This window comes from Podarcis tiliguerta (assembly GCF_965153285.1).
Source record: "Podarcis tiliguerta genome assembly, chromosome: 3".
Taxonomy (NCBI): domain Eukaryota; kingdom Metazoa; phylum Chordata; class Lepidosauria; order Squamata; family Lacertidae; genus Podarcis; species Podarcis tiliguerta.
Window position 1 is genome coordinate 37,207,989 of NC_139536.1, and position 142,329 is coordinate 37,350,317.

The 142,329-nt window shown below is 43.8% G+C and overlaps 5 protein-coding genes and 2 long non-coding RNA genes across 15 annotated transcripts in view; 3 read left to right on the forward strand and 4 right to left on the reverse strand.

The window, feature by feature from the left end:
- Positions 1 to 7,906: 7,906 nt before the first annotated feature.
- On the reverse strand, positions 7,907 to 14,265 carry LOC310674839. Of its 3 annotated transcripts, XR_014509778.1 has the most exons (4): positions 13,745 to 14,265; positions 11,851 to 11,998; positions 11,061 to 11,581; positions 7,907 to 10,307 (listed from the first exon to the last, which is right to left on the reverse strand). It is a non-coding gene; the product is annotated as an uncharacterized lncRNA (long non-coding RNA). The 3 variants fall into 3 exon arrangements; XR_014509776.1 differs by lacking the exon at positions 11,851 to 11,998 and having other exon boundaries at positions 11,146 to 11,581; positions 13,771 to 14,265; XR_014509777.1 differs by lacking the exon at positions 11,851 to 11,998 and having other exon boundaries at positions 13,771 to 14,265.
- A 141-nt stretch (positions 14,266 to 14,406) lies between these two features.
- On the forward strand, positions 14,407 to 40,832 carry CCDC167 (coiled-coil domain containing 167). Of its 2 annotated transcripts, XM_083434602.1 has the most exons (5): positions 14,455 to 14,530; positions 19,875 to 20,005; positions 31,381 to 31,475; positions 34,138 to 34,190; positions 38,619 to 40,832. In XM_083434602.1, the coding sequence occupies exons 2-5, from the start codon at positions 19,889 to 19,891 to the stop codon at positions 38,720 to 38,722; spliced, it is 369 nt and encodes a 122-aa protein (XP_083290728.1). In that variant the 5' UTR covers positions 14,455 to 14,530; positions 19,875 to 19,888; the 3' UTR covers positions 38,723 to 40,832. The 2 variants fall into 2 exon arrangements, with proteins under 2 accessions (XP_083290729.1, XP_083290728.1); XM_083434603.1 differs by lacking the exon at positions 19,875 to 20,005 and having other exon boundaries at positions 14,407 to 14,530.
- LOC310674855 lies at positions 23,518 to 27,289 on the forward strand. The gene is made up of 3 exons (XR_014509802.1): positions 23,518 to 24,540; positions 24,918 to 25,215; positions 25,357 to 27,289. It is a non-coding gene; the product is annotated as an uncharacterized lncRNA (long non-coding RNA).
- On the reverse strand, positions 39,638 to 73,987 carry CMTR1 (cap methyltransferase 1). Its single transcript, XM_083434432.1, has 24 exons — positions 73,762 to 73,987; positions 71,110 to 71,244; positions 69,985 to 70,139; positions 66,392 to 66,550; positions 65,711 to 65,803; positions 63,269 to 63,340; positions 62,789 to 62,883; positions 62,637 to 62,709; positions 62,215 to 62,413; positions 61,637 to 61,755; positions 60,704 to 60,800; positions 59,766 to 59,898; positions 58,871 to 59,050; positions 58,105 to 58,161; positions 57,654 to 57,711; positions 55,068 to 55,136; positions 54,203 to 54,334; positions 53,380 to 53,502; positions 50,913 to 51,004; positions 50,334 to 50,402; positions 49,416 to 49,463; positions 48,272 to 48,384; positions 46,832 to 46,940; positions 39,638 to 42,421 (listed from the first exon to the last, which is right to left on the reverse strand). Exons 2-24 carry the CDS (start codon positions 71,237 to 71,239, stop codon positions 42,220 to 42,222), a joined length of 2,577 nt encoding a protein of 858 aa, XP_083290558.1. The 5' UTR covers positions 71,240 to 71,244; positions 73,762 to 73,987; the 3' UTR covers positions 39,638 to 42,219.
- Positions 73,988 to 75,946: 1,959 nt separating this feature from the next.
- RNF8 (ring finger protein 8) lies at positions 75,947 to 93,695 on the reverse strand. 2 transcript variants are annotated; one of them, XM_083434502.1, is made up of 8 exons: positions 93,406 to 93,695; positions 89,885 to 90,013; positions 87,051 to 87,788; positions 82,156 to 82,218; positions 80,849 to 80,938; positions 80,438 to 80,545; positions 79,164 to 79,375; positions 75,947 to 77,473 (listed from the first exon to the last, which is right to left on the reverse strand). In XM_083434502.1, exons 1-8 carry the CDS (start codon positions 93,526 to 93,528, stop codon positions 77,434 to 77,436), a joined length of 1,503 nt encoding a protein of 500 aa, XP_083290628.1. In that variant the 5' UTR covers positions 93,529 to 93,695; the 3' UTR covers positions 75,947 to 77,433. The 2 variants fall into 2 exon arrangements, with proteins under 2 accessions (XP_083290628.1, XP_083290627.1); XM_083434501.1 differs by having other exon boundaries at positions 79,171 to 79,375; positions 93,406 to 93,694.
- A 12,242-nt stretch (positions 93,696 to 105,937) lies between these two features.
- Positions 105,938 to 138,105, forward strand: AARS2 (alanyl-tRNA synthetase 2, mitochondrial). Of its 2 annotated transcripts, XM_083434426.1 has the most exons (22): positions 105,938 to 106,197; positions 108,530 to 108,718; positions 110,516 to 110,661; positions 111,732 to 111,926; positions 113,582 to 113,726; positions 115,245 to 115,390; positions 116,122 to 116,230; positions 117,508 to 117,546; positions 118,936 to 119,047; positions 120,168 to 120,295; positions 121,392 to 121,533; positions 123,642 to 123,811; positions 124,558 to 124,671; positions 126,032 to 126,172; positions 127,028 to 127,165; positions 128,379 to 128,488; positions 129,566 to 129,674; positions 132,645 to 132,767; positions 134,142 to 134,252; positions 135,354 to 135,437; positions 136,174 to 136,284; positions 137,154 to 138,105. In XM_083434426.1, the coding sequence occupies exons 1-22, from the start codon at positions 105,961 to 105,963 to the stop codon at positions 137,316 to 137,318; spliced, it is 2,964 nt and encodes a 987-aa protein (XP_083290552.1). In that variant the 5' UTR covers positions 105,938 to 105,960; the 3' UTR covers positions 137,319 to 138,105. The 2 variants fall into 2 exon arrangements, with proteins under 2 accessions (XP_083290552.1, XP_083290553.1); XM_083434427.1 differs by lacking the exons at positions 105,938 to 106,197; positions 110,516 to 110,661 and having other exon boundaries at positions 108,614 to 108,718.
- The window catches only part of LOC310674762 (uncharacterized protein), a 29,418-nt gene continuing 16,780 nt past the window's right edge, over positions 129,692 to 142,329 (reverse strand). For 3 of the 4 annotated variants that reach the window (XM_083434406.1, XM_083434407.1, XM_083434404.1), the window contains exons 16-19: positions 141,171 to 142,110; positions 140,262 to 140,457; positions 139,523 to 139,698; positions 138,097 to 138,486 (exon numbers count right to left, since the gene is read on the reverse strand). In XM_083434406.1, coding sequence (XP_083290532.1) covers positions 138,370 to 138,486; positions 139,523 to 139,698; positions 140,262 to 140,457; positions 141,171 to 142,110 — 1,429 coding nt within the window. In that variant the 3' untranslated portion in view covers positions 138,097 to 138,369. Of the gene's footprint in view, positions 131,654 to 138,096; positions 138,487 to 139,522; positions 139,699 to 140,261; positions 140,458 to 141,170; positions 142,111 to 142,329 lie in introns of those variants that run through there. The other variant, XM_083434405.1, reaches the window with a different exon arrangement.

Genomic DNA, 142,329 nt, shown 5'->3' on the forward strand with positions numbered 1-142,329 from the left:
CAAAGAAACCCTGACAGGCCTGATTGGTCTGGATCCAGATCTGAACACAAAGCCGCTGGGTCTGCCTTGATGCTCTTGTTGCGCATTTCTGTGCTGCTTCCCTGCTGTTGCACTCTGTTTGCCACCAAGCCTTGACAGCTCCCCCAACCTCAGCAGGGCTCTTAATGTCATTTCAAGGACTGGCCATTGGAGGCTGAAGCTAACTAGCTTGGCTCATTGTTGTCCTTTCATTGGGTTGCAAAGCTTTGGCACAGGAGAGCTCATTTGTATGTCATTCAAACCCTACTAGCTTGTGCCTTTCAGAGCTTCAATCCCAAATTAGAAAATCAAAATGTGTGCCTTGCACGCAGGGACCTTTTGTCACTACCTCTTGCCTTCCATGCCAATGTGTCCCTGTAGTTTGCTTATGCCACATTTGCAGCATAAGGCCTGACTGGAAAAAGACACTCCGAAACAATAAGGGACAGGCATCTGTGCCTAAATGTGTGCCATACAGACTCCTAGATGGTCTCAGTCCCTGAGCCAGCAGTGGAAAATTGGGATGCTTACAGATGACTTGTTTACTGAGCATCATTCTGATTTGTTTGCCTGGATGTTACATGATGCTGCGTCAAGCAAGTGTATTCTAATGTATATCCCCATCACTTTCTTTATTGCAAAATGGCCGATCTTTCGGGGGCAGCTGGTTTGTTGTGCAAGACCTCCAGATCAACTTTAATTGCACAACCTGAATTTGCCGGTATGTTATAGAATCCCACCTGAGAATAGTGGCCATCTGGAAGTGCCCTTGGGCTCATTTGGACATACCAAGAATCACAAACAGTGGGTTTTCCCCGCCAAGCATTTCCTGAGTTTGGAAACTCCCAGGTCTAAGATCCAGCTCTCATTCTTTTTTCATTTGGCACCTTGATGAACTCCAGCTTTTGTTTTGGACCCCATCCCACTCTTATCCTTATAAGATGGGGCTTCTATAGGCTGAGCAAGGTGACTGAAGAGACATTGTCAAAGAGGGATGTTAATACAGATAACATAAATCTGCAGCTCCACTCAGAAGTTAAGTCTTGTTGAATTCAGTGGGGCCGTGGGTTTAGGATTGCATCCTACGTTTCCAGCAGGCTGCTACAGCATCTATTCAGCAGTGCCACCTTTCACCCTGGCTGAGTGAGCTGGCAGGCCTTAGGAAGGGGCAGTTCCTCCACCACCACTACTTTGGGATTGCTCAGGTCCTCTTTTTAATAGCTACCCTATACTAATTGTTCTCTGAATGATGATCGGACATAGTAAAAACAGTATTAAATCACAATTCCACACAGATACAAACAGCAGCACTAACAAAACAATCACATGAAAAAGTAAAATATAACACATATCATAAAACCAGCCATTAGGAGCACGGAATTTAAAATAAAAAGGTCTTGGCATCAAATGGCATTAAAGTGAGTGCCAGACGAAGCTCTCCTGCGAGGGCACTCCATAAGCAAGGGGCCACTGCTGAGAAGGCTTTCAGGGGTGAGTCAAGAAAGCATATGGAAAGGAGGGTGTGAGTGCAGAGGAGGTGCATCATTGCACAGATGCCCTGTGTATGGCAGAGGAAGCCTGAGGCCTGGGGAAAGCCCACCCTCCTCTTTTTGGGCAATTTCACCCGCAGGGTGCTCATGCTCTTTCAGATGAATCTCTACAGCAATTGACGGGGAGTATTTCAATCAGAAACCCATCTCCTTTAAGGACTGCTTTGGGGGATGAGCTGGAAAAGCAACCAGCAATCTGCTTCCTGAGGTGGAACAATAATGGGGCCAAGGAATCCTGTTGGAGAAAGAGCAAGCGAATCCCTCAAACACAGCCTGGAGCAGGGAAAACAACAGTACAGCCTCTTGAAGTGCCAGCCAATTCCACTCTCAGGCTCTCTACAATAATAGCAACTCTGCCTCCTACTCTACTCTCCCCTGACAATCAGCTAGTGAGGAAACATTATCTTATCCGTGAACTGGATTCTAAACCACAGTAGATGGAGCCCGCTGAACTCTATGTACTTGTGTCTGTGTATATTACTTTGCTCCCCTCTGATTAACTGGTTTGGTACAGAGCTGTTTGAACGCTCTAGCATTGCAATAGCATCACGAGGAATCAAAAGCACATACCAGAATGGCCTTGTCTATGTATGCACTGATAAGGTCTGGCTACCGTATATGTGTGGCGAGAACTTAATGAATCCAAATAAATGCCTTTAACACACTGGGACCCACAGGCTGCTCTGGTAAAAACAGACTTGCACAATTCGTGACCTCCTCTTTCACTCGAGCCAAATGCAATTCACTAGCTGTTGTGGCCTGTCAGGGGCTTGACAACTCTGTCCCCTAGCCCATTTTTGCAGACTCGTTCAGGCAGCAAAGCCAAGATGGTTACTTAGGCTGCACCTTTACCTATGTCAATTCAGAAGTCCTGTTGAATTTAATGGGGCTTACTCACAGGAACATGGGGTTAGGATTGCAGCCTAGGTTTCCAGCAGGCTGCTATCACCTAGTGGCAGCAATTCCATCAGGCTGAAGCAGGAAAAGAGAAGCAGGGCCAAGGCATTGGCTATATTGAGTTGCCAGCTCCTTTTAGTTCCTCCTCTCGCTGAACTGTTTCCATCCCAGTGGGTTGTTATAAGAACTATGCATCTTTAGAACTGTTGCCTGAATCTGCTTTTTAAACTCTCCCTCCCCATCTTTTGTTCTTTTTGTGTTTTGGCTTTTAGACTGCAACCCTGGGAGCAGGAAGGAACTTTCCCCCCTTTAAAAAAAATATATGGGAGCCTTTTCTGCTGAAGAGTGGATTAAAAATGCTTTTATTAAATTAATTAATGTCAACTGAGCAGCATTCTATCACTGCAATTACTTGGAGAGGGCAGGTGAACAGACGATAGCAAGAAGAAAAAACTGCAGGACTAGGGTGCAGCAGAGACTGACAATTGCTTCCTTGCAGAAGCGTGGGCCTTGGGAGGTGGCCCAGAAATCCCTACCTCTGATGCCAGCCCAGTGCAGAAGCCTGTTTACTACCATCCAACAAAGCAAGCACAACAAAACCATGAGTGAGCAATACAAAACAGCAAAACAAGCAATAGACAACCATGAATCTGAAACCTGGAAGAAGCCTGGAAGAAACAGTCATGCCTGATCCCTGTTTGAATCCAAGGCTGGGGCTATGAGAGAAGCAAGACTATCTTGGGGGTGTTAATGCATTTAGCATGAACTCTGGAGGCTAAGTTTGGTCAGAATCGAGTATACACTTCCAGGGTTAATGCTAAATTACTTCTGCTAAATGAGCTACCATAGCTGCTAGAGGGGACATGAAAATTTGGGTCCTGGGTGTTTAAAACCTATCTACCCATGTACTATCTGAAATAGGGGTGCATTGGTTGCCAGATGTGATATCCCCCCCCCCCAGCTCTCCTACCCTCTAGATAAGTCACGGCAGGCCTTTTAAATAATTCTCTGGGCTTTGCCTGAACTCCCCGAGTTTGGTCCCAGTGGGGTACAGGAGATGAGCAAAGCCTTAAGTGTGTTCTGTATTGAATTCAGGGTCTTGTTTGGTTGTCCCAAAGGGCAGCCAATGGTTTGGAAGGAAACTCCTCCAGAAGAAAGATTATCACCCTTTGCTAACCTGGTGCCCTCCAGATGCTTGCCACCATGACTCCCAGAAGTCCCAGCAGGCACACCCATGCCAGGACAGGCCAGCTGCAGAAATGATGCAAACTATTTTTGAATAGGATGTGATGCCAAGTCGCCATGTCTTGTTTTCCCTTACGCTTTCAAAACCAGTTTCCAGTTCTCCTCGTTTGTGCCGTAGAAAGCTGCAGCAGCCACAGCAGTGTGCTTAGCCTGGTAAATAATGCATACAGTCCTCACCGCTATGCAGACAGACAAAGGCAGGTAGTGTATCAAAGAGTAATATTGTACTGCAAATTGCAGCGTAATAGCAGTAATTTAGTGCCCTGTAGGTGATCAGGGATTCAGAAAGTACCGTAGCCCTATGATCTGTGCTGACTGGCAAGGTGACTGGAGGCATAGCGTGGAGTTTGACCTTTGGATTGTCTCCAACCTAAGCGAAGCCATAAAAAATTCACAAGACCATGCTGTCTCCCAGAAAATGGGTGGTGGGACAGATAAATAGGTTTTTAGTTAGCATACTAGTATGGATAAAGTCAGAGGATGAGATAGGGAGGATCCACACAGCATACAATGCACATTCTATATCCATCATCTCCCAGTGTATTGATCTATTTATTCCCATGCAGCTTATTCTAGTAAGTGCACAGAGATAATAGAAAGAAAAATTGCTCAAGAATCAAGTTAGTTAGATAAGGGCTGGGCCTAGAGTGGCTGGAGGTTTGTCTAGATTATTTCCTATTACTTGCAGGCTTGACTGAGAAGAGAGTTTTTCCATTAGGGCTCTGGCAGGGTGCTAGCTGGGGGATTTTCTCAATTAATTTCACAAGCAGGCATATGGATAATGATCTGTCAGTGTGCATGTGGGTGGTGGAGGTGAAATTTCAGCCTGCCATGGCTTCATGGACTGGAGGGCATTAACATTCTTCGCCAGGTTCCCATTTTCCAGCACGTTTGTCACTGTTGATCATTCTGGTAGTAGTCATCCTGAGCTGGAGAAATGATATCAGGAGAAATATGCTATTTTCAGGCTCCCTACTAACTTCTTGATCAGAGGCAGCTGGAAGCGCCGAGCCATGCGTTCCCATGGAGCTCAGCAAAGAGACCTGGAAGGATGTAATCACTCGGCCCATTTAGGAAATTCGAAACTACCCTGGGTTTGCAAAAAGCTGTCACTTTGCATTTGCAGAGGGGGCTTTAGTATGCAGAAGCCCCTTCTGGTTCTCCAACTTGCCATACTCCTCTCACACCACACCAAGGCTCCTTCCACCAAAAGCAGGGGAGGTGTCACAGTGATTCCTGGACTGTATCACTTCAAGCGCAAACCTCAGATTTCAATGCTTCTTGGTGGGGGAGCTGGGGTGGGGTGAGGAATCCTGCATATTCAAAACTAGTGTTATCAGGCACAAGCCTAGCCTTTAACTTTTCTTTGTGACATCTGTTTTTTTCTACCTGCGGGAATATTAATAATAAACAAGACTTCATATGGAGGGGCATTCATTTAGCCAGCCTGCTGCCTAAAGCGGCAATGTCCGGGAACAGTTTTATTGCTTGCCGTTCATGGGATCCACATATGAGAGGGCCTGGCATGGAGAGAAGGAACCAGTAGCTGATTATTTTTGCATAAATTGGACAAGGGGTTGCTATGCTGGATTTTTGGCAAGGAAGAAGCGCAACTGATCACTGCTTCGTGCTCATCCGTTTGATTCACAAAAGTCTGAGATGGGTGGAAGCTTTTATGTGGCTTTCATGGATTTAACTTCAGTATTTGACTTAATAGACAGTGCCAGTGGTCATTTGTGGGATAAATAATCACATACCAATATAGGTAACCTTATTCACATACTTGATTGTGGACACCAAGCTGTTTCTTTTATTAGACAGACCATTTGTCCTTGCTTCTTTGAAGCAAGGAAGGCTTGAGACTGGCAAATTGAAACTCCCTTGCTTATCTGGTCATCCTCATCCTATTTGGTATATATTATACATATATTAGGTATATTTTCTGCACTTTAGTATATAGCCGAAGTCATTCAAACAGCTCAGTCCTAAACATGTTTATTCAGAGTTAATTGTGCAGAAGATTGCAGCCTAAGAAAAACATTTTCCCGCATTTGCAATTCACATGAAAATCCTTCACTGAACAAAACGTACATGCCACATCAGCAATGGTTTTCTTCCATCCTGCATATACACCATACTTTTAAAATATGTGACACTCCCCCAAAGAATTCTGGGAACTGTAGTTGACCTCTCACAGAACTACAATTTCCAGAACCCTCCATGAACTATAGTTCCCAGATTTCTTTGGGGAAAAACATGTGCTTTCAGTGTATGGTGTGTACACTGCGGCTCATGAACAATGTTCAGAGGTGACATAAGGGTCTTCATAGAATTGTGGGGTTGGAAGGGATCCTGATGATCATCTAGTCCAACCCCTGCAATGCAGGGATTTGCACCTGTCCCTTAAAGGGATTGAACCTGCAACCTTGGTGTTTGTGAACTTGTTACTCATCTGTTCTGGAGGATCCAGAGGCTTCCCTCCAGAAGGCGCATCTGTAGTGAATATGCAGTGTCCACAGATAAGTCCCAGACAAAAACAAAAGCATATTTATCATAGGCCCATACTTCCTGATTCCTTAAATTGTCCCCCTCCTAACATGATGTGTGTCCCACTCCCACTGAAATACAAGGACGGCCATCCCTGCCATATATCTTTTTTAGAAGCTTTCAGTGCTCACCACATTCCAAACATGCAAGAGACAAAACCTCATCAAAATGAGAAGTGTGTGTTGACAAGCGTGATGAGCATCAGCCCTGGCTGTGGAAACACGTCTTAAGAGAATTGCTCATTTCGTGGAACCAGGCAGCCTTGTGGTGGGTGTACTGATTAATTTAATTCTAATTAATTCTGTAATCTCAAGCTGTTTCGGAAATCTGTGCATAGCTGTCAAGGTGGAAGCATGGAAGGTGACACAGAGACAAACCAGGGACTGAGTTCATGGGGCTTCTGTATATTTATGTCACTTGGAGAGGACATCAAGAGCAGCACCATCCAGCCTGCAGGACTCTGATAGCGTTTTCTGCCATTCCCATACTCGTTGGACACACTGAATGTGCATAGCCCTGGGCAAGCCATATTGGGAATGCAACTGTATTTGAGTTAATGCCTCCCAAGACTTAATAATCAGTGATCAGACTCTTTCCTGGACCTAAATGGCTAGGGCTAGCTGGCCGCAGGCGAGATTACAGGAGGAAAGCAGAAGCGGAAGAGCACACAAACACAAAACAGTTATAAGAACAGGGGATTGTAGTGCAGAAAGATCATTACAGCATCTGCCCTGAACTGATTGAAATGCTCCACCTACCCTATTGGCTAGGTGGCAAGGATTCACACATACACTCTTGCCTGTGGCGCAGGTCTCATTTTTGGTCCCCTGTCACTTGAAGATTGGCAGTATCTTTTGGTCTTCATTTGGTCTTCCTGGAGCAGTCACAGCTAAGAGCTGAGGAATGGCCGTATTTCTTCCTTGATGGCCCATCTCCAGTCTTCTGTCACATTGAATGTTTCAGCCTATGACCCCTGGGCGTTCTCCCAGCTAGCTGGCTGCATTGCGATTACCTGGACAACGCCAGCTGTCTATCAAGACCCACCTGGGTCAGAAATTCTTAAAAGGGAACTGTTACCATCCCATGTCCCCCACCTCACTGGACTGTCAAGGCTTCTACTTTACACTTCAGGAGACCCAAAGCTGATTGCAAGCAGCTGCAGGAGGAAAGATAGGCTCGGACTAAACTGTTTTAATTTTTTTGAAACAACCTTCTGCCCCTTCCATTCAGCCTGTTATTTCAGTTTAACTCTAAATAAACTTCACAATTTTGGAGTTTCGTGTGCATTTCTACCAGATCCAAAGGGAATTTGAATGTGCAGACCATTTTGGTGTTACACTACATGTGGGTATAATTGTTCTTGTTTTTATTTTGATTACATATTCTGTATTTTGATTACGTATTGTTTTTATATTGTGATTTTATCCTGTGAACTGTCCTGAGACCTGCAGGTATAGGGCAGTATACAAATTTTAATAATAATAATATATATTTTTTAAAAAAGTACCACCACAAAATAGTTTCTCAGCCCTTTTTTTTTTAAGGGGGGTACTCTGAGCATGTGTAATTTCACGTTTTAAGTTCACTTAAATCGTAGCATCATCATGACTCCAGAAATAAACAAAAATAAAGTTTGTTCCAGCTGGGTTGGGCCCAATTTTAATAGTAGATCCACTAAAAATGATAAGACATGACTAACTTAGGACCATTAATTTTGACAGGTTTGGACTCTTGAGTACAACTCTTAGGAATAAGCACCATTTTATATTAGAAAAAGGCAATATGTATTTAAAGTAAAAAAATAAAAAATAAACCTCTATAACAATGTGCATGCCTGACCAGCTGATCCCTGAATAGAATTGAAGAAAGGATTCTACAGTGACCAGTGTCAGTCCTAGTAAGCCTCAGACAGTCCCAAATGCTGGTGTCAGACCTGTGTCCTGCTGCCCTCATAAACTACTGTTCTCTGGGTGGTCATTTGGAGGGCCTCCAGACTCTAAGGCCCAGGGCTTTGAGCCAAGGTTCCAACTCTATCAACACCACTGCAAAGACCAGGCGGAATATTGGCTTTGTAAAAAAAAAACATATAAAGGTCAATAAAAACCATCCCATCACATCACACATCCTTCTGCTCACCCCTCTTCTCACTCGGATTTATTTATACAGCTTCTACTACCTGTATTAAGACACCAGCCATTGGAAGGCTGTTGCCAATGCACAAAGGATATTTAGTCATTTTTCATGTTGCATATATATACATTTTTAAATACAGGATTTGCAGTCCTTGCACACCACAAAATTGCAAGCTATTATTCAAGAATCAAGACAGAAAGAGGCAAGTATTCCCCAGCACCAAAACAGCAACAATCACCTCTATACCTCCACCACCTATTTATTTACTAGTATGTCATGGAATGAACAGTAACTTGAATAACTTTGAAAAACACATTTCAACAACAGGAGCCATGTTATCCCCAGGCAAAGGGCAAAGGTTCCACTTTGGGGCTGACCTGGAAAGAATTGGGCTAGATGAACATAGTGTTTGCTGACTCCTAAAGAGGCAGTGACAGAAACAACCAAATTAGACCATTAATCATTTCTACAGCTGTAGAAGCAGTCCCTTTTAGAATTGTTGCAACACAGGAAGGAGTACAAGAGAGTCCTGCTCTTCTCATTCCCACCCCATCCCAAGATAGGACACAATGGCTGCAATCTTATACACACATGAGTAAGTCCCACTGAACCTGGGGTTTACTTTTCAACATACATGTATAGGATTACACAGTAAATTGTGTGTGTGTGTGTGTGTGTGTGTTTTACAAGGGATGGTAGGGGAGTTCTCCGTCACCCTTGAATCAATATGTACTTTTCTAAGGCAGAAATTTTGTTCTGCAGGATTGATGGATATTTCGTCCTATCGAAAGCCATGACAGATGGGCTGCATTCAAACCTCTATGCATTTTTAAATTGCATTTACACTCAGCTAAACAAACAAGAATAGTGTCTGAAGCAAAACTGTATTTCTTTTTATGCCCCTCTCTGCATACGATGCTTCAAAAACACCACTGGGAGCCTCAGCTGGGTTTTAGCTTTGAGCCTGCTGCGTTCCCCCAAAATGCATTTTCTTTTAGCCCAGCTTTTGCTAGATTGAGAAAATGCTACAGATTTTCCCATTATTTATTAACCAAAAACAAATCAGAAATGGGAAACCCTGGATCTGCTCCATGTAGTGAGTTCTCTACCACTATTCTGCAATCTTTCAGCCCCATCTTATGCATGTTGCCAGAAGTCTTCCTGAATTTAATGGGAGTTACTCCCAGGGACGCCTGCACAGGACCACAGCCTCCAGCTGCTTTCAGACTGTAGAAACATCATACTTCAAATCATGAACTTGGTTCAGACAGTCCTTAATCCCAGGCAAGATTGCAAAGGTTCATGGAAGCAAAAATAACATGAAATGGCACACATAATGCAAGAAGGATACTGTGGCACCTAGCATTCATGTAGCAAGCATATTTCAAGTACACAGAGTGCATCATCCTAGCAGCCCTTACAACAGCCCTATAAGTCTTATAGTATAAGGTAATATTATGATTTCCATGCTGCTTATAGGGAGATGAGGCCAAGAGAACAGCTGGCAGATCTAGGCCTACCTAGCAAATTCAAGGTTAAAGTGAGCTTTGAAGCAAAGACTACTTGGTTCACTGCTCATACCCTGAGCCACTACACTTGTCACCACCACCATAGACCACTATTGTCTGGCAACCCAAATTGAGGGGTTTTGGTTCAAGGACCTCTAGGTGCTGCTGACTTGAATAAAATTGGACTTAGTCGTTCATTTCTTTAGAGGTTTCTATACCGTTCTTCACAAAAAATGGTAATGGGGTGGTTTACCAAAAAAAGATAGATAATAAAACATACCGTAATACCTACTAAACAAAACAATTCTCATAAACTACACAAATAGCACAATTTAAAAGCAGTACAAATAACTTAACCCAACTGCCACCAAAAGCCAGCAGGAAAAGGTGGGTTTATTATACCAGGTGTCTGAAAAAATGCAAAGTTGGTGGGGAGGTCATTCCACAGACATGGAGCCAACACAAAAAAGGTTAGCCTCTAGTGAGCACATTTAACATGGGAATAACCAGGAGAGCTTCTTCCTCAAATCTTAATAAATTGGCAGGTTGGTAAGGGAAAATACATATGGGTTCAAAGCTCCACACATAGGAGGGTGTTCACATGAGCACTCTCTCACAATCAATGTTTACTTGAGCTCCTTTCTCACTAATGCTGAACAGAAGGTGGAAATCCCCCATGCATTCACTGAACATCTGGTGGGATTCAGTATGAACACTCCTTGTCCAACCCCTTAAATCTGGCCTCTGCCATGAATTTACTGGTGGCTTTAGGAAAGCCACTCTTCCTCAGGCTCATCCCAAAAAAATGAAGATAACGATACCCACCTAACAGGGTTGTTATAAGGATGGCGATGATAGAATAGCCAGAACCGGCCCAATATTTTTTTTCTCCCCAGCCCCTACGATTGCACCTCCAGCCACCTAGGCAAGTCTATGTGGGAACAAAGTTTCAAACATCATTCAATGCAGGTTTTTAAAGCTCTAATTAGAGCGTCCAACCGAGCAAAATGAAAAAATAAAAATACTCCTTTCTCGCAAAAGGCAGAATTGCTGTGGAAAAGGAAGAGCCCCAGCAGTGCAGCCTGATGGTAAATGGAGCTCCTTGCTCTCAGTTCTAGAATATTCTTGAAACAAGAGTACTGTAATAATTAAAAACACTCACATATTTATTTCAAGTATTCTCCTCTCTTCTTATGGATTTGAGTGACCCCCTAGATAATAACAACAAGAATGTAAGGGGGACTCACCCTTTGAAATAACTTGATAAGCCAGGCCTGTCCTGAATCCCTTTCCTGCAGCTCTTAGTCAAAATGGCTTCCAAAGGCCACCATTCCTCCCCACCCATCTGCACACAAGAGCTTGAAAGCATTGAACCTCCTTAAAGTAACAGGTCTAATTAAGCCATAGGGGTTACATAGGTACAGGTTTTGCTTAAAGCAGAACAGCAAGCCCTAAATGACAAGCCTAGAAGAGAAAGCGAGCTGCATTTAAACCTGAATTTGTTTCCCCCCAAATCCAAACAGAATTAAAAGGGTGGGTTGATATTACGTTTATGGCCAGGGTGGAATTTGTGAGGGCTGGGGGAAATTTCCCCATATTTTATATGTTTTAAAAATGTCCTGCTTTGGTAGGAGAGAATACATTTGGTGCTGTGGCTCGTTGTTACTTGTTCAGTGCAGAGATCTATAGAGGGGAGCAGAAACAGAACAAAAAGAGAGACTAAGGTTCAAATAAGATGTGACATTAAATGCATTGTTCCATTTCACATGCAGGTTTTTAAAAATGCAAACAGCTGCAGTAGCGGTGGTAGGAATCATAATGATTGGGACTGCAGCAGGCATAGAGTTTTCCTGCTAGCCTTTGAGGAAAATTCCTCTTCTGAAGGCAGTGTTGGCTTTAGGGAGTACCCCCCCCCATCAATAGGGAATTCCCTCTTGTTGCAAATACTACACCTTTAGGAGAGGGCTTTTCCTCAGGACCACAGCAGAGGAGAAAGAGGTTAACTTCCTACTTCTTGCCTGCTGCAATGCTAAACATCTTCAGTTTCCTCTGATACGGTTTTGCATTTTTGAAGTGCAAAGATGAACTCCTGAGTCCTGCCTAGTTTGGCCCTAGGGGAAGAAAAGGAGAGTAAAGGGGAGGCAAAGGGACCCTGTAAGGTGGAGAAACGGAGAAGAGGCAGGTGGGGTAGAGAGATCTGTGATGCTGTAGAGATGAGAAAAGAGTACTATGGATGAGCAGAGAAATGGAGTCAGAAATACAGAGAAAGGAAAAAGAATTTTTTTTAAAAGGAGGTGTAGAGAGACCTATGAACTGGGGAAAGAGTAAAAGGGAGTAACAGATGAAGAGCACACAGAACTGTGGCTACAGAGAGGGAGAAAATAAAGGAATGGAGGCTGACAGAAATGTTGGCGCAGAGAAAAATACAGTTAACAGAAAATGGACTAAAAAAAATCTAAGCACTTAGTTGAAAATGTGACACTGTCCCAGTAGTGATACAGCACTGTGGCCCTTTTGAATTAATAAAGAGCTAAAAGTGGCCCTCAAAGTGATTTGTGCATCCTTCTTTTAAGTGTTGTTTAATAAGAGCTACATTTCAGTATCATCCCTCCTTGTTAAATTTCAAGCCACTTATCAATTCACTTTGCCTAAACACCTCTTCATTTTCTGTACCCTAAGCAGTATTGTTGCCTTCATCTTCCTTTCAGGTTGCTTTGCCACCCTCCGCTATAACGCAGATGACTATGTTCCGCCCAAGAACACAAAATGGTTGTACAGTATTTCAGTAGCAGCTTGTGTTGTTTTGGATAGATTTCACAGCCTTACCCAAAGGTGCCTCCTTGTCTAGATTAATTATAAGACTCATAATTTTGGGTGTTTTGTAGCTGCCTGAAATTATGAGAAATATGCTATAAGTTGGTGGGGAGTTTGGTTTTCTTGTAAAAAAATACTCCGTTTAGAACTCTGCTTTCCTTGTACTTGGGGTGGGAAAGATGCCTGCTGTGCATACTAAAGGCTCAGGAGCAAAAAAAGATGATGATGAAGAAGCTGCTAAAATCAGAGTTTTAATGCAGTCTTGTGAGCTTGTGCTTTTAGAACATCTGGAGTTTTAGTCATTAGCATTTTTTTATTATTTGCTCCATTCACCTTGCCGCAATTATTGTTAAGGAACCTAATATTATTGGTAGTTCAGCAACCACTTCAGTTATGGGTCTTGGTAAAAGTCGTATCCATCTTGATGAACAATAATTGAACACTACATGATGTCAACCGTCTCTCTCCATATCTATGCTACTATTCTCCAGCTACATGATTAAAAATAATGGATTGATGAAGTTAGCTTAATTGGCTTCTAAACTTGCTGGAATCAGGGATTAAAGAGATCTGGCACCCACAAACTCCTAACACCATGATTTTCCCCAAAGAATCCTGGGAACTGTAGTATGTTTAGGATACTGGGAATGGTAAATATGTGAGAAAACTACACTTCCCATATTTTTGGGGGAGAAGTCATGTGCTTTAAACGTGTCTTGATTGCATTTTAAATATATGGTGTGGATCTGCCCCACTAGGGACCATAAAAGCACCCCTCAACACCTCACAATTCTTTTTAAAAGGATACGACACAACTGCATCCTCAAAATATTTTGCATTTTTCCGTTCTGACAACATTTTTAAAAAACGTGGATTCAGGACCTTATGGTGCAAAAATTAAGACTTGTTAAAATACAAATCTAATTCTTTAGAAATGCACCTTCCAAATCTCAGTCACCCTTCCAAATGTGACCCTCCCCCCACAAAAACAAACAAAAAGCAAGCTGTGGTGCAAAACTTTATATTCGAGACACAAACCCTCATGACGTGTATCATACTTGGGAAGCAGATTGTGGTAGTTTTAGCATGCAGATCCTTTCAATCACATCCCACTTCTGCAAAGTCCCTTTATTGATCATATTATAGGACATAAAACTGTGCTACCGAGTTAAAGATGAGCCCAACACCATATTTAGTAACACATTATAGAAGCTATTTTTTGTATGAAGGAGTGAGCCAGCTAAAAGATGAAAATCGTTCTCGTTTCATGAGATAAAACGAATAGCGGGGGATATAGGAAGATGTAGGTGATAACAGAATCGCCAGGCAGAAATAAGGTAACAATCCATGCCATGCCCTCCCTCCCCCAGTAGTGAATTCGTCTTATTCGGGGTATTTAACTGCGGCAGAATCTATCAGTCGTCGAAACGCAACGCTGCGTAACATCTCCAAGCCCTACCCCTAACTTTTTACTCGGCGACTCTTGCGCCAGCCAGAAACCTTGGACACAGAAAGCCTCTCCTTGAGCCACGTCTCCTGCTAAACCAGAATTGCTTTGCCCTTCTCAAACATGGCGGCGTGCACGTGCGCGATGGAAAGCGGGGAGAAAGGACCGGAATACCCGGGGCAAAGATGGCTGAGGAAGCTACTCGAATCCCCGCCCCCTTGCTTGAGTGAGGGCCTACGTGGCCATCCAGCGCCTGTCTCAGGAGGGAGGCGGAGGAGGAGGAAAGCTGTGCGCATGTGCGGCCCACCTGTGCAACGTGGAGGGAGAAAATGCCTAAGAAGCAAGGCGAGCGCGTGGGCGTAGCTCAGGAGGTGAGGAGAGCGGCACGTTGCCCGGGCAACCAGGAGGAGAAGGGGGCTTGGGGGGGGCACCCTACTGAGCGCGTGGCAAGAATCCGTGAAGGATGGCAGAGGGGATGGACGTGAATGGGGCGGGGCAGCGGGAGCGGGTTTTACAAATGGGTCAGCCTTGGGAGGGTGGAGATGCATATAGAATGGGAAGAGAAATTGGTGCTAGAATGGGGGGCGGTATTGGCTAAGCGTGTTGCACTAACCTACCCCGTGGGGTTGTTGTGAGGATAAAATGGAAGAGGAGCACGCACACTGCCTTAAGGTCCTTGTACGTGTAAAAAGGTAAAGGTACCCCTGCCCGTACAGGCCAGTCTTGACAGACTCTAGGGTTGTGCGCCCATCTCACTCAAAGAGGCCAAGGGCCAGCGCTGTCCGAAGACACTTCCGGGTCACGTGGCCAGCGTGACATCGCTGCTCTGGCGAGCCAGAGCCGCACACGGAAACGCCGTTTACCTTCCCGCCAGTAAGCGGTCCCTATTTATCTACTTGCACCCAGGGGTGCTTTCGAATTGCTAGGTTGGCAGGCGCTGGGACCGAACAACGGGAGCGCACCCCGCCGCGGGGATTCGAACCGCTGACCTTTCGATCGGCAAGCCCTAGGCACTGAGGCGTAAGGAGTGGAGAGGGATATCTGCAGGAAATAATTGTGGATATATTAGATTGCGCTGAATAGTTGACCAACGCACGCCTCTTCAACCAACCACACTGTTGTAAGTGCCTGTGAGCATGCCTAGCTCAGTGGTCAAGCTCTATGTTACGACTTAAAGCTGAAGAGACAACATCAAAATGTAATAAGTAAGCATATAAGCAATGGACATAGATGGATGTCTGTGGCAAACGCCTCTTTGAACTATGCTGTTGTACTTCTTATTCTTAGGTGTTGTATTTCTTATTCTTAGGACCTGATACATATCAGGTAGGGTGACCAACTGCAAGAAAGGGCAGAGCTCTTGCATCTTTGAATAGTTGTGTAAAAGGGGAGAAAGGAATTGGTGTAAGCTTGTCATGTCTTAGCCTTAGCTTGCCTTCCAGGGTTATTGTGATGATCAAATGCCACAATGGCACAATTTTTTACCTGCAGTTGAAATTATTGTTATTTATTTATTTTCTTTAAGAACAAATCTCAAGGTGGTTTACAACACATCAAAACATCAAATAAAACAATCCAGAATAAAACGAATTCAAGCTTCAAGGAAAATATTCAGATCCTTCTCTAGGTGACATTTTGCTTTCCCCAGTCGCCACCCTGGCATCCAGAGATCTCCACATAGTCACAATTGGACACATGCCAGTTGCAAAACGCACCTGACGCCTGGCTAATTCTAACACTGGTTGGTATGGCTAGAGCTTGAAAAGGTGTAGTGAGAATGTGGCAGGCAGAAAGTTAATTGGTACAGCCTTTACAGCCTATTATACTAATTAGCATCCTAAATTGATTACTTGTTACACTTTTATGTTGCCCTTCTGTAGAAGCCCAGGGTGATGTACATGGTTTTCTCACACCCTCTCCCATTTTATCCACATAAGAACTCTGTGAAGTAGGCTCAGCCAAGATCACACAATGAGCTTCCTGTTTAGGTGAGGATTTGAAACCAGTCCTAGGCTGACAGTCTAATCACTGTACCAGTGCCTCAAGTGCAGGATCTTTAACACTTCTGCACCTTATTTATTCCTTGGCATAGCACTTCATGCACCTGATGCAGTCCACATAAAATCTTAGCTTTTGCTGTTTTTGCTGCAAATAATTTGATTTCTGTTTTCTGGTTTTGGAACCTTAGTTCCAACATGCTGGAACTTTTAATTCTGAATTACTGGCAAAAGGGGAGAATAATTTATTTGATAAACTCTTTCCCTCCCTCCCTCACCTGTTAGTGGGAGAAGAGTGAAGGAGAAACCTATAACTATCCTAGCTCGCTATCAGTGTCCTTGTATAAAATTCACCTTCTTTGGGGAAAGTGGTGGTATTAGTTGGAAGGTGCAACTGGAATACATATCCCTAGCTTTTTCTAGCTGGCTTGGTACCATCTCTGAAGGTGCTTGCCATGCTATCTGCCATTCATATCTGCTCCGCCTTTGCAGTTGGCCTTGGAGGTGTTATGTCTTCACTTCTTACACATCCTTCCTATTCTGCTGTTTAGTCCCTTGGCTTTCAGTTCATTGTGCTTTCTGTGTAGTGAAATCATTTGGAGAGAATAATGTGGAAAGTACTGCATATGACTGAGCAAAGCGTGGAGGAGAAATACTGAAATTTCCTAACATTTATTGTGAAGAGCCAGGGTCAATATCTGATTCAATGCTTGGGCGACAAGGCACCTTGGACTTTCCCCCAGTGTTACCAGGCATCACTGTTCCCCCGGCTGCCGCTGTTTTGCTTGGCTCAGTCACCATTCCCTCCCTGCCCACCCCCTCCAACTCCAGCCTAAGAAGCCAGGATGAGAAATGACTTTTAGAATTTGTTGGTTCTGCCCTTTCAGTGTTTCCATCCCATCCCTTCCTCCCTTTTGCATACCGTACTCTCTCTAGAGTTGTTCACTGCTGTTGTTTCCCCATGTTGCAAAGTCTTCAACTCTGTCTCTGCAGTTATTTAGAGCTTATTAAAACTCCCCCTGTTCAGAGGCAATGATGTGTTGATTTAATCAAAAGTATCTGCTGATCTGAGCAGTGCAACAAAACGTTGGCAAATGGGAAATCCTGGGATATAGGACCTCAAGCTCCACTAATCTTAAGTGGCTCAGGCTGTTCTGCTGTACCTTCACTGGCAAACACTTTCCTTCTTTGCATGGAAATCTGCCAGAGGGCCCTGCTGTGAGCTGAATTGCTTCCTTCTTCAATGCATATTCTGCGTGTATCACCCAGAAACAATGGTTAAAATCTGAGTTTAATTCGAGTGTCAATGAGCACAAACTGGCTGGTAGAGTGGACTCTATATAATAAACAATTTATTACATATCAAATACTGTTTGAAATATGGGCTCCTAATTGCCGCTTGGTCTAACTGCACAGAGCATGAGTAGTCAGACACATAAACATGATAATGGTTCATGTCCACTATCATCTAACATGCGGCAGTATATACACAGAAGCCCCCAGTGGCACAACGGGCCACTGTGTCTGGCTGTGGGCAGGATTCCTGCATTGCAGGGGGTTGGACTAGATGACCCTTGGTATCCCTTCCAACTCTACAATTCTATGGTATCTTAAATATCACAGCAATCCTGTAGTCCTTACAATCATCACCTCCACCAACCGTGCACACTTGGTAGGTTGATGGCACTTGAGGTCAAGTGGATATCAGTTTTGTAGTGAAATTGGGCCACACAAAAATAAGATAAATGATTTCTACATAGTTGGGGAGCCCTCTGCATATGCAGAAGAAAATAAGTTTGTAAATTAATGAAAATCTTAACAACAGCCTGTTAAGGACCTGTGAGCTTCCGATATGTGCAAAATGTTGAGATGTCAGTTTGGAGGGTGGGGGGGAAAGGGAGTATTGGCCTGCTGAAGCCCCTAAAAGCTGCTAATACACATATCCGGGGTGGGGGGCGGCGGCAAGGAATTCAAGAGGGTTGTGGTGATGCTGCTGTAGACTTTCCTGGAGGAAACGGATTATCTTGACCCATTTCAATCTGGGTTCAGACCCTGGTTTGGAACGGAATCTGTCTTGGTCACTCTATTGGGAGAGAGACCCTGTTGCCCTTACTGGAGCTCTCATTGGCTTTTGATACCATGGTGGCCTCTTGAAATGGGTATTGGAGGCACTGTTCTGCATCTCATTCTCTTGGCATCTTTTATATTTCTAGTGCTCTGAGAAAGAGAGGAAAACCTTTCTCTGTCCATTTTCTGCACACCAGAATAAGAGGTATGTAGAGAGAGGTAATATGGTGTTTTCCCCCCAGCAACAATTTATTCATATAGGTATTCTCAAATAATTTAGAATAGCAGCATTCACCTGCTGTTTGATGGCTTTAGCTCACTCTTTTAACACCAATAGATGGTGCATGTTTGCATTGACCCAAAAAATCTAGATTGCACTAACGTTTAGAGTTAACCTTTTCGTAACAGTTTAGGATTCGACGGAGACACTGCGCCTCATACTTGCAGATTAAAGGCGCTTTGGGGTTAAAAATTACTGTGTTCTTAAAAGGCAGTCAAACAAAAATAAGTCTGTTGAAATAGGAAGTGACAGCATCATAAGCGAGTACTTAAAAATTAACGTGTATGGCTAGCCAAGAGCACCAGCCAGCAGGATTTTGAGGCTGCCGCATGTGGGCCATGTAAGCATTGTGACCAAAAATACATTATTGTATTAAGATTCACTAACAGGAACAGAGTGTGTAGTACTTTTCTGCTCTAGTTGGCTCTGGCTAGGGCTTCCTTGAAGACAGCACTCATTTCTGGGCGGATTATTTCAATAAGAACAGACAACTGGAAGGTGGAGGGGGGATTCAGTACTTGAAACAGGACTCCTCTTCCTCCTCCACTTGTCTTGGGGCAAAGACGTACCCTATTGTACTCTGGAGAGCACCATATTGCATATATTATCCCAAGTCTTTAGCTTTCAGTAGTATTAGAATGGTAAATCGTTCGTTCTTCCTCCAGCCTTTGACTCCCTTTGCCCTCGCAACTGCCAGTCATGTCAAGAGACTGGTGATTGGTTGAGGTACGTTGGCATTATTCTTTGTGATCCAATGGCTCTCTTAATAGCCTTGATAGATGTTTACAGTAATGAAAATTCTACAAACTCCCAAGACAGCATGTTCCACTATCCTCAGCTGTGTTTTCAGTAGATCGTTTTTCCTTCCCTATTTAAGGAACCAGGCTAATTTAAATCTAGGGTGCTGCGAAAAAAGAACAATGGAGGAGCGTTGACAAGTGTTGTGGCCAGATTTTCAAATACTTCTTGGAATTTTGCAGGTGGCTCTTTCACTCTGGCACATCTCTCATCGCAGTAGCAGAAACATAAGCTATTTTTATGAGGAAATAGCTTGGTAGAATAGGAAAAGGATGTCTTACTCAGGGAGACAAAGGCTATGTACACACCATATATTTAAAGCACATCTCCCCTCCCCACCCCAAAAGAGAATCCTGGGAATCATAGTTTATCCTTCAGTTCCCAGCTGAGGGATATGTGCTTCAAATGTATGGTGTCTCCATAATTAAATGAACTGCCCAAGCAGCTAGCCCTGATGGTCTCCTTATCAATACAGCGGAACCTTGGTTCTTGAATGGCTTAGTTGACAAACAAATCACAACCCAAACGCCGCAAACCCGGAAGTAAATGTTTTGGTTTGCAAGCTTTTTTCAGAAGCCGAATGTCCGATGCAGCTGTCAGCTATTGTTTCCGGTTTGTCTGCGCCAATCGGAAGCTGTGCCTTGGTTTTCGAACTTTTCGGAAGCCGAACAGACTTCCGGAACGGATTACGTTCAAGAACCAAGGTACCACCATACTGAAATGTGCCCTGAAGATGGAGATGGAGAAATAAAAAGTGTGCCGATTTTGGATGCTGTTTTCTGACACTTATCTTTAGCCTCCTGTTATAATTCTTGAATCTTACAAATACTGCATGCATTGTGCAGGGGGAAAGCTGCTGGCAGGTTACATAGGACAAGTATCCCCATTTATCGATCTTCTGTAAATAGAATCATAGAATCATAGAATCATAGAGTTGGAAGAGACCACAAGGGCCATCGAGTCCAACCCCCTGCCAAGCAGGAAACACCATCAGAGCACTCCTGACATATGGTTGTCAAGCCTCTGCTTAAAGACCTCCAAAGAAGGAGACTCCACCACACTCCTTGGCAGCAAATTCCACTGACGAACAGCTCTTACTGTCAGGAAGTTCTTCCTAATGTTTAGGTGGAATCTTCTTTCTTGTAGTTTGGATCCATTGCTCCGTGTCCGCTTCTCTGGAGCAGCAGAAAACAACCTTTCTCCCTCCTCTATGTGACATCCTTTTATATATTTGAACATGGCTATCATATCACCCCTTAACCTCCTCTTCTCCAGGCTAAACATGCCCAGCTCCCTTAATACAGTTGATAACCTGCTGGGTCACTCAAACCAAAGGTCCATCTAGAAAACCACCCTGCTTCTCACAGTGGCCAACCTAGCTGCCTCCAGGAAGCCCACAAAACAAATTGAGAATGAAAACCCTCTGGCTGTGACTGGTTTTCGGTGGGCTGGTGCCTTTGATCCTGGAGATTCATGACAGCTGTTATGACAAATAGCCAGTGTTTATCAAACTGGATTTTTTTTTTAAATAAAAGTTTGGTTCTCTAGTTTTTCTGCTTTTTTTGTAAAATACACTGTTTTATTCCTCTGATAATTGCTTCACTGTTGCTGTTATAATTTTGCTATATTGTTTATTATTTTTATTTTGTAGGTGATAAGTTGGAATGTTTTATAATGAAATTTTATCTTTTAATAAGTTTTGAGTCACCTTGCTAATATCGAAAGGCGGCTTACAAATACTGAAATAAATCTGCTTAGCAGGAAGATGATTCCATTTGTCTTTTTCTCACAAGCCACCCTCCCCCTTTTCGTTTGGCTCTGATCTGTTTAATGAGGGTCAGGAGGTGTAAAGCCTCATTATCTTACTCCATTGGATGTCAGTGTGTGTGTTATGTGGCCGAGTGCCAGGATCTTAATTAGGGAATTTACAAAGAGAGAGGCCGGATGCCACTTCTTCAAAACTGCTTGCAGCCTTCCAGCAAGAAGGAATGGGTTTGATTAACTCATTACAAAATTGGTTTATTTTGTTAAAAATAAAAAGACCAGCAAATTCAGCCCAGATCAAAACGCCAACCTTCTGTTTTTAAGGCACCCGGAGACAGTATAAATAAATATCAGTAATAAGCATCTGTGTCTCTTTGGATTGACATCTATTTCCCAACCCCAAGCCTCTGTGTTTTGGGAGGTCTCCAGAGTTCCCTCAAGTGAATCCAAATTTCAGCAGAAGTGGGCATTGTGCCTGATGGTGTACTTCCTACGAGGGGATGCCCCTGGCTTTGGCACTTTATGCAGATTGCTTGTCAAGTATGCAGGGGCTAGCCATCCTCTCTTAAAGTGCATATTGTAGCATTGAACTGGGGAATGCAAGAGGGCATTGATTATGGGGGCAGTCCTTGCTGTTTTGGAGTGGTGTTTGATATCAAATATGTCTTAGGAAACTCTGGGTATGGTTCAACTAATGAATCCTATGAGCATAACAGGGCTCCCCCCTCCCCTGGCACCCCCAAAATTGGCTGTGGGGTGTCAGGAGAACACTCTGAATAGCCTGCAGGGGGAGGAGAGAGGGGTTATTCCATCACGCCCTGTTAAACACTGTCCCATCAAAAGTCAAGGAAATAAGCAATTATCTGACTTTTAGAAGACATCTGAAAGCAGCCTTGTTCTGGGAATTTTTTAATGTTTGATGTGTTGGAAGCTGCCCAGATTGGCTGGGCGAACCCAGTCAAATGGGTGGCATACTAATTGATGGATGGATTGATTGATTATTAGGCAAGCTGAAATGCTTATCCTGATGGCACAATCAACATACCATGCCATTGGATTCCTTCTTGGGTCCCAGCCTTTGTGGGATTATAAGAATTTTTGGATTAGCTGCACACTTCATATGGCAATTGTGTCTGCTGCAGATGCATTGGTGTTATCCCAGTATTTCTTGCTGTGAACATGTTGTGAATGTTATTTTATTTAATAGTAATTGATTTTTCTTAATCCCACCTTTTAGAAAGATTGCCTTTTGAATGATAAACATGCATCCTTAAACAGTGGTGCATGTTTATTGGAAGCCTGCAGTCCGGTCAGGGCTCCTGAGCATGTTTTTTTAATGGGTATTACAATACAATATAAGTTTATTGTTTTAGCCAAAGGCCATGACAAACCCGCAGCAACGTTACTAATAAAACAATACACACCATTCATCCATAATATGAGCCAACACCCATGATGTAAGAGAGAGGCTTCCAAAGACATCCACAAACTCAAATCCAGCTTGATTTCAAACCACTAAATCACAACAATTTATAGCAATTTTATCTAATCCCCTTTCTCTGTTTTTATTTGTTTCTATTTTATTATTTTTGCAGCCAGGGCACAGGGTGTTACAAAGCTATTATTGTCACTCAGTGGAAACCAAACCACTTCTGCCAGGGTGTACCTGCTTGCTTTTGTGAACAAAGGTTACAGAAAGAAATTGCTTGGTTCTGTATGGAAAGGCCCCATTGGGAAAGGGAGTCGCACAAAATCATCTGCATACATCGTGATTGAGACATTTCTGTTCCTAATTACTGGAGAGGGGGAAGTTTCCATTGGCTAAATATAAAATAATTGGCTAATCTAAAAGTTGAAAAAAGTGGTAGCCAGAATGCAACCTTGCTTCATTCGTGACAGTTTAAAAGCATGAGTCATACCACCATTTAAACCTACACTGACCCTCATTTATGTGTTGCTGCATAGTTCTTGGATCAGTAGCAGAACTCTGCAATCAACGTTGGCAATTTGAAATTTCTCCCAATCTAATTCTGATAATAGAGTCGAATGTATCAGAAAGACCTTTAAAGCCCTAAACGGCCTCGGTCCAGTATACCTGAAGGAGCGTCTCCACCCCCATCATTTTGCCCGGACGCTGAGGTCCAGCGCCGAGGGCCTTCTTGTGGTTCCCTCGCTGCGAGAAGCAAAGCTACAGGGAACCAGGCAGAGGGCCTTCTCGGTAGTGGCACCCGCCCTGTGGAACGCCCTCCCACCAGATGTCAAAGAGAAGAACAACTACCAGACTTTTAAAAGACTTCTGAAGGCAGCCCTATTTAGGGAAGCTTTTAATCTTTAATAGACTGTTGTATTTTAATATTCTGTTGAAAGCCGCCCAGAGTGGCTGGGGAAACCCAGCCAGATGGGCAGGGTATAACAGGGTATAAATAAGAAATTATTATTATTATCAATAAAGGCCACATAAATATTCTTATTGTTCTTAGTATGTTTTCTAGATGACCTTTGGGTCCCGTCCAACTCTTAAGATTCTATGATCCTTAGAATACAGTTCAGGGTAAAACACTGTGTCCTCTGAACTCAGCTGGTTATTCAGGAGTAATGTTGTTACTTTGTAACCAATCTGATAATTTTTGAAGGAGATACTGTGCATATAGCTTTGAGGAGATGTCTTACTGGCTGATAGTTTTGTGGATGATTCCTATTGTTAAAAGTGAATAATGAAGAAGAGACTGTAATGTGGTTGATAACATTTCCACCCTATTTGTTCAAATAAGTATACTGACCCTTAGAAATGTCTACAGGACTCCCATGAAGGATATATAAATTATGTCGGGATACAAATTCTAACAATTTCAGGCCCTGTGCCTTATATTTCTTGCCAAAGAATAATGAAGTCTAAGCCTAAAGATAGCAAGAGATCCTCTGCAGTAGCTCCAATTTGGGCATTAAAATCCCCACAAAGAAGTAAATGCTGTGAGGAATTTATGACTGATCTGTTCCAGCAGGGATGTTAAATCTGACCAAAGTTTGGTGGTCAGTGACAGACAATTAGTAGGGGGAAGGTAGATGAAAAGAAAGATTCCTGATTCTGTTTTGATTTGTATTGGCAAAATAGCATCATTTTGAATTCCAAAATCTGCTATCCAAACTTGCCCTGCTAAATCAAGCTATATAAAGGAACTTAAGCCCCCACGTCATTGTCCCTTTTTAAATTTCTTAGCAGCTGGCTGTCTAAAAGAGTTAAAACCCTGTAAGGGGGAGGGGGAGGGTTAAGTTCATGAGGCCAAGTCTCTTTCAAACCTATTATATCAAATTGCTGGGACATACAAATAATATCCTTCTCGGCCTTCTTATTTATCCCAACCCACAGGTACCAGGAAAGAGTGTTAAGACCTTTTCTGGATGTTTTCTAATCAGTTATGGCATGTTAAAGGAGAGCTAAAGGCATCATAGCTTGCTTTTCTATAATTGCCCCTAAGTAAAGGTAAAGGTACCCCTGCCCGTACGGGCCAGTCTTGACAGACTCTAGGGTTGTGCGCCCATCTCACTCAAAGAGGCCAAGGGCCAGCGCTGTCCGAAGACACTTCCAGGTCACGTGGCCAGCGTGACATCGCTGCTCTGGCGAGCCAGAGCCGCACACGGAAACGCCATTTACCTTCCCGCTAGTAAGCGGTCCCTATTTATCTACTTGCACCCGAGGGTGCTTTTGAACTGCTAGGTTGGCAGGCGCTGGGACCGAACAGCGGGAGCGCACCCCGCCGCGGGGATTCGAACCGCCGACCTTTCGATCGGCAAGCCCTAGGCACTGAGGCTTTAACCCACAGCGCCACCCGCTGTCCCCATAATTGCCCCTAGGCCTGGTCTTATCTTGAGCATTTGTTAATGGAGAATCCTTTTGATTTCTGGAAAATAGATTGCAAGCAGGGTAGGAACACAAGTTAGCATAGATTCATAGAATTGCAGAGTTGGAAGGGACTCAGAGGGTCTTCTAGTCCAACTCCCCATTTAATGCAGGAATCTCAACACACAGTCCTCCCCCCAATAAATCTGTTTTCATCTCTCGCCCTGCTCCAAAATGGTGGTCATCTCCAATGCTTGGGATAATCATCATGATGTCTACTTTCCATATTCTTCTCCTTTATTTCCCATTTAGGTCTGAAGTAAAATTGGTTTTATATGGGTGTTTTAACTTGGAACTGTTTAAATTGTATTGTTTATGGATAAATTTTGATGTATTGTTTTCAATATGGGCCAATGGCCGCAAAATTAAAGAATTAAAGAATTCCCCATTTAGGGACTAATACTACAGTCCTCCACTCTTTTACTTGGGAGACAGCCCTATGGAATGAATTCCTCTGAGTAGGTTTGCATAGGATAGTTTTGTTCGTGACCCATTCATTCTTTGGCTGAAGCTGCCAGGAAAAGAATATTGCAGGAAGAAGCATCTGTCATGACCCCCTCCTTGCCCCTCCCCTTCCTCCACTCGTTTCTAGTCTGCCTTGGCTTTTCTAAGCATTCCTTACTGGGAGCAAATGCTTCCCATCTACGCCAGGGTTCAGGTGTTCAGCAGTTTCAAAGAGCAGTCTGTGGAGAGCATCCTCTGGGGGATCTTGCAGAAGCCTTAATGTTTATCAAAGTCTGTGATTTTTGTAGAGATATGAGATCCTTGGGAAGTTCCATCCTCAGCAACCCTGAAAATAAATGGTAATTCTTGCCCAAATGCTCCGATTACTCCAGCCCTCCCTGTCCATTTCTCTCTCTCCTGACTCTCCCACTGCCCCTTATCTACAGCAAGAGTATTACTACTGTAGTAAGAAATATGCCCCTGAATTGCCATGTATTCAGCGTTCAGTCTCATGCACCTCTAAAGTGTGTATTGGCCACTCCTGGGGTTGCATCTGCCCATATTCTTCCCTTCTGCACAAATATTCAGTTATGTCATCTGGACAACTATCAAAGCTTTAATGCTGAAAGGTGGGCTTTCCCTGAGCTAACTTGCTCACCTCAGAAATCTCAAAATCCAAAATGGATCTGAAGTGCAGGATAAAATTTGCAATGGTGGTTCCCATTCTTCCTTTTTTTTGTCACAGCTCAAACAGTAAGGTGTTCTGTTTGCAGCCTCCATGGACTCTATAAGGCCTGTCATTAGAACAAGATCTGGGTGTGTGGAATTGGTAATGCGCTGGGATAAACTGAAGCTCAATTCTGACAAGATGGGGGATGCTGCTGATTGGTAGTATGACATGTGGTATGTTGTCCTCTCTCTTAAAGATCTGGTTTGCGAGTGGATCATCTGCAAATTCTCCTAAGACAAAAAGATAGTTTACCCACAATTATTGACACTCTGGCAATGTCCTGTTTAGACTATTGCCATTCATCGTCCACAAGGCTACCCTTGAAGACCATTTGGAAACTGGAGGTTGTACAAAACAAATATGGTGGGTAGACTACCAATTTGGATCTTGTCAGTCTTAAAACAGATGGATTGGTTTCTGGTCCATTTCAAGGCCAAATTATTGTGCTAGACCAAGATGCCTCAAGTAGAGTCTCTTGCCTTATGCACCCTCCTGAATATTAATATTCTTCTCAGAGGGGCCTTCTTCGGGTCTTACTGCCATATGAAGAGAAGTAGGCGGTGGCTTGTGCTAATAGGGTATTTTCTGTTATAATACCTTATCTTTGAAATGCTCTCCCTATATAGAGACTTGCCTGACACTGGTTTTGCTTTCTTTTTAGCACTAGGCAAATGCATTTTAATTTACTCCAGCTTCTTAGTGTGCCTTAGTCTCAACTGATGGTTTTATCTGGTTCACAACCACCCGCTGTTCTGTTTTCATTGTCTTTTTGTTGAAAGGTGTCATTTTTATTGATGGATGTTGTTTTAAATGACTGAATGAAAACTCTTGTGTGAGGTTCGCCTAAAAAGCACTACAGAAATGCTGAAATAAAGAGAGGTGCTTAACCTGTTCTTCTGCTGCTTTGCCAGGAGAGAGAGAGACAGCTTTGCTAGGAGGTGGGAGCTGCATCTTGCTTCTGTGTGAACCGTTTCTGATTTTGGCCAAAGACGGGGTACATATCCCAGGATGCATCTGCTCTCAAAATAGGCAAATGTGCAGAAGAGTGATTGAACACATTCAAGGAGGATAGACCAATTGAGATTATTAGCCATGTTGGTTTCATAGTTTCAGAGACTCTTTGGCACTCGGTACTAGTTGCTGGGACACGGGTGGCGCTGTGGGTAAAACCTCAGTGCCTAGGACTTGCTGATCGTATGGTTGGCGGTTCGAATCCCCGCGGCGGGGTGAGCTCCCATCTTTCGGTCCCAGCTCCTGCCTACCTAGCAGTTTGAAAGCACCCCTAAGTCCAAGTAGATAAATAGGTACCGCTTTATAGCAGGAAGGTAAACGGCGTTTCCGTGTGCGGCGCTGGTGCTGGCTCACCAGTGCAGCTTCGTCACGCTGGCCATGTGACCTGGAAGTGTCTTCGGACGGCGCCGGCTCCCGGCCTCTTGAGTGAGATGAGCACACAACCCTAGAGTCAGTCACGACTGGCCCGTACGGGCAGGGGTACCTTTACCTTTTACTAGTTGCTGGAAGGCAACAACAGGGAGGGAGCTACTACCCTCAAGCCCTGCTTGTGAGAGTCATATAGTATAGGATGCTGACCTACATGGACCATTGGTTTGACCCTACAGGGCTTTTCTAATGTTATCTGGGCAGGTGTGGGGAACCTTTGGCCCTCCAGATATTGTCTAACTACAACTCCCATCAGCTCCAGCAAACATGGCCAGTCACCAGGAATGATGCGAGATGTAGTTCAGCAACCCCTGGCAAGCCAAAGGTTTCCCATACCTGTTTTGGGGGCTGTGTTTTTAAGGTGCTTTTGCTGTAGACAGACTAATAATACACTGCACTTCAATTTTTCAAAGTTCTTCCCATATATAATGTCAATAATCCTTATAACACGTATGAAAGGCAGGCCAATACTATTTTCCTCATACCAGTCTGCTTCTTCTGCCATAAATTGGTCCCTTGCATCCCGATTCCTCCCTTCTTCCCTCTGCCTTGCCCGAGGCTGGTGCTGCTTGCTTTCCTTGAGCAGAGTGTGAGGATTGCTAATTAGCCCAGAATTGAGCCATAAAGTGGCTAATCAGGGGATCAGTAGAATTGATTTCCCAGTGCAACTCTTCGAAGGGACGCCTTTCCCTCTTTCCCCGCCCTGGGATGAGCAACCAGAGTTGGTGCAGGAGTGGGAAAGGTCTCCCCATCCTCTGTACTGAGCACATCTCAGTGGGCTACTGGGAAGAGCTGCTCCAGATGGGGACATGGCCTCTCTTAGCCAGGCCTCCTACTATTTGTGCGCAACACCATGCACACTGGAAAGGGGTATTGGGAAGGGAGCATGTACTGATTGACAAGCTAATGGGGAAACCATGTCAAGCATCAGTACAAGCAGTTCTCCTTGCAATTCCCCTTTATGGGGAGGGGCCCACAGCTTGGAGAGCTGGCTTTGCATGCAGATCATCTCTTGTTCAATTCCTGGCAACTCCTATTTAAAACATGTCAGGTTTCAGGGCTGGGAAAGACCTCGTTGCCTGAGACCTGGGGGAGCAGCTGCCATTCTGAGTAGACAGCACTGGCTTAGATGGGTTCCCTGGTTTGACAGCATGAAAAGTTGCTTCCTATGTTCAGCAAAGAGCACATTGTTTCCGCCAGATACTAATGGAATCTCTTTCCTGATGCTTTACCCGTAGGGTGGCAAAACAGATTTCCCCTGGGCTCAGAATGAGAGGGGGGGGGATTCCCCAAGGCACTTTTCCCTTAAGGGGCCTCCTTTGTTCAGACCTCATTCTTCCCATACTCCTAAGTCCTTCATCACCTGTTCCCTTGCACTTCAGCTGCTCCCTCTCCCTCTCTTGTCTCTCCACTTTACTGGAAAATAAATTAGCAGACTAATTAGATGACTATCTTAAGCAGCCAGCAGTTGCTTCCTGCCGCAACTCCAGCTGAATGCAAGATGATCATGGCAGTTAGAAGTATCCGCTTGGGACTCGGAATTGCCCAAGTTAATCTGCCTGCCTCACCTGGGGCAAGTCACTGGGCCACTTTCCATTTTCTGGAAGACATGGCTACATTAAGATATAAATAGCCTCAAATGTGCCTTATTTTCTGGAGAAAATTCAAGGAGTTGTACATCTACATTCCAAAGGTTTGCTCCAGTTGCCTTTCGCCCCCTAAGTGTTGGCTATGAATGTTCATTTCCTTATCTTAAGCCAGTGGGTGTGATGTTAAATCTTATCATGGAAAGTAGCTCTTTAAATAGCTCCTTCCTTGGAGGTTTTTAAGCAGAGGTTGGGTGGCCATCTGTCATGGATGCTTTAGCTGAGATTCCTGCATTGCAGGGGGTTGGACTAGATGGCCCTCAGGGTCCCTTCCAACTCTACAATTCTGTGATCTCCATCCAGATATGTGTGTGTGTGTGTGTGTGTGAGAGAGAGAGAGAGAGAGAGAGAGAGAGAGAGAGAGAGATTGCTTCTGAAGTGCAACGAGAGTGCTTATTTTGCTAAAAAGAGAGGAATTGAGCAGCAGACATTTGTGTCCCAATCTGTACTGGTGGCAAATGAATACTCTTGCCCTGATTCTGCTCTAGTCACACACAACTCATGGTCCATGGGAAAGAATGTTTATTTCTCATCTATGTCAAACGTCAGGCCAGCCTGGATGATCATCCCAATGCAGACCCAGATATGCACTGCCATCAGTTCTTGTTGTTGTTTAGTCATTTAGTCATGTCCGACTCTTTGTGACCCCATGAACCTGAGCACGCCAGGCACTCCTGTCTTCCACTGCCTCCCACAGTTTGCTCAGACTCATTGGTAGCTATGAGAACACTGTCCAACCATCTCGTCCTCTGTCGTCCCCTTCTCCTTGTGCCCTCCATCTTTCCCAACATCAGGGTCTTTTCCAGGGAGTCTTCTCTTCTCATGAGGTGGCCAAAGTATTGGAGCCTCAGCGCCATCAGTTCTGTCTTTGTGCAAACCTGCTTCTTTATGCCTTGTTCCCCCTTGCTGGATTGGGATCTGTTCTTGCTAGATAAGGAATGGTGTCTTCTGTTTTTCTTACAGAGCAATTATCAGTGTAATACAAAGCATCACTTAGTGTAACTTTTTTTTTAAAAGCTACAGATGACATTTTAATGCCATTCTCAGGTTGAGTTTTATTGGGAATTGGGCATCTTAAGTGACCTTTTGCGAACCTGTCCCTTGATACTGCAATTTTTGGAATATTTTGCTGGGGGGGGGGGGACACTTTTAATAATTAGCATGAGAGCCACATGTTTCTTGCCCCTTTACGCCGTATTGATCCCGGCACTGGAGACCCACCATAAAGCAAGCTTACCCTGCTGTTCAGGTATCCTCTGCCTAAGTGTCTCTCTGCCACATTTGTAAAAGGAGGATTTTGCGGTTCCTGTTACTGGAGAGTAACCTCATGTGCCCGTTAGTGTCTCTAAAGCCCTGATCGGCAACCAACTTCATTGCAGGCCCGTTTGCAGGAAGGGATGCTGAGTAGAGCTTCACCACCAGATTGCTGGCTGAGGTTCCCTTCAGATCTAATACAACCTATTTTCATAGAATCATAGAGTTGGAAGAGACCACAAAGGCCATCGAGTCCAACCCCCTGCCAAGCAGGAAACACCATCAGAGCACTCCTGACATATGGTTGTCAAGCCTCTGCTTAAAGACCTCCAAAGAAGGAGACTCCACCACACTCCTTGGCAGCAAATTTTAAAACAACTGCACAGTTCAATTCCAGGCCCAATTCAAGGAGCTTACGTTATATTGGAAGCCCTGAACAACTCAGGCTCAAATACCTGAAAAGACTACTTCCTTCCCTACAGACCCTCTTGGGTGTCAAGATTGGCAGAGGGTGTCTGCTTGGCACTGTGGGTGGTGTGGCAGCCCAGGAGAGGGCATTCTCTGCAGCAGCCCCTAAGTTGGGGAATTTTCTCTTCCCACAAAGGTGTGTCCCACAAAGCACCTTCAAGATACACTTTTTGGTGAATGCTGAAGGTGAACCTCTTTGCCCTGCTTTTGACACTAGAGATGTGTGTTTTTAGGAGGCGAGTAGCAACCAAGAGGCTCTGCCTGTTGCTTTAACAGCCTGGGAATACAATCTGCAACTGTCTCTTCTTCTTTCTGTTGGAGGGTGGGACAGCTGAAACATTTTGCAAGTCTCCAGTCAAACCTAAGGTGGGCATTTTGAGCGGTTGGTGAAGAGTCTAGTCATTCATTCTTGGTGTTGTTTTATGTGTGTTTCAGATAGATACCCTGGAGGAGAAGCTCACCCAGTGCAGAGAGAACTTGGAAGAGTTGGATTTTAAGCTACGGAGAGAAGAACTGACTCCAGAGGGAAGGTACTAGTGGGAATTCAAAGAGCTCATTCATACATCATGGAACTGCAAGTGTCTGTTGCTCATGCAAACCACTGGTGGGCGAAGTTTGCTGATTGCAAACAGCTCTGGACAGAGCAGAGATTTAATGAGATCCCCCAGCTACAGTTTGCTCTGAAAAGGAGACAATTTTGAACAAACTGAACCTTCCCTTTGCTGCTTTTTGTTTGTGGTGTAGCCTGTGCAGATGCACTCTGAGCCTCAATATGCTCTTAATTTATCACCTTTCCTTGATAAATTCTTTTTGGACCACCCAGAGAATCTTGGGCCAGAAGGAGGGGGATGGCAGCAAACAAGAGGAGGGACTGGCTAGTTTGGATGCTTATGAACAAATTGCTAAGAGGTTGGCTCCATTTCTTTCTGATCCTCAAAGCCCCCAATGCAATTTTGCCAGCCTTTTGTCTTCTACAGTAGCCATTCAACAGCTGCTTTAGAATTGGCTAGATTTCTCCCCACCCTGGCTGGTCTCTCTCTCTCTTCCTCCTTTGACGTACTTCTAAGAGTCCTTCTCTGCATGTCCTTCCCAACATGAACACATTCTGTGCTCTTCCCTTAACTCGCTCTGCAGTCTACTTTGGCTCTATTTACACCCTGTCTCATGCTTTACTCTCGGGGGGAAACAAACCCTATTAGGCCCCCTGCCTTCCCCAACTACCCCACAGAGCTTGCTCGGAACCAGCAGCCAATTTGCTGGCGTCTCTTTATTTCTAGCCACACAGTGGCTGCTGCATGTCTTCTCCGCTGTTATTGGAACCGTACAGTTGCTGCAGGTGCTACTTTCAGGCAATTTGTTTTGTTCTTGTGCTTTAAACTATGGATTAATTAATCATGTTGTGCAGCTAACAATGCAAAGCTGTAGATTTGTTCCCCTTCTTAGAAGATGTGCTGTGGAAAAGCAGTGCAGCTGTTCAGTAAGGGCTTCTACTAGATTCAGGCAAGATGACCTAATGTGGGGAAACAGATGCGCTTATGTCCCTTGAACATTAAACCACATGCAAGACTGCAATTTTCTGCTCAGAAGTGGCAGATTGGAAACTTCATCTGGGATGAAGCAGTCAGGATTTCTGACTGAGATGAGTGGACTTGGAAAGAAAGGGCAATAATATTTCCTTGAGAGAGATCCTCCTCTGAGGATGTATTTATTTTCTAATGAGGAAATGTGTGTATTTAAGCACTCTTTTGGGAGGCAACCAGGAATTGCATGCTGTTGAGTAGCTGGAATGGCATGGAAGCAAGCGGGGAGGCTAAATTCTGAATCCAGTGTAGAAATGCAGCTCTCTGTCCCTCCTCTGTCAGCAGGCTAGTTACTTTTGTGGGGTTATTTACAAAAGGCTGATTTAAGCTCCCCCAGTTTGTTAGAGCCCTGTGGAAGGGAGCTGACTTGAGGATAACGCACAGGCAGCAGATAAGGTAAACCAGTATCTGCACTATACTGTAGATCAGTGCTTCTCAACCTTGGGTCCCCAGCTGTTGTTGGACTACAACTCCCATCATCCCTAGCTAGCAGAACCAGTGGTATCTATTCTACGGCAGATCTCTTTGTGATTTGTCACGGGTCGGCAAGGGTTTCCGCCTCTCGACGATTCAACAGTAGCAAAACCTAAAAAGCTTTCCCACTGGAATTTGATTGCTGAAAAACAACAATTGGGGAACAATCAGTAAGAAGGATTTATGAGCTTCCTTCTTTTACTGATCACAAATTCCTGATCTGACCAGGTACTTTATACCTAGTGTAAGCCTGCCTGTCTAAGCTACCAGTAGCACGTAAAGGTTCTAGCAGAAATAAAGTAGATCCCACAAGCCTGAAGTCTGCCCACCCTGGAATATACTTGAGACCTGCAGATGGGGGGAGTCACATGATGGAAGTCCCTGCATTTAAAACAAGCAAAACAGGCTAGGCTAGAGCCTTCCTCCCTGCCATGTCAGTTTTTGCATGAAGAGCCAGTGTGGTGTAATGGTTAAGAGTGTTGGACTATGACCTGGGAGAGCAGGGTTTGAATTCCCAGTCAGCCCTCAACTCAAGTTACAGGGAACCAGGCAGAGGGCCTTCTCAGTAGTGACACCCACCCTATGGAATGCCCTCCCACCAGACATCTGAAGGCAGCCCTGTTTAGGGAAGCTTTTAATGTTTAATAGGTTATTGTATTTATTGTATTTTAGTGCTCTGTTGGAAGCCGCCCAGAGTGGCTGGGGAAACCCAGCCAGATGGGTGGGGCATAAATAATAATAATAATAATAATAATTATTATTATTATTATTATTATTATTATTATTATTATTATTATTATTATTATTTTATTACTATGTGACCCTGGGCCAGTCACCATCTCTTAGCCTAACCTACCTCACAGGGTTGCTGTGAGGATGAACGGGGGTGGGGTGGGGAACCATGCACGCCACTCTGAGTTCCTTGGAAGAAAAGGTGGTGTGTAAATGTAATAAATGTAATAAAAATAATCATATGAGTGGTGCCCACCTGCAGTGATACAGTCCAGACACAGTTTGTGATAACTACAGAGGCCTTAAAGTCTAGGTGCCAGAGTACCCTCTCAGCCAGCCGTGGGGAAGATTTTATTTCACTGCACAACTTTCAGAATATCTAATAATCATTCTCACATATTTGCAGAAAGTCACTGGAAAGAGAGAGAAATCTGCTAGCAACCAAAGCTGAAAATTATGGTAAGGAATGAGTAACTTTAGAAACTGCTTTCCCCAAAGACATACCATTAATTCACAGGCTCACGAGAGGGAGGAGCTGTGAAACTAAAGTAATTCATTCAACTGCCCATACGCTCATGGAAAACTGTTTTTTAATGCAGACATCTTAAATGCCTTCCAAAACAGAGTTCAAGCACTCCTTGCCAGAATTTATGTTTTAGAATTCTGCAGTAAAACCCCTAATTTTTGCAAGAATATACATTTCCATTTAAACAGTGTAAATTAAGGATGTTGACTATTTCAGCTTGAAAAGGTAAAATGAGAGCAGAAAAGCAATGGATAAATAAAAATAGGGCAAGTGTATCATAAAACAGGTTGGGGGGTTGAGGTGGAGAATGGCTGCAGATAAATGATCTTTGCTTGCCTAGGGTTACCTAGCAAATGCATGGCCGAGATTAGATTTGAAGCAGGTACTTCCTGGCTCCTAGCTCAGACACTCCCAACCCACTACACTGCTCCAGGGGGAAAGTTACTCTGAACTCAAGTGTAGCTTGGACCTTTTGCAGTTGCCCAGAACAGGTGTTGTTCCTCTTAACTTTAGTGTTTCCTGTTCACTGAATGCCACTAATGCATTTATCCTCTTTTCCAAGGTGATTTCAATTTTTAGAATTTGCTGAACGTATCACACACAAATACTCTTAAAAAATCTGCATCATTCAAAGAGAGAATTTCCCTGAAATGGAGCCTTATAAAGCCAAGGTTATTAATTAACCCTCTTTTCAGACACAGTAAGGCCAAATCCTACACATCCTGAAAAAAATCCTGCTTTTTACTAATAGGAATGCAAAACAATTTGTCAGATCGCGACATTTCTCTTGTTCATTGAGAGAGCGGATAGCTTCGTTAACCATTTTGCTGGCTTGGCTGATATATGATGTAATTCTTCAGGCCTTGATTTGTTTAGTGTACAAAAGAGGAAGCAATTTTGCAACTGCTAGACTTCCAAGTTCTGGGTGCCCCCTGGTGAGAAAATAAAGCTTGCTTGCACTCCCATTAAATACGTTCTGCATCAAATGCAGAGTAGTCTCTTGATAAGATGGCCCTTAAGGAGTCGCTTTTGTGGGATCTCTGAAGATGGGTGGGAATGTACATGCACCAGACATAATGGGGGACGACAACAGGGGGGCAGAGTTTGGATAAAGCCTTTGGTCAAGGAGGCTCTGGCCATTTAGCAGCACAGTGACTGTTCAATTCACTTAAAAGCCCTGGCACCAAGGAATATGGTTACTGGTTGCTGGGAAAGGAACCAAAGTATCTTCCTTCCCTTCTTTGCCCCCACAGCAGGAAAACTCAATTCCCTGAACACCCAGCCAACCCTTAGTATTCCATGATTGCATTTCCTCAAGTAGTGCATACATCGTACTTGAAATTGCTGCATGTATGATATCATGGCGACAGCAAGTGGCTATTGGCCATATCAGCACTGGGGCTGAGTGACATACTTCCTTCCTATAGTTTTTTTTCCCCAATTTGATTTTTAAAAAGGTCTAGCTTCTTGGCTAGAGATGGAGGGTTTCTGACTGTACTTCTAGGGCCTTTTAAAATACAAGAAAGCAAAACCCTAGTACGGCAACCTCCTTCGCACTTCTGCTACGCCATGTTGCAAACTTTGTTCTTAGTTGTCTCAAAGAAAGGGTGCAGAGAGGGAACCCCCCTTGCAGCAAGACTCCTGCTTCCCTTCCATTAGTCCATGCTACTATGGCTGAGAGCTACTTCAAAGCTCACTCTCTCTGCTTGTGGTCAGGAAAGCCCCTGATAATTGCTTCATTAGCCCACTATCTATCCTTCGCTCTTTAGGTTGTGCTGCCACCTGCTGGCTTGTTGTAAATCTCATTTGCTCCAGAGATCTCGCCCACCCTCTGGGTTTGAAAATAACCTCAGGACCAGGTCTATCAGAAAGCCACTTCACACATTGCACTGCACAAAGTTGTACATCTAAAGGTTGAAACGGGCATGCGTGCACATGGTAGCATGCAAGGAAACTTTTTAAGGGAGCTGTACTTGGCTGCAGTTATTCCCTTTTTATATTTTAATGGAAACCTTATAAACAGGTGAAATGGGTCTTTGGTGTTAGAAAGGACGCAATGAGATCATGTGGCCCAGCTTCCAGGACCAAGTTGTTCCACCATTATCCATGATAGATTCCTGAGAGACTCTTAGAAAACCTCAGAGGAGAGACATTTCACCACCTCCCTGCCACAGAACACAACTGGAAAATTCTTCCCAATGTCTGATCTAAAATATTTCTCTGCCTTCCTGATGTAGTTGATCCTGTTTCTAAATAGCCAGCATGCACGGTTGGTCAGTGAAGGGAGCAGTGCCCCATAAGAGCACCAGAGATGCAGTGAGAACTAGCCTCCAGTCAAGGGCTGAAGACCTTTCCGCCCCATTTTAATGCAATGGTCTCATCTCAGTTAAAGCTGTCTCCCTGGGGAGCTAGCAAATACAAAGGGACATCCGCCTGAGCTGTCATATTAACACCTGAAACTTCCCATTAAAATTATACTCCTCTGGCAGTCGCACGCCGAGCTGCGCTCTGACCTCTGCCGCCGCTGCAGTCAGCGACAATGATTCTGTTGTCAAATAAGCAGTCGCTATGGTCTAGCCTCTCGCAGAAATTACAAAAGCACCGAAATTGCCTCTGAAGAGGCTTGATTGCTGTGTAGCAGCCCAAGGTTGGTGTAGCAAGGCAGCTGCGGCACAGCTATTGAGTAGGCTCTCAATTAAACTGGAGCTAGCTTTCTTTATGTTACACTCACACCCCACCTTTCCTCCAAGGAATTTAGGGCAGAATACTTCATCCTCACAACCACCCCATGAGGCAGTGCTAGGCTGAGACATTGCCTGGACCCTCAGGTCCGGGGAATGGCTAAGATGGGAACAGTTGCATAGAAGCTGGCAAGCAACATAAATTCCCCTGGAACCCTCCACCTTCTTTAGCCAAACAGCTGGGGCCACAGATGGGCAAAGCCAGAGACAACACTGGGAGAAGCAGCGGATGCAACTCCTACCTTTGCACAGCAGGTTACATTCTGGCCACACAAAATTCACACCACACATCACCATCCAGGCAGTAAGGCAGCTCAAAGCAGCATTCCAGCTAAGACATTGGAGCAGGATCAGCGAGAGGCACAGTCTGACTAGAGCGACATGAGTGAGAGGGTTGCCTCCAGTCCCTCAGGCCACAGTTTCTCATCCCATAATTCAAACTAGTCATATAGTTAGGCAGAGAGGCACTTTCCTGCCTCGACTAGCAATTCCTTTTGAAGCAGCAGGTTTCCACTGGCTCAATACGTTCAATGACACAGAGGTGGATTGAAGTAAAATGTTTGTACGTGTCAGTAAAGCCAGCTCATATGTCGCCATGTAATTGTTTTAGGACTACATAGCAAGCATTTTGAGTTACACAGAGCTCTTCTGCAAGCAGGTTTATGAAAACTAGGCTTAAAACTCAAGGCTTCATAAGAACCTTAAGCAGGACTCTAAAAAGATTTGTGGACCTCCTTTAAGAACCTTGAGTAGGAATATAAAGATTTGTGAATATCCTTTAAGCTCCTTATCCTACCTCCTAAGCAGCTGGACTAAGAAAAAGCTACTTTTCAACCATCTGGGATCTGAATTCAATGAGCATGCTGCTGAGACATAACTTTTATTCTCAAAAACCAAAGCAATCCCGCCATCATAATTCCTTTTGCAATCATTCTATGGGTTAAATGAGAGCACCACATTTGGTGGTTGTGCAAGAACTGCATTCCTTTTTCTGCTCTCCAGTTATCCGTAACAGGATTAAGCTGAAGCCACAGGCTGATTGCAAAAGTCAGGTTGATGCAGCAGGTTGAGGGATATTTCATACACCTTGAGTTTCCCCCTCTAAAAGAGAGATTGTTTTATTCAACCTTTGCAAAATTTACAAAAACTTCAGGCAGAGAGATAAAATGGAAGCTCAGACAGTGCTTTATAGTAAGGCCTCTAGACTCTGCCATGCCCCTCATCCAGGCTTGTTCTTCTTCTATGTCAGGCCCTGTAATACACTGCTTTTGTTTGTAAGAGTTATCCATCTGCAAGTAAGGCATGCAGCTGAGAGAGGGAGAGCACATCTACCTATAATGGAGAAACACAACCACATTCTAAAAAAATATATAAATGTTTAAGGCAATAGCTTAAAGAACATTAGAAGGCTTAAACACTGCCAGTTCCACAGTAGAGGCACTAAAAGAAATGAAACAGGCCTGTCTTAGATGAGCGGCTGTCTGGGAGAGGTCTAAAATCCAGTTTTTATCAGGCTCGCTAATGTGGCGAGACACTAGAGCAAGAAAACTTGATTTCCCCCAAACAGAGGTTGTGGGTGATTTTGTGACGAAAGTAGCACCTGTGTTTTTCTCTTTTCAGAGAAAGAACTGAAAGCACTTCGCCATGAAAACCGCAAGAATGCAGCCCTCTCAGTGGCCCTCGTGCTGCTGCTTGTCGTTATTTACACTTGCTGGACGATGTAGCAGATTCTGCCGAGATCCCCTCATGACGTGACTGTGATAACCTCTTCTTTCCCTCACCAGACTGTCTCGAGGGCGTGATCGGCTTTCCAAGCCAGTGCTCTCTAGACACCTCCAAATCATAATGGCCTCGGCAATCCCTGCTGTTGAAGTATGAGGAAAATTTTGGAGAAGAGGCTGAAGTATGGTTGGAGCCGTCCCGTTATTCTGTGGTGAATAATCAGTAATGCTGCCATTTCCTGTTCTTAAGAAGCCACCTGTGTGTAATCGGTCCCTCAGATTGTTTCAGTAGCTCAAGCATTTTGAAAATGAAACTTTTGCCACTGCAAAGCTTTTCTCCCAGTCCCCGCGTTCAATAGACACCAAGCCTCTGCCTCTCTTCCTATTTCCATGGTCCTCAACACCTTCCTTTCCCACTGAGCAGCATAGGTGGAGCATCTGGGAATAGTACAGGGCAGAAGAATTTCCTGGGGTTGGCAAAGGGCAAATAAAACTAATTCCACAATTTGAATAAATACCATCCTCCCACTTGGAAGAGGATCTATCTTCTGCCTCTTTGCTGTGCCTAGGAAATAATTGCACCAAGAATGAAGCCTGTGTTGGTTTTTATGTTTATAATAATGGGACTCGTGAAATGGCCCATCTTCCACTGATCAAAATGAGCTTGATAATAAATCCTGATACTGTCTGTATGTTGGGCGCACGTTGCCAGGCGGAGCTGAAAAGAGCTACAGTCTCATGGAAACCAACAGCGTATTGTCCATGGCTTATGTTAAGCTGTATTAATACTCAGAGTCTCTCTCTTACTATTTCTTTACAAAGTGTTCAAGCCAGAGCAGTTTTACCCTCCCTTCCTTAGGCCACTTTGTATACACAGCAGAGCTCTGGGAAATTCATCTAAGCCAAGAACACAGCACATTTCTGAATTAGGAGGATTGTATTGGCAATGCACAGACAAAAAGGGAAGAGGAACAAACACAAATGGTACACAGCTTCACAGAACACATTGTGTAAACATTCCTTTCAGCAAGACATTTTTGACCACCTTCCCCCATGGGCTGGTATGAGAACAGGCAACAACAGCAGGTTGCATTATCCAGGCCCAGTCTTTCTAATAGCCCTCCATGATCTGAACTTATCAAGAGACCATTCCCCAATACTGGAATTAAGCTGTTATAATGTTCATTAGTGTCAGGCATGCAGCCTTTAACAGATCTTGAAATGACTTGGGAGTGCTGGGCTCCCCAGCTAGTGTACTTCGCAATGGAAGAATCCTGACCCCACAAGATCTTTTATTAACACCATTTACTAGCCCTACGATAACAGAAATTAGCTGTAACGCAGGTGAATTAAGTGAGGATAGACATTTCTGAAATCATTCTACCCCAGTATTCATACTTTCCCTACCAATTGCCCTCAAATAATATAGACTAGCATCAGAGGAAGCCAGGTCTTATAATAAAATCTTTCTGAAATATTCTATGCCAGCAGGCAAGGAGGTTCTGAGCTAGAATACCCACTGTTAATTACATGTCTCATTAGTCTCGTCTGCTGTGTCATATTAGGCGCAGGGGAGAAGGCAGCTCAAAACACACCATGCTGTTCTACAAAACAAGTACTTTCAGAAACCAACGCCATGAAGTTCAAATTAGAGGAGTCAGAGGTTATTTATTCACCTTTGTCCCTTCCCACTTGAAACAAAATGGGTCAAGCACTGCCCTACGCTCTACCCAGAGGATGATCCCGTATCAGGAAGGCAGTTTTGATTTGAAATTTGCCCTTTTCCTGCCACAATTGCCCTGAAAAAGCAGAACCTTGGTTTGGCACCACCCCTTGGCACCAGCTGATGTCCCTCCAGTATATGAAGTGGCCTCCTCCTCATGCCTGATCAACAGAGACTTCAACCGCTGTGCAAAGAGGACAGCTTGCAACTCCTGTTGCCGTATTCCAGTAAAGGAACCTCGAAACAAGTTCCAGTGGTGCAAAGTCTTGATCAAGCTAGGCAACTGCTTAAGCTACTGCTATAAATAAAGTATGAATGTATGTGAACCTTGTGACTGAAGAAAAGCAGGCTTGAAGGCCATGCCTAATAAAAGCACAAAAACGGTCACAAGATTTAGGTTCTGCTTATAAGGAGGTTTATAAAGGGTTGTGTGGAGTGGTGGTGCCTTGCCTAGTACCTCCCCACAGCGGACTTGGGTGTCCCTTGTTAATGTCCTGTTCTGGGGGCTTTGCTATCAGGGCAGAGACTTGGATGATGCCTTCAATTGCAGGAAGCTTCGCAGATTTCTTAAGGCACAATCTAGGCCACCCCTTAAGTCGACGCTGTCCCTTCTTGCCAACATGTGCAAATACTTCCGTGCCTTCACTGCCTCCATAGTCTTTTGCAGTGTATTAATGACTGGCTCCCATTAGAAAACGCAGCAAAGGTTTTCCTTCCATCTCAAGCAAAGTCGCAACACGGGGAAGCACCATCGTGCCCTTTCAAGCTGGTCTTTTGTTCTCAGCTCACAAGAGCTTAAGTGCCAAAATACAGGCCAGAAAAGCAAAGGTTACTTTTCATTGTCATTGCAGGAAAGGAAAAGAAAGAAGATCCTCTGTGCCTTCATTACAGACGGAATTTTTGATCTAAAAGTAAAAATGATTTCTGGTGCTTATTTTAATAATTAAAAAGGCCAAGGGAAAGTGACCTATTTAGAAGAGGGCTGGCTGTTACCCTATCAAGTCCAGATGGTTCAACCAAACCACATGCTTCTTGGAGGCCACCAATTCTCTAAATTCCAAATCTTCCCAACTCGCTGAACTCAGTGAAAAACACTAGGCATGCCTCAAGGATTTCAAAATGGAACTGCTTGGGGTGACCCATTTGCATTACTGAAAGTGGAGAGTGGGAAAACACAACAAACTTACTTTGCATAGAAGCATGAAATCCAGCTTTCAACATAGTCACAAGTCACTGTCGGCAGTAACTACCCCTGAACCATTACAATCAATACCTCCCATTTGCCCAGTTTTCGCCCCTTGAGCATCCAGAACTCCCTAGGCATGAGCCACAAGCCCAAGGAAGTAAGTGCTGCAAGAGCCAAACTTCCCAGTGAATTCACACCAGGCTCCTAAAGCAGAGAGGCACCATAAGGACAAATTGAGGCCTTTGAAAACCCGCTCTTCCCTCCAGCTACATTGTCTCCCACTCTTACAAGCACGACCGAGGAGCTCTGCCATCTGCTACGTGGAGGCCAGGTGGTCGTCGCACAGGTGGGGAAAGCCCTAGAAAGAGATGGTGGGGATCAATCCGGAAGAATGTCCTCTGCTCCAGGAATCTTACCTCTGTGGTACTTGCGGGATAAACGGCCCGGAGCAGATATTTATGTACAGAGTTAGTTTGCAGTCGGAAGCCATTTCCCATTTGTTTTGCACTGATTCCCCTACCACCCGACCAGGCTTCCTTGACCATAGTTTTCCTCCATGGCTCACTGCAAGCAGCTGGAAGAAACTTGATTCTAATCAGCTGCTGAAGATTCCAACCCAGGCTCATTTCCTGTCCCCCAGGATCGCGTGAGGAGCTGGTCGTAGGGCGAGTGGAGTCTGATGAAGGATAAGACAGCGTCTTTGGATAGCTTCTCCGAACTGTCCCTTTTTTGAGAGTCGTGCACTCTGACACCTTCACCCCACTCCCAGAAGAGGCGACTGAAGTAGCAAATTCTGTGGACAAAGAAGGCAGAAATCAGCACAGGGAGTTGGACCCAGGCAGTTGCAAACAGTTGCATATAGAAGGCCCTCAGTTCTATCTCTAGTTAAAAGAGCCCTGGCAAGGACCTCAGTTTGTATCACTGGAATAGCAGCAAGCTGAGACACAGAATTGCCAGGTTAACTGATCTGGACTTAGAATAAGGCAGTGCTTTCAATTAACTTTCATAAGGCACAAAAAGGTTCCTTTTAAAGGAATGTAGCAGAGTGCATTATAAAAGAAAACCAGAAGGATCTCCCAAGAAACCCAGATTATGTACTGAATAATCTCCAGGGATTTTTCAGACTGACTGCATAGCAAAAGAGCTCAAATGCTATGCACAGCTTTATACAAATTAGCACATAACTTCTAGTTGTTACATTCTTTTGCAAAATTTCCTATATTTGGGTCTCCAAGCATGATTCATTTGTGCCTTTGCTACAAGTGAGGGTTAAGTATGGGTGAAGAAAAAGGAAGAAAGCAGCAAAATAACTGTTCATCTGAACTGTAGCTCTTTCCTCCCTCCCTATGTTTGTGCGTTTGTTTGTGTGTCTGACCATACATAAGGTAAGCCCAGTGTAGAAGAGTTTGCTTCACCTTCAATGGCAAGAACCATTCTGAGGAACTGGTGGTGACGTCCCATCTCTTGAGCCTGCATGGCCAGAGGGTCCCGTGCCAAAGAAGGGATGGGTAGGGTGTTTGTTTGGGTTTTTTTTTTTTATGTGGGGGGCACAACAGAATGATGTAGCCCCAGGTGTGGTCAGTACCTTCCTTCACTTCTGGAAGTCCTATTAGAAGCCTGATCTTCAGCCAATCTTGGCCATTTGTGCAATGGGGCTTCCCTCCCCTCCCGCTACATGCCCCCTAAATTGGCTCAAGGGGAGTGTCAGGAGGAAACCCCCCCCCAAACAGCACAAAGGGGGAGCAGAGAGCTGGTCTTTCTACCCAGAAAACTGGAATACTTGCACAGACAAAATGATGGGAGGAGCACAACACTGAATTCCACCTACAAACACCCCACAAAGTCTAACCTTCAGCTTCCACGGAATAGATACGGCTGATAAGATACTTCAGGTGTAAAAGGGCCACATATACGTGTTCTGTCTGTGCTGATCATGTTCGCATTACAGCAGAATCAGCACAAGAGAGAGGAGGGATCTTTTGCCAGCTCTCAAGTGGGAATATGAATCTCAAGCTGAACATGCAGCCCCCAAGTATCAAAAGCCTGTGTCCGCTGGTGATGTGGCCAAAAAAACCCCCTGTTTGCTCCCTCTACTCTGATGCCTTAAGAGAAAGCCTAATCGATAATTTCTGCAGGACCCACCAATTAAAGGACTTGCAGACTGCAGACACAGACACCACAGCCAGGTGTACAAAAGGTTGTTTTAACAGAAACAGCCTTATTTTTGCCTCAAGTCAAAGCACTGACTAGAAGGGGGAAATCAATGCCTTTGGTGTCTGAAAGCGGGGGAACCCAACACACACAGAGCCAAAAAAAATTTAGACTTCTGAGGGGGTGAGGAAAATGAAGTACCCTTAGCAGAATCTATAAAAGAACTTACAGGAGACTTCTGAAGAGTCCAGCAACCAGAATGGAAACCGCAGGAGCTGCAGCAACTCTGACTGCTCAGCAAAACTTGACATTTTAGATAAATAAGTTTTGTACATTCTGATCTTTTTAAAAAATCCTCTTGGAGCAGCCTCATTGATCAGGTCTCTGTTCCTGCCTGAGCTCAGGTTCTCCTCCTTGTTTAACAGTGTTGTCATACTGGAGAAAAAGCAAGTAGCTAATTGCCGGAGACAAAGCGGCCTTCGAGTCCAACAATTACTGGCATTTAATATTCACAGCCTATTTAGTTGCACTGTTCTGATATTAGCATTGTGACAAGAAAATATATCAGTGCCTAATTACAACCATATTAGAGTTCACAAATGATAATGCAAAACATCCATTATCAAAGTCACACGTAAGCCTCTTCCTTCCCACTGTTTTCAGAGCCACAGTTATGCTTTCTGCAGAAAATATGCAACATGAGGAAGGGAAAGGAAAGAATTCCTGAGTTTCTGAAAGAAAGTGAGATGCTGCTTACTGCCTGCTTAGCATTTGACAAAAAGAAGTTCAAAGGGCTCCCACAGTTTCTCTAAAAATATTCAGTGCAAGAGAGGTGGAAAACTAGAAGCAACTCAGCAGGAGTTCCCAGGGGTTAGACACTCTCAGGCCCAAGAACTAGGCTGGCCTTTTCTTAGGGTAAACAGAACTCCTGAGAATGAGCCTCTCATTGTCTACATAGGTAAAGTGACCCTTGACCATTAGGTCCAGTCGTGGCCGACTCTGGGGTTGCGGCGCTCATCTCGCTTTACTGGCCGAGGGAGCCGGCGTACAGCTTCCGGGTCATGTGGCCAGCATGACTAAGCCGCTTCTGGTGAAACCAGACCAGCGCACGGAAATGCTGTTTACCTTCCCGCAGGAGGAAGACACCTATTTCTCTACTTGCACTTTGACGTGCTTTCGAACTGCTAGGTTGGCAGGAGCAGGGACCGAGCAACGGGAGCTCACCCCATCACGGAGATTCAAACCGCCGACCTTCTGATCGGCAAGCCCTAGGCTCTGTGGTTTAACCCACAGCGCAACCCGCGTCCCTCCATTGTCTACATGTTTAAAAAGCTGTAAGCACTTCTGCTAACCCTGTTTGGATAAGTGACAATTCTTCTGTGTTTTATGTAGTACACATCATAGATTCAGCTTTACAACTAAGGACTTCTAATCCTGTGGGCAGGAATATAGCCTCCTTTATAAATTGGGGGGGGGGGGGTTGCAGTTTATGGAGGGCTGAAATAGCAGGCTTACATCAACGAGATGGGACACTACGGGGGCAGGCAGGGCACCGAAGGAGACTGCTATACTAAGATGAGTAAAGGTGAAAACTTATTCCAGAAAATGAGAGAAGAAATAAGCTTTTAGAAGTGTGTGTGTGTGTGTGTGTGTGTGTGTGTGTGTGTTTGGGGTGGGGGAAATAATCACAAAGATACAGAGCAGCAAAAGGGTAGGCAGAAGGAATAGAGATGGACAGACATTTTGGCCCCCTGGTGAGCATTCTTGTGCAAGCTGAGTTCACAGGAGAAAAGGACTTGGGGGGGTGCTAATTTCTGTCCTTTCCTGCTAGGCTTCTGCAGAAGACACCTTCTTTGTTTGTAAATTTGTATACTGCCCTATACCCACAGGTCTCATCCTTCTTGCCCATCCTGCAGAAACTCAGCTGCAAAGCAGATACTCCTCTTTTCCAAGTTCTCTGCATGCGCCGCAGGAAGTGGGAAAGGTTTGGGGTTCACTAGCAACTGCATATAATGGCTTAGATAGAAAGCCATCCAAGCACCTGGAGCCTTGGTAAAAGCCTTAAAGACAGAGGAAAGCAGTATGAAAGAGCTAGAGATTAAAGAACTTCAAAGTAAGAGGGGTCTACATTTAATACAAAAAACACCCACAAAACAAAACAAAAGCAAACAGAACAGAAGAAAGGGGAAGCATGGCTGAAGCAAGCGGCAGAATTTGTAACCATCTAATGGCTGAAGGTGGAAGACAAGAATGCCAATGAGAAGAAGACAGCTACAGCAGATTCAAGGATTCTGGAGTAAGCAAGGGTTATTTCATTCTTGCTTCTGTCTGACTGCTGCGAGGGCCCAGAATTCAGAACCTGACAGGGCATAGAACAGAAGCGTAGGTGAACCATACATCTCTGCTTTTGGTGACAGATACTCAAAGAGTATGTTTTGAATTAAGTGCAGGTATGTATGGTTCCCCACTTCCTCAAAAGCCTTAGTGCAGTGCTGCCTTTTCTTAAGTCTCCTAGTCAGCTTCTTCCTGTATCTCAAAGCCTTTATAGTGAGAGTGTTTCCATATTACAAAGTTTAAGTTGTCGTTCTATTAAGGGGCCCAAGATCAAACCAAGAAATCTTAGCATCCTTTCAAAGATCCCCAGAGTTGTCTGGGGGAAACTATGATACATCAAGCAGTGGCCACTGTAATTCTGTGGTATTCAGAAGATCAAAAGCTTTCAGGGAGACCTATTCCTGACACAGACTCCAGACCCAGCCAGGTATACCAACTGTGGCATGCAGTCTAATACATGCTGGGTTACCTTGCCACCTCCCAAAGCCAACTATTAAAGAGTACAATGACTTGTAAATCATGGTCCAGAACCCTCCCAAAGTTTCCTTAGATAATAGAGCAAAGCCTGCGGTGGTAACTTCTGTGGACATTTACAGGTCAACACTACACAGTTTAATGATGCTGGAGAGAGATCTATGCACTACAAAAGCAACATGTGCTGGTATGATCCCCCTCGCTGCTTCTAGATAAACTGGTAGATTTTCTGGATGATACTCACTGAAATGGTGCAACAGATTCTTGAGGCAGTTCATACGTTGATTTATGTGTTGTCTTGTTGTAGAAAAATTTCCTATTAGAATTTTTGCTAACTGCCATGGTCCACGGATCTGTGGGGGGGGGGGGGACGAGATCAGATTAAAAAGAGAAGCATAACTGGACTACTGTAGAGTATTGCATGTGAGGCTGTCCTTAAGAAATAGTTCAGAAGCTGCAAGTGGTGCAGCATGCTTGGGGCCAGAGTGCTGGTGGGCTCTGCTGGCTAGGCACTTAGCACACCAATTCTTAAAAGACCTGCACTGGTTGCCATTGTGCTTCCAAGGCAAGGTCAAGGTGATCATGTTGACATACAAAGCCCCAAATGACTTGGGCCCGAATATCTAAATCAGGCACAGGCAAACTCGGCCCTCCAGATGTTTTGGGACTACAACTCCCATCATCCCTAGCTAAGAGGACCAGTGGTCAGGGATGATGGGAGTTGTAGTCCCAAAACATCTGGAGGGCCGAATTTGCCTATCCCTGATCTAAATGAAATGCCTCCACCCATATAGCCCTGCCCAGGTCTGCAGAGGAGTTTTTGCTAGCAGTTCTACTACCTTTGTGAAGTCTATGGGGCAGCAGTGTCTGAGAGGGTCTTAAAAGACCCTTACGAGGAGAAAAAACTTGCCAATAAACTTTTTTTTTTGTACACCAAGGCACCTCATTTCTAAGGCACATCTGGAAAATTCAGGATATGGCCTGAAGGCATATGAGGTTACCACCTTGCTGAAGCTAGGTAGGGTCCAAGTCAAGTCAATATTTTTTGTACTTCTGCCAATCTTGGGATTCCCCCAAGAATGCTTATGCCTTCCACTTGGTTTTCAGTGACCCTGGCTTAGCTACAATCCTGCTGGTACTCATTAGCTGAATACACTGTAGGAATGATGGGGCAGGAAAGGCAGCCTCATGCGCCAGGTGATGGACAGAGGACAAGGGAACAGGTAGTTGCCCTGCCCTTGAGTTCTCATCCAGTTACTGGGTACCCTGCTCATTTCAATCCTGAGTGGTGGCAGGAAAAGCAATGCATGGGAAGAGAAGCTGCTTCTGTAGTATTTATCATGGATGGCTTTTAAGGAAGAAAAGCACAGGGGGCATATGAAAGGAGAAAACTACTTCAGCAATCTTCTGCAAGCATTTTGCACTGCTTTTTCCGCAAAAAAATAATACCCCAAGATCTTCCCCAGCTTCCAACGTTCCCCTGCACAATGCTACGCTCTGCTAGGAGAATCAGGATCCAAGAAAGAATGGGAGAGGCAACTAAACAAATAGAGGAATGTACTCTCTCAGTTTTTCAAAAGCAAAAAATGGTCCATGTAATTGTTTTGACCAAAGCAGAGATGCATATTTCAGAGCTTGACTTTGACCATCATAGCAAAGAGTCCCTGAACAGAGAAGGACATACCACTGACAGTCCGAACGATGTACAATCCTGTGGGAACAAAGTGTCTGTCGTCACGGCCGGTGTAGGACAGCCGTGGGGTTCCGCCTGAGCTCTTGATGATCTTCATCTCTAACCTACACCACCAAACAACCAGGAGACAGGGTGTTCATACCCAAAGTAACAAAAAATGCACAAAGCACAGGTCTCAGCAATGTGGCAAACTTTCCCAGACCCTGGGACTTGGTCCAGGAGGTGCAGTTCAAATCTCTAGCCAAGCATAAACTCCACTGTGGTCAAATTACCAACACAATTTTTTCTCTCTGTTAAAAGTATAATTGTGACATAATTTTGAGGGGTGTTGTGAGGATGAACAAGATAAGAAGAAGGTTGTCGGCCAACAAAAAAATTGTTGCCAGGATCATGCCCCACCCCCAAAGGGAGCTGGTTTTCCAGTGACCTCATGCTGAGCCTCCAAATCAAAGATGCATCTAGGACAATCTCCTTGCTGAGTGCTCTGAACACCCAACACTCTAAACAACTCCCAGATTTCCTCCAAACTTTGGGGATGGAAAGGGGCAGTTCTTCCCCCCTGCAGCTCCATAGTTGGGTGAAGCCTGGGGCTCCTCACACTCACTGCTGAACACTTTTCATGATGAACAAAATTGTGGAGCCTTTTAAAAGGGGACCAAGGGACTCTGAATATTAGAGAGACACAGAAATGGTTTAGAAGGTTCAGCTGAGAGCTTTGTAAAGTACTAAGGCAAAGCAGCTAGAACTCTTACAGAATCTACAGATAGATTCAAGGCTTAAAATCTGGTCATTTTAGCACCATCTATGGATTCTATTGTGCAAAACATGAATGTGCTGATCTTTAAAAGCAGCCAGTATTTCTCCCACCAGCCAGCCACACAAGCAAGCCTCTTCTATGTCACAAGGGAGAAATGGGATGGATCTCTGCAGGGCTGGAAAACACAGTGTTGGAGGCTTGGCCATAAAAAACCTAACTAAGTTCCTTCCACTAGCCAATAAACATAGGTTCCTTTTGGATAGGCTGATAGATCCTACCAGTAATGCAGAATTAACAATATTCTCTTTAAAAGACAACAGAGAAAGGCCAAATAATAACATCATAAAGGCTGCAAATCCAGGATTTCTGAGGACTTACCTTAGAAAAATCTTTTCCATATCCTCTAGCCTGTATACCTCCTTCACTCTGTGGAGAAAAGTCCATGAGTGGAATAACATGCTGGCCACAACATCTAACTGTAGGTTGAGTTCCTACAAGCTCTTCAAAACTGCTGATGACTCTGCTTTAAAAAAAACTTACTCCCCAGGTGCTCTCATCAAGACTCCTAAAAATCTTAGACTTTCTATAAAAGGAAGTTTCTAGCCCTCATGATCGAGAAGTAGAATACTGTAATAAAGAAAAAAAACTTATCAAAGATCATGACTTCTAATCACAGAACTCTACTGCTCTGAGCACTTCATGTCAGCAGTACCACCAGCCTTCTTGCTGAATTTAGATGGCTGGACAACTCGCTTGAGAAATAGGAGGTGTGACCCTGCTATTTTGTTTCAGCATCAGAAAAACACAGAATGAAATATTACACAGGTCCTATACAACAAACTTGATTCTGAAAGGGTGCTGTTGACTGGCAAGCTTTATGCAGGTTAAATTCGTTATCCAAAACAAAATTATTAAAATTGAAGAGGCACAACCACCCTTTAGTAAAGTGTATGTTTCCAAGATGATCCATGGTGCTGCTTTCCCTTGTGGCCTGATTTCTTTGCCCTCCCCTCCTGTCTTCATACAAGTTACAAACTAGACCCAGAAAGAGAACCACATCGTTTGGTCTCTGATTCTTCTGTCTAGGAGCTAAACCAGTTTATTTCAAGGATAAGCTCTTCACATATCAAACTGATCTGAAATGGTATTTCATAGGAAAGCACCCTCCCACAATCTCTCTTGCTGGCTTCCTAACGTACAACTTAATGTGAAAATCCATCATGGTACAAACTACCTACAAAGTATTTTTAATTACAGCCCCAGAAGCCAGCAAGAAATCCAAAAGGCCACACTCACCGGATGGGGTTCATATCTGGCCGGCTAGGTTTAGAGACGGCTTTTACAAATTTCTCTGCTAGCTGAATTCTGCAACCAAAAAATAAGGATTTCTTTAGTTTTAGCTTTCCTCAGAAATGGATTAAAGTCTTATACAATGGGGAGGCTACTCAAGGTAGTAGCATAACCAATCTAAAGATTGACTGATTTAATAGTTTGGCCCATTAAGAACCAGATGCCTACGGGAAGCCCCAAAATAGGACAAACTATGACTAAATGTGGCTAGGAAGGCATCTGAGGGCTGTTGGCTTTTTCTCATGAAAAAGGATCGCTTCTGTACTAGTATATTCCCAAATGCTAAGATTTGCTTGCTTGCTGCTAATGGAGTAGTCTTCTCTGCCACAGGGTTGTGTTGGCTAACTGAGTGGAGATCAAGAAAAGGAATATTGCATTCAGAAGTTTGCTCTTTCAAAATTTCTCAAGTGTCTATTTGGGGTTATTCTGTTGAACAGCCGAGACTCTAGGTTAAGAACCCACCTCTCACACACCCCCTGCACCCATCAAACTATATACACAAGTAATTTCCCGAACTCTGCTTACCGCTGATTGAAATGTTGTTCTCGGACATCACTACCATTTATCACCAGGGCATCCAGGATGTGGATGGCATTAATTTTTCGCTGTGCTTTTCCCTAGGGAGAGGAAAATCGGCACCTCACAAAGTGCTGCTGTATTCTGAGTGTGTTGCAAAGAATACCATCTGCATGCGCAACAGCTTCCCACCTCACTGACTGCCTCAGAAGTAACACTAAAAAAAATATGCCTCTTTGGCTGCATGTCACGATAAGCTTGAAATAAACTATAGTCCACAGGAAACCAGGGCACACGGCTCCGCCATGTTGGCTTTGCTCCACCCTGAGCCAGGAAACAAACCACAAGCATTTTTGGTTTGCTTCTCCCAAACAAACTATGAGCAGTAAGCCAAGGTGGCTTCCACTTATGGTTTGCTTCAAGAACAAACTGAGTGCTGGTTCCAGGCTCATTTCTGGTAAACCATAGTTTATTTCAAACTATGGCGTATCATGACATGTGCATTGGGCTGTTACCAGGTTCTCCCACCCCAAATATACAGTTCCATAAAGGATACCGCACATGCTGAAGCCTATACTGTTAAAATTCACTTCTAAGATGTTTTAAAATTGTTCCCAAATACTGGGTAAGACACCACTAGGTTGTGAAGGAAGTAACTGGAGAGCAAACCAGGGCAATGGATTGTGGGACAGTCGCTTCTGGATCTGTAACTCATAGCTCACCCGTTGACAGATAAAACCCATTGGCATGCTGCCTTAGGGGGTGGAGGAAGTCAGGAATCTATGGATCAAATCAACCTTCCAAAAGAATGAAGTAAATGCTTAGCTGGTGGAGATCAAGGGTGTTTCTAGGCCAGCACTCCCAACAGTGGCTAGCCAGGTAACCTTGCAAAGCTCGCAAGCAGGGAGTAATGGGCGAAAACACCCTTACTTTGTTGTCTACTTTAGTAAGCATGAACATATTGTGGCAGAACATGGAAATTCCATTCTTAACTGTCACGGAAAAATCTATCTCCCATTTAACTCATTTAATCCTTTTTAAAAGCCATCTCTACAAGTTGCCAGCGCCACATCCTGCAGTAGGAAATCCTTTAATTTAAGCACCGTGTGAAGAAATAGTATCCTTTGGCTGTCCCAATCCTATTGCTAAATCAATTCCACAGCATGAATCTGGATTTGAGTGTTTCAGAGATGGCAATTTCTCTCTAAACAGTTCATTATTTTACAAAGTCTCTTACGTTCTCCCGCCCTAAAAGTCTGAAAACTGTTGAACACACATAAAACCCAACAAAGCTGGCGACAGCCAACCACCACCCAAAATGTTCCTTCAACTAAGCCTGACTGGATCTGAACAAATGGACTGTGTCAGAAGCTATGGAAAGATCACACAAGAGCACAGCAAGCATATTGCAATAGCTTATGAAGAGAAGGTAGCTTTGTGCCAAAGGGAATATGTGGCTGAGCAAGGTAAATCTCCCTTTCTCTGTCTCACTAGGTGAACCCTGAACTGTGAATTAGGCTTTAAGCAGATTAAAATTCCATTATTTTAGGTTTTCCGAAACAGTGTCAAAGAGTGCATAATGGAATTAAAAACACTAGCATTTTTATTAGGATAAATTGTAACAAGCTTGATGGAAGTGGGAAATTTGGTCCCACGGTAGTTGTAACCCACAGTGCTCTGTTCTCTTTTATGATTTTGATATTGTTCAGATTCTACTGTTGATCGTATTCACTGAAGTTCATTTTGCACTTCATACTGTTTCTAACACATCTTTTTTTTAAGTATTAAAAGTCAGAATTTCAGCACATTGTTTTTATTCTTGAACTGTTTTATCCTGTTCTTATTAGATGAAACTGATTTTACTAATTTGGACCATTTTTTATCATTTTGTGTATGATTTCTTGCTTTATCACTTGTTTGCCACCTTGGGGTTCCTCTGGGAGAAAGGGCAGGAGATTGATTGATTGATTGATTGATTGATTGATTGATAGGAAAAACTGTGTCAATGCCTTGATTTACCTGGACTGAATTTTTAACTTATTTTATAAGGATTGGTGTTCCAATTACTGGTAGTTAAATTTTGTTTGCTGCTTGTGCACTAGTCTCAGGAATGCTTCCATTTTTTCATTCGCAAATATCCCCTGCAGAAAATCATTTATCCCTTGAATAAATTCTAAACTTTGTGATTAGTGACTAAAAATAATAATAATCCCATAGCAATATTTGTTCTCCAAGCTTGGTAAATTGGTAAGAAAATGATAGATCCACTTCTGGAGAGGAGAGCTTTGGCTGGAGTATATGCAGGTGTGCAAGTGATCCTACCTTGGAAGAGCAAGCCACAAAAGGACCTTAAATGCCAGTATCCTTACCAAAAGCCCTAGTGATGAGTCTGTCAGGCCTTTCCCCCTTGTAATATGAGTTTTAAATTGCTAGTAGAAGAAAATTAGCCCCTTCAGAAGAAAAATCAGCCTCTTACCTCTCCTTTCAGCTCATGAACTATCTCCACAGACAGAAGAGTGTCCCGTGGTAATTCTGTTTTCAAGTCCAGTTTGGTCCAGCGATCTGATGTGCGACCCGCCCAAGTGTATATCTGAGACTTCTGCATGTAAACAAACAGGAAGGCAGCAAGATTAGGGACCAAAGGAGTTCACCGAGGAGGCCACAGTCTCTTGGAGTTAGTACCAGGCCAGGAGCGAGAGATAGCCACAGTGGAATGTACTTTATAACGAAGCATCTAAAAAGGTTGTCAGCGGAAGAAGAAAATCTTAAATTTTATCTCTTCTAGTATTTTAACTTTTGTATGTTTTAAAGTAGATTTCTTAGCTTTTCTGGATTTTACTTTTTTCTCTTTTGTAAATCGCTTTAAGGTCTTTTACAATCAAACAGTGTACAAATTTTATTACATAAATAAATAATGAGTAAACAGTTATTCCGGTTGTTTAGCAAGCTTCTCTTTTAGCCCTCACAAGCGAGGGACTTCATTTCACTGAAGAAATTAAGAAATCATGTTATCAGAGCATGGTAAGATCATGTAGTTGGTGAATTTATAAAACAAGGTAAAGCTTACTATAAAAATTGGCTTGTAACGTATCAGTGAGATACTAGCAAAGGTAATCCACAGACCAAACAACCACCATGGCAATTTAAGCCAGGATCTAAAACAAGACCATTCCTGCAGATAAACAGGAGCAACGCATGGGTGAATGAAATTGCAAACCAAGCACCAACTTGCTTAAAATACACAGGGTTTTTTTTTCTCCCACTGAAACTCATTGTTACACTTCATTATTACCACTTACCCCTAGTGCTAGAAGAAACTTCTGCTCACTTCCTGACACCATGCACCTGTAATCCAGCACAGGTCGGATTTTCTCCAAGGTTTTTGAGTTGAGAGGTGTTGGTTTGTAACTGAAGATCTCCATGTCAGCACCCTAAAAACAAAAAAGAAGAGGGAATTGTTATCCCAGAAAAGGCTATCACAATGACTGGAATTAAGGAGGTCGTTTCCATGCTCCATATACTGCATATCTCCACCACTGTCCAGCCAGGACACGGAGTCCAGCTTCGAGGGCCTTCTGGCAGTTCCCTCATTGTGAGAAGCAAAGCTACATGGAACTAGGCAGAGGGCCTTCTTGGTAGTGGCACCCACCCTGTGGAAGGCCCTCCCATCAGATGTCAAAGAGATAAACAACTACACGACTTTCCGGAGACACTTGAAGATTATTGGGAAGTTTTTAATACCTGATGTTTCTGTGTATTTTTCTGTGCCCAGACTGGCTAGGGCAACCCACTCAGGTGGGAGGGATACAAATAATAAATTACTATTACTGACGTAGTGACATTTTCTGCCTCCAGCAGCCAGTTGTCAAAATAACTGCACAATGCTGCATCTGATCACAAATATATTGTCTGCAAAACTGATTGTTTGAACCAGAGAGTTTATAAGTAGATACATATGTTTAGGGGAGGGCCGAAGCAGATATACCTCTCCGTAATAGCCAGTTCCAAACTTACGACGATACACTTCACCTTTTGCTGTTAACAGCAACCAATACAAGAAGCCTTGCAGGGAGTGTTTTCCCCATCGTTGCTTTCTGCTGTCTCATGATAAAGAGCATTAATTTCATCTGAGCATACAGAACAAACAGCAACTGGAAGTCTCACCTGAATTAGCTCAAAGAACTTGGACTTGGGATCAGAAGAGGATGGAGCAACTCGGGCCTGGTCTGGGATCTAGAGCAACCCAAGAGCCAATGAGTCAACAAGGATTTGGTTCACACATTACATTTATTCCATCATTGCTTCTAATTATTTGCTGTTCATCAGGCATAGAATAAAGGGGACATATGGAGAAGCAAAAAGAAAGCCAAGGCAGATGCACATTAAAATATTAACTTATTTTGTAAAAGACAGAAGAGCTCGAGTTTCCCTGAGCTACTGATGGATCAAAATTAACTTGCACCAAAATTAACTTGTACTCAGGCTATTTTTGTCCTCTTACTCACAATCTCTCTGCCTCTCATGAATGGAAGAACCCAACGCATTGTTTTTGAAGTATTGCTACACACTACTTCTACAGCTTTTCAACATGCCTGCAAAACGCCCAGTAGACTTTGGCAATTTATTTCAATAGGAACAATGGGAGCAGCAGTTCCTTTTCAAATAAAAAGAAAAAAGTACTCTTTCGCACAATAGATAATTAGCCGACAAAATATGTTGCCATAAAAATCCCCACAATCCAACTTCCATGCAGGGATGACAGGTTGCAGCTGAAGAGTCAGAGCTCCATGGTGGAGCCTGCTGGCATGCATAAATTCCCAGCTTCAATTCCTGGCAGCTCTGGGAAGGGCTGCTATCTGAAATCCTGGTGCGCCACAGACAATCAGTGAGTTAGATGGGTCAATGGTCTGAGTTGGCATTAGGCAGCTTCCTGTGTTCCTGTTGTTAGACTCCACTGCCCATCAGGCCCAGTCATTGCTCAGGCAGGATAGAAGCTATAGTCCAACAACTCCTGGAGGACCCTAAGTTTTCCACCCATTTGCTAAAGAGTAGTTTCCATGAATGCTGAAAGGGAGGTCCTTTTTATGTTTGGGGAGAAATTGCTTTTGTCTAAAAGGATCGATGTTTATTTATGTTAGGGTCCTATGGAGTATCCTGAGTAGCAACTCATACACATGCCAAAATACGACTTCTTATTTTGACCAATTAACCAAAAACAGCACTGCACCATGATTCCCTACTCACAACCACTAACTTCATTTAGAACAATATACCTAAAGCATGTACTAACAAGTGCAATCAACTGATCAGACTGTGACTACAAAAGGGGATATTGAAGCACTCTTAAGAGCTGGCTAGTACTAAGTGGCATTGCTCTTTTTGGTTACTTAGGGTATGACATTCCCTTTTCATCCACACACACGATGGCATTTACTCCCTCAGCCTCTAAACATTTTAAGCCAAAGAGATATTTCTCAGATAATAGGAATGGGATGCATACTAAAAAGCAAGAGCTGTTACTTAAAGATTCATCATACATTATGTTTCAGTCTACGCTTTTGTTTTTAGGCAATTGTGAATGGCAGGAGTTCTTTCAATGCTTTTAAAATTGAATTTGCACAGGCTACACTTGAGAGAATTCTTTTCTTTAAAAGCAGGTATGGATTTATTAAATTTAACAAGTCTACAGCTAAACAGCTATTTTCTTTTAACCAACTTGTTACTCCAATAGCCATTCACATGTTACTAAGAGAAAGACACACAGAGAAAGAAGGTTTTTCTTCTTCCAGTAGAAAAATGCTAAGATCAGTAATAAAAGGTGGCATCATCTCATGAAATATGGGGATTTTGTTTTATTACATTTCTATGCTGCCCCTTAACATGAAGCTATCGATCAGGCAGCTTATAACAAGTGCAATGAAGTATCATAAGAGACACAATTATTCCATCCTGATAGCAGAATTACAGCATAATTATTTTTAACAGCAGTCAACTTCTTAAAAGCCTGCATATCAAGAAGCAGACTTTGAGAGCCTCCACTGCCTGTTGCAATGCATCAAACCCAAATACAAGCAAAATATTATGTGTAAGCCTATCTGTTTATTTCATTTTACTATACAAATCTTATGTCACGGGAATATCAATTTGAAATAAAATCCAAGCGATAGAAGTTTGAACTTCATTAGTTGCACACTTCTAACCCAAAAAAGTAGGGTGGCCCAGAGAGAAAGAATTCATTCTGGGACCGTATGTGCTGTGATACCTCAATGACCACTGTATTTTTCAGTGTAAAAAGCATGGCCTGCAGCTTTGCCATTTACTTTAATAGGTCAATGCAACTTAGCAGAATGATCAGAAATCATGTTCTAGGCCAAAGAGACTTGCTGTCCAAGACGACCTATTGTGGTGTGTAAGTCAGGAACAGACATTTAAAATATGGATGCTATAGAAAGCAGTTTGTATTCATCATGAATGTCTCAAGTTAAGTTATACTCGCATTCACAATTAACTTAGTACTAATTTTTCTGTCACTGAAGATCTTTAGTTTAGCGACAATCCCACCCTTTGGGAAATGATTTTTTAAAAATCTCTTTCTCCAACCATCACTCTCTAAATACACAGAATTATATATAAACAATATATACAGTCCCTAGCATGCCCTTTAAAGAGAAGATAATCCTCTTCAACAGAGAATACAGAGACACATTAAAACTACAAAACTATAGTTTGCTGTTCTGTGGTTTTACTCACCCCCCAGAGTCGGAGGCATTCCTTTCGGATGTCAGCCTGTCGTGGTTCATTCAAGGTCCTAGAAGAATTTGTGATGGTTCTTCTGAATTTTCCAGTAAAAAGGATAATTCAGCTTGCCCCCCCAACACACACATCTGTCCCCAAAGATGGATTCTTCTTTTCAATTTACATAGTGATTTATGCACCATAAGAACAAAAACAAGGTGAAGAAGACCCTCAAATAAACTTCTGAAATGCTGCTCGAGACCCCAGAAATTACACCTGGAAGATCTATAAAAGAATACCCCAAACCACAAACTTGACAGACTTGAATGACATTCCCTGGAATGGAGTCACTTTCATGCAAGTCTCTCCCATGCCCCACCACCAAATGAAGGCTGTAAAATCTCAACAAACCTGAATTACAGTTCGGCCCTCACCCAAGAGCACCTTTAAATATAAATATACTTACGTGTCTTGAACAAAGGCACGGATTTTGGCCAGTGCTTTGATCTGAACAGCGCAGAGTCTGGAAGAGAAAGCAGGTCCCAGCTTTAGAATCCGTTATCTACTAAATTGACAAAGTAGTTATCTGAAGGTCTTGTGAATCAGAATGCGCATGAAAAATAACCAACAGACAGAATGACCAATTTCAATACAATACAGTAACTGGCCATGCTGCAATGGTACTGCCAGGGAATTGAGGAATATTTTCACTCTTCACAAAAGGAGGTTGGGTTTTGTGTGTTGTTGTTGTTTGTGTTAACCTATGACTATTCTTATCTCTGCAGAAAGTAAGTTTTATTATTATTGCTGCTTTTCAGGTTAAAAAGAAGAGAATAATGACTGGTCAGGATAATACAGAAATGCAACAAGTTAATAAAGTGCACTAAAAAACAGAAATTAGCAAGATTTCTTACGATCAACTGATAATATCAGTTTTACATTATCACTGCAGAGTAGAGAAAGCCACGAGACTACAATATATAAAGCAGGAGTGGGAAATCTAGATGTGCCATTAATCATGCATCTACGATTAATGGTGCCTAATTGGCATTTGAAAACAAAGGACAGGACACGAGTTATACAGTGTGTCATTCACTTTGTCTTGTGAACTAATCCACACTATATGGACTTTGCAGAGGAAGAATTATTGGAAGCAGACAGCTTAGGAAAAGTGACTAGCAGAAAGGGTACCACAAAACCCTGCAATTTCTTCTCACTGCCCTTCAACTCACCTTTCATTTGATCGGATTATGTAATCATGGAAATCATGATCACCATTGATTACTTCCAAAGGGACAACGAGGTTTACATCCTGGTCTGTGTTGCGTAGCTGATTGAGTTTGATGTTCACCGAGAAAAGATAGTCTCTCACGTCATCAATTCCAGATTTCAATCCTCGGCACACCACATACCTGCAGGGTGAGACAGACTATTTACTCATTAACTATAATGACCTTCTGATGCATTGTGCCAAAGTGTAAAATGAAATAAATACAGCTTGCAGAAAACCCTTTCTGCTTTTGCAAGAGGTGATGACAACCTTTATTGGTTATCATATATTTTATTACTTCCACTAGCGCAAAACACTTTCCCAGTTCCATCTTGTTTTATTCCTATTTCAAGGATAGGAATATTTCAAGAAAATTAGAGATATTGACTTGCCCCAGATGAGCTGCAGTACCTTAGGCCACAATCCTGCAATTAACTGGGAATGTGCTTTAGAAACATTTTATTGTGATCTGGGCTTCTTTTGGCAATGGCCCCAGAGGCACCAAATTCACTGAAAAGAAGGTATGTATACAAGTGATTTCTGGTCATTATCTGTCTGATGAAATTTTACTCCAAAAGTATTTGAAAAAGGTAGGAGGCAAAAAGAAACTTCAAACACAGGCATTAACGAATATAACAGAATGAAGGATTACAAGTGATCCTCTCATTACAAAATTTAATTGCCTCCCATTTAGCAGTTTGATGTGCCAGCAAATATTTAGCGAAACAATTTGAATGTGATACAGAGCCTAAACTCTCATAGAGTTTGTAGCAAAGCTGCAGCTACTTCAAACCCCTTTTTATCAGAGCCGCAGTGTTCAAAGGTACCTTCCACCTTCCACAATGCTCAGGTCTCACCTTTCAGAATTGGCAGGGCGACTCGTCACAGGTTTGAAGATTGACACGCGCTCAAAGCAGCAGTAGAGCAAGTATACTAGGCCAACGCTGAATGGCGTGAACAGATCAAAGGTTTTGCAGACAAAGTGCCCTCCTGGAGCAGAAAAAGCAAATTGAAGCTACACCTTACAAAGAGAAAGGAGAAACACACACTACTTTATTATTAATCATATTTGTATCCCACCCTTCCTCCAAGGCACTGAGGGTGGTGCACATGGGGTTATGACATGTTATCCTCACATGCACCTGTGAGGGAGATTAGGCTGAAAAACAGTACCTTCTACACAATGAACATAATGGCTGAGCCGAGCTCTAGATGGGTGCCTCCCCAATCTGTCCCACACACTGTCTATAGCACACATGGTTTATGACAGCAGCCATTCTTGTCCATAGATGATATGGAGGATCATGCTGTGGAAATCTCACAGGACATTCTCTTGAGTACTTAACAATCACATTTTCAAAAGCCATTCAACCCTTTCGCCTCCATTTATCATTTCTCCCCTAATTCCCCGGAAAGGGAAGAGATTGGACAGAAGGGATTCCAGCAAAGTCCTCTGCCTGCTGCCTTCAGAACGTTTCCATGGTAAGCTGGTAATTCCCAGGGCCAACATAAAATTCTCCATTGCCTCGCTATGAGAATTGCATATTCTGCAAATACCAGGAGATGCCAAGAGTTTCCAAATCCAAATCTTATTTTAAAAACAGTGATCCATAATTATAGAAGAGGAACAGAAGGACCAACACCTACAAAAACAAAGAGTCCGGTCTCTTACAAAATACTGCACAAGGTGGGGGGTGGAGGTAAGAGAGTCTAGAATAGTTAACACTAAAGCCACAAGGGACAGAAGGGGAAATACAGAGACGGCGGGGGGGGGGGGGAGTATGTGGAGAAGCACCTGTTCGTACGACAGAGAGTGCTGTGAGGAACTGGCAAAGAGTCAGCTGCTTGCTTAGAATCTCTTGGATGTTTTCCTGACCCTCAACAGAGAAACCCTGAAACACACAGCAAACAGCAAACCTTAATGCAAATCACATTTTATGTAACTGAAACCCAGTATCACATTTCATGAAATGGAAAACTTAAATTCAATTCCCCCTTCCCTCTTTGGAGAGCATGACAAGTCACTGCCTGCCCACTGAGCTGCATGCAGCCTTCTCCCTCCCTGGGCTTCACATGTACGCTTCTGCCTTTCCATAATCTGTCAGGGAAGAGGAAGCTTGCTTCTCACTTTCAGTAAAGAGGTAACTGAGATAATAGTCAGTAAGGATGGAGTGGGGAGTGAGCCGAGAATTGGTGGAAGTAGTCCTCCTTAGTCCCACACTCAGGAGGGTGGGGGATCATCTTCATGGCACTGTGCCTCATTAAAGAGTCTGTTCCTCCTCTGCATCATCCTTCTCTTCACACCTATCAGTTCTAGGAAGTACTCATCACACAAGGAGCCACTGTCATTGTCTGTCACACAGTGTACACACACATACACACACAGAGTGTTATTCAACTAGAAGGAACAAGGATGCACTCGCAGAGGGTAGCAGCAGCTTTCATGCTGTACACTGAGTGCTCAGATATGCTGGTGAGGGACATCAGCAACAAATCTATGTTGTGATGTTCTATGAACCACCACATTTGTTGATTTTATTTGTACTGAAATGAAACCATTAATCAAAACTGATCCATTATCTATATCCAGAGGTAATCTAGTCTGTGTGTGTGTGTGCTCTCTGAATCTTCACATCACATTTATAACAAGCTAAATGTCACATCACAATGCACAAAGCTAGGTCCCTCTCTTAGCTCAGGGAACAAAGGGAAAAGAGAAGGCACATACCCCATCAGCCATCAAGAAATGTACCCCCTTGCGATCTGTATTGTCCAGCACAAAATTCTGGAAGGCAGTGATGTTCTCGGGACGGGTGATGTCTCCATCTCCCTCAATTCCTTCTTCACCTGTGCGCAAGGAAAGCAAGGAATTTGCTCTCGTCTGCTGTGTATTATTCTCATTACATACCACAGAATCATTTCCAAAGGTTTCTCATTATTTCATTTTAAAAACTTATGAATACACTTCCACATAAAGTGATCTGAGAAGTTTTGTAAAAGAAGTGCCACTTCTCTCATCTCTCGTGCTATCCTTGGTAGTTTCCACACTTGATCACATGCTTTGTTTAAAAAAATGAGACACAGTGGCAACAATCTGTGTATCCTGCCTGTCTGTCTCTAAGATCAAATGGCAATCGACTTTCAAAACATATACAACTTCTGTAGGTACTGACAGAGATGTCCCCAAAATGTTTCCAATTTAAAAATGCACGTGCGTTCAAAACTCTTTAAGTCTTTCACATGACACTGAAGATGAACTATGAGGGGGTGGGGAGAAGGTTGCCATAAATACCTGCTTATACATACCATAGTAAGGCTCAAAGAGCTCACTAGAAGCAGCAAAGAAATCCTCCAATTTGAAGTCATTTGGTCCTTTTAAGGTCATGCCAAAACCTTTTGCATGCCACTTCTTCCTCCAGAGGACATACTCTGAGAAGCCCCCAGGGCCAGCACATACATCAGCAAAGTACAGGAGCTCTGCATCACGATCTCTGATCAGAGGTTTCTGCAAAAATGGAGAAGGGATGAGACTCAAAGCACCTCAACAGAAGCAATTGACTAACCAAAGCAACAACTGCATTGCCATACTGTATCCCTGACTGCCGGGACACTTTAAAAAAACAAAACCCCCCCAACTATTTTAGTAAAACTCTGAAGGATTCCCCCCCCCCCCAATTCCCCCATCCACAGAAGACACTGAAGATTTAGAGATATAGAGAAACCTTTACCCCTCGAGAATCCTTTGGGTTTGTAAACATGTGGTCGAAGACGTAGTCTAGGTTTGCCATCTTCATTGCTGCTCTGTAAATGCAAGAGGGAGACTTGTTAAGAGTCTGCCCTTGCATACTCAAGGGCCGCAAATCTGAGATCCTCCATTGACCTGTTTAGGAAGAAGACTCCACGGATCATCTCATAGGGGTTGGACCTTGTACGAGCTCGGCGCATTTCCTCTCCATCCAGCTCATCAAACACACTCTGGAAAAAGAAGGAACAAGTCTAATTTGACAAGGAGGTCAAATTATAGTTAAGTAATATCAAATTACAGGAACCTAGCTATAGGGGAATAGCAATGAGCTCAAAATTCTCTAGCTGGAGGTATTAAGATGCAATAACTTAGGCAGCACCACTACAACCTTTTGAAGCCAGTAAGAAACAAAGGCCTGCTCAAGTGAGATTTAAAACACTGAGTCTGAGAATTAAATTCTGGCCTCGAAATTAACGCCTTATATTGCATGAATGAAGTGTCAAGGTCTCTTGACCCCAAATGTCTCAAAACAACCAACTCGCAGAGCCTCCAGATCTTAGGTATACTCCCGTTCTCTTCCACGGAGAGGCTCTGTCCTCAACAAACAAAACTCACCTTGCACTGAAGCATATTCTGTAGGAGTTCTTCTCCACAGAAATGTGTTTCATCATCAATCACCAGTTTTTTCTAGAGAATAAAATATGGGGGAAATGAATAAACAAACAGAACATCTTCCTCTTTATTAAGACAATGTGGCAAGACACATTTCATGAAAACAAGAAAATAGTTTGGGGCATCTGCTCTCAGGTGGGAACTCTGACCTACTCCTTGTGTGCCAGATAAATGGACACATCACTTTTTCAGTATAGAAATAGGACGGAGGGATTGGAACTGTAGACACCTGCCTTCATCAACAGTTTCCCACATGTGATTCTTTTTCAAACTTTGAAAAGAAATAGTTTAAAGAATCATGGGCTAAATGGAATACTTATCTGATTTGGGGCCATACTTGCTGATCAAGCTAGTGATGCACATGGAAATGGCTTCAGACAGGAGCCTAATTTCTTATAGAGCTTTGCTTTAAAAAAAATAAATCACCTATGCTAATAAAAACTTGGATCAAAACACTGAGAGGTGACATTTAGCAAATATCGCTATGACTGAACCCACTCCAGACTTTTCGGGTTGACATCAGATAGCCAAACTTGATAACTAGGTGCCATCATCACATCTCCACTTCATAGGCTCATGTAGCCTGCAAGAACTACTCTCTGTTTAAAACAAAAAGCAAGTACTTGTTGCCAAAGCTGCTGCTGAAAGGGATGCAAAAAAGGGGATGCTGGGAAGGGGGCTTCTGAAGAATATTTTGGGGGTCTGAAAAATCTCTTGAGAGCATGGAAAATATTCACCCAGTTTTAATTTTAAAAAACTGTGCAAGAAGGCAACTTAATGAAACTCTGCATACAGGAAACAGGTTTGGTGTGCCGTGCTCAAGGCTACCAATGAATTTATTTGATATTTAAGATCAAAGCCTGGTTGCTTGGGTCCAAGCCCAATGCACTCTTAACAAGGGCTCATAGCACTTTTTATAAGGATCAGAAGCAAGGCTGATCAATAATCAGTCTGTTTCACTGCAACAGGAAACAGTATACAAGTACATATTGGGAGTATGCATCTATTTCTACTTCAGTTTTCAATCTAAGAACAGTTAGATATCTACTCACCAGGAAGACTAATAAACATGGCATTTTGCAGCATGAAGAAAAGTGGGGAAGCTGGCTTTGTATAAACACCCTTAAGAATCACTGCGGTACATCAAACACTTGCCACTATATATCATTAATAAAAACGGCTGGTATCCAAGGAAAAGAAAAATCCTGTCACTTGCTGTTATTTACACTTCTGGCTAGGCTGCAGCCTTTCAAACTATATCACTGGTGAGCAGCAAGATTCTGTGCCAGGCAGACAGAGAACACTGTACAAAATGAGAGCATCACTACAGAAAATGCGGCATCCTGCTGTTGTGATTAAACAGCTTGTCAAGGTACTCAAGCTCTCACAAATGCAGCAATTACATGGATGAAGCTTATTCGCACTGCAATCTGATACTGAAGAACAGAGGGAGTAGCCCTCAAATACCTAAGTATGTTAATTTGCTCCCTTCACGTGGAAGTATGGACTCAGGTTGAGAACACAGAGCTCAGCAAGACAATGAGTGTAAACACACCAACCTAGGACCCAGGCCCACATCACCCAGCAAAACATTTCTAGTACAGAAAATGGAAGAGCTGGACTGTTTAGAGGTCCTTCTCAACAGATGGTTGTTGTTGGTCAAGTAATAAATTATTATTATTAGAGATAAACAACAATATGACATTCTGAAGACATCTGATGCAGCCCTGTATCAGGAAGCTTTTAATGTCCAATGTAGTGTGTTCTGTTGAAAGCCTCCCAGAGTGGCTGGGGCAACCCAGTCAGATGAGCGGGTTATAAGTAATAAATTCTTATAAAAACTATTATAGTTTGGAAGTGAATGTTAGCCAAAACATTGGGTGAACATGGGCAGTCACTTTCTCTTACGTCTAACACTACCTGACAGGGTCAACATGAGACTAAAATAGAAGAGGAACCATATACCCCACCCTCAACTCTTTGGAAGAAGACAAAACAAAAATGCAATAAATAAATTGCAAATAGAAATTCATTTATATAAGAGTTCATTGTGGACCAAGCACTAAAATAAAATGTTTGGAGCTCATCTGTAATTTTAATAAAAAAATACTGAGAAAGTAAAAATCATCTAATTATATTTTTATTGGCATTTATTAAATGCATTTTTTTACTTCAATTGGCTGCCTTAATATTAATTATATTTTAAAATGTTTACTCAATATTTTGGTCATTCTGACCCGGTCTTAATGAGTTTGTGTCAGGGAAAGGGCATCACTCAAACTGCATTACACTCTTGCATGCAGAATGGCACCTCTGGACTTGGTACCCAGCCTCTCTGAATTCTTAATTGGCTAAGCCCTTAACTCTCTTCCCTATGCTTCATACCTTGCCTATAGTCATCCAATCCTTCATTTCCTCAGCATCTGGAATTTCAGTGGTACATTCTGGGAACCAGTCCACTTGCTCATAAGCGCTAGCCTGTGAACATAAGAAAAGATAAGTAAAAAAGAAGACTGCGTATGCTGCAGCAAAATTTAACTCCTTAATACTTGGAAGTAAACCAGAAGCTCAACACAATCTTTAAGGCTGAAATTCAAATAATGTCTTTAAGAGAACCATAAGTGTTTTCATAACACATGGGCAGGCAAAATGTTCATGTGACAAATAAGAATAAGGAAGATTACCGGACAGAGGACAGGATTCACTTAACAAATCCTGTCAGAGGAAGCCCTGAATAAGGACTTCCACTTGCACATCAGGGCTTTCTCCCCTCTCTTCCCCCCACTCTAGGCTCTGGGAGGTGGGGTGGGGTTGATGCAGAGGGAAGAGAGGGGGGAATAATTCCATCTGGCAAGCTAAAATTATTGTGCTGATGGAACGATCAGAAGAGCAAAGGGCTGAATTCCTCCCAGAGGCTAGCACCATTTGCAAGATAAAAGCCTTCAAACCAAGGCTTACTTTGCCACGAACTTCACCTGAGCCAGTGGCCAAAAGACCTCTCCACAATGCCTAACAAGTGGAAAGCTCAAAAAACAAGTGGAAGGAACAAAATGTGCACATAATTACCTCTGGCTCATCCTGCCAGTTGATGTTGACTTCTCCATCGAATCCTTTCAGAGTCAGCCCCAGACCTCGTCTTCCTTTCTGTTTGGAGGCCTCAACGATCTCTTGTCTCCCCTGGCCATATTTTCCAAGACCTTCACCTTCTCGGAAACCCATTTTGGCCTGTAAGCCAATGCAGAATAAGCTCCTTAGTAACGTCTAACAACAAATTTATGCACTACCTTCTGTGCTTAGGCTGAGGACTAGCAGAATAAATAAATAAATCAGGCCATCTTAGGCTCCTGTGATTAAAAAGTATTGAGTGCACTTAATGAATCTCACAGAAGACTTCTGGACTCTCCTTCAAGTGTGTTCAACTTAATTAGGATGACGCTAGATCAACAGAATGAAACATGTAAACACAACAACAAAAATGAACTGCCTTGCTACAAATAAGTAACCTGTGAAGAACTCAATAGCTATTTGCCATTTATCAAGTTTATCAACCTGTAAGTACTCTGTGCTCTAAGTCTGTAATGAGACTACAGTTGTGAGCATGGTCTCTCTCACACATGTCAGAAGCCCAAAGCAGTTCATGTGAACCTCACAACAGTAAAGAGATGGGATTCAGTTAGCCACAACCCTTTAGCCAACAGTAGGATTTTCAAACTTGTGTTCCAGGGAACTCTGGGGTTCCTTGAAAGCTTATCAGGTACAACTTAAAGCAGAGGTTGCCAAACAGTGGTCTGTCCACTTCCTTCAGGTGGTCTGCAGCATGTCTGTGAAGAGCAGGTGGACGGCCAGGTTCTAAGGTGAGTGGGATGGACTGGAAGTGATTGGGGGGAGGCATTTGAAAAGAGTGGAGAAGACTAGAGGTTTAAAAGTTTAATCTTGATTTGATTAAAGAGACTGTAGCATCATTACAATTGCTAAAACAGGCAGAAAAATCATTAAGTGGTCCACCAAGACCCTTCTTAATTTTCCTGTGCTCCATTGTGGGGGAAGTTTGAGAACCACTGTCTCAACAAACAGATCAGGTAGGTAGCCTTGTTGGTCTGACGCAGTCGAAATAAATAAATAAAACAAACTTAGTTGGTCTCTAAGGTGCTACTGGACAATATTTTAATTTTTTAATTTATTTCAACAAACAGATCAGTAATGGCAAACAGGTTTCCCTGTAAAACAGCTCACATAAACACCTAGAAGATGGAAGTAGAAGGAGAACTGGGGTACATTCTATGCTACACTCTCAATTAACACAGAATGATCCTAGGATCCTCTATAGCAGAAATGTGAATTCTATAGCAGAAATGTGAAGATTCATGACAAGCTGCTATGAAGAGGTTCCTTGAAGACAGACATTTGAAAACCATAGAAATAAAGCAAATAGAATTACAGATCTTGCTGGTTATATTTTTTCATTGAAAATAAATTTTAAATTCCTTTACACTATTAAACACCTGCTGTGCTCTTACAGATATAATTTAAAGTCAGGAAGGAAAAACAGTACCGACCTGTGTTTGAAAGACTGCAAACCCCAGTTCCTCAACTGTCAATTAAAGAAAGCCAAGGTCTGAAGGGGAGGTCTAGCTTTGTAGCTCAACTCTCTGGAATGTTACACTGTTGGAGAGACAGGATTTTCGTACTGTAGCACTGCCACCCTCTGGAATTCCCTCCCTAGAGAGACCCACCTAAATCCTTGCAACTTTTTAGGAAGCAAGTGAAAATATTTCAGCTCAGGCCACCATTTTGACCTCTGATATTTTATTATGTACTGGTTCTTATTGTTACGATTCACCTATAGTTTGTTACCTTGGGCAGAATATTTTGTAATTAAGTAGATCAACTATTTCTTTGGCAGCATTTATTCTTTTAGAAACATATATGAGCTAGGGATATTCAACCAGAATTGTGACATTCCTTGGGGAAATAAGAAGTTGCTTAAACAACTCTACTTCTAGAAACACAAAGAGGAATATAGCACTCACTCAGTTTCTTGTAATATAACTATCAGGAACTGATTCCTCAGCTAATCTACACAAATAATCACACACAAACAATATAAGCTTGGAGGGGCTCATTTATCTCCTAACAACTGCACATATTTCTTTAGGAGAGCTCACCTCACACTGAGAACTGTAGCTCTAGTACAGCTTACAGCAAACCCTCTACCATGCAAGCAATTACTGAATTTTGTGATGGATTTAATTAACTGCTCACTGACAGATAAGAATCAGGCAGGCCTCTGTGAGCCAAGGGCAATACTGATGAGGGCTGAGTTATTTTCATAAAGCCTGAGCACTTCACTCAGAAAAGTTGCATCACAGACAACTGGAGTTCTGAATTTCCTCCCCAATATAATGCTTGTATAATTCTAGAGGCAAGGTTGCTACCTTATTCCCTGGCAGGGTTCCTGTGCTTTTAATATCTGTGTGACATACTGAAATTCAACAAGTGGAGATTTCCGTATCACTGAATCACAAAGCTTCACCTGCTCCTGCCTGCTATGAAGCAGTTCAAGAGTACCAGGGAAAAGATGTCAGTTCTAGACTAAGGGACAGGTTGTCCCAAGTTCAATTTCTGCAACCTGTCCAATACAGCTGAAGCTGTTGTTGTTAAAATACTGAAGATTGGAACATTTTATTATAAAGGCAAGATCATTTTTTTGTAATATTTGGAAGGTCAGCTCTAAAACCTGCATGACACTTCATTGAAGTTGTGCGCACTTGCCTAGGATGAACTATTCCATATTTCAAAAAAGTTGTTTAAACTATGTACACACAGGAACTCACATGGTACCAAACAGCAACATGACTCCAGTGCTCCAAACAAGGAATTCCATTTGAATCTAATTTATTTTAAAGATTCATTGCGCTAGGAGTCCATCTGAAATTCTGATAGCAGGAAGTAAATAAAAAGAAGGGGGCTACAGAGTATGAACGTTTGGATGTAGTCTGAGAACATAGGTGCACTGAGGTTTTGCTTTTGCTCCTAAGGAAATATAATAATCATGGGTGAAAATGCAGATTTCTCTGTCCCAATTCACGCTGTAAATGGCAATACTAAAAGCAAAAGAAGAGTGCTGAAATCACCTCTCTAAAATTCTTAGCATGTAGGAAAACTGAACTTTGGTTCATACCTTTCCCTGAAATGCCTCTTTCCAGAAACTTGAAAAGAGCAGGTAAGGAGACATTTAAGGACAACAAGTATGACGGGGCAGGTAAGTACAACATGGAGTGCTAAGCATATATGTTTCAGCATACATGGTGGCTTTGAAGTGCTACTCAAAACAGATTACCATTCCTTGATTTTGAACCAGATATGCGTTCAAATTTTAAAAGTTTCTCCACCACCAACTACAGCCAGAAATAAGCTCCTAAAAATAAATGGTACAACTTGAAACTTAAAGGCAAATTATGTAGTTTGCAACGTGACTGCGACTATGCAGCCTTCCAGCTTTCCTAACTAACTGAAAGAGCACTCTGAACACATATTTGGCCCAGACATGTTCCAATATAGTTGGGAAAGGGAATCCTACCAAGTGGATCCCACTGACAGTGCTCTTATTTCCCCCGATTCAGTTTCCACAGGATGTTTGCAAGGGTGCTCTGACCTACCATGAGCTTCTGGGACACGCTGTTATACATGGAGTATCGGGAGGATGTGCCCTGTACAAGGGAGTCTGCGCTGAACTTATTGCTGAAAGAGCCAAGGACAGGCCGCCTCTCACTGATCTCGCCGTCAGATTCGCTGCTGCTTGTGGTGGAAGACTCTGAAAACCAAACAAAGGAAAGAAACGCTCCGTCTATGCCACAGCATAATCAAGTTATTCATGGAGAAGAACATAGATCTATCTAGCTCGGTACTGTCTACTCTGGCTGGCAGCAGCTCCCCACGGTTTCAGACTTATCTGGAGATACTGGGGTATGAACTGTTTGCATGTCAAGCATTTGCTCTACCACTAAACTATGGCGCTTGAGCCTTACAGTTCAATTCACTGCTGGAAATCTCTTTAAACTGCCACCAAGTTATGTAGGAAGCAGACATCCCTCAAACACAATCCTTAGTGTTACACTGGCTTCATGTGACAAGGAAGGAGATTCCAATTAAACAGCAAGAAAAACTTTCTAGCAGTAAGAGAAGAAGAAGAAGAGTTTGGATTTGATATCCCGCCTTTCACTCCCCTTCAGGAGTCTCAAAGCGGCTAACATTCTCCTTTCCCTTCCTCCCCCACAACAAACACTCTGTGAGGTGAGTGGGGCTGAGAGACTTCAAAGAAGTGTGACTGGCCCAAGGTCACCCAGCAGCTGCATGTGAAGGAGCAGAGACGCGAACCCGGTTCCCCAGAATACGAGACTACCGCTCTTAACCACTACACCACACTGGCTCTGTTCGAAAGCAGAATGGACTCCTTCAGGAGGTGGTGGACTCTCCTTCGCTGGAGGTTTTTAAGTAGAAGTTGGATGGCCGTCAGTCATGGAGCTGAGTCAGAAAAGTTGTTTTATAGACTGCAATAACAAATGAAAATTCCACTGACTTGTTTGTACCCTATATAGCCCCCAGTGCCTCTGACCTCACATGGTACTCACAATGGTTTAACTATTCTTCTCTGGAAATTAGCAAGCAGGGTTCTAATGATACCAGTTAGTCCATGACTCCATTCCATGTCCAATGAAAGGTTGATTGCAGCACAACCAAGTTTAGATGTGGACAGGCCCATGTGATGTTACCTCTACAGTTACCTTGAGCTCCATGATTACCAAGTTGTGTTTCATCATCTGATGTGGAGCTGAGGGTCAGGCCCAACTCTTCGATCCTTTTCTTCTGCCTCTTTAGGGGACTGCTATATTCAGGTTCTGCTCGTCGCTTCATTTTCTCTGCAAGGAGGAAACAAAATATTTAATTATTAAAATATTTCTATATTGCCTATTATAGGGGCATCGCAAGGTGGTGTACAACAATACCAAGAAATACAATACAAATACAATCAAAATGATTACAATGCAATCCGGTGGACAGTAAAAATATTCTTAAAACCCCAGAATGGCTGGTGGTAATAGTCAGAAAAAGTCATAGTAAACAAGAAGGTTTTCACCATGTGCCAGAATAGTTTCAAATACATTCATAAGTGTGGTATAATTTTAAGGCAGTGGAGTATTCAGGTTTTCAGTCCTTATATAGAAACATTCTCTTAAGAAGAAAACTCTTTCCTCTGTGCACTTTCAAGACCGCTCATATAAAATAGGAGGGAAATCAGGAAAGCAAACAATTTGCTCTCCATTAATTTAAAAAGAATGAAAACACCTGAATAGGCATTTTCATAGCATGTTTTCATTCCACCACTTTCATCATACAGACACACATCCCAGTAGAACACAGTTCTAATTCAGGTTTCACTGATAAACACACAAGAGAAAAAACAGCACAATCCTATTGTTTATTCTCATTGAGCCTTACTTCCAGGTTACTGGCATACAACTGCATCTTAAGATTGCAATCCTAACCACACTTGCTAGTGAGTAAGCCCTATTAAGAGAGTGGGAGATGCTGCCAAATAACCATGCACATGACTGTACAGCATGCTCCTTTGAACTCAGAGGGGCAAATTTATAAGTAAACATGAATAGGACGGAGCTGTAACCATGCAATCCTATACATATCTACTCAGAAGGTTCTACTGAGTCAGCACCAGCTTACTTCTAGGTAAGAGGCTGCAGCCTAAGCTTGTTAAGTTATCACAGTACATAAACAAATAACAAAAGGTGCCGAAAGTATACCACCAGTTTAGCAGGTAGTCCTGAGTTAACAAATTTGTGAAGAACCAGTTTCTAATGCCAGAGCATTCAGAAACCTGGTTATAAATAATGTTATTAATATGAGCTCTCATATATTGCAATAATGTACTGTAGTTGCTAATAAATACATCAAAAGCATTATTTTTTGTTATGGAAGATACACTGATACCACAGCATAATAGGGCTAAATAACACACCACTGAATTTACCACTCCTGGGATCATTAAAACTAGGAGAAGAAACATCAACTATGTGGTACAAATTTTCTTGAGGCAAGTGAGGAACAACAGGGACAGCACTGTGGCTATGCTTATTAACGGTGGTGAACACAACATTGTTCATTTGTACAAATCATAAAACTGAGTAAATTGAATGTTAAACATAAGAGCTGAAAGCTTAAAGTTGTATAGGCATAGTAAAATTTCCAGGATGAAGCCATCCCCTTCCAGTCTCCCTGCAATCAGCACGAGAAACAGCAGCTAGTTAAAAGGAGTATCAACGGGAAGATTCTCATTTTAGTTCTTCTATGGGCAACATTTTACAGCACAAATCATATACATGCCTACTTAAATCCCATTCAGTTCACTGGGGCTTACTTCGAGGTACGTAGGTATATGATTCGAGCCTATCCATCACTGGGCAATGAGGGATTTTACTGAACAGTAGCACTGAGTCACATTAACTTGGAAATATAAATGAATTATATAAAAGAACACTGCACAATGCTAGAAGATCTCACAATACATTGGGGGACAGTCTCAAATTTTATTCTGAATATGTACACAGTCTTCAATACCCAACAGAAAGTAAAGCACAGTATTGTAACAGATAGTTTCTTCACAATTTCATCCAGTTGATTGGTTTTATAACAAAATCCATTTCTATGACGAAGCCATTATGTGCTCAACTAGGAATATGATATTTTAATTCAGATGCCAGCTAGTGTACTTATATTTACTAAACCCTATGGGGGTGGGAGAGATGGCCTTAATATAGCCGCCACCACCACAACAAAACAACACTAATTTGCAAAGAGGACTGAGGGCTGGGGGGGGGGGAGAGAAACACCAGAGCAAAGGATGGAGGTGGTTTAGGTAAGGGGAAGAAGTTGGGATTCCAGGTGGAAGCTAAAAGGAGCGTGTGTTTCTGTGCAGAATCCACAGTCTGTGGAGAGCTGCAACCTGACTTCAAGCAGGCTTACCCAGAAGTAAGTCCAAATGAGCTAAAGAGAACTTATTTCCTGGGAAACATGCTTAGCATCTCAGCCTTGGTAAAAGGGGGAAACCGGGAGATGGAGATGAAAAGGGAGGCGAGGGAGTATCAGGACACAAGAGAGACAGAAACCTATCAAGCGATGCCCTCAGGAGGGAAGGTCTCGGCTAGGCTAGGAGACATAACGGGGAGAGGCAGGAACTGGGGACGGAGAGGGGCAGACAGGGGCGGCCAGCCTGGAGTATTCTCGGGAGCTGCAAACCAGTGGAGACAATCGGAAAAGCAGCGTGACAAGGGCGGCGGGGGGCAGAGAAGCAGGGGCAAAACGCCCCCCCCCCAGGCTCGTTCGCTCTCCCCGACCCTCCCGGGAGCCCTTGCTACACTCACACGAGGGGAAGGGGGAGGCTCTGTCTTAGGCCGGAGCGGGAGATGAGGGCAGAGAAGACCGCGAAGGCCGAGCCTCAGCCCCCTCCAGACACGCGCCTGGGCTCGAGAGACAGAGAGAGGAAAGAAGGCCGGATCCCCCCAACTCCTCTCCGCCACAGTTCAGTTTCGTTTCCCGGCAGCTCCGCACTGGGACGGGGCCCTTCCTTCGCGCGCGGCGCAAGCTAATGACGCAATGGGGAGGCGAGAAGAAGTCCTAGAGAGGCGCAGGGCCCCCTCGTGGCGGGAGGCTGCAGAGTGTGTTGAGGGAGCGGGAAGCATCTCAGAGCCTGCACCTCGCGCAGTGAATACTGTAGTACATACAGGGGAGTATTAAGCGAAAACGTAAGCTTCTTGTTCCCCACCTTGCACGATTAAAGTGCAAATTAAAGTTCCCTTTAATTTGACGTTTTAAAGTGCTGTAAATAATAATGCAGCGCATTTGGAATAGTCTACGTGCTTCACACGTAGATGAAGGATAGCTCAGAGTAGACCCATGTCCTAGTAACTAGTTGGATATTGTGGAAGATCAGCAGCCTTGCTAATTAGCATAAGGAGGAGATTAGTCTACAGAGCTGCATTGCTCAGGGAGATACTCAGACCATAGAAATACAATTGGTAGAGAGGTCTCTGTCTGATGTTATTTCCCCTCCACTCCTGGGAGGGAAGGAGTAACTGATACAAGAGAATAAACATGACTTCAAACCATATTTCCCCCCCAAGACTCATTTATCCTTTTTAGAACCCAATAAGGCAGACATATATGCACAAAGTATTTGTTTTTAATGTGATCCCATTGAGATCCCAAGATGAAATTTTGTAGGAAGCTCTTTAAAATATGAAATATTATTTTTTGGTAATTCTTTAATCATATTGATTTTTTTATATCACTATTTAAAAATTTTCAAAACATTAAATTTTGTAACTTAACTTAAAAGTTTAAAGTAAGTCCATCGTGTGCCATATCATATTAAAGCCCATGAAGTTCTGAAGAGATTTGTATTTTTAGTTTTGAATTACTGGGATCTTTTCTTATACTACTTTTAGGAAACAGAAAAATGAAAGCAATATAAAATGGTAAGGTAAATGTCACTGGATCACTTGACATGGAATGCCCCTAAACCAAAAAAGGAGATGTGCAGAATGCATAAATATGTAACAGATGAAGTCTTTCCAATTTCTGTCCTCCATCTTTTCCCCTGAAAAGTCCAGGTAGGTGACAGAATGGTTAACACCTTCAAACAGTCAAAAATAAATATATACACTACAAGCAAGCTTCACATGGGCATATCAGTGCAAACCAGAGATAGCTAACCTGTGTAGTCCAACAACACCCACTATACCTTGCCCATGGCGGCTGAGTATGATGGGAAGGCCAGAGATTCCCCGTCCCTTGTGTATACCCATGACTTTAAAATACTTGATGCACCAGGAAAGCATTTAAGAATAGGCTTGTTCACAGCAAGAGACAAGTGATAAGGAGAGTGGTATTTTAAAAAATATGACCAGGAGCTTTTTCTACCAACAAATTACTACAGGCAGCAACCATTTTAGACATGCCCAATGTGCATGTTCACATCATCCCCAACCCAGAAGTGACCTGAAAACATCACCAAAAAAGGGGGAGGACGGGGCAGGGGCAGAATGGAGTGTTTGCAGGCATTTTCAATGGTGTTTCACTTAAAACGCATAATCCCCATGTCAACTGGGAGATGCCTTTGATCGAATGCATGGTCTTCTTAAGAGTTGCTTCATCCACTACAGTTTCCCTCAAAAATATCAATTCTATATACACTGCTGCATGTCTCCAGTAAGCACATTCATACACAGTGAACACCCTGTGAAACAGACACTTCGAAGTCGACACATGACTATGCAGATGCAATGTCACGGCAGGGGACGGCAGCTGGGATAGCAGAGCAGAACATCCAGAAAGGTAGCTTCCCTCTTCTGAAACGAGAGTGTTTCCAAAACTGCCAAATAACAGAAATCAATGAGAGCTAGGTGCACCATCATGTGTAACAAGGTTGATACAGTAATGCAGTTTGCCTCATTTAACCCATTCCAATAACCTTGTTCCAGCTGATTCCCAAATTGGTGCTCATGCGCCAAGGTGGTTTTGAGGGAGGAAGTGCTTTCAGATCATGCATTTCTTGGTAAGAAAACACTGCCACTTTATTAGAATTGGGGAGGGGGACCACAAATTCTTATTATATAATTTATAACAAAAGTTAACATAGCTTTATGGCCTATGTGCCCCTGCATCTTATTTCATCTGTTTGAAACTACACTACCAACATCTTCAGGGCAAAGTAGCATTAACAAAAAAAATATGGAATTTATGAACTTGCAATAATTTATTGACAATAGTAAACTACTGTGGTGGCTCAGAACTCCTTGCAACGGGGAATGTTAAGTGTCTTTATCCAGTTATAAAAGTGTGATCTTCATTAGCATTGAAGCTAGAATCAATAAAAATAAGGTAGCCAGACTCAATTGGCTAGACACACATTCAGAAACACGAAGAAAGGATATTGGCTTATGAAAGCAACTTGAGCAGAAATGACAGGTTTTTTGTTCTTTTATATAAATTGTAACTTTTAAACAAAGAAATAAATAACCACCCCAAGACATATCAAGGAAACAAAAAACAGAAACAGCTGCCAATCCAATTTGCCTGCTAATTTGAAGCCGAAGCCCCTGAAATGGAACCTGAGTTGCTGCAAACTTATAGTGCTGTACCAGCAACATACTGTGAAAACTGATAAATATGTAGTGCCACCTTCTGCTCATTCAGAAATGCAACTTCTTCACTCAGCCAAAGCCCTCCTACCACACTCTACACACACACATACACACAGAGAGAGAAATGCAAAAGCGCTGCTACAGTTTTGACTGTGTCTGCTCAATTTTGGCAACAGAGCTTGAGAGAAAGTGATTAAGATGCTTTTCTGGGAAGCTAGGTATCAAACTCTTTGGGGCTTAGGGCATGGTAAATTTAACCTTGACAATTTCTCCAGACTTATGCAGCTGTAAATATCCTTATTCTCTTTATGAACCCATGAGTCATGTGTAAACAGCTTTCTGACACAAAAAGCAAATATGTACTACATCAGGTTACACTTAAGCAGTTATTTAGCTGATGAGCTGGCACTCTCCAACCTATTAGGAGGGAAGCAGTTAAATTTAAGTTTGGTGGTACATTGTCAACTCCAAGAATTTTCATAGCAAGAACAGAAACATGGGTTTAGTCACCTAGTATTAAAAATGGGTTTGAGCCTAACAGTTTTCAATCATACTCTTCAGAGATGAGGACATCGCACATTCACTTAAGAAAAGAACAGGACCCTGCCAAGCCCTTTTAATCCACAATTCAAATTCCAGTCTCTTCATTGTTCCAAGTGTCCAATCCTTTCTCCCAGAAAGCATCCAGAGCAGGCTCCAAACAACTGCAAGGGTACGGTGCAGGTATTTCAGATAACATGGTGGCTGTCAGAGTCTCCCTCATAGTCATCACTTTCAAAGCTGCTTAATGACATGATGGACTGCACAGATGTAAGGCTACTGCTCTCGCTGTCTAATGTTGAGGTAATGCTACTGCTCTCGCTGTCAGAGGACGTGCTGAGAATACTGCTCTCACTTTCTGACGCTGGGTTCTCCACAACAACCTGCTTCCCTGCAATTAAAATACACAGATAAAAAAAGAAAAGCAAAAGTGATTTGAGGCAAGTGCAGGAATACCCAACCAAAGGATTTAAGTTTGGGAGTGTATTTGGTTTTCAATGGTGCAGGAAAAATATATTTAAAAGTACAGCATAGGCAAAGGGTAATGAGGACTAAGGGGGAGTGGGCTTTGCTTTCAGTACTCAAGGGTAAAACTTTTATATTCTGCACAGCTCTGGTCTTTCATACTGAATACTGTCTCTTCCCTTGGACCAATGCCCACTCTTCTCTCAAGGAAGTACACAACTGTCTCAAACACAATGCTTAAAAGCACGGAGAGGGTCTTTTCTGCCTGTTGTAGCAATTATAATGGGCTGTGCTAGAGGCTACATGAAATTAATTGGGTTTTTATTGCTTCTTTTATTTCTTATATATTGCATTTTATTTAACTGTATTACAATTTGAATTCCATAGAAGTCAAATTGTAATACAACCCAATGCAAGATAATAAACAAAAGGAGCAATAAAAATACAATTAAAAATCAATACGAATATTTCATATAACGGATGTACTCTCTCCCATCTTCAACCACAAATCCACAGACCCACTGCAGACCACCTGAATGAAGCTTCCAGGTAGTCCATGGACCCCATTTGGGATCCCCTGTCCTAGAGCATAGTCTGAACTTATACAATAATAATAATAATAATAATAATAATAATACCTTTATTGTCCATGTACAACCTGTATACAATGAAATTAACTGAGCCTCCCTCCCCCCAACTCAGTCCCATTGCACTCTGTGTGCTTGTCGCACAACACACCAACCCCGAAAGTCTGCTGCACTATATTATTTTCCGTTCAGCAGCCTAACAGCCCACAGATAGAAACTGTTTTTTAGCCTGTTGGTACGACTGATTATACTTATATTTCTCCTGCCTGAGGGTAGAAGATTAAAGAGGTGCTGGCCGGGATGTGAAATCGTCCCTGAGAATATTTCTCACTTTCCTAAGGCAACGATCCCTTTCAATGTCATCTAGCAGGCTCAGGGGACAGCCCATGATATCATGTGCTGTGTTCACCACCCTCTGTAAAGACTTTCTGTCCGTGGCTGTCAAGCCAACGTACCACACTGTGATACAATATGAGAAGACACTTTCTATTGTGGACTGGTAGAAGGAGGTCATAAATTGTTGTTTAACATTGTTCTTTCGCAAGACCCTGAGGAATGGAGTCTCTGTTGGGCCTTCCTAACCACCTGAGTTATATTGTTTTTCCAAGTGAGGTCTTCACTAAGGTGAACTCCCAGGAATTTAAAGGAGCAAAGCTAGATTCTAGTCAGTGTCTTCTCAGCAGCTGCATGACGGAAAATCGAATGTAAATATAATAAATAATGTAAGTAATGCTAGCATGAAATGAAGAAGGTGGCTGAATTAGAAGATTAACCCAAATTGCAATATCTAAATTTTTCTAAGTTTCTGTATCTTTAGGTGTGGGTGGGTGGGTGTACAACAACCTTGCTGTTAGCTTTGAAATGCTGTCTCCAAAACAGCATCTGAAACTGAAAAAGCTTTAGTCATGAACAGAAATAAAGCAAGGCACAGAAACCTAACTGTAGTTTGCTATCAATATATTTCTAATTAAACACTACACTACGCAGGTGCCAAGGAATGTTCAAATGCCTTAGGAATGGAGGACCCACCTCTCACCTTTTCGCTCTTGGATGAGGGAAAGGTGGCGATGCTTCGTCTCATCATCCAGGTTTTCCACCATCCTATCAATACAATTGTCCAGAACTAGCGATCGTGTCTTGGATAATATCGTCCCTCTACATATTGGACACTCCAGCTTACGCTTCATCCATTCATTGATGCAATAGGAGCAGAAGCTGTGTGCACAGTTGAGAGTGACAGCCTGAAAAGTTCATATTATATATAATACATTAGATTAGGATTTCTATCCCGCTTTATTTACAGAAGCTTCAAGGCAGCTCAGAATGGAAAATAAAATTCAAAATACTAAAAACAATGTAAGGAAATGAACTGTCAGAACTGGATAGCTTGGCTGGTTAGAACATAATGCTGCTAACACCAAGGTTACAGGTTCAATCCCTGTATGGGGCAGCCGCATATTCCTGCATCGCACAGGGTTGGACTAGATGATTCGCAGGGTCCCTTCCAACTATGATTCTATTAAACATCCACAGAAAAGGATAAAAGAGGAAATGAATAAATGGAAACCAGTAATATTGTGTGTGTGTATAAAAACCAGGAATAACGTATTATTTATTTGTCGCTATAAAGGAAATGAACTTAGACATGTACAAATAATCTGTATACTTATTTTTAAAAAGTAGATCGATATTTAACATATTTTAAAGGTATGATAAAATGTAATAATTGTGATGCCAATGGTCTTTTAGTAAGATATTGTAGGATTATTGAAAAGGTTTATTATTATTATCTTTTATTACTACTATTATTATTACTGTATTATTATTGAATATATATACTGCCCTATACCCAGGGGTCTCAGGGCGGTTTACAGAATAAAATCAAGATATAAAACCACAAAATACCTAATAAAAACAACAACCCAATAGCCCCCCACAAAAGAACACATTTTAAAAGGGCATAGGATGTATTTATATAATAGAATGTGTTGCATTAAATGATATTCTAATATCTGTATTATCTTTTGGAGTTTGTATAGCATGTATAATGTTTATTCATTAAATCAAATGTTTATTTGATTCTTTTAAAGGAAATTGTGTAAATCACACACATATCCCTTCCATGAGCAGGAAGTTTCATGAGCAGACTTCTGCTCACAGAATCATTGAATCCAACCCACAGAAATCCCAGGAATAAAAATCGGGTTCAGCAACTTTCCAACTGATTTGGTGTCAATAAAAGGGGATTAAAATATATGTATACTTACTAGTGGTACTTAAAGTTTTTATCTTTCAAATCTTACCTCAATGAAGTGTTCAGAGCAAATAGTACACTGCAGCTCATTCTCCAGTACATCGTTCATGTGGCTCAAGGCCTCTTCCTTTTGTGCTCGTGCCTTCTCCTTCTCTTCCTGTAGCCCAGAAGAAAACGAACCCAAAAACATCAGGTAAACAATGGTAGAAGAATGAGAATGTATTGGGCACGTGAGACATACTTTCCGAAAGGTGAAAACTTTATTGAACTTAAAAATCTGCACAAAACAAAATGCCCCTAAAGTTATATACAGCTAAAACCCTCCACCACAGTGCAGAAATAAAAGCAAGGTGGTGGGAACCTATGGAAAAGCAGAGAGCAACTTCCTTAAGCTGCAAAGTGGGAGGCTTTGGAGCAAGGTCTAAACTTCGACTGTTGTGTATTTTTCTTCTGTTCATACCTTAGTCTCTTTCAGTTCCCTGTCCTTGGCTTTAATGATCTCTTCAAAATCCTTCTTGCTACGGCTCAGTTCTTCCATCAAAGCTCGATGCTGAGAAATAAGATACCAAACAGAAATTCTCATTAACATACCAATTAGGCATGCCAGATTCTACTTCGCATCCTGAAAATATGTCAACCCACTGCATGAATACAACTCATTTCCTCTAAATAAACATAATCCGTAAAACATACACATACTTAAAACTTATTTAGATTAGAAAACTGAATAGGCAAAAGGTATGTAAGGATGCTGCTATCTGTACAAAGGTAACCAGATGAACTATACAAAACAAAGTTAAAATACAATTAACAGCAGTGTATCACACCCAGTTAACCAGATAAGGCCACGTCGACACTGCTTTGAATACTTGCAAAAATAGGAAGCTGTCACCTGAGTGACCATAAAATGGGAGGCAACCGGCTTTCTACTACAGGTTTCATAGACAGGGTGCCACATCTGAGAGGCCCTTCTATACGGAGTGGCTCCCTAGCCTATTCTTAGTGAGGACACCACAAGCAGAGTCTTGTGCACAAACCTTACAACTCAGGTTGGATGGTTCTGGGGCAGGTGTGCCTTCAAATATTGGGTCCTAAGCTCTTCAACGTTTTGTTCACTGATACCAACACCTTGAATTGGCCCTAAGAATGTACTCATACATATAACTATAACATCAGGAGCTGAATGAACATTTATAGGCCAGCGGTAATTCCCATGATTGTAGCACCTGGAAATAAGTCTGCCTTTGGTCACAAAAGTAGTGACCATCCAGTTTGGGAACCTGTGGGCCTCCACATGTTGCTGAATTACAACTCCAATCCTTGACCACTGACCATGCTGTTTGGGGTTGGTGGAGGAGTCTAACAACATCTGGATAGCAACAGGTTTCTACTCCTAGCAAAGAGCTTACCACACATTTCCTAAATGATCCTCATGATAGAAAAAGACCCTCTGGCCCAGGGGGGTGTGCCAAGAGGGAAGAGAATGTGCTGCAGCAGTGGGATGAACAGTAATAACTTTAAAAATGATGGGACCAAGCCAAGAAAAAATCAAATTCAACAAGCCATCATTACAGATTGCTTGTGGTTTTGATACTGTCTTTTCTGTTCTTCCTAATCATCCACTATTTTTGCTACTTGCAGCCAATCAAGCATGTCTCACTGCAAGAGGCAGAACTAAGCATCCTGGCAATTCGCCAGTGCGGGTAACATTTGAACATCCTCAAGCGATACAAACATTGGAAATAACCTAACACTGTGCTACGTTACCTGCACTAGAACCTGGGTCAGTTGTTCCTTCAGTCTCCCTTCTCCTTCTTCCTCTTTTGCTCCCTAAACAATAAATAAGAGCCTGTCAGTCAAGTAAAGGAAAGACATATAGAACTAAGAACAACAACATGAAGGATAAGCGAAGCTAGTGGAAAAAATATGCTAAAAGGAGTCAAACAAGTTTTCTTCCATGCAGTGATAAAATAACAATAAAATGGCTGCTGCCTACACAAAACTGAAACCTGAAAAGGAAATCTTCAATTATTTTTATTTTTACAGTATTCCTAATCAGAGACACATACCCCTATACAATACACTATCTCAGGGGTCTGCAACCTTTAAGACAAAAAGAGCCACTTGGACCCATTTCCAAAGAAAAATAACTGGGAGCCGCAAAACTCGTCATTATAAAAATAACTTTTTTGTCACTTTTTTTTTTATTATTTCTTTGTTTGACCCCTCAGAATTACTCCTCCTCATAGAAATAAACGTTAAATTAACAAGTTACCTTTTGTGTGTGTGTGTTCTTCACTCCCCTTCCAAACAGTGACCAGCGTACATGCCCCTTACAATGTAGCGGGCGGGCGGGAAGGTGACGTCGGGGCGGTGCGTGACTAACGCACGCACTGCCCCCATGCGACGTCACAGCCAGTACAGCGCCCGTCACAGTGGGGAGTGTCGGGGCGCACAATGCGCCTCCTCCCCTCGCTAGTATCCGCCCCGAAGCCGTGGCAAAGGTGTAAAAGAGCCACATGCGGCTCCGGAGCCGCGGGTTGCAGACCCCTGCACTATCTAATCATGTAATGCCTAGAGTATCTTCACTTGTTTGTTCTCTCTGCTGTGGTTGTATAGGCAAGGGAGAAGGGCCCTAGCTCAGTGGTAAAGCATCTACTTTAAGTGCAGAAGACCCCAGATTCAATCCTTGGCATCTCCAGGTAGGGCTTAGAGAGAACCTAATATGAAATCCTAGTGAGCCTCTGCCAGCCAGTGTAGACAAAACTGAGACAGATAGACCATTGGTCTAAATCAGCATAAAGTAGCTCCCAATGTTTCCAACAGGGAAGGAAAATAGCTGGAGCAGTGTCTTCTTTGCTCCCTCCTTGCTAGAATATGTGCTATCACAAGAATGTGAATCATTGATGGCTTTCTCCTTGGTGGAAGAAGCAGTAACCTACAATAACTGTTGCAGGCAGTGGATGTTATAGCTGCTCTACATTGTTGGAAGAGCAGTTTTAAAAGTCCTGCTTGCTGGCTGTAATGAGTAGTCTTTATGGACATTAACAAGGTGAGTTTAAACATTTTTAGAAAGTGTTTCTGAATATTTAAAGTGCAGGTTACTATGATAAAGGTGAGCTCTACTAAACTCATTGCTTTCCAATTAGCAAGAAATTGTGTAACATTATGCCACAGTTAGGGGTGTGTGCTGCTAACACACACTCACACAACTAGTACTGTGTGCTTAGCTGTCTTCACTGCCCTTAATAGCTGCAGAAACTTCTCTCAAACCTGCCACCCTCATAGGCAGACTTGGGGACACAGAGAGGTCTTCTCAGCGGCTGCTCCCAGACTCTGGAACTCCCTGTTTTTGCTATTCTTACTTTATCTGTAAGCCGCCTTGAGTCCCTGTCAGGCAAAAAGGTGGGGAATGAAAGAACAAACGAATGAATGAATGCAGTCCCCACATCTGAAAGGATTGCCGAAAGGACTGAGGCAGCACAATGTATGTGACAGTCACAACCCAAGAAGCTGCCCAGTTCAATTCTACCTCTTCAAGAACAAGCTTGTTCCTGCACCTCTGACAAAGTTCTGGCGGTGTGGCAGGAAGTCAATGTAATGGTTCTCCCCTTGATTGTCCCACCAATGGTGCTAAAAGGAACAGACAGGACACACAGCAAACCTACTGCCCCTAAGCTACCATCATGCATACACTATCAATGGTGATGTTTTACCATCACAAGCGCAATACAATACAGATGATACAATGTGATAGAACAAAGCCATTAAACATTTTGATGTAAATAAAAACAATAGATTGCAAGCCACATTTCTTATCCATTCATAATCATTTGTGAGCATCTGCCACAAGCAATAACATGCTTGTTCACTGAAGTAACGTGTGAAGCAGCCATGAATCACTGTGTTTTAGCAGACAACCCTTATTAGTTGTAGGTTTCTCTTAGCTCACAAATCTAAGGAATAGTTGGCTTTGTCAAAAACAGAAAAGAGATTTCTTTCACACTTAGTGGGAATTTGCAGAGGTGAGTAAAATACTGGAGAATGGTCCTGGAGGTAATTAAAAATATTTTTTTCAATTTAGCATGCTTAGAAATCCCATCATATGTTTATTAAATTATTTAAAAGACAGCTTCCTTTGATAACTAAACAATTTGTTATATGTTCATATAGAACTATAAACCTATAAAGAGCTGGAATCATATGTGTAAAAACATGAAAAAAGGTAATCAAAGTAAAACAGATTTTTAAAGACAAATTAGTGAACAACTGGTATTGGTGAAGCTTACTGCTTTATTTTTCAAAAATCACAAAATTATAATATGATCATAGTGAGTTAGAATTACAATATATTAAGAGGAAATTAAGTATTACGGATATGGAGAATGTGTTTATTGAACTATGAAATAAAGATCTGGGATAACACCATGGTTATAATAGCTAGGGCATTAACCATGATCTAGCAATTTAATTGCACACTCAGGCTATATGCACATTGGTGCCTTGAAATACATTGAGGGGGTTTTTCCGGCAGTGTTTCAGGTTGCTTTTTTAGGTTGTTGTTCATGCCAGAGAAGGAGTGGGGATGTCGTCATCTGATGCCCATTACCTAATTTGCTTACCCACACTGAACTCCAATTCACTGAAGCTGTCGCTGAGAGCTGCCTAAGAGCTACAGACCTCAGCTTCACCATGGCTTTCATTTTTTAATCAATGGAGGCTGTTTAGAAGAACAGCAAACAAGACTCCAGGATACCTATGGATTGTGGCTAACTTCATGTCTACTCAGGTTCAAAGACCAGCAGTGGGAGCGCACTGGAGCCAGAGAAGGGGTAATGTGTGCACAGCCTATGCTGTGGTTACAAACTACAGTGGTACCTCGGGTTAAGTACTTAATTCGTTCCAGAGGTCCGTTCTTAACCTGAAACTGTTCTTAACCTGAAGCACCACTTTAGCTAATGGAACCTCCTGCTGCTGCCGTGCCGCCGGAGCATGATTTCTGTTCTCATCCTGAAGCAAAGTTCTTAACCTGAAGCACTATTTCTGGGTTAGCGGAGTCTGTAACCTGAAGCGTATGTAACCTGAGGTACCACTGTACCAAATGAAGCCGTGTTATACCCTGCTATGATAAAACTCGTTGGCTTTCTTTCACAGACAGAAGGGGAAGTTCTGTTTTGCCACCCATCCTATTCTTATCCCTTCTCTAGCAGGGGCCATGAGGAATCAAACAGGGACAAAGATAATTAAACACAGTGTATTTCCATTGTTCATTTACTGCTAGACACTTTCCTTAGCGCTACTACTTCATCAGCAGGAATTTCAAGCAGAGTTGCTGATGGAAGAACTAGAAGTATTTTAGGGTCAAAGCAAAGAACAGTATTGTAATCTCTACTGAAGTGACTGTGCAACTAGTAAGGAAGTGAAGCAATATTCTGCTAACTACTGTGCCCATCAGACAACAACAATCCATTCACTTCACATCTTTTTATGAAACCCATAGCTCTAGGAGAGAGAGGCCTTGCACTTCAGTACTGATCTTCTGGTGTCCATCATTCAAATACAGTAAGCTGTGGCTCACAAGCCAGTAGATGCAGCCATGTTAAAAACACATCAAGTATCCTGAGAGCAACATGTCCATTGTTGCTGATCTTGCTATCTTGCCTAGTCTCATCAAAAGATGTGCCATCTGCAGAAATGCAACTCATGTGTCTCACTAATCAATGGGCTTTTTGCAACACAAGAAATTCGAGGAAATTAGGACAGGGAGCAAACAATTCTCTCTTTGCCAATCTCATCATAAAACAACTACAGTGAATTTTAAAATGCTGCGCTTATTTTAAAAAAATACATACTCTACGGTGAAACAGCACCAAGTGTTGACTCCTTCATGCATAGTATTTTTATACATGTGATAATTTTTGTATGAAAGAAGGTATGGTACATGACTGGGCAGCCTAATCAATGTATGAGCACTGAAATAAGTTACCGCAATACACTGTGTACATGATGTTGCACATGCTTTTTCCTTGTCGTCAGATATTTCAGTGTAGGAGAAATGTCATAATTAATCTACCCTGTGCTAATAACTAAACCAGCTGGGATTTTTAAGCAGCTAAACTATAGTTTAGCTGCTTAAAAATCCCAGCTAGTTTAGTTTAGAAAGTTTAGTTTAGAGAGCCAGTGTGGTGTAGTGGTTAAGAGCAGTAGTCTCGTAATCTGGGGAACCGGTTCTGCGTCTCCGCTCCTCCACATGCAGCTGCTGGGTGACCTTGGGCCAGTCACACTTCTTTGAAGTCTCTCAGCCCCACTCACCTCACAGAGTGTTTGTTGTGGGGGAGGAAGGGAAAGGAGAATGTTAGCCGCTTTGAGACTCCTGAAGGGGAGTGAAAGGCGGGATATCAAATCCAAACTCTTCTTCTTCTTCTTCTAGTTTCAAACAAGTTGGCAACACTGTTGAAAATAGCTCATTAGGCACACTAAATGGAGGACTAAGAAACCTCAGGGCTGAAAATGAAGGTGTGGTGGTTTGGGAGACTATGGCAATGCTAAAAATGCTATCCTTTCCCCCATCCAATCATTCTTGCTTAGGCACAACTTCAACACTTGCAAGTTTTCAAATGGTACATGAGAGTGGGTGGGTGAAGTATCACAGCTGCACCTACCTCCAATTCTTCACAGACGGTCTTCTGCAACTGCTCCACTTGCTGCTGTTGCTGCTCCTGCTCAGTGCATAACTGCTCCCTCAGCTCCTGCAATTCCTGCTCCAAAACCTGGATCTCTACAGGAGCACACTTGTTCATTTGCCTCACATTCAGGACAGCGGTCTGTTTCTCCTGCATCTTGGCTTTTAGCTTTGTCATATCTGCTAGAGTTTTCATTATTTGTTCCAAACCATTCCAAGACTGTGCCAAATTTGGGGCTTTATGGTCCTTAGAAAGAAGAGCTAAACCATGCTCAGGCGGAATGGTGCTACAGTGATTTTTCTTCTTCTCCTTTTTACTGGGCCTTGGAGAAACCAACACTGTTTCCATGTTTTCTGTTGTTTGTCTGGACAGTTCTGTCCTGCCTCCCTCACATTTCCCCAAAGAGTCATTTTCTGAAGACACCCTGTCTCTTTTGGTTCTGGAATTGGAAGGCCCTTCCGCTCCAGATGCCTCAGATTCCTCCAAGCTAATTTTACGCTTAGCCCTCGTGTCTTTCGTTTTCTCTGTCAGCTGGTCATTCTTCAGCGCCAGAAATGGACTGACTTTCTTCCAATCTTCCCTTATTAGTGTATATTCATACTCAGCTGTTTCTCTGTTTTTAAAAGGAACTCCTAATTGGATATAGTCGCCTTCGTGTAAGAGATAGGGCCGTGATGGATCAATGCGTTCACAATTCAGCCAGACACCATTTAGACTCTGGGAAAGATAAAAAATAATAAGAGAGAGCTAGGAAAGGTGCTTGTTTTTCTGCACATCAAAAAATAAAACAAACAGACCAGAAAAACAAGCCAGCAAGGAAAACCTGGCACTCCTCAAATAATACTACAAACAAACAAAAAACAGCGATTCAGCACTAGAGTAGAATTAGCACGAGACACAAGCAGTATTTCCCACTCCAACAGGAAACATCTGAGCCAAGAGCAGATTTTGTATTTTATGTATCCATGCTGATTAAGTGATTTGTCCAGAAAACTAGCAGTGCAATCCTATGCACATCTAATCAGAAGTTAGTCCTAGACGTACTCCCAGGTAAGTGGGACTGTAGCCCAAAGAAATTTATTACAATTCCCTGAGAAGATAAATCAAGATTTAAAAACAACAGCCCCTGGTACACATGACACTCGAGACATGATTTATATGTTGGAAGTGTGGCAAGTCTCCCTTCATCAGCTGAACTAACCAAAATCTTTGGGATCTCCACACTTTAAGCTGGGGTCACGAACCTGTGCCCCTCCAGATGTTGACTCCAACTCTCATCAGCCCCAGCAAGCACTGCCCATAGTCAGGAATGATTAGAGGTATAGACCAGCAACATCTGGAGGACCACAGATTCACCACCCCTACTTTACACAAAACTCTTCCAAAAAAAGTGGTGGGGGGGGGGAATAATCGAAAAGATATTTGTGTTATCTTTAAAAGGACAGCACATACAACAAGACAAAACAGCATCCAAAGCAAAATGTGAGGCACAGTGTGGTAAAATGGGCAAGAGTGCTGGGTTTGGAACCAGGGATTACTGGGTTCAAATGCATGGCCACTCACAGCTGCCCCTAACCAACCCCACGGGGCTGCTATGTGGATGAAAAGGGGTATCTCTCCAATGCTCCTTGAAAGAAAAGGCTGCCATAAACTCAATAGGTGAGCTAATGTAAGCCAGGTTTTCAAACTCTCTCTCAGCATTACCACCCACCCCCATCTGCAAGAAAGAGAACACTGGCTTTTCCCGCTATAAGGATTACAAGTAGATAATGCATGTTTTAACACTTCTGTAGTACTTTTAAGTATTAAGTGCCACAATCATCTGAAATTCAGTATACAGTAACTGCAGGACCTTATTGGTGATGGCATCCCAGCTATTGAATTCAGAACTTCCATCTCACTTTAGCAGTTTGTTCAGGTTTTTTGAAGAATATTAACGCCAGAGCTTGTGGCTTATTTTTTACTTGTTTTACTGGTTAAGGTTATAAGTACTACATCTTTCTCATGTATATACTGTATATTTTATATATTGTTTTAAAATCCTATGTGTGCTGCTGTAGGATTTCTATTTTTTATTATTTTTATTATAATTATTATTATTATTACAAGTACTACTATTTTGTGTGCCACAGGCTTCCCAGGCAACCAGCCCCCGCTACCATGGCAGCTCCCCCCAAAAAAACTTTCCATAAGTCTGTCGGCCTTCCTGAACCACAATGTGGCTGGTTTCACTGGTGGGAAGGGGTGACAGTGGAAGGAAGAAACTGCACAAAATTGGACAGAGAAACCTTGCACTCACATAATCTTAGGATACCACTCATTATAGCTACTTCATCAATTCTGTAGTCTAGATGATAAATTCCAAGTACTATATGAAAGAAAATAATCCTATACAGTGGACCCTCTAGTTATGTACCACTCTGGTTACATAACTTTCAGGTTATGAATGCAGCAAACCCAGAAGTGTATACTTCCGGGTTTCGCCATGTGTGCATGCACAGAAGCGCTTTGTGCGCCTTGCGCATGCGCAGAAGCAGACTCTCTAGTTACGTTTTTTTCGGGGTGCACACGGACCCCCAGAATGAATTAAATTTGTATCCGGAGGGTCCACTGTATTACTGAGGTAATTCTCACAAAGAAAGTCTACAGAATCAGGTATACATTATCACAGCCATAAACTGTTCTACAAACTGCATACAAAATTAGCTTTTCATGTAGTTCGCCTGGCACTCCAGCTTTCCTGATCACATTTTCAAACTGGATTCCACATTCAGCATCTTTCAAGTCAATTCATTTTTAGTAACTTTCCGTACCTTGTTATCAATCACTGTCCACTGCCCATCAGTATTTTGCTGGAAAACACAGTGGTTCCGGGAGATCATCAAAGGACAGGATTTTGACATCAGTTGGTAAGTAGCACCAGTTCCTCGACCTATACTTACCTAATCAAACAAACAAGCAAGCAATTAATAATCTCCTTTACCAATATCTCCAACATATCTATTCTGGATTTCAATGCTGTGAAATGGGTATTTCATTAGTTTCTTACAGTAATTCAAGGGAATACATTAAGCCACCATACAAGTATTCCATTATTTTATTTGCAGTGCCAAGATTGTTTGATATGTCAATGTTGGTTGCAATGAAATATAGGCATATAAAAAGATGATTTCCTGGATGCCAAAATGCAAGTTTGGGGCAAGTACTCCTTAGTGAGAGAACCCCAGCATAAATTTAAAATCACAAAATATGCAGCAAAGTAAAGCATGGAAATATATGCTGTTAGACCTTTAAAATATGCCCTTCTAAGTTCTTCCCAAAGTTCTCCTCTTCCTCTAACATTGAAAATGGCCACACATTTGGGAAGTTAAAAATGGTTTACTTACAAACTCTTCAAAGCTCAGATTCATGTACTTTTCCATACAGCATTCAGAAAAAGTTGCACAGGTGGTATAGTAACACAATAATGGCTTGTAAAAGCCATGCGGTCTGAGCTGCAGCAAGCAGTTCAAAATGTCTTCACACACTGAGCTTCTCTAGTAGACTGAGGTACAACAATAGGCTTGATTGCCTTCCCCTTAAGGTGAGAGCTAAGCTAGCTAAGCCTGGCAAGTAAGTTTACTCTACAACATTAACCTCTTCATTAATTAGACCTAAACATGTTATCCCAGTCAACACATTTTTAAAACCTGTGAACTATTGTTGTTGTTGTTGTTGTTCATTAGTTTTCCACAAATGAGTATTTGTTTATTTGTAAAAAGAGCTATTTACTCTAGCAGGCAAATCCAAAGTAGCCTAACAAACAAGTCTGAGTAGCCAGTAACAGCTGAGAATGCCATTGCAATTATAAATTCTTCAAAATCCCATTTAATTCAGCTTTAGGCCTGTATTAAGCAATTGGACATTTATTCTTTTTTTTTCTATGAATATCAAACTTCAAATTACATTAACGTAATACTTAACAATCTGGACTATGATGTCAATATATACAGTATTGTAGATAAACCCCTTTCAGGTTACATTAAATGCTTCATTTCTCCTTCACCCCAAAGCTCTGCAGTTGATGCATGGCTTTCAAAGCACCTCCAGGGACTTAAAAAGAGGGAAGGCTTGTCAATATATTTTCAAGCTGCACAGCTTCTATATGATCAGGGATTCTTGGAGACTCTGTCCTGCCTTCTGGCTCTTGTCACAGTTCAATCTCACCATATGGCTTCAGAGATTATCATGTTCATAAGTACAGAGCTTCCAAGTAATAGACACAGCTGACAAATCACAGATTTTCTCCATCCTGTCACTTGTAAGGTTATCACACTTTTTGACCAAAATAACTGCACATGAACAACAATCCTTTGAAGATCTGTCATATCTTTCATTATAGTACCTTGTATTGGTTCTTGTTGTTTATTTTTATGCACTGTGAGCCACTAAGGAGGATATAAATTTTAATAAAAGCTTGAAACCTTCCACAGCATTTGTTCCCAGAATTATGGTCAACATTTTAATCAGGCCTATGGAGCCTGAGACTCAAAGTCAAAATGTATCCATGGGCTTGAGAACACCTTTGCTTTTGCAATTCCATACTGATAACAAAATCAGAAGGCTTATTTTGCTGCTGATGCAGGCTGCTGTTCATTTATGAACAGTGAACTGCATTTCGCTTGGTGTCAAAAGCTTGCAGACTGGCTTTAGATTATGCTAACTACTTTGTCATAACCAGCAAAGATATTCACTAGATTTCAACAGAGGGGCAAGTGTTAAGTTAGGCAGGCGAAACTTTCTTTTAAACTGCCTTATAGAAGTACAACTGAAGGTCAAATCTTTTATGATGAAGATGTGCCAGCATGGACACCTCTGTGGCTACAATCTTAAGCACATTCAGGAGAACAAGTACCATTTAACTAAGATATAGCTCAGAGTGAAGATGCTTAAGGTGGTCCTGTTAGAGGTGATCCTGTAAACGCTTACATCACTCTAATCTAGATTCTAGAAGGAAATGAAGCAATGTTTGGGCACACATATGAACTGACCCGGACCCCACAATCATATGAGGGTGGTAACACAAGAATGGGTCTTTTCTGTGGTGGCTCCCTGTTTGTGGAATGCCCCCGCTAGGGCGGCTCGCCTGGCACCTTTATTGCATCTTTTTAGGTGTCAGGCAAAAACACTCTTCTCCCAAGCCTTTGGCCAGTTAAACAATGTACTGTATGACCTTTTAAACTGGGTGTGCGTGTGTTTGTTACTGTTATGCACTTCTGTGTTTTTATATTGTAAACCACCCTGGATGAAGGACAGTATAAAATGTTAATAAATAATAACAATACTGGATGGAAATTACAGGGTAGGGCAACAAACCACGTTTTGGCCCACTAGGCTGACTGTTGAGGGCTTTGCTTTATTTGCTGTTTTATTTCGGCAGTTCACTGCTTTTTTATTGTATTAATTGGCTTTATTGTTTTAGTGAATGTTACCCCAAAAGTTTAAACTGAAAAATGGGACAAGCACTTTGAAAACAGAAGACGACGACGCATTCAGCCCCAGCTCTAAATTTTGGCCTTTTAGGGCTGACCTAATTCTGCTCTGGACCATAAAGAAGGCTGATCGCCGAAGAATTGATGCTTTTGAATTATGGTGCTGGAGGAGACTCTTGAGAGTCCCGTGGGCTGCAAGAAGATCAAACCTCTCCATTCTGAAGAAAATCAGCCCTGAGTGCTCACTGGAAGGACAGATCGTGAAGCCGAGGCTCCAATACTTTGGCCACCTCATGAGAAGAGAAGATTCCCTGGAAAAGACCCTGATGTTGGGAAAGATGGAGGGCACAAGGAGAAGGGGACGACAGAGGACGAAATGGTTGGACAGTGTTCTGGAAGCTACCAGCATGAGTCTGACCAAACTGCGGGAGGCAGTGGAAGACAGGAGTGCCTGGCGTGCTCTGGTCCATGGGGTCACGAAGAGTCGGACACGACTAAACAACAACAATTCTGCTCAGACCGAGGCTATGGGGAACCATGGGGTAGAGAAAGGACAAGAAGAAGCTTCAGTTAGTGGGCTGAGAGGGATACGGTACAAGAGGCAAATGAGAAAGTTAATATCCGCCTCCCAGCTGCTTTATTGATCCCACAGCCCCGACCCGGCCCCCTCAGCTGAGGAGGGCAATTCGCGCGCTCCCCTCCGAGGCAAAGGAGGGCGCAGTTCCAAATGCGGGCAACAGGAGGCGCAGCTTTCCTTTCTCTTTCCCTTTCCCTTCCCAACACAGTCCCTCACTTCGCCGCCGCCCCTCAAAGCCCCGGCGCTCGAGGAAGGGGGGGGCAGCTCTCGCCGCGCTCTCTCTCACCTCGCTGCCGTCCTCCAGCAGCAGCCACTCTTCGCTCATCCCCACTCGCTTGAGGCACCAAGTTTGACCCGGCCCCCCTGAGGGGCGAGAAACCCTGCTGTCCCCGCCAACGCACTCCGCCATCTTCCGCGGCCCGCGCGAGCTGCAGGCAGAAGCAATCGCTCGGTTCGGAAGGAACAGATCGGCTCCGCCTGCCCTAGCTCTTTTCTTTTTTTCCTCCCTTTCCTTTAAAAAAATAAATAAATAACTACGAGCGGCTTCATCTGCCCCTCACAAAGATGGCCACTTAACGGGAAACATCCCCCGCTCACTGCTGTAACAGACGAGATCAATCGATGCCAGAGACAGCAGCTGCAGCCGCTGTTATTACGTTAGTTTGTTCGTGAGCTGTATCACAAACAGGCTTCAAATGTAGTGGGGGCGGCGGCGTTTGAAGTCTTGCCAACTGCCGGCCTATTTAAATAATAATTCGTTTGCTGTGTATTCATTTACTTTCTTTCTCGTCTGAGTTTATTTGATTTTAAGGAGATAGCTTCCGCTGCTGCTGCTCTCAGGTTTAACAATGTTGTTGGGGGGGGGGGGAGGGTGTTACTTAGAAACAGGCAATATTTCAGGGGCTGCAATCCAAGCAAAACAGATTTCGGGAACCTTTGGCCTGCCAGGTGTTGCTGAACTAGAACTCCCATCACTCCCAGCAAGCAGGTCAGTGGCCCTGGAGTGCTGGGAGTTGTAGTTCAGCAACATCCGGAGGGCTCGAAAGGTCTCCCAGGCCGAGTACAGAACTACTTAAGGAGGGGGGCGCGATTCACACTGAAGCGAAGCCAATAAGGTTTACTTCTGAGTAGACACGTAGAGAATTGCACTGTGAGGGCAGCTGCAGCACGGTGTATCGCCTGCTGTCACAACTCTCAGCAAAGCACGAAAAGGAAAAGCATTTGGGCTACCTTTATAAACTACAAGAGAATGCGCTAAGCATGTACGGTTTCATACTTATGAAAACTGCACATATTCAGCGTACTTTTTGTAATCCATGACAGCTTATGTAGTAATGTATGTGTTTGTCTTTATAATGTCTCTATGTTTATTTTCTGGTACCTTATTTCGTGCATTTTAAGGGAGGAAGCCGGGCGAGGGACTGTTTTGGGAAATGAACCAGGCCCCCAACCCACCCCCCTCACCTTAATGTGGCCTTGGTGCTCCCAGCCAGCACCAGGTGCTAGAGTTTCCTGCAGGAGTGTAGTCTATGTGGCTCCTTTCATGGACACTCAACTATTATGCTAACCAGATCCAAGAGTGAGAAAAGTTCGGAAAATATGTCTCTTAATTTTAGTGAAGTATTAGTTTATTACAAATTATACTACATTTATAGCAATGTGTAGCACGATTACAATTTGCTATCTTTGGCACTGGGTAAAAGAAAGGAAGGGTGAAACAAACTGAGTCGCAGCTCCTTCCTTCTTGGGCTCAGGACGGTAGTATTGCAAACACTGTAGAAGCCTGAATATGTAAATAAAATTTGGAGATGTTAATAAATCAAGTTAAATTGCTAAATTGCGAGGAATAAAAAAAGCCAGACAGCGCCCGCGGAGTATCGAACCGCCGTTAAGCAATTGGTGAATCTGCAAAGATTATCCGAAGTAACCGCTAGGCTAAGCCGGCCCGAGAAACGCTGCCAGCTAAAACATATAAGGAGCCATTAAGCAAGGGGTGTGGCTAATTGGGCAAATAATGTCGTGCTCTTTGCAAATGCGATCCGCAGCTCCTTTTTAAAGTACTTTACATCCTTTGCACCGCTGGCGTGCCTTACAGAGGCGGGATCTACGGGTCAGCTTCGCCAGACAGAAGGTGTTGGGAGGAAACAGACGTGCCTCGGTCCCTAAATAGCTTCTCATAGCTCAGCCCAGCGGTTCCATCGTTGCTTGGATCCCCCAATCGCTTCCAGCGGTTTGAGACCCGCGGGCGCTGCCTGGCTTTTTAAACTTGAAGTTCACACAGACTTCGGTTGATGTTACTCAATTTTCAGGTGGATCTGCCCAAGACTATCTCTGTAATTCTGCCTGAATCCATGAAAGAGGAAGCTTTTGCAGTCTTGCTTCTGCAAAGTGTCCCATCAACACCCGAGCTGCAGCAAAAAGAAAGGGGGGGGGGCATCTGGTTTCTGTTTTCCTTCACTGTGCAGCGAAAGGGCTTGTCACGAGACAGGTGTTTACATTCCACAGTCTGTACTGTACTGTTGGAGTTTCTCACGGGAAAGGGAGACTGGATGTGACGTACACTGGTTTCCTGTTTTTCACTGTGTTGTTTCTCTCCAAGCTGTCGAGGAGAGAGGATGCTTTTCTGCTCCGGCAAGATGTCTTTCTGTAACATAACTGCTTTGAACTGTAAATAAAGCAACCAAGAGTATGCAGCACGTACTCCTCATCCTTCCGCTGGGCACGGAACTCTGCTTTAACTAACACGTGGTTATGGGCTCCAGAAGTCGAATCGGAGTGCCGGCAAAGGATCGGAATGCAGAGGGACAGATCGGATTGGAATCTGCTCTGCGCATAAACATGATTGATGAGGTATGTTGCTACTGCTCCGGGCAGCCTGCCAGCTTCTAGTTAATGGCTTTATGGCTGGACTTTGAACTTTTAAAGCCGTTTTGCCGGGAATAGGAAAATGGCTCCCAGGCTCAAGTTACTATGCTGGGGAAATCGAAAGTAACTTTTAAGTGCGCTTTTGGAATAAAGCAGGTGCAGCAGTGACGCAGCAAGATTTAAAGCAGCATATATGACGCTGAAGGCTAATGCCAGAGTCATGATGGCCCTTCAGGATGCTTGTGGGATTCCTAAGCTCAACAAGAAAAATTATGCCGACTGGGTTTTGTATGCAGAGGCAATTCTGCGGAAAGAGGGTTTGTTTGAGGTCATTACAGAAACCCCCCCAGCTCCAGTTACAGATGCATGGAAAGTTAAGGATTCCAAAGCACGGGGAACACTTACATTGATAGTATCCCCAGAAGAGCTCTGTCTATTGCGTGATAAGACCTCAGCCAGAGAAATTTGGGATTCTTTGAGAGAGGCTCACTTAAGGACAGAAGCTGGATCTACTATGTTTTACTTTAACAAGCTGCATAATATGGCTCTTGCTGAAGGTGGAGATGTGCGTTTACATCTGATGGAGATGCAAAATCTGAGACATGAGCTGCAACAGAGAGGACTCAACTTTCCAGAGGCTGTGTATTCTTTCATGATACTACAATCTTTGGGTTCAGGTTGGGAGTCTGTTGCAACCCAGATTGCTGTGCAGCCAACAGCTCAGCTAACAGTGGACTTTGTTACTGCCGTGGTGTTAAATGAAGCAGATCGCCGGGGTGCTAGCTGCATGGGCAAGGGGGAGTCTTCACAGACGTCATCCCATAGTGCAGTGGAACCACCAGATGGCGCCAAAGCTTTGAAGGCAGTGAAATGCTACTCGTGTGGACGTCTAGGCCATATGAAGAGGGAATGCAGATATCCCAGGGCCAAGACAGAGCAGCGCAGCGAAAGCTCGTCGCGTGGAAAAGGCCGAGGCAAAGGCAAAGGTCCGGTGTCTAGGACAACGCAGCACAAGGCTATGGTTTCACGCTTCACTCCAAAGGTTGCAGAGGTCCAGAAGACGTCTAGATCTTTCTTCGTTGTTGATTCGGCGGCGACCCACCACATGTGCAACGATAAGAGACTTTTTGTGTCTTTTACACCGCAGGAAGGTGCGATTCACCAGGCGGATGACCACACTATTCCCAGTAAAGGCTACGGAACTGTTGTTCTTCACAGTTTGGACTTATCGATACAGAATGTCCTTTACGTGCCAGACGCCAAACATAATCTGCTCAGCGTTGGACAACTGAATGAGCGGAACATTGACGTTTCCTTCAAGAACAAGAAGTGCATCATCACAAAGAAAAATGACTATGAATTGCATGCTGAATATGTTGATCGTTTGTTTGTTTTGTATTATGATGATGTTGTGCAGGATGACACTTGTTGCATTGCAGGTTCTAACAAAAGTTTGCATGCAGGATGTATTCATGATTTTCATCGAAAATTTGGTCATTTGCATTTTGAGGCAGTATCTAAAATGCCTGCCTTGGTTGAAGGTATGACTATTAGACCCTGCAGGTACCACATGAAGTGCAAAGCATGCGCAGCAAACAAGGTGAAAATGGCTGCGAAAGGTAAGGTGTCTAGTAGGCAAGCTACGGAACCATACCAGATTATTCATGCTGATTTGGTTGGACCACTAGCGCCCTCTTTGGGTGGAAATAGGTACTTCATGGTTCTCATTGACGCATTTTCTAGATATATTTTTGTGTACAATCTCAAGCAGAAATCAGAGGCTTTTCCTAGGTTCAAGGAATTCTGTGCTTGGTTGGAAAATGTGCATGGTAAGAAGATAAAGACTCTTTTCAGTGATCGCGGGGGAGAATTCACTTCTCAGCAGTTTGAAGCTTTTCTGACTGAGAAAGGAATTCAACACGATTTGTCTAGTCCTCGCTCGCCATGGCAGAATGGACTTGCGGAACGGGCAAATCAGACATTGCTTCAAGGGTTAAAAACCTTGCTGCATGATGCCAATCTTCCAGAGAGTTATTGGGCCGAATCTCTCTCGTGTTTTGTTTACAGTTACAATCGCAGGTTATCTTCAGCGATTGGTTGTACCCCCTATGAGAAGATGTTTGGCAAGAAGCCATACATCAAACACATGAAAATTTTTGGTTCTGACATGTGGGTTCATTCACCACAAAATTCAAAGTTAGACAAGCGTGGATTGCATGGTATCTTTCTAGGTTATCAGAAAGGGTCTTACAGAATAATGATGACTGACTCTAAGACAATTAAGCTCACGAGAAGTGTTGAATACAATGCAAAGTGGGGGGAGAATGTGGGAATTTTCCAATGTTATCCTGATGACAGTGATGAGACTGAGGATAGTCAGAAGCAACCACAACAACCCACACCCACTGATGAAGGTTCTGAGTCTGAATCTGAAACTGAATCGGGTGATTCAGAGGATTTCAAGAGTGCGAAAGCCTCTATGCGACCCTCTGAAAGCTCTGATCAAGAATTGGAAGAACCATTGTTCACAATAGGTCGCTTTTCTCCTAAGAAGGAAGAGGAGAGTGTTGAAGACTTAAGGCTAATTCGTAGGTCACAGAGAGCCACAAAAGGCAAACCTCCAAAGAGATTTGCTGATGAATTTGCTACGATAGCAGTAACAGCTGTTAAAAGCTCCAAGAAGGTATTTGAACCTTCAAGTTTCCAAGAAATCCAGGGTTTGGATTCAAAGGAAGCTGAACCATGGTTAAATGCCATGAAGGCTGAACTTGATTCCTTGGAAAGGAACAAAACATGGGAGCTAGTTCCAGTAGTTCCAGGAATGAAACTGCTTGGAAGCAAATGGGTCTTCAAAGCGAAGACTGATCAAAATGGCAAGATAGTCAGACACAAAGCCAGATTGGTAGCCAGAGGTTTTGCTCAAGTACCAGGTGAAGACTATCACGAGACCTACTCACCCACAGTGAGGTATGAAAGCATTAGGCTTATGCTCAAGCTAGCTGCAGAGGAAAATCTACACATTAGTCACCATGATATTAATACAGCTTTTCTGTACGGATCTCTGGATGAATCACTTTATATGCTTCCACCTGATGGCGTACAGGTAAAACAGGGATTTGTTTGTGCTCTGAAGAAATCCCTTTATGGTCTCAAACAAAGTGCACGGTGTTGGCACACAAAACTCACTGAAGTATTGTTTTCTCTAGGTTTTCAGCAAGGGAAAGCTGATCCATGTGTATTTGTCAAAGAGGAGGGGCAAAAGAAACTGTACTGTTTGTTTTATGTTGATGATTTATTATTCTTTTGGAAAGATGTCGCAATGTACAATAACGCCCTAGCTCAACTGAAAGAGCACTTTGACATGAAAGATCTTGGTGAGGTAAACAACTACCTATCTCTGGAAATAGAAAGAGATCAAGATGGTAACATTCTAGTACACCAGTCACGGAAAATTGCTGATGTGTTAAGCAAACTAAACCTGATGGATGCTAACCCTGTAGACACACCGATGACAACAGGTTATCAGGTAGATGACACTGGAGAAGCATTTTCTGACTCTACACTGTACAGAAGTGTGCTAGGCAAGCTAAACTTCATTGCCAGATGTTCAAGACCAGACATTGCTGTTAGCTGTAATTTGCTAAGCAGACAAGTCAACAATCCTAGTGTCAAGGATTGGAAAGCTCTGAAACGCATAGCGCGGTATTTGAAAGGCACTATGCATTACAGACTGAGATTTAACAATCAGAAGTCTGGTGGTCTTGAGATATTTGCAGATGCAAGTTTTGGAAGTGACACTGAAGACAGGAAAAGTACGTCTGGAGTTTGCTACATGTACAATCAGGGTCTGTTTGATTGGTCATGCAAGAAGCAAACAACAGTTAGCTTAAGTACTTGTGAAGCTGAACTGAATGCACTGTCTTATTCACTTAAGGATTGTGAATGGTTGATACAATTGTGCAAAGATATGAAAATTCCTGTCAAATGTCCAATCCAGGTTTACCAGGACAACAAAGCATGTTTGGCTTTGCTGAAGTCTGAAGGTTGTAAGCAAAGCACGAAGCACTTGCAATTAAAATTGCAGCATGCTAGGGAATGTATTCAGAAGGGACTCGTAACGGTGTCCTATATGCCAGGTAATAAAATTCCTGCTGATGTATTATCCAAGATTGTATCAAGGGATCAACACTGTACCTATGTGCAGAAGTTGGGTTTGTACTGATATTGTACGAACACGCTGCCCAGTGATGTTCACAGAAAGGGGGAGGATGTTGGTTTCTGTTTTCCTTCACTGTGCAGCGAAAGGGCTTGTCACGAGACAGGTGTTTACATTCCACAGTCTGTACTGTACTGTTGGAGTTTCTCACGGGAAAGGGAGACTGGATGTGACGTACACTGGTTTCCTGTTTTTCACTGTGTTGTTTCTCTCCAAGCTGTCGAGGAGAGAGGATGCTTTTCTGCTCCGGCAAGATGTCTTTCTGTAACATAACTGCTTTGAACTGTAAATAAAGCAACCAAGAGTATGCAGCACGTACTCCTCATCCTTCCGCTGGGCACGGAACTCTGCTTTAACTAACAGTTCAGAGCAAAGGCAGGATAAAAATCAGCTCCGTAAACGAGAAAGGATGGATACAGACGTAGGGGGCTTGGCGAAGGGGAGGAGACGTGACTCGTTGTTTGCAGGGTGGCGTCTTCATTTTTATTTCTTAATTTATTACTGTATTTCACGACATGTATATACAGCACTTGTTGATGAGGACAGGAGAGAAAGCATTGCACTGAACGAGGATGCTCTCCTTCTCCCAAGTTGACTTTGCCCATCCATCACACTCCCATTAGCAGGCATCCCCAAACTCGGCCCCCCAGCTGTTTTGGGACTACAGTTCCCATAATCCCTGGTCACTGGACCTGTTGGGGTGATGGGAGTTGTAGTCCCAAAACAGCTGGAGGGCCGAGTTTGCAGGGTGCCTGCATTAGGGCATGAGGACACACAGCATCATTTTGCTGCAATTGCCCATTTCCCTACACTACAGTAATGCCATTTCCTCTTTATTTAACTGGAGGATGCAACTTGTAGCTTTGGAGCTTTATTTCACTTTTTTTGATTGCTGTGTACCTTTGTTTACCTAGGAAAGGAATGTTTTTAAAGCATATATAGAATTGTCTACTCTCACATGTCATTTTATTCCGGGGGTTCCACCAGCCTTGGACTCCAGGGGGGGGGGGCATTATTTTGTGAATTGCAGCATAATAACCAGCAAAGCAATTCATACACACCAGCACTAGCAGTATGATGCGAGCTCAAGCTACAGCAGTTCAGCTGCTGAAAGGAGAGCAGGCCGCTCAACACAGCTCATTTCCCTTTCCCTGCAGGCTGTTTGGTGCTGACTGTTGTCCGTATTGTTGTTTCCACCAGTCCCCCTGCTTTTTCCACCTACAGAAAACCCCACTATTTTTCCCCAGGGGATCAAAAAGCAGATGAGGGTGGAGAATGATTTACCACGCATCCTCACTTCCAAAAAAAAGCAGGGGAAAGATTAGTTGCTCCCCACTATAGCTGTCAACGTTTTCCCTTTTTTAAGGGAAATTCCATTATTCCGAATAGGATTCCTCTCAAGAAAAGGGAAAAGTTGACAGCTATGCTCCCCACCCCTCACCCAGGACCACTGCTGCATATCACTTCACCGTTCTCTTTTAGAATTTTTTGATTTCTTTTTAAATCTCTATTTAGTTTGAACCTCTGGGTTGCTAAAAGGCACTTTAAAGCAATGCGGGGCGAGTTATTCCCTCTCTGCCATCATTTTCTAACAGGGCTTGGTGCAGAATTTTATGCGCAAAAATCTCTATGCAAACGATGCCTGGGCTTGCAGGTAAAAGTACCCCTCTTTGAATGTCCTCCTAAAAGCCCCACCCACCCAGATCCAGAGCCCAGAGGCCTTGTGATCAGTTGACTTGCTTGCAAAGTGTAACATTCACGTCACAACGAAAACAAACCCAAATGCCAATTAAGTTTTTTTCCATCTAGATCTATGCCAGGATCCACATCAGCTTTGTAAGAGAGAAAATTATGGGGAAAGAGATGGTGGGGTTTCTGCAGTCACATCCTTTTCCTTAATAGCCTTTTGTATGTATCAAGAGTTAACTTTTTTAGAGCCACCAGTGGTTCCATCTACCTCAAACAGCTGTTAGAGACCAGAAGGTGCAGTCTGGCTTTTTAGGCCTCTCAACTAACCTCACGAACCCATTTCCCAATATACATTGGCTTTCAGATGCATTTCAAATTGTACGTTTGTTACTAAGTATTCCTCAGCAAGGTCCAATTAGCTTCCTTTAAGCTCCTGTAACCTATCCATATATTAACAGTAAATAAAAATTGTTGCGGGTGTATAGAGACTATCTTGAAAGTGCTTTTGTATGTAGATGATGCAATATAAACATTCCCTACTGTCCTTTATTTGTGGTAATAAAGGATTCGGTGTGTTTTTACATGAGTAGAATGTGTCCTTTTATTTAAAATGCATCTCTGGGTTATTTGTGGGGCATAGGAATTTGTTCATTTATTTTTTTTCCAAAATATAGTCCAGCCCCCCACAAGGTCTGAGGGACAGTGGAGCAGCCCCCTGCTGAAAAAGTTTGCTGACCCCTGCTCTGTCTAGACACATGCCATTTGCTGAGAAATATACACCATATGCCCCTCTGACCTATTTGTAGGTACAGGACCTGTTTTTTCCCAAGCTGCACAGAGTGTACATTGAAATGATATATGAGTTTATTTTTGATTGCCACATTTCGCCTGGGAAGCATTGGTTTTGAGTGACCTAGCCTGTTTGTAGTAATTTTGGGCACACTGGATGGATGTAGAGGGATGTTTTATTGTGTTTTTAATATTCTGTTGGAAGCCACCCAGAGTGGCTGGGGAGGCCCAGCCAGATGGATGGGGTATAAGTAATAAATTATTATTATTATTATTATTATTATTATTATTATTATTGGCATCACGTGTTTTCCACTCCCTGTTCACCTTCATGACCTGAGCCAGAATTCGAAACCGGGTCCAAATCCAACACTGCAATGAACTTGAAGTTTCCCCAGACTTTGGTCGCTGTTTTTTCAAGAGAGCCTTCTTGGGCTCAGGTAGTATTGCAATCAGTGTAGAAGCCTGGATATGTAAATAAAACTTGGAGGTGTTCATGAATCAGGTTAAATTGCGAGAACTAAAAAAAGCAGACAGCGCCCGCGGGGTATCAAACCCTCCACCGAGGATGGAGGAATCCTGCAAGATTGAAGTAACCACTAGGCTAAGCTAGCTCGAGAAACAACATCAGCTAAAACCTACAAGAGGCTATTAAGCAAGGGGTGTGGCTAACTGCGAACAACGAACCAAGTCTCCACCCACTCAGCCAAACTCGACATTACTGTATCTGCAAAGTGAAGCTCTTTGCAGCTGCCATTCGCAGCTCCATTGGAAATGGTGGTTTTTAAAGTACTTTACATCCTCTGCACCACTGGTGTGCTAAAAGGTCTGCTAACCTTACGCCAAGCGAGTTATTCACACTCGTAGGCGCCGCCCTTCAGTCTTTCTGCTTCGATGCCAGCATCTACGGGTCAGCTTCGCCAGACAGAAGGTGTTGCAGGAAAGAGAAGTGGCCCGGCCGCCCCCCTCCCTGAATAGCTTCTTGTATGCCTCAAGCGAGCCTCTTCTCTCGAGCCAGCTCAGCTCAGCCCAGCGGTTCCATCGACCAAAGCATTGCGTGAATCCCCTAATCGCTTACAGCGGTTTGAGACCCGCGGGCGCTGTCTGGCTTTTTAAACTCCCTTCCACTATAACAGTTTTTCTAACATGCTTAGATTTGCAAAGCCAGACTTCTACACGATTCTCTGCAATTCTGCCTGAATCCAAGAAAGAGGAAGCTTTTGCGGTCTTGCTTCTGCAAAGTGTCCCATCAACATCTGAGCTGCAGCAAAAAAAAAAAAGAGAGGGGGCGCCCTAAAGTTTTTCAGAGCAAAGGCAGGATAAAAATCAGCTCCGTAAGCGAGAAAGTATGGATACAGACCTAGGGGGCTTGGCGAAGGGGAGGAGACGTGACTCGTTGTTTGCAGGGTGGCGTCTTCATTTTCATTTTTTAATTTATTACTGTATTTCATGACATGTATATACAGTACTGGTTGATCAGTGATGGGGACAAGAGAGAAAGCATCGCCCTCCCACGCTCTTGAATGCTCCAAGCAGCTGCTTTCCTTCGAGCCAGCTCAGCCCAGCGGTTCCATCGACCAACGCGTAGCTTGGATCCTGCGATCGCTCACAGCGGTTTGAAACCCGCGGGCGCTGCCTGGCTTTTTAGCCTTCTCAGCTAAGCCAATGAACAGCTCTAAATTACACCTGCGGCAACATATTTACATAGCAAAACCGCTACAGGTTTTGCAATCCCACCAGAGTCCAGCAATTAGTGAGTAGCGATTCCGTGTGCTTGACCTTCCGTTGTCTTGCCCAAGGCGAAGGACTTTTTAAAAGACCTACACTGAGATGATGCTCTCCTTCTCCCAAGAAGACTTTGCCCATCCATCACACTCCCATTAAGGCATGGGGACGCACAGCATCATTTCCTGCAAATTCCCGTTGTCCCTACACTTGCCAAACTGCACTGTATTGCCAAACTGCACAGATTGCACACTGAAATGATATATGAGTTTATTTTTTGATGGGCCACATTTCACCTGGGATGCAGATACTATAAGTGACCTAGTCTGTTTGTTGTAATTTTGGGCACACTGGATGGGTGTAGAGGGATAAATGGCATCACGTGTTTTCCACTCCTTGTTCATCTACATGACCTGATCCAGAATTCGAAACCGGGTCCAAATTCAACACTGTAATGAACTTGAAGTTCACACAGACTTCAGCGGCTGTTACTCATTTTTCAAGGGTGCCTTCTTGGGCTCAGGTAGTATTGCAAACAGTGTAGAAGCCTGGATATGTAAGTAAAATCAAGCAAAATTGCAGAGACTGAAAAAAGACCAGACAGCGCCTGCGGGGTATCAAACTGCCGTTAAGCAATTAGAGAGCAAATGTAATGTCGAAGTAACCGCTAGGCTAAGCTGGCCCGAGGAGTAGGGTCAGCTAAAACGTACAAGAATCTATGAAGCAAGGGGTGTGGCTAACAGTGCAAACAACGTCTCCTCCCACTCAGCCAAACTCAACCATATCTACAAAGTGAAGCTCTTTGCAGCTGGGACTCGCAGCTCCATTGCAAATGGTTATGATTTTTAAAAAGGGACTTTATAACCTCTGCACCGCTGGTGTGCCTTACAGAGCAGGGATCTACGGGTCAGCTTCGCCAGACAGAAGGTGTTGGAGGAAACAGACGTGGCTAGGTGTTTGCCTGGCCGCTCCACTCCCTAAATAGCTTCTCATATGCTCCAAACGACCTTCTTTTCCCGAGCCAGCTCAGCCCAGCGGTTCCATCGACCAACGCATTGCTTGGATCCCCCAATCGCTTCCAGCGGTTTGAGACCCGCGGGCGCTGCCTGGCTTTTTAAATTTGAATTTCACACAGACTTCGGTTAATGTTACTCAATTTTCAGGGGGCCTGCCCAAGAAATTTTGGCATTTGAGATATATAGAATAAATATCCCTAACCGATCATTGATTAGGGGACTCAGAGTCCCATGGGGAGTTGGGCAGCAAAAGCCAAACCCCGATATTTACACCACTTCCTGGCCCTTAATTTTCAACCAATCTTGCACTGCCGTTGGAGCATACGAGACAAATGTCCAGCCCTCCTTTGGGCTGGACTGGACTTAAGAAAAAACTTCCAAGTCCGATGGTTAGGAACTATTAGGGTGGTCGACCGGACCGTCACAATCCCACCATCCTCTGCAGGGAGGAAGGCATTCTTGCAACGGCGGACTTCAGAGACAAATCCGCCCTAGCGGATAAGGTGAAGCCACGACTCCCGTAATTCCGCCCTCAGTTAAGATGGCGGCGGCGGTAGCAGGCAAGGGCTCGGTCAGGCGCCTTCTCCGGGTGTCCCCTGGCTGGTATGGCAGCTCCTGCCAGGGGGCCCGTTCTGTCGCTTCGCCGTCCTCCGCGCGAGTGCGCCAGGCTTTCCTCCAGTTCTTCAAGGAGCGGCACGGGCACCAAGTGGTGCCGTCGGCTCCGGTGCGGCCGCGAGGGGATCCCGGGCTGTTGTTCGTGAACGCGGGCATGAACCAGGTACGTCCTCGAAAAGGGCGCGGCGGAGGAACCAGCCCTGCAGAGAATGGTTCCTACCGCTGCTTTGCCTGCCCGGTGCGATGCGGTTGGGATGGGACATGTTATTCGTTTTCCTCAAGGTCCAGTCGACTCCGCCGCTATCCCTCCCTCTTATCTGCCGGACGAAGCAAAGGACCTGTAAAAGGAGGAGCTCCGGCAGAGAAGGGAAAGTGTCAGGTTCAAGCTGAGGGGAAATAAAAACAACACAAAATAAAATAACTTAGGGAATCCAATGCATTTCCATTGGGAAACTTCATGGGACTCGCCTGGGATTCTTCTTTACAAGCTTTCTATGAAAAATTTTAATCGCCCTGATGAAGATTTAAAATCAAAGCAATGCCTATAAGTGAAGTGGAAATAATATTTTGCTTAATGTATTTGAGTAGATGTTTTCCATAAGCCAAATTCCACAGGTTATTAGTGGGGAAACAATATATTTCATTTGGACAAGAAAGCAAAATTAAAATGATTTCAATAGTGATAGCCTTGTGCCTCTTGCAACAAAACCAGCAAAGAGTCTTATGGCACCTTAAGAGAGTAAGAAAAGTATGGTTGCATAAGCTTTGATAGACTGCAGTTTGCTACATCTGAGTTGCAGGGACACATAAACAAGATTGTAAACAGTAAAGCTGGAAGGAAATACAGTGCAGATAAGTACAGGCATTCACAAAGAAACATAATTGATAACATGTCCTGGCATTGATATGGGGATGCGGGTGGCACTGTGGTCAAAACCACAGAGCCCAGGGCTTGCCGATCATGCTGGCCACATGACCCGGAAGCTGTCTGCAGACAAATGCTGGCTCCCTCGGCCTATAGAGCGAGATGAGCGCCGCAACCCCAGAGTCATCTGCCACTGGACCTAATGGTCAGGGGTACCCTTACCTTTTACCTGGCATTGATAAGATGGTTAACGCATAAAAGTCTATTATTCCCATTCAGTCCATCAGTAATTTAAAGGAAAATGAAAATCGCAGCTGGCCCCAGGGTGGGTTATAACAATTTTAAATTCAGAATTAAAAACATTAAAAACAAATTGCAGTCACAGGAATATACATCTCAAGTGTGAACGGACCAAGGTGCATCTTTAGTATTTGCCAAAAGTTATAGTGAACGTTCCAGACACACCCTTGTGGGGAGGAATTCCAGAATTCAAGATGTATTGCAACACTTTCAAAAGATGCTCATTGCTTCAAAAAGGGAATTTCTAAAATCCTGGGCAGCCACCAAGAATGCCTTTCTGGATGTACACATTTTGGTAGCTCCACATCCTGACAGTATGGAAGAGGAAGCCTCTCATGTTAGTTGATAGCAAGATTTATTTTGAGCCTGTGCTATATATTAAGAATTCAAGTGATCAGTGGCGTAGCGTGGGGGGTGCAGGGGGGCTGGCAGCACCGGGCGCAACATCTGGGGGTTAGGGTTAGGGGGCGCAAATTACTTGCCTTGCTCCGGGTGCTGACAACCCACGCTACGCCACTGCAAGTGATGTAAGTCACAGTTAAATTGGCCTGTATCTTCTTGTGCGGAACAGTGTCCCAGGAGTGAAATAATTTGTTTTTATTAAGAAAAACGACCATTTTCACTTGTTGGGAGAAAACATCCCTTTTCTGCCCATTTCCTGTCTAAATCAAGACAATATATTGGGTCATATCCAACTAAATCATACTCTTGAGTACACCCTTTAAAATCAAAGAGTTAAGTTACTTCCTTTTGGAGAAACCCAGGGTGGGTGGGTAACAGTAACCAAATAAAATCAACATTAATCCATGTTGTTTTCGTGGGGGGGGGGTGTTACTGTTTTTGTTACTGTGTTACATATTTTTGCGTTTTTATGTGATCCTTGGCTGAAGGGAGGTAAGGAAACTTTAACAATAATAATAAACCAGTATACAATGAAATACAATCCACCAGTAAAACACAGTGCTACTGCAGCAATCATTGAGTTATAACAACTCCACACCAGCTCTTGGCTATAGGCTTGGAGAAGGAGATACTTTTATGTTTTTACTTGAAAGAAAACAGTTGAGGGAGAGCAACCAGATCTCTAGCAGTGGGGGGGGGGGGGGATTCCAGAACTGAGGTTCTGCCATCAAAAAGATGCTGCCTTTTGTCACCACCTTGTGGTCTGAGCTTGATGGAGGCAAGATGAGCAGGGCCTCCCTTGCCATTTAATTGGGCCCAGTAGTTCACTAGCAGGCTATTACAGCTTTATAGCATGCCTTCGCCTGGATCCCAGCTTCAGCATCTGTTGTATGTGAAAACTGCTTTGTGTTTCTCCTTCACTTTCCAGTTCAAGCCCATTTTCCTGGGCTCAGCAGATCCCCGGAGTGAGCTAGCAAGTTACCGGCGGGTGGTGAACAGCCAGAAATGTGTGCGTGCAGGTGGGAAGCACAACGATTTGGAGGATGTGGGCCGAGATGTTTATCATCACACGTTCTTTGAAATGCTGGGAAATTGGTCCTTCGGTGATTATTTCAAAGTAAGAGATGAGGCCATGCTTTATTGTAAAACACATTAGGTGTTTCTGTTTATATTTTTAATCTGCTGCAGTATGGTAGAGACAAACTTTTGCGGTGATGTTTTGTTTTTAAACCACAATGCCTTTAGAACTGACTTACGCAAGTCGAACTGCCCTGAGGTCTTTTGATGAAGGGCGGTACATTAACAACAACAACATATTTACTCAAATGCAATGCACACCTTTTTTGACCAAATTGCGTCATGAAAATTAGGGTGTGCGTTAGATTTGATGGCACCAGCAAATACTTCTTTGGTTTCAAGATTTTGAAAATTGAGGTGCACATTAGATTTGCATAAATATGGTAATAATAATAATAATAATAATAATAATAATAATAATATGATATCTGGGCTGAAATAAGTGGGGGAATGTATGTTTCCCTATGTAAAGGACAATCTGCTTGCATGGGGAATCATAACATTGTAGAGTTTGAAGGGACCCTCAGGATCATCTAGTCCAACCTAGCCTTGTCCCCAGCTTTCCACAGACAGGGCATTTTGATGTGGGGGGAACAGTCACATATGAAATAAGCCCCCTCTCACACACCATGAAGTGGTCTAGATGCAGGTGAAATGGGGCCATATGGTATTGCTGCATGTTTGATATTTTAGACCTTGGAAAGGTAACACGGGAGATGGTGAAGCAGGAGGTTGTGACTAATTATAAAACATCTGTTTCCAGCTCTGCATTGATTCAAGAGCAGAGCATGGTGCTTTTATTTCATTTTTAATTGGGAAGCTAACAAGCCCAGTGCGTCTGAGCTCATATGCTTCTTAATGAGCCTGGTTCTTCTTCTTTCATCATTATTAGTTAGTCTTGCTGGCAGCATAAGACCTGTTAATCACCGTCAGTCTATCCACTCTTGCATATCGGTACCACAAGATGAGAGCAATTCTTGCACTCTTCATTTCAAATCATTGTTCAGAATTTCCTCCATTCGATCCTATGGCTCCAGTACAAAAACAATCAAAAGCAAGGCCAGACCAACAGAGATAGAGGCTGTTCTGAGCTACAACAGTGGTGGGAACCCTGCAGCCCTTCAGATGTTCAACTCTTAAGTTCCCATGAGCTCCAGGCAGTGTCGGCAGTGGTCGGGGAGGATGGGAGATGTAGTACAGAACATCTGGAGGGCCACAAATTCCCCATGCTTGCACTACAAACATCAGAGCGGAAGGAAATCTCTTATTGTAACTGGGGAACAAGCTTTTGTAGGTACCAATACACACTCCCCGTCATAGAAATACAAGGCTTCCTTGGTTTTCCTGAGCTGCTATTAAAATATCAGTTGTGAGAAACCTGATGGCATGTTGTCTAAACTAATCTTGTTTGTGTTTGTGTTTACAAACATAATTTAGCAAGTTTTTCTTTCTCATACTTTTAGCCTAAGTGCTTTGGACAATGTGAGAGAACACAGTAAAAACGGAGTTCCTGAGTTGTCCTCTGCCATTCATGAACTTGTTTGTCTGTTATCTGCCTACATGCAACTCCCCAATTACATGCGGCCTTGCTCACGTGCAGCGCCAGGAACCAAGAAGTGCTGAAAATTCCTCTTGGGTTGTGAGGAGGACCTCCCTAGGGGACTGAGTAGGTCCCTTTCCTTGGTTCCAATCTATCATTATGTATACTATGCAACACTGTCCTTGAAAATAAGATAAACTAAAATAGAAGCCATCCCCCTTGCAATTAAGTAACTTCCTTATTATCCAAACATTGGCTTGTTATTTACCATCATTTGACAACTTTCCTTGTCTTCAGGAGGAAGCTTGTAGCATGGCATGGGAGCTCCTAACACAGGTCTATGAAATCCCCAAGGACCGTCTGTATGTCACCTATTTCGGAGGAGATGCCTCACTTAGTCTAAGTGCAGATGAAGAGAGCAGGGAAATTTGGCTCAGCCTGGGGTAAGTAAATGAAAAAGATGCCAAAAGAGATAATACAGTGGTACCTTGGTTCTTGAACTCAATCCGTTCTGGAAGTCTGTTCGAATTCCAAAACGTTCGCAAACCAAGGCATGGCTTCTGATTGACTGATTGGCCCCGGAACAATGCCAACAGCCGAAACGGATGCTCGGCTTCCAAAAAACGTTCGCAAACCAGAACACTTACTTCCGGGTTTGTGGTTTTTGGGAGCTGATTTGTTCGGGAGCCAAGCTGTTTGGGAGCCAAAGTACCACTGTACTAGAAGTCTGATCTGGATGTTGTCCAAAGCTGTTTGTAGCCATGCCTTGTACCACATGATGTGCATGCAGGCGTCCAATTCAGCATCCAAAATAACACATTAAAAAAAAAAGTTTCTAGTTTTTACAGGATAAGTTATTAAAAATGTGCAGGAAATGTCTCCAAAAAGCTTGGTAACTAACAAGGACTTTAGTTATGGTCTCTGCTAAGCACAGTCTTTATTTTTTCTGTGCATGGATCCTTGCTGGCACCTTGTCACCCTCTCTGCCAAAAATTCCATCTATCCAGATTGCATCTATTCTGAGTACAGAACTTGAATTTCTTGTCACAGTTAGACCTGCCCTGATGGGGAGTTTGTATGTTTTGATCTTAAAATAAAATAAGCACTGCACAATTATTATTATTTTAAAAAAAACATTGACCAAAGGCTTGCAGTCAAAGTGGTAACATGGAGGTGGGATAGAGTGTACAGAAAATAATGTTAGAATGTGCAAAGATTGGATGCATCCCAGCATTCATTAGATATGACCAGGCCCAAGTATTTGCCAAGTTTTTCTGTACTTCTTGTTTTTTACTTATTAGTTTTTACTGATAAGAGGCTACCATCGTAGAGGAGCAGTATGATAACTCATAGTTAATGGTAGTGCTGCAGTTGCTCAGGCATTATAGAGAATTATCCTCTTCTGTCTTGTGCCCTGTTTATGGTGAGGTTCAAAGGCTGAGGTTTTGGGTAAGAAAAATGAGTGTGGTTTTATTGCCCTAGGTTCATAAGCCGTTCTCTTCTTGCTTTCCAGTGTGCCTCCCAGCCACGTGCTTCCTTTTCAGTTGAAAGATAACTTCTGGGAGATGGGCGACACTGGTCCCTGTGGACCCTGCACAGAAATCCATTATGACCATGTGGGCAGGGGTAGGAATGCTGCAGCACTGGTGAACCAGGGCAACCCTGAAGTGGTGGAGATCTGGAATCTGGTTTTCATGCAGTATAGCAGGTATGAAATGGTGGAGCAGCTTGGATACCGAGCTTTGTGCCAGAGCCTCACTTCTTGGTGGGAGGCTTCCATACCATTGGAACAATCACAAGAGTCTGCAGTAGCCTTCTCCCAGCCTGATGCTTTGGACCGCAACTCCTGCCATTCCTCACCATTGAACTTGCTGATCAGGGCTGATGGGACTTGTAGTCCAAAACAGCTGGAGAGCAAAGCTGCTCTACAGTAGGGTTGGGGAACTGGATCTGGCTGGCGGACTGGATCCAGAAGTAGCCATATTCTTCCTTTGCAGCCATGGCCACCCCCATCGTTCAGCCCGGACACTGAGATCCAGCACCGAGGGCCTTCTGGCGGTTCCCTCATTGCGAGAAGTAAGGTTACAGGGAACCAGTCAGAGGGCCTTCTTGGTAGTGGCGCCTGCCCTGTGGAACACCCTCCCTTCAGATGCGAAGGAAATAAGTAGCTATCCTATCTTTAAAAGACATCTGAAGGCAGCCCTGTTCAGGGAAGTTTTTAACATTTAACGCTGTATTGTTTTTAATACTTGATTGGGAGCTGTCCAGAGTGGCTGGGGAAACTCAGCCAGATGGGCGGGGTATAAATAATAAATTATTATTATTATTATGGCTTATGAAGAGAGGAAGCTGCCTTACACTGAGTCAGACCCACTGGTCCATTTAGCTCAGTATTGTCTACACTGACTGTCAGTGGCGCTCCAGAACTTCAGACAGGGGTCTTTCTTTCTCAGCTGTACTTGGAGATGCCAGGGATTGAACCTGGGACATTCTGCATGCAAAGCAGTTCTAAATAAAATGCAGTGGACCCGCCACTTCCACATGGTTTGGGGTCCGCACACAAAGGCAAAATCATCTAAAGCCAGGAAACCCCTAGAACCAACCTCCCGCCCCTCATGGGACCATCCCTACCAGTCCAGAGCAGGCCATGCCCTCTGCCTCCTGGCGTCCTGGGCTCTGGGAGGTCATGTGAGGGTCCTGGGAATGTCCCAAAGCCCACATATATCCTTCCCTGAGGCTGTTAAGCAAGGTGGAAGACTTGAAGAGCTCTCCCCACGGCAGGTGTCCCACACTATTTATTTTCAGCCGCGCGCCTACAGTCATGATTGTGCAAGTAAATAACATGTTAAGTGGCGGACCCATCGCGTTCAAGCTGTGTCTCCAAAGGTTTTCCTTTTGCAGCCTTAAACTGAAGAAAAGCTGTGGCTGCAAAGGAATAATTGGGAGTGCATTCAAAGTTATTCTTCCTTCTGAATGTAGCACCTTGCACCCTGCTGATTTCAGAAGAGTTCTGGAACGTTCAAGAGCAGGGCGGAGGTTCCCTCCCAATGCTCTAGAGTAATTTGACCTGCCTTCCCAGCACCCTGCGTAATGTAGTCCATATAAGAACTTTTGTAACGCCTCACTTTCATAGTCTGTTTGATCCTCTTTCTATCCTCTGCTGCAGCCTTCTGATAATGCTTCTACTACCCTTCTCATTCATTTCCATAGTACCGTATTTCCAAATTATGATATCTCCTTTACTGTCTGGGGTTTTCCCCATCCACAGCTTTAGGTGAATAATCAAGCCCTTTGCTTCTATCTTATATCTGTCTTCCCCCCCCCCCCCCATCCCTCTTTGGTTACTGACTGGTCTATTGCCAGAGAGGCTGATGGGAGTCTGCAGCAGCTGCCTGAGCATCATGTGGACACAGGAATGGGTCTGGAAAGGTTGATGACCATTCTCCAGAACAAGCGCTCCAATTACGACACCGACCTCTTCACTCCTATCCTGGATGCCATCCACAAGGTGATGATCAGTTGCCAGGGGAAGCCAAACTGAAACTTCAGAGGGTTTATATGTAAAAGCTACATACCTAGCAACATTAGCCGCTTCTGGGTGAGCAGAGAAATGGCAGTTCCTGGTCTCTTGGTGGTTTTTCATTTGGTTGTGGGGGGGTGGGGAACACTCCTAGCTGCACGGCTCTTTATAACTAGGAGAGATAGTTTGAGCAGCTGTGATACACCAGAGCAGTCATTTCTAAGGTGAAAAGAACAGCAGTTGCAGCTGCTTCTTGGTCAAAACCCTAAAAGGGCTCGGGGAGATGGCAGCGACAGTTTGCCAGCCCTTTCAATGTGACATTTCTTTCCTGGATGGAAAAGTGCAGCTCTCGAGAGCTAAAAAAGTGTTGCTGGCCCTCCTTCTGTGTCTGGAAATGAGTTCCCTAGCAGTTTCCTAACTAAATCAACAAAGAATGTGCTGCAGGATCAGGCCCAAGGGCCCGTCTTGTGCAGCATCCTGTTCTCACAGTGGCCAGCCAGATGCCCGTGGGAAGCCTCAGTGAAACAGCAATGCTGCCCGCTTCTGATTTGCAGTGACTGGTATTCAGAGACATCCTGCTTCTGACAGCAGAGCTACAACAATCTCTTTATGCTTTACAGTGGTACCTTGAGTTACAAACGCTTCAGGTTGCAAACTCCGCTAACCTGGAAGAGTTACCTCGAGTTGAGAACTTTGCCCCAGGATGAGAACGGAAATCGTGTGCCGGCGGCGCAGCAGCAGCAGCAAGAGGCCCCATTAGCGAAAGCGCGCCTCTAGCTAAGAACAATTTCAGGTTAAGAACGGACCTCCAGAATGAATTAAGTTTGTAACTAGATGTACCACTGTACAGCACATTCTTACACATGCCTTCGTGGAAATAATTCCCACTGGGCTCAATGGGGCTTACTCCTGGGTAAGTGAGAATAGGACTGCAGCTGTAAAGGGCCAAGAGACACAGCCATGACAGTTCCTGCCCAGCACCCTGAGTTATTTTCAGAGAGACAAATGGAACTGTGTACAGTGGTACCTCTGGTTAAGAACTTAATTCGTTCTGGACGTCTGTTCTTAACCTGAAACTGTTCTTAACCTGAGGTACCACTTTAGCTAATGGGGCCTCCTGCTACCGCTGCGCCACTGCTGCGCAATTTCTGTTCTCATCCTGAAGCAAAGTTCTTAACCCGTGGTACTATTTCTGGGTTAACGGAGTCTGTAACCTGAAGCATCTGTAACCTGAAGCGTCTGTAACCCGAGGTACCACTGTACAAAGAGGACGCAAGGATCTTGAATTGGGTGGGCGGGTTTTACAATTATATTTCCAAGAGGCTTATGCCTTTGTTTGGCATGGTAGCTTCTATCTTGTACTTTTAAAGAACTTCCAGAGGACTTTAAACAAATGTTACAGAAAAGCAATGATCATTTGAAGGAGACATCTGCAGTATTCAGTGCTATGAAGCTTTCTGTGCAGCTCCCCTGTTCAGGCTTCCTAAAAATATATTTGTCTTGCAGGGCTGTGGTGGGCCCAGATATCGAGGCTTGGTTGGAGAAGCTGACCCTGGGAGCGTGGACATGGCCTACAGAGTGGTGGCAGATCACGTGCGCACCTTGTCCGTCTGCATTGCCGATGGTGTTTACCCAGGCATGTCTGGTGCCGAGTAAGGAAGAAGCACAATCACAAGGGTTGGTTGGGGCAGAGAAATGGCTCTGAACTTAAGGGGGGAGCTTAAGGAGGCTTCAGCAAGATGGGGACTTTTGGAAGAGGAGGAGATTCTGGAGTGAAGAAGCAGAGTCTAAAGTGGACATAGAGCAGGGGAGAGGAACCTCTGGCCCTCCAGATGTTGTTGGACTGCATCATGACTGTAGGCATGCTGCCTGCAGCTGATGAGAACTGGAGTCCCAACAACATCTGGAGGGCTACATGTTCCCCATTCCTGGCACAGAGAGACTACGCTCTTGACTGCCGTCAGGAAACCAAGTGTGGAGGAGGCAGAAGAATCGATTGTCGATGTGACAGGTGTGAGATGCATGCAGGAGGATAATCGGTGATGAGTCAAGGGGAATCCGAAGGATAAATATTAATGGGATCTTATTGGTGGGGTGTTTGAACGTTGGGAGCAGGGCAAGGCTTTGGGGCGGGAGACCAACACGCCATTCAGCAAAATTAGAAGGTGTCCCCAAAGATAGCCTGGCTGGCTTACTACATTTTGTGATAAGTGAGAGAGTACTCATTTGCCATGTAAAGAGGAATGCCGTGGGGGCATACGGCCATTAAAGTCTGGTGTCTAAAACTGGCTAACTGCGCTACCTGGTTGGGAGGCTGGTTAGAAAAAGAACAGCATTCTGACCAAGAACACTTAGCTGTTCTTGAAATTTCTTTTCCCTGCAGGCTTGTCCTTCGCCAGATCTTGCGCAGGGCTGTGCGGTTTTGCTCTGAAGTTCTCCAGGCGCCACCTGGGTTCCTGGCCAGCTTGGTTCCTGTTGTGGTGGAAATTCTGGTAACCGAGAATTTTCCTGGGAGAGGCACTTGTTTCTAGCCGGGTTCCCATCCAAATGTTATAGCAATTTCCCTGGTTCATGTGTAGACCAAGAGTACACACCTAGTAACAGGATGAGCAACCTAGTTTCTTGAAATGATAGGCCCAGTACCGATGAGATCGTTTATTTATTTCACATTGGGGGGGGGGGGAGTGGTAACTGTTTGCTTTAGGTCCTGATAAACGCTGGTGACACCTTACTGAGCTACAAAGAGTCTGTTCCTTAATGTTTCAATAACTGCAGCTGTCGATAGAGTTGTTGGAGTTGTGACAAAGCAGAGGGGGTTGTATGTGAGGACAAAAGCTTCTTCAGATGCCATCCAAGGGAGACCTTTGTTTTGCCAAATGCAAGGTGGTTCTTTTAAAGGAGATTCAGAAGCAGTACAAAACACAAGTGAGTGAGAAGAAGATTTTACTTCTAAACAGCTAGCGATATATACATACCAAGCAAGCACTTCTGTCTGCCACTTGAAAGCCCTCAAGAAGCAGCAAAGAAGAAGCAGCCTCAGTCCATGCACGAGCTTCTGAAAAACTCTGCCCAAACCATCCGATTTTATAGATAGCCACCTCCTCCCAATGCCTCGCTTTCCCACAGCAATTTTCAACATCAAAGGTTTCCAGCACTATCCTCCCAGGCTGATTAAGGCAGCTGTGCGGGGGGATTCACCTCCTCCCAACTGATTAGGACACCAAAGACTGTTCTCACACCATCAAAAACTTAACAAGGATAAGGGAGGGGGAAGGAACAGAGGCAGGAAGGGTAACCATCCCTAACTCCTCATTTTGTCTTCTGGATGGATTTCCCATACAACCTTCCATACTAGGGAAAACAGACTGGTGCAGCAGTCCCCCTAGGTGCGTCGTGGAACAGATGCTCTTCATAGCCTCACTGCAAAATCCACAAAGCACTTCATGGCAGAGAAGTGTGCCTGAGAGGTGCTTTGGTCAGGGGATTTGGAATGAGGAAACTTGGGCTGTGCCTACAGGGTTCCGCTTCTTTGACTGAAGCCACGCTCTCATTAAGGGGGAAGAAAGGAGTTGAAAGGTGGGGGAGTTTAAAGGCCGTGGGTGGTCATTGTGCAAACCAAAGCTTAAATTGTCAAGTTCAGATATCCTGCTTATACAGGATAGTTCCTGCCACTGATGTAAGTAGCAAAGCTGTGTACTTGGTAGTGCATGGGGAGGAGGGCTGGGGCTGGAGGCTCTGCTTCTGAGAGTCCGTCATTCTTCCTTTGCAGGGAGATGCCTATCCGGAGCTAAGGAAGGATACAGACACGGTGAGCAACTGGAACCAGTGGGTCAAAACTCGTGTCTAATTGGTAATTACTGCCGGTTGCACAAAGTATAGGAACTATTCTCACTGGATGGTGGTGTACAGGAACATCTTGCCTAAGTTTTCTCCCGAATTCTCTCCAGTTGAATATGTTGCACAGGAGCTTCCACTACTAAAGAAGTGATCTCCCCCCCTTCTCATTGGGAGGTGGCTAAAGGAGAGCAGCTGGGAGCAGGAATAAATGTAACACACTGAGTAGGTGCAGGTTGATAATTCCCACGTGTAATTAATCTGAAAGCAGGCTCTGTAGTTTGCTTCTTACCACAGCTGACCACGCTTACTAAAGCTGACCAGGTGCACCTAAAAGCCCAAACGTTCTTAATATTCTGTACAATTCAGCTCTTTCTTCCAGAGCAGAGGCTTTTTCTGCTAGCGTCCAATCTAGTGTTGCAAATTCTAGTGTACATAGAAATAAGTGAAATGAAGTATCTTACAGGCACAGTTAGCAGAGCTATGCTTCAACCCTATTTCCAAGCAACCAGTTTTGCTATAGAAAAACCCAAGCAAAACCTACAGTAGGGTTGCGGAACCTGTGGCCCTCCTGATGATGTTGGACTATAGTCCTCATAATCCCTGATGATTGTTCATGCTAGCAGGGGCTGATGGGAACTGGAGTCCAACAACATCTTGTGTGCTGGTCCCCCAATCCTAACCTACATCCTTTCCCCTTCTGTTTGAACCCAGGCATACACACACAATGCACTTACTTGCTGTTTTCCCCTACCTGCACAGGCTTCTTTCCTTCCACATGTACATAATATTCAGTAAATTGGATTTCTGGCCTGTTCCAAAAGCTGACACCCCATCGGCTCATCACAGGGCTGCATAAAGGGCAGTGGTTTAAGCAAGTGGTTTAAGCAAATGAGACACCACTGCACTACAGTCATGAGTGACACTTTTACTCCACATATTCAGAGCGATAGGAGGAGCCCTTGGTGTCTCAGGTCCAATCTCATTAATAGCTTATCACCTGATGCATTTGGGTCCCCGCCAAGAAGAAGAAGAGAAGAGTTTGGATTTGATATCCCGCCTTTCACTCCCCTTCAGGAGTCTCAAAGCGGCTAACATTCTCCTTTCCCTTCCTCCCCCACAACAAACACTCTGTGAGGTGAGCGGGGCTGAGAGACTTCAAGGAAGTGTGACTGGCCCAAGGTCACCCAGCAGCTGCATGTGGAGGAGCGGAAACACGAACCCAGTTCCCCAGATTACGAGACTACCGCTCTTAACCACTACACCACACTGGACACTGCCTTTTAACACTTCCGTATCTCTTGGAGCTCTTTGGAATAATTGGTTTAACTGCCTCCTGAATCTGGCTCTGATCTCCCAACAGATTATGAATATCATCAGTGAGCACGAGGGTGCCTTTCTCTCTTCCCTTCTGCGGGGGCGCCGCATTATAAACAGAACCCTCCAACAGATGGATCATTCCAAAGTCTTCCCAGGCAAGTATTTTTTTCTTCTTCCTCTTGATGGCTGAAGGAGAAGAGAAAATGCAGTCATCACTTGCAATCTGGTCCCATTTTTAAGCTGCCTGGCTTTTGAGTTGCCCAGCCTTTTTGGTCCTTGCAATTAAACACACACCGTCTGTAACCGAAGGCACAGCTTACTTGTTCAGCAATAGAACTTTGCCACTGATTTCTGTTGAACTTCAGGTCCCAGACTTGTTCCTTTCTGTCTCCCAGTTAAGTATTAAGCATTATGAGTCGCTGATACATCCCCTCCACCCCAGAGTGGTTTTATTAAGCCACTAGCTTAGGTGGCTTTATGGCACACACCCTCGAAAAGGATAGGCCTGTTCGTGGATGTTGGCCATGTTGGCTAAGTGAGAGAGGCAGTATCCACCCAAATAACATGTGCTGGGGACAAACAATGGGGGATGCTCTTCAAACCCTGCTTGCAAATGTCCAGAAGCATCTACCATGCCAATGCTGGAAATGGAACGCTGGGCTGGATAATTCATTCATTTCATTTCATTTATGAATCACATCCTGTGCAACACCTGGAACTAACTTAGCAACAAGACAACAAAACAATAAAATAGTTTCTATACAGGTAGAACCTAGGATAAGAATGTCCACTTAAAAGGCTTGTTGAAAAAAGGAAGTTTGTGAATAGGTGCTGAAAAAAACAAGAGCGAGGCCTGTCTGAGATGTAACAGGAGGGAGCGCCAAAGATTAGGCGCTGCCACATGAAAGGCCTGCATCCTACATGGTCAGAACAGACCTCCTGATGAGATGGTACATGCAGCGCAGTGCTCAGTTGGGAATACAAAGAGCAAGATGATATTTTCAGACAGAGTTTTGTTTCATCTGACAAGACTTTTCTTTTTTACATTCTGAAGGCAGGCAGACAAGCAGCCAATAGCTCTCTGACTGACCGCAGTTTCTCCACTACCAGTGCACTTTCTCTCCCAAACGCACTGCATTTGAAGAGATAATTGCTTGTTTCTCCTAATGAATTTATCTGCTGGAAGCCACCTTGAGCGTGTTCAATCCTTAAAGGTGGCCTGCAAATATTTTAAATAAACTAACGCTCCTCCGTTGATCTTACTTCTGCCTGCAGTGGAGGTTGCTTGGTCTCTCCATAGCAATTTGGGTTTCCCGCTGGATCTCGTTGGTTTGATGCTGAAGGAGAAGGGAGTCCAGCTGGACGTTGCTGCTTTGGACCATCTGGCTCGGGAAGATGCTGAGGTAAGGCACAGATTTCTCTTCTTTTGTGCGTCACATTAAACTACCTCAGACTTCATTCCCTCTGACTACTGTCCTTCAAGGCATTCATTTTCAGTGGTAGTTCCCTGGTGGTGGAATGCCTAGTGAGGCGCACCTGTCTTGGTCCTGATTAATTTTCAGGAGGAATTGTTTTCACAGGTCTTTAGTGACCGAAGAATACTGTTCCTGGGAACCCCAAGACCATTGTATGGGGAGAAATGAATTTAAAATAACTGCTTTTAGAAGTTTTTAATTGCAGTTGTTCTGTCTTAGAATGTTTTTGTGGTTAAATTGTGTATCTTTTTGCCACCTTGGGCTCCTTGCGGAGGATGGGCAGGATATACATTCAATAGACAATAAATAATAATAATAATAATACTTTTCAGGAATTATAAGGCAGGGCTGGCAAACCTGTGGCCGCCCATATGTTGTTGGACTCCCGTCATTCCCAGGCAGCATGACTGGTGGTCAAGGAGCATGGGAGTTGTAGAGGCTGCTGTATAAGGCCCTCTAAAGACGCCCCTCAGTGTGTTGTAATAGTCCAAAATCTGTGAACAAGATTCATTGTAAAATACCCTCAGAAATCTAAATTCTGTCAGAGATCAAACCAAAGTCAGTGGTCACAAGAAGTTTGATCAACAGTACAAAATATCCAGCCTTCTTTCTTATTCTGGGCTGCTCTTTGAAATGGCTGTTGCATTTGGATTTTTATTTCCTCTCATAGGGCTGCACAGCAGCAAGGGAAGCTGAAGTGGGAATTATGTGGAGAATCTCTGCAAACTTGGTTTTTTAGGGCCACTGACTCTCAGGAGTCCAAATAGGGGACCTAATGCCAGATGGTTTGTGGGATCCCTCAAGACTTCAGATACTGTTGCTGTTGTTTTAAATCAGGCATAGGCAAACTCCGGCCCTCCAGATGTTTGGGACTACAATTCGCATCATTCCTGACCACCGGCCCTGTTAGCTAGGGATGATGGGAATTGTAGTGCCAGACATCTGGAGGGCCGGAGTTTCCCTATGCTTGTTTTAAATGGTGCACTTGAGCAGTCTCCCAATTGCACCCTTTCTTTCCCCACAGCGCAAATCTCAGCCGCAACAGGAGCAGAGAGCTGGGATGCACCTGGACCTGCATTCATTGGCCAAGTTGAGGCAGGCTGAGGTGCCTGCTACTGACGACTCTCCAAAGTTTGCCTATGAACTTGGGCAGGATGGCAGATATGGTAAGGTCTAACCGTGCTTGAACAAGGTGTATGGAAAAGCACTCTGGAGAAATGGGGGTTTCAGATTTGTATCCAAGAAACTTCTCACCTTATATATGTCTGGCATATTTGTTAATTTGTCGTGTGGAGAACACACTGTGTCTGCTTTATAAACTAAAGTCGACCTCTTCCTACGGCCAAACAGAAACTGCTTAGGCTCCCACAGCTCACCAAAGTAATACCCATAATCTGCTGTAAAGTTAGCAGGCTGCTGGTTCATGTGTATCATACATATATGTGTTCTGTGCCGTTTCCTGTCTGTTAGGGAAGCAATTTACATGCTGAAGTCTGTACTTCCTGAGTATCAAAAAGTATGAACACAACATACTAAATCTATGACTGTTGGGTAAATGTTAGCCGTTGTTTAAAGCGTTATAGTCCTCCAGTATCCCTTATTAGAAAGCAGAGCAAAGTGGCAACCAGTCTCTGAAAAAGCCAGTTTTCACATATTTTCCAGCAGGGAGATTTGTGGGCGTTTTATTGAGTACATTTGCATCCCGCTGCCAAGGTTTCCCAGTGAGCTTCATGGCTGAATGGGGATTTGAACACCGGTGTCCCAGTTCGTGGTTCAACACTTTTGTCCAGGGGTAGCCAGCATAGTACCCTCCAGATGTTGTTGGACCCCAACTCCCATCAGCCCCAGGCAGCAAAGCCTGTGAAAAGGAATGATGGGAGTTGTAGTCTAACATCTGGAGAGCACCACATTGGTTGGCCACTCCTAGCTCACTTTAGGGGGAAAGTGCATAGTGTAATGTGGCGGAGTAGCAAACAGTGGCCATGACCATTAGGGTTAAAATATACACTCAGGCTGCCATCCTGCTGCTTGGTTTGTGTCCATAGCAGCAAAAGCGGCACGTCAGGGAGTGCTATTAGATAATAGGTTGCTGTATCTGATTGTTAAACTCCTGCCAAACTGAGCTAGATACAAATCTGTCGGACAATATAAAGCAGAGTGTTTGCATTGACGGACAGCAATTTAAGCAGGTTTCTTTCAGGCAGGCGGAAAAAACGGCTTTGGTTGATGCTAGCTGGGTGTTTGCCATTACTGCAGCAGGCCTCAAGGTGTCACTGTTTCATACATAACGCAAAGTGGGTTTAGAAATCACTGTCACAGAAGAGTAAAGGCTGAATGGGTTTGCATAATCCATTTACGTTTGTCTCATTGCTGTTGCCTCTCATTGTTAAATAATTGCTTGGCTTAAGGCAGAATGATCCTTAACAACTGATCTGTGGCAGTGGTTTCAAAACTCAGCCAAGGGCTGTTTGTGGAGAAAGACAATGAGAGTATTGCCTGTCAGGTTGACCACAGCTGCCGTTCTCAGTACCGTTCTCAGTGCAGTTGTACAGTCCAATATATTTATTTAGGGGCTTTCTTGTTACAGATGATTGTAATAACGTTTTTGACTGTCCTATATAAGGGATGTACCCGTTTTGAGGTTGCCAGGACTCTGTCTTCCCACAATAGGAGACGGGTGAGGCTCTGTTTCTGGTGGGCACGTGGAGTTTCAAAGTTGCTCAAATCTCATAGAGTGTCTCCCAAGCAGAACATGATGTAAATGAGCCTAAAACCTCTCCGCCAAATCTTTGGGGTGGAGGGCAAGGTACTAAGGTATTGTCTCTGCCATCACGCTGCACTTTGAAGGTGTTCCAGGTACAAAAGGACTGAGTAACAGGAGATGTGAAAGACCTTTGCCTCAGACCCTCGAGAGCCACTGCCAGTCATAGGAAGTCCTGAGGCAGATGAACAAATATAACAAGTCATACTAAGGCTCTGTTCTGAATTCCTGTGTAGCACAACATGGATGAGCTTCAGTCACCCTGAATTCGGATTGGTGGAATAGCAGTTTGGGTTTCCAAGGAATATCTCCTGGGGGCTCTGTGTTCTTTTATCCTCCTACAGTGAAGTACCTGACTCTAAAATAACTGGGAGCTTTCCTGCATATTCTGCAGTTGAATCTATAAATACGTTAAGGGCAGTGCATTGGCTGGCCGTTTTGGGTTCCAGATGGCCCAAGCACATGTCTACCTAGGAGAAGGATGGGGTATGATTTTCTTTTACCTCTTTGCAGTTTTCCAGCCATGTCAAGCCACTGTCCTGATGCTGTACAGAGATGGGTCTTTCCAAAAGGAAGTTGGCAGAGGGCAACAGTGTGGGGTCCTTCTAGACAGAACCTGCTTCCATGCTGAGCAGGGTGGCCAGGCACCTGACCAAGGCTACATGCTGCATGCAGCACAGCAGGTAAGGCTCTTCACTGGCCAGGCCTGAAACAGGTGCCTCCTGAGCATCCTGCCTGTTCTGTTAGGCTGGGCATGACCTCCCTGAAGAGGACTCTGTGCCCTGGCTCCAGTCACTGAGCAGCATCTTGTCTTTGCCTAGGCTTTCTTCTCTGTGTCTCAGCCACTGTGTGAGCTCTAGGAAAGGAAGAGGGTTAAGCTATTGTTTGATAGCAGTGCTCTAAGGGAATTCCGATGCTCTTACTTTGTAGCTAGGTTAATGCACCGTCACCACTTCAATAGCAGAGTGAATTATTTCCTCTGTTCCCTAAGTCAGCTCTTTGTTGTAGATGATCCTGCTCTCGTGGAGGGTTGACTGGAATTCCCCTACACATTCATTGATATCATACCTGAGTGAGCCAAGCAGATCACTCTTGAGCACGGGCCATTTGAGGTTGCTGCAAATCCTCACTGCTGGGAAAAATGCTAGAGAATTCATTGGTCATGTGACTCCTTGGGAGGTTGGGGGGGGGGGCAAGGAACATGAGACACCCAGACTGTTGTTGTAGCATTAATGCTGAGCACAGGCAAGCCTGTCTCTTCTGCAGCTCGTTTTGTGTTTGTCCCAGAGGTGAATCTAAGAGACTGCTATATTTTTTACAAGCTTGCCAGAGTGACCTGAATTCCCTTTATTCCCCTGGAAAACACATACTGGGAAGAGAATCGAGAATTTGTGCTAACTCTCCCATTTGTCTTGTTTCTCCTTTTGAGGACATGCTTTTCCCTGTGGTATCTGTACAAGTATCTGGTGGCTATGTGGTACACGAAGTGATTGTCTCTGAAAGCCTGAAGGTCGGGGACCAAGTGCAGCTCTTTGTGGATGAGGTAATTGTCGTTGCCAGGAGATGGCAGAGAGTTTCTGGTTCTGTGCTGTGCATCATGACTGGCACATATGCCATGTAAGCAGATCATATTGGGTAGGAAAGTAGTGAAGAAAATACTGTTTTGTAACCACGAGAGAGGATTCTGGGGACCAAGATACAGAAGATACAGAATTTTACCTCTGACCACACTTTCTCTCTCTCTTATAATTCTTAGCAAACATAGATGTTGCAGCTTAATTTGTATCTAAGAAATCCAGGAATCGAGATCTCCAAGAATTCCCCTTTGCACACCCCACTAAAATGGGTGATATGCAAAAATGGATTTCTCAGTGGAAGTGTTCCTTGTTCCCAGCACAATAGACACCAGAGTTCCAGCTGCAATCCTAGGCACATTTACTAGGGAGAATTGGATGGACTTTACTTTGAAGCAAACATGGATGGGAACTGGACTATTAATTAATCCAGCAGTTCTGTTAAATGCTTCAAAGTGGGCTTGTATGCTGGGTTGCTGGCTCGGGGCGGGGGGAGTTTAATGTACTGTAACTCAGTTCTTCCAAAACAATGAAATCCTTCTCATGAATCATTTACTTCTAATAGGTAAAGTGGTTTTGATCCTTGTTTCCTTTGAGGGAGGTTACTATTTATAGTCCCTTTTGAGGAATAAGCTCTGTAGCAGAAGTGAAATGTCATGTCAGGGATTTCCCATATGTTAATGCGGAATCTTTTAGGCTGTTTTAAGCCAAGCTTGCTTTTATTATTTAGCTCAGGTGGTGGGGTGTTAAACCAGCGATGGCTGGTGTTTGGGCTATCAGGGGGTTTAATTAATTGCTGCTTATCTAGTGAATTTATTGGGAAACAAGTGTTGCGGATATAACAAGGACTCAGTTTTCTTTGGCTGTACTCTAGAAGACTGACTCTCTCCCTCCCCTACCTTTCCATAGCCAGCAAGGTAGTTCATTCTCAGGTGTGACTTCACTATAGGGCAGGCACTGTCCCCTTGCATACAGCTGTGTCAAATCTTGGTAGTGGTGGAGATGGGCACACAGCTCATGGACAAGACAGCATGCTGTGCATGCAGGAGCTCTTGGGTTCAGTCTCTGCAGTCTCCAACTACTGGGACTGGCGAAAAACCCCACCTAAGAGCCAGCCAGAATAGCCAAGGTCTGACTTAATATAAGGCACCATGATTTATGAATTTGTAAGTTCAGTTTGCTAGTGCTATGCATTCATTGTGTCCTCCTTTTCTCCCCCGTCCCCCAACCCTGGATCTTCATATTCTTCTACCCCTGTCCAGGAAAACAAGGCAATGTCCACTAGTACTCCTTTCTCACCCCAAACATTGTGTTTTTGTTTGCTTTCAGGCCCAGAGGCTGGCCTGCATGACAAACCACACAGCCACCCACCTGCTAAATTTTGCGCTTCGCCAGGTCTTGGGAGATGGTACAGAGCAACAGGGGTCCCATGTGACTGCTGAGTATCTTCGATTCTCCATCAGCACCAAGGTGACTACTGGGGTCTCCAAATTGCTCACATTAGAGCAGTGAGGGCAACAGGGTGTGTGGCTCATCTGGGAAGTTGTGCTGCAGGCATCAGCCCAGCACCTCCTTTCTTCTTCTGGCAACTCTGGAGTCTGGCCACTACTGCTTTAGGACTGGACTGATTGTTGCTTTGCGTTCTGTGAGCCCCAGGCTAACTCTAGCCTGGCTATGGTAAACTTATCAGAAGAGCTCCATGGTGAATAGGGTCCTTTAAAACTACTGACGGCCTAGAATGTGCTTCCCTTGGTGGAGGAACATATAACTGCTGGTAATCCTGACCCATGTGTCCCTTTGTGGTAAATTAACAAACGGAGAAAGGGGCTTGCTACTGCATTTGCTTGCTTGACTGTTTCCATGTGAGTTCAAGTGGAAGAGACTGTTGTGTGAGCCACAGAGCTGGAGAGAGTGAGGAAGAGTGGTTCACGGGATCTAATTTTAGAGTCTGGAACTGCAGAATAGGGTCTCAGCCAGCAATGAGCGCGATAATCCAATATCTGATAATCTGCAGAGAAGTAGACTTCGCCCAACCTCAGATGGAAGCTCTGTGCTTTTACTAAAGCAAATAAAGGAACTGATTTAAATTCCAATATTTTTCTTAGCCTAAGATGATTATGAGTATTCAAAAAACTGTGGTTCAGGACATCAGCATTGAGAACTTTATTTTGTAGATGGGGAAATTGAAACATAAAAGTATGACGCAAAATAGAACCCTGGAGACCAGACACCTATTCCTCCGGACTCTAGCCATCTTACAGTACTAAATTCCTCATGTCGCGTAACATTGCATCATTCTGATGAAAATGTCACCTGCTTCACCAGGCTCCCATAACGATGCAGCAGCTGCTAGACGTAGAAAGTGTGATCCAGGAGGTGATCAAAAGGAATGAGGTGGTCTATACCGGAGAAGCCCCCATCAAGCTGGCGAGTGCTGTGCAAGGACTCCGGAAACTAAATGAAGTAAGTCGGGGAGGACAGTGACCAGTGGCAACCATGCAGCTGGTGGGGTGACAATTGATGTCACTCAGGGAAACTGCCCAGCATTAGGGGCCAGTCGTAAGCACTTCTTCACATAACAGCACAATCTGGCACCAGTTTACAACCTTTATGCAGCTTTTGCGGTGCTGTATCCTAGCCTTGTAAATAACCCCACAAAGTAGCCTGCAAAAATGATTTATTAGACCTCTGGAGGCTGGTGGAAGGGGCTTCCCTCCCCCCATAATCTACTTGGTTTCTCTGCTTGACTCAGTGTGCTTCAGCTGTGGAAAGGGCAAATTCTACGCTAGGGGTCATTAGGAAAGGGGCTGAAAATAAAACTGCCAAAATTATAATGCTGTTACCCAAATCTACAGGGCAGCCACACTTGTTCTGTGTACAATTCTGGTCACTTCTCCTCAAAAAGGATACTGCAGGGTTGGAAGAAGGTTCAGAAAAGCACAACCCAAGTGATCAAGGGGATGGAGAAATTCCCCTATGAGGAAAGGTTGCAGTACTGCAACCATTTGAGTTTAGAGGAAAAGCGAGTAAGAGGCGACATGATAGATGTTCATGAAATGATGCATGCCATGGAGAAAGTGGGCAGAGAGGAGTTTTTCTCCCTCTGTCCCAACCCTAGAACTCGTGGACAGCCAAGGAAGTTAATGGTTGGAGGATTCAGGACAGGTGAAAGGAAGTCGTCATTCACTGTGGAACTCGCTCCCATAGGAGACAGTAATGGCCGCCAACTTGGATGGCTGTAAAAGAGGATTCGACAGCTGGACTCTGCCGACCTGCAATTCCAAGCAACTGGAGATAGAACATAGCCACTGTGACTCCAAGCCGTACCTCCACATTAGTAGTCACAGTGGCTATGTTCTATCTCCACTTGCTTTGAATTGCAGGTTGGCAGAGTACTCCCGTGCTTTTGGTTGTGAGCTTCCAACAGGCATCTGGTTGGCCTCTGTGAGAGCAAGATGCTGTGCTAGATGGGCCATTAGCCTGATTCTAGCAGACTTTTGTTATGTTAGGAGAGGCAGCACACTCCATCCTTCCTCTTCCAGCCTGCGTGCTATACCCTGGCCACCTCTGTCTACCATACCAGGCTGCAGTATGTAGCTGCTTCTTTTGGTTTAGTTTGCCACAGCCTTATAACTGCAGATAATCCTTCCTTCCTTCCTGCCCTCCCCTTTTTCAGGTGTACCCAGATCTGGTGCGAGTAGTATCCATAGGGGTTCCAGTGGAAAGAGTGCTGGCTGCGAAGTCTAAAGATGCCACGTCCACCTCCGTGGAGCTCTGCTGCGGAACGTAAGTGCCATCCTTCCTCTTAGTTTCTCTCAGATAAGAGAAATCTTTTCCAGCAACCCTTTACTGGGTGCCTCTGAACTGGCTCTCTTTCCCCTTCCTTAATCATAGCTGTCCTCAGGCCCAAGGGGAAAGCCAGCGTCTGCATCATTGCTTTGATACAGTTTTACATACGATTTTTGACCACCTTATAAGCAGCAAGTATTGTTTGTTGATTAAAAGAACCATACCTAGCAGTTACTAAATGCTTTCTTGTGGATCAGCTACTTCCTATTTCTTTGTAGCTTCAGTAGTAACATGAAGGTGATTCATTCTTGCTATATTGGCAAAGGGGCTGATTTTTAAAAATGCTGTTGAAATGCAGAATTATATTTTTTATTGTTTTCACCTTGGCTGTTTATCATCTCCAGCAAATGAATTACTTGAGTACCAGGGAGCATAAAGTACCGTATTTTTCGCTCTATAAGACGCACCAGACCACAAGACGCACCTAGTTTTTGGAGGAGGAAAACAAGGAAAAAAATATTCTGAATCTCAGAAGCCAGAACAGCAAGAGGGATCGCTGTTCAGTGAAAGCAGCAATCCCTCTTGCTGTTCTGGCTTCTGTGACAGCTGCGCAGCCTGCATTCGCTCCATAAGACGCACACACATTTCCCCTTACTTTTTAGGAGGGAAAAAGTGAGTCTTATAGAGCAAAAAATACGGTATGTACGTTTTCCAAAGAGCACAATTGTGACATTGCAAGCATTTGAAATCCAAAGAGCACAATTGTGACATTGCAAGCATTTGAAATCCAAAGAGCACAATTGTGACATTGCATGTAGTAAACAGCTGGTGTGAGATGCCAGGATATGCTCTCTCTTCAGCACACTACGGACTTCCTTGACTGACAGTGTCTCCTGAAGGTCTTTCCCACCCGTTACCAGGAATTCTTTTTAACAGGAGAGATGGTAGGGGTTCACTCTGAAACCTTTACGTACACAACACTTGTACTCTTCCATCGACTTATAACCCCTTTCCAAAATAAAAAAGGGAATTTGATGGCAATGCTGACACCTGCCATTTGTTTCTCCTGTCTAGGCACCTTCTGCAGACAGGAGATGTACAAGACTTCACTATCGTTTCTGAGCGGCAGCTGGTTAAAGGAATCAGCCATATTGTTGCAGTGACCAGAGAGCAAGCCAAGCAAGTAAGGCTAGATTGCTTTTGTCTGATGTTGCAGATGTGCACAGGTTGTCTGCTGCTGTTTTGCTCTGCTTCACTGCATGATCTTTAGAGGGCTCCTAGAATGCTTCACCTGCTGCCTGCCGCAATCACAAACACTTGCAATTATTTTTCACCGGTTGCCTCTATTCTGCTGCTCACAAGCAGATGCACTGGTTGGCCTTCACCCCTGATCTCACGGCAGGAATGCCAGAACCTTATGCCCTTGCTTCACCCTCGCCATCTCCAAATTCAGCAACTCAGAATCAATCAATCAAACAAGTTCACCTCCTTTGTGTTATCATTCATTGTGAAGAGGCTGTGATTGTGAAAGGAAGTGGGGTCAATCTGTATGGGTGGCGAGTAGGGTAGACCACAGAGAGAGTGTATAAGCAAACAAGGAGCTCTGCAGGCCATAGCAGCTTCTCTGCCTGATCAGTGGAAGCTTCATACAGGTCTCTCTCTGGCTCTGACCATTAAGGAGATGTCTTCCAGGACTGAGCAAGCACATTGTGAGACACAAACGGTGCTCTTTCAACATCCTTTTCTACCACTGCTTTTCGTAGTACTCCACTTCCTTTTTGAAACAGGGTCATAGCATTCCACATTAGCTAGCTTTTGACTAATAACTCCTTGTCCTTCTCTTACTTCAATTCCCTTGACCCCTCTTCACTCTCTTTCCTCACCCCCTCAAACTTGGGTGGTCATTTCTTTTTTGCTCTGGCTCTTGCTGACCACTAACCGCATCTGGGGGCTTCAGAGCAAAAAGGCCCCGTTAACTTAGGTGCCTGCTAGGTGGGCAAGCAGCATTGTCTTCTGCCTTCCCCTTGGCTGTTGGTGGCAAAAGATTACATTATTCCCAAGATTCGTATTTTTGCTCTGGCACTTGTGCTGCTTGTCTAGTCATCTCCTCCACTGTTACATTTTTGACAAGGTTCAGCCTGCCACGGAGGAGAGAAAGCTTCAGGGCAGGCTGGCCCAGATTACGGAAAGCGCTGACCCGAGGCGGCTTTGTGTCAGTGGTTCATGTTCACCTGCAGCTCCCTTTTATGTTTATCTCTGAAGGGAGCTGTTCTCATTCAGGCTTGTGTTTGCTAAGCAGATGGAAGCAGCTACGGCGATAACTCAAAGCACATCTTGCAGCGAGAAGCCAGAGTAGGCAATTATGTGCTTGCTCTGCTCTTACAGCTACTGATTTCCTGCAACTGGAGCTTAATTCTTCTGTTGGTCCAAGCAGATTCGGACAACCTTTTTGATGTAGAATGCTATTTGCATACTGTTCCTAGGTCAGAGGAGTGGAGCTTCTTCTCCCCTTGCCCCCAAGTGTCGCTGGATTGTGACAACCATCTTCCCTGACATGAACTGAGGCTCATAAGAAATGGAGTCTCCCCCCCCCCCATTCGGCATCTGGAGGGCCACAGGTTCCCAGATGTAGCACACAAATCATGCAGAAAACAGTACTGCATACTTGAGTGGTAAACATCAAGCTGTTTAGGGTGCTTCCTAAGTAAGGACATACGAGTGCTGAATCAGGCCAATGGCCCATCTAATCCAGAATCCTGTTCTCACTGTGGCCAGCCGGATGCAAGCAGAACATGAGCACAAATGCACCCTCCCCTCCCGCGGTTTCCAGCAAGAAGCTGCTCCAGCAGCTGCTAGGCCTGTTCACACAGTTGGCTATTCTGGACACTTTTGATCGTCTGCTTTGAGTATACATAAAAAGTGTGGCAGAAATTTGTGACAGCCCAAGCTTTTTCTTTACATTTGTTAAAAAGGACCTGGCTTTTTGCTGAGGAGCGTCGATGGGCATACTGTATAACCGGAAACCTCGTCTAGAAGTAGTTGACTTTCTCTTGTCCTCTGATTTTCTAATTTGGTGCCACCATCAAGGTCTTTGAAATACTAGCTTACTCCAGAGCTGGAGAAAGTGGATTGGCTCCCTTCCATCTTTCGGTCGCATGGAGCCTAGCAGGCGAGAAGGAATGAGATCAGCTTCTCATTATGATAGGAACCGATCAGATGAAGAGCAGATCAGTAAAACAAATAGACTCATCAGGGCTCCTCTCTCTTTTTTTAATCCATCCCGTGTGCCTTTTATCTTTGTGCAAAACCACAATTTGTGGAATGAATGCCACAGATAATTATCTACTTGTTTAAAACAGTTGAGGAAACTCAGGCCCTTGGGACTCTTCCCAGACCAGACTCCTCACTGCCCTTGCTCTGTACCCCTTCCTTCAGTGCTTTTGCCTAGCTGGAATGTGTCCTTGAACTGAAGTCATCCCTCTTGCTTGCCTGGATAGGGAGGGGTGTGTGTCTGTGTGTGTCATGGCTCCCTATAGCCGTGTCCTCCCTAAAACCATATATTTCCTATGACCATGTTCTCAGGGTGGCTCTCAGCAACGAAAAACCATAGCTCAGCAGCAGAGTGCACACTTGCATGCAGAAGGTCCCATGTTCAATCCCTGGTCCTTCCAGGTAGGGCTGGAGGAGACCCCTGCCTGAAACCCTGAAGAGCTGCTGCCAGTCAGGGTCAGTCAGTACTGAGCTAGATGGACCAGTAGACTGACTTCACAGAAGGCTCTTGTCTTTCTCTTGCCACAGGCTACAATTTCTGAGGGGATTGTGTGTTCCCTGTGTGGTATATCAAATAATCCCAAAGGCACTTTCTGAAAAGGATCTGCCTCCCTATTTTTCGCTTGGTTTCTGAGCCAGCATGTATCAGTGGTGACAAATATCCAGCATAATTTGAGATACTATCTCTATCTCAACAAAGTTAATTAGCAGTCACATAAACCTAATCTAGTAATTGCACAATGCCCAGGGCTCTAGCCCCTGAAATAAACTCCCAACAGGCTTGTGACTGAAAATGGTTACGCCCTTTGAATTGCAAACACAACCTTTTGCCCTTTGTATGGTTTCTGCCGAAAGGGCTCAGACATTTTTATTACTCTCTTAGGCTCGGGAAGCTGGCCAGGCTTTGGCTAAGGAAGTGGACTCCCTCACAGTGCGAGTGAAACCGGGAGGAACCATGATCGACGAGGCCCAGAGACTCTCCAAAGAAGTTGGCCAGCTTACTATTGTGAGTCCTTTCTGCCTCCCCACAACAAGGGCCCAAGAAAGGTTTCCGAATGCTTCTTGAGGACGTGTTTCCCCGCTCGTTCCTCGTTCTGTGATTCCTGCTGAAGTTGAAATAATGGCTAACTTTCCCTGAAGAGGCTTTTATTTCACCTTCGAGCGACCATATCAGTCTGGTTGAAGTGCCCTGTGTTTCATGGCATAGAGGGTGAGGTCTCTGGGTGCTTTGATAATTTAACCTGTAATGAAGAATCTGCTGAGGTCTTATCAACTCCCTCCCTCAAAAGTCCATCTGCGTGGCCCTGTGCAATAAAAATAAAACACTGCCTATCCTCCACTTTGGGTTTTGGGTTGTTGTTTTTTTAATTGGTATTTCTTTTTATTTAATCAAGAGCATATAATGCAGTGACATAATAAAAAATAAAGAAAACACACACAATTGAATGAAAACTAAATACAGCACCCCCCCCCCCAAAAAAATACACATTTGGATCATTTCATTCACAATCCCTGTGGGGGAAAAACAATAGTTATTTATGCTGGAGGGTAGTAATATTCTTTTTCTTAAAAAATATTTGCTTGAAAAAGTATATTAAAATACTGTCCTCAAGGTCTTACGAAATTCTCACTTGAAGCTGAAAACTTAGTAAGGATTCCAAATAGTGTCGTATTTCACAGGAATCATTTGAACATTGTTACCATCATTTATATACAAAATAATTTTTGCCAAGTAGTTGCATATGAATCTTTGTTTATCCTCTAGTGCACTTTTATTTTTAGTCAATTTTTCAACAAATCTATGAGAATGGTGGTATATAAATGTAGTTAAAAATAATAATCTTGTTTTGTTATATTAAATTTGATTTCTAGGAACACCATAGCTGTCACTGAATAATACTCCCACCACCAATGTGCCCTTATGTTTTTTTATAGCACCAGCATTTTGGGGTTAATATTTGAAAAAATCAGAAAGAAGTATATAGTGCTACCTAAAAATCACATTCAACTTTCATGGTCTTTTCTTCTTCCTCCTCCTCCTCTCCTCTTCTTCCGTCTAAGTGACTTCTGCCATTGTCCTATCCTCCTTTCCATTAATTTTTAAATAAAATAATGACCAAGAACAGGAGCACAGCTCCAGGATTGGAGAGCTCTGGCAGAAGCAGTTGACACCATTGCAATGCACTACATGGTTCATGCTTTGCATGCATGTCCATCACATTCAAAGGGCTAGTCATAATTGAGGCTCTTTTGCTAGGTAACAGGCTTCATTCTTCTGGTCATAGGAGTCAAAATTCCTCTCTTCAGTTGCATCCCTGGAGCATCTTTTCATCCCCGCCCCCCGCGCAATCACAGGTAACAGAGCCAATTTGTTTTGCAGATCGTGGACAGTACCACAATACCTCAGTGGCAGAAAAGAGAGCTGCAGGCCACTCTTAAAACTCTGCAGCGAACAGCCAACACAGCAGTTAGAAAACTGGAAATCAGACTGGTAAGAATCCAGCAGCAGATCAGCCTTGTACTCTGCAGGCATGGCAGAAGTATGGGAAGCTTGTCCTTTTCAAAGGAGTGAATTTATTACCAAACTTTTCTGTAGAGAAAAAGAACTCTAAGCAGCTCTGTTATCTAGTGTTCTAAATCAATTGCTTTTAAAGCAAGCTTAGTCCACTCTCTGATGAATGGCTCCCAAGCACAGTTCCCCTCGAGCTCTGAAGACCCAGGGCTCTGAAGAACTGAGTGCTCTTTCTGGCATACATGAAGGAAGGAAGCTTCTTAGAGTTGGTTGGCCTTCCCTTTGCCACAGTTGAGAGGCAGGATGTGTGTGTCAGGGAGAAATGAACAGAGAGTCTGGCATGTGGCTTGCTGCGTACTCTTCACTCTTTTGTATCAAAAAAGCCTAACATTTGCACTAAGAAAACTCAATTCAGTTTTTTTGCAAACAAATTATGCAAAAAAAATTCCCACATTTATATAAACTTGAAATTTTTTGCTTAAGTTGACTGTTTTACATCTCTTCTGATATTGGAGATGCTGCCAAATCTGATGCTCTTTCAGAATGGAAGCTTGCTCTCTTGAGAGGAAAGAAAGCTGTGGTGAAATGGCAGCTGGGTGTGCCATGAGCCTGAAGCAGAAAGAGCAGAGTTGGTTCCTCTAACCCCTGGACACTGAAATTTCTTACATATACTGCCTGCCTGTTTCAAACCTAACTTCCCAGCCAGAATGGTTAGATAGTACTCATTAAAAGGAGCAACATTAAAATTTTAGGAAGATTCCTAAATAAGCTCCGTATTGAAAGAGAAGAGCAGTCCTTACCAAACTTGGCAATGGTTTTGGTCCAATAAGTGCAGCTTCATTAAAGGTGTAAATGGGTGCTAAATCCTCCTGCCCCACCCCCCTTAAGATACCTAGGTAAATTGTTGCTAGGAATGGCTCCTGTGGGTAAAAGAAACATGTCCCCTGGGCATCATTTTTTAAAATGGTGCTTGGCAGAGATGTGGATGTGCATTTGGAAGCATTTTCTCCCCTATGGCACAAATTTTATGTCTGCTACATAGTGCACTGCTGACTGCATTCCCCCACCCCCTTTTTCCAGGCTGCAGAGAAAGCAGAGGACCTGCTAGCAAAGTATTCCAACCAGCCGGTCATCATAGATACCATCCCTGTTGAGTCGCCCTCAGTAAGTTTCTACCAGTTGTGCATTTCTTTTGGAAAGCAAGGGTAACAGGCAACAAGGGCCAAGCTGCATTAGCTACCTGTGAGCAAGTCCAACTTGTCCTGTTGTGGCAGATCATTCCTTGAGCTCAGCTCTCACAGCTGATGATACTGTAAGGATTTTGGAAGGCCAGAGAGAAGGTAAACCTTGAGCTCCTCAGCAGATTGGGCATCCGTTGAGGGTGGGCTTGCTGGCATGCTCTGAAGATTTTTGTTGAAGAGAATTTCCCTCTTTCTTTCTTTCCCCATAACCAGTACAGTGGTACCTCGGGTTAAGAACTTAATTTGTTCTGGAGGTCCGTTCTTAACCTGAAACTGTTCTTAACCTGAGGTACCACTTTAGCTAATGGGGCCTGCTGCGCGATTTCTGTTCTCATCCTGAAGCAAAGTTCTTAACCCGAGGTACTATTTCTGGGTTAGCGGAGTCTGTAACCTGAAGCATCTGTAACCTGAAGCATCTGTAACCCGAGGTACCACTGTAGAAGTTCCTTTTTTGCATCTGTTATCATCCAGTTCCCCATAGGCTGCCCAAAGTGTACCAGAAACACTTCAGAACATCAAAATACACTTTAAAATTCCAGTGGTTTTTCATGTGCTTAACTTTCTTAATCAAAATTGTATATATAACATTGCAGGTCTTTGAGGGAGCATTTCAGTGTAGCAAACACAAGGGATTTTATTTTAACTTATGCTCTTTCTAGGTCCTGATGAAAGTGGTCAACCAGTTATGTGACAAGGTACCAGGGTCCTCAGTGATGTTGCTAAGTCCACAAGCTTCTGGCCAGGTGTTCTGTGCCTGCCAGGTATCCAAGGTAAGCAGGATCCTGTCCCTTGTGGCTAATAGCTGGCACTGTTCTCTGGAACATAGAATGCAGGAGCCTCATACAGTAACTGTTTCCTATTGTAGAACATAAGTTTTGAATTTTGGCGCTTGTGCTTTCATTAAGTGGTGGAAAAACCATTGCAAATTTTCATTGCCATAACAGTTTGAATAAATAGAAAACACAAAGGCCACTGCTTGATGGTCTTTCCTTGACTGGGTCTAGATAAGGTTTCACAACCAAGGAAAAACGAATTCTGTACTCGGCCTAAATGGGAGAAATTGCAAAAAGGAGGATAGGGGTTGGAAATAGACAACCATAGAGGTGCAAGAAATCATAGCCATGGCAGAGGACATTTAAACCCCATGCTCTGAACTTTAAGGAAATCTAAGAGCCAGTGTGGTGTAGTGGTTAAGAGCGGTGGACTTGTAATCTGGTGAACCTGGTTCGCGTCTCCGCTCCTCCACATGCAGCTGCTGGGTGACCTTGGGCTAGTCACACTTCTCTGAAGTCTCTCAGCCCTACTCACCTCACAGAGTGTTTGTTGTGGGGGAGGAAGGGAAAGGAGAATGTTAGCCGCTTTGAGACCCCTTAGGGTAGTGATAAAGCGGGATATCAAATCCAAACCTCTCCTCCGGTATCAGTTACAGGTTCTGCATGTGTGCAGTGAATCCATTAAGAGTGCATAATATGCACATTCTGTGAATGTAAGGTTTTGTACCTGTAATGTTGCCAGTCTTATCAGCTTTGAGTAACAAAAGTCCAGAATTGGACTAACACCAAGTTGCCTACATATTTGCTCTACTGGGCCATTCCTGGCAGTTCAGCTAATTTTTTCATTTTTTGGTCTTCTTCCCCAGAGTTCCTTGCCGGTGTTTTCTGCTGCTGACTGGGCCCTGGCTGTCTGCACTCAAATGGGAGGCAAGGCAGGTGGTTCTGGAGTTGTAGCCAGGGGCAGCGGGACAACCAGTGACTTGCAAGGAGTTCTGACAGCAGCTCTGGAATATGCAAAGAGCAAACTCTGATTCCTGCTTGCAAGGTCAACGTGTCCGTGCAAGAACACCAAAATGGGACAGTTGCTTGGCTGCGATTGCTAACAAGATCTGTCTACAGTGGCTAAGCAGCACCTGTTGTGGTATCATAACAGTAGATCGGTCTTGGACTGCAGCTTCTTTTGCAATATTGAGGTGGCAGAAGAGTCTGGACTTGCCCATCTGGTCCTTCATGAAACATTATTATTGCATTTGCAGATAATGGTGTGAGAGGAACAAGGCTGTCCCATAAATGCAGAGGAAGGTAGCAGACAGCGACATAATGAATCTGACCATCAATGGGGCTGAGGGCACCCTGGTGAGAGGAAAGTAACTACAGTATTGCCATTATGATAATGAATAGCAGAGAGGCACACTTGTGATTCACTTTGGGATGAGGAAAGATGGGAGCTCTTTTTCCCAGGAGACCAAGGCCTATAAGTTCAATGGAGCTGATTCCAACATAGTGTAAGGCTACCATATTGTGCATATATATGTTTCTTCAGCAGTCTAGCAACAGCGGTTTCAGCCCTGTACTGTTTTATTTATGCAGATCTTTCGATCAGGAAATTCTGCCAATATACAAAGGAAATCTACTTGACACAAATCATTGTTTCTATATTGCCTAGATAACTTTCATCATCAAAAGTCATCTTTGAGATTCTGAATCTTACTATAATTTCCCTAAAATGCATAGTAACCTTTTGACCTAACAGGGGGGAAAAGTTTTGTGACCAACAAACTGTTAATTGCATAATTAAAATGAAGCCTATTGCTGCTACTTAATCTTTATTTTGTCCCATTTTCAACTGTCTCCAAGTGTTACGTTTTCTGTTACATAATCCTGGCCAACAGCAAGGAGTACATGTGTGGATGCAACACATACATGTTCTCATCTGTGCGACCTCTTGGGTGCCCCTCTGTTACATCAAGCTAGCTTTTTTGGGGGAAATCATTCTAAAATGCTCCACAGTGGCTTCTGGCTGCCACTCAGCATTCATGCAAAGTCTTGGGATCTGAATAATGGTGGTACCTTCTTTCATGGTCAAGTGAGCACCGGCACATTGGGAAGCGAGGGAAACTGAAATCCAGTTGACCTCTTCCTGTTTTGAAACCCAGAAGGGCTAGTCTTGCTGTGACTCATGAGTTCTTTGCTCATGCCCTAAGGAGAAAAGGAGTTACTGTATTAGCGTATTATCATTTTCTAGCCTAAAGTGACACCGGAGCGCATCAATGTTTCTGCAACAACTGCAGGGCAATACCTAGTTGACACACACAAGCTAATTCAACTCCCTGCAACCGGGATGGGGAACCCTGCAGATGTTGCTATAATCCCTGCTCTACAAGAAGGAATCCCACGTTTTTCAGACACTTGCTGAGTGTTGGGTCATTTACAGATCATGGTATTCTCTACAGAACTACTACAACCCATTATAGAGTACTACTATTGCATATGTAAAAATGTTGTCAAAAAGACCACGTTATGATGCCATATAAAACAACAACAGAGGGTAGGCATTCTGAGAGATGATCAACTCAGTTCATCTGCTCCTGCTCTCTAGTGTAGGCTCATGGGACTAAAAATCTTCCCCGAATAGTGACATATTCACAGATAAGCTTTCCGGCAAGTGGTCCTATACATTGCTTCCAAGACTGCTTGTTGTAATTTCTTGCTTTTGATGCCATTCTGCCAAACACATATAAAGCCTGCAATGAACTGTTTACATTCTGTTTAATTCCAAAGGCAACAAATACTACCATTACTATATCTACTGTTGGCATGAGTATGCACCCTTTGAGCGTGGAAACGAACCAGAGACTGCATTTGCAACAGGCTCCCAGGCATAGTCATCTGGGTGTAAATGTGGGGGGGAAACTTAAGTTGGTGGCAGCGTAACTCTCAGCTACAGCAACAGAACATGCTGGTTAGGGTTGTTTGTGCAACACCCAGGAGCTGTTATCACAATTCTTGGCTGTACCAAATTTGGTGATAGCTTTGTCTTGCAATGCTCTGAGTTGGCTGCAGAGGAGGAACTGCTTTCTTAGATGAGCAGCAGCTTGCGGGAATATCAGCCTGTATCATTTAGCAGGGAAAAGCCAACACTCTTGCCAGATTGGTTTGTACTTTCACTCCTCTCCCAGTATTCTAAGCCACTGAATCCTAGGAAAAGGTAAAGAGTGCAATGCCGCATACTGACCTGTAGCGTGAGGCCTTTGCTGATGGAGAAAGTGTAAGTAAATCCCTCCTGACCCCTGCTTTGCTGGACTTCCCTGGGCCCCTGGAGCGGTGGCAGTTGAAGAAGCCGTGTTGGTGGCCCTTGCACCTTTTCAAGCATGGCCCGCCTCTTCTGGAGGAGGAGCTGATTTCTCAACACTGCAGAGATGGAAGACCTATCAGAGCTGTTTCTTCTCTCAGTGTGATGTACTGGTAAAACACATGGGTGTTACTCTGGAGAGCTTTTACTGCACAACCTTACTCCCTGTTCCATGAAACACGTTATGCCCTCAGATAAAATCAGTCAGAAATTGACCAGAGCTGATTTTCACATTTACTGTCTTGAAAGTGGGAGCCTTGTGGACTTTCTGCCAGGAGGCTGAAGCATTTTTCTAAGATTGAATTAGACTAACGGGCTACCGAGACCAGGCCCGTTTACCCTGGCAGTAGCCAGCCATCTACTGCCTCTGTTGGAGGTCTTTTCCAGCATTCTCACTTATGAGATCCTTCCAGCGGAGAGACTGAACCGAGGACTTTATGTATATTTTGCATTAGAACTACACAATTGCACTTAATTTTCCCCACACATCAACCAGGAGCGCAAAACATGTTTTGCCACAGGGATTGCCTATGTTAATGCACGCACACACACCAATGGCGGGATCTCTGCATGGACATGTGCCAATTTCTTCCTTCTGTTTTCCAAGTGAAAATAAACCCACCTGGGGCTTTTTGTGCGCTTGCAGGGGACTGCTTGAGCCAGTGTTTTTGGAAAGCGGCCCAGTATGGCAGCAGAATATTAAAGACTGAATCCTTCAACTCATCAAACAAGCTTGGAGGCGGTACTGGAATCTCTTCCTGGACGGCCTGTTCAGCTGCCCGAATAGCTCTCCCCAGCCTCCGAGTATCCACTGCAACCTGGAGGGCAGGAAGCACACATTCAGCATCCTGGACTTGGGAGCATGCCAAGATAACCCACAGGAAACATCCTCCCTGCCCACGGCTCTTCCAACAGCAGAATAAAGCAGAAGCAGTAATTTGAGGTCAAGCGTGTGTGCTCTCACTCACACCATTTTCGTACTACTCTGGCCTCTGTTTGGGTATAATCTGGTTTCTCTGCCCGAATGCTGAGAGGCAGCAGCTGAGCGCAGGCAAGGCATTCCCCAGATACAATGAGTCAGGGACTGTGAGAAGCTGAGATTAATTCTGCTGGCAGGAGACTGATAGTAGCATTTAATTATTTTGGAATTACTGATCTGCAGGCAACACCAACAACTAGTTTGCCAAAGCTACTAGCTTTTATTTATTTATTTAAATTTGTATATCATCCTCCATCGGTAGATCGCAGGGCAGTTCACGGCATAAAAATGCAAGATAAAAAACACAAAATATGTAATAAAAACCACTGCTCCCTAGGAAGTCTGGCCCACTGTCAAACAGCTCTTTGAATGCACCTCCCGTCCCAAATTTACTCCTTTAGGAGCAGGCTCAAGGGAGAAAAAATACAGCAGGTGTTGCTCCCTTGCCACGCCTGTTGTTTGGAGGTATAAAATAGGGAGCCTTTGCCCCTTGCACAGGATGTATCCCTGTCACATTTGCTGTCTGCCCCTTACCCAGGAAAGGTGTTGTACCTGTAGCCGGGGCTCAATCTGAGAGTTGAGAAAACAGTCACGTATCACATGGACTTTCTTCTTCAGAAGAGCCATGTCAGGCCAGGCGTGGTGGGCATTCTTGAATTTCTGCACCTCCAGTAGAAAATGGAGGCCGCTCTCCAGCACAGGGGGGCCATGCCCCTGGAGGTGTTTGAGGAAATGGAGCATCTCGATGGTGGGCCAGCCCTCTGCGGCTTTCCTTAGGGACTGCCAGAAAGAGGTCCTGTCCCCTTTAACAGGCTGAGCTGTGGCTGCTGATCCATCGCGAGCTTTCTGGCCCTTTAAACGCCTGAGAGCCACTTTGGCGGCAATGGAGTGTAGGAACGGTTCCAGCTTCTCCCAGCGCTCCTCTGGGATCTCGGAGGACTGCATCCCATGCTTCCTCAGCCCCTCACTCATTTCATCCCAGAACTGCTCAAAAGCAGGGGCCAGAAAGGAACGCAAATAGAGCCGGATTTCCTTCCAGCTGGAGTCACTTATCCCTCCCCCGGCTACCTCCTTCTTTAACCTCATCTTCAGCTCTTCTGGGAAGCAGGCACTGGATCCCACAGCTCCTGGCTTGTCCCAGATCTCTAGAAGCTTCGTCACACAACCCAGGCGCTTTTCACTCTGGGCAGCATCCTGGCAAGCCTCCACTTCCTGGAGCAGTCCCAGAATCCTTTGCAGCGCCACATCCTGAATTTTATGAGCCACCTTCCTATAAACATTTAAAACAACAGTGTTGCTGAGCAGGTCAGGTGCATTTTGAGGGGTGGGCACATCTTGAGGGCTTGGTGACCTCTCTCCAGTTGTCTCTTGCTCAGCAGCACTTCCTGTGCAGTGAGACGTCATGGCTGCCTTCTTCCTGCTTCTTTTCCTGTGTCTCCCTCTGCCTTTTTGGTCATGGTGTGGCCAGGCATTCTGCCTCTGTTTCTTTATCCTGCAGGAAGGGTCACACAAATGAGGATCATTGCAGGGCTCGGGAATCACAGCTTCACGTTATCGTTCGATATGAAACCTCCCTGCTCGCAAAGTATTAGCCCATAAATATTTATCACTCAGAGGACTTGGGGGGGGGGGGAGAGAACTATATTCCAGAGGTGCATCAATGAAATGCAAATTCCATTTTAAGAATAAATCACCCAGATCACCAAGGAAT

Coding starts and splice junctions, on each gene's coding strand:
- CCDC167 (XM_083434602.1), top strand. CDS start 19,889: ATGCAGCTGTCAGCTATTGTTTCCGGTTTGTCTGCGCCAATCGGAAGC. Junction 20,006..31,380: donor GATTACGTTCAAGAACCAAG/GTACCACCATAC, acceptor TGTGTGTTTCAG/ATAGATACCCTGGAGGAGAA. Junction 34,191..38,618: donor AACCAAAGCTGAAAATTATG/GTAAGGAATGAG, acceptor TTCTCTTTTCAG/AGAAAGAACTGAAAGCACTT.
- CMTR1 (XM_083434432.1), bottom strand. CDS start 71,239: ATGAAGCGACGAGCAGAACCTGAATATAGCAGTCCCCTAAAGAGGCAG. Junction 66,551..69,984: donor GCGTGTCCCAGAAGCTCATG/GTAGGTCAGAGC, acceptor ATTGGCTTACAG/GCCAAAATGGGTTTCCGAGA. Junction 61,756..62,214: donor GCTCTTTGAGCCTTACTATG/GTATGTATAAGC, acceptor CCTTGCGCACAG/GTGAAGAAGGAATTGAGGGA.
- RNF8 (XM_083434501.1), bottom strand. CDS start 93,528: ATGGCGGAGTGCGTTGGCGGGGACAGCAGGGTTTCTCGCCCCTCAGGG. Junction 80,939..82,155: donor TGACCCAGGTTCTAGTGCAG/GTAACGTAGCAC, acceptor CTTATTTCTCAG/CATCGAGCTTTGATGGAAGA. Junction 80,546..80,848: donor GGGAACTGAAAGAGACTAAG/GTATGAACAGAA, acceptor TCTGGGCTACAG/GAAGAGAAGGAGAAGGCACG.
- AARS2 (XM_083434426.1), top strand. CDS start 105,961: ATGGCGGCGGCGGTAGCAGGCAAGGGCTCGGTCAGGCGCCTTCTCCGG. Junction 110,662..111,731: donor GAAATTTGGCTCAGCCTGGG/GTAAGTAAATGA, acceptor CTTGCTTTCCAG/TGTGCCTCCCAGCCACGTGC. Junction 132,768..134,141: donor AAGTTGGCCAGCTTACTATT/GTGAGTCCTTTC, acceptor TTTGTTTTGCAG/ATCGTGGACAGTACCACAAT.